The sequence below is a fragment of the Cibotium barometz genome, chromosome 10 (assembly GCF_041138505.1).
Source record: "Cibotium barometz isolate CiBa-2024 chromosome 10, ASM4113850v1, whole genome shotgun sequence".
NCBI classification, from domain to species: domain Eukaryota; kingdom Viridiplantae; phylum Streptophyta; class Polypodiopsida; order Cyatheales; family Cibotiaceae; genus Cibotium; species Cibotium barometz.
The window spans coordinates 15903564-16047742 of NC_141055.1; the positions used below are offsets into that span (position 1 = coordinate 15903564).

General features: G+C 43.0%; 1 protein-coding gene and 1 pseudogene across 1 annotated transcript; both read left to right on the forward strand.

Annotated features, from left to right (window-relative positions):
• The first annotated feature begins 31907 nt into the window (after positions 1-31907).
• LOC147634594 (uncharacterized) lies at positions 31908-95470 on the forward strand. Its single transcript, XM_086803705.1, has 4 exons — positions 31908-32077; positions 92643-93103; positions 93194-93391; positions 93856-95470. The coding sequence occupies exons 2-4, from the start codon at positions 92864-92866 to the stop codon at positions 93895-93897; spliced, it is 480 nt and encodes a 159-aa protein (XP_086659831.1). The 5' UTR covers positions 31908-32077; positions 92643-92863; the 3' UTR covers positions 93898-95470.
• Positions 95471-101414: 5944 nt separating this feature from the next.
• On the forward strand, positions 101415-102206 carry LOC147634595 (pentatricopeptide repeat-containing protein At4g18520, chloroplastic pseudogene; annotated as a pseudogene).
• Positions 102207-144179: the final 41973 nt, after the last annotated feature.

A 144179-nucleotide genomic window follows, 5' to 3' on the forward strand; every position in this document is an offset into this window, starting at 1 on the left:
TCAAGGGAAACCATTTTAGACACTAGGAGGATTTTTATATCCAAAAATATCTCATTTTTGGATTACCTCCCTCTAGACATTTTCTCTCTCCAGGCCAAAATAGGGTAAAACAGGATCTTTCTTTTATTTCAAAGAGGGGAATAATTATAAGATAAGAAGGGGAGGTTCTTACACCTGTACACCTCAAAAGCTAGAGGGAGGAATCTTACACTCTAGGCTCCTTCGCAGGTCACCTAGCGCTTCACTCATAGGCTGCTTCCTTGGTCCCTCATCCACCGTACGGGAAGCTCACCATTTAAATCGAGCCGAGGCTGGTCAATATCTCGGTCGACCTTGCTACGTGCGACGTCCTCTGTTGACTCTCCATCAGCTGTTGTTTGTAACTTTATCACTTTGGTCTCACCATACGACCTCATTCACAAGATGGTCAAAATGCTTTCCCAGCATTCTTGACATAAAACAGTCATTTAAAAACAAGTCATAAATACAGTTTCTAACGAACTCTCATCTTTCCACATTGTTCCACATAATTTCTCATTATTCCACATTCTTCTATATCAAATTACTTTGCTTAATCCACATCCAATCATTTGTATTCCTATCGTCCTTCATCCATTCTCATCCAATCATTTGTATTCCTATCGTCCTTCATCCATTCTCATCCAATCACACCATATTACATCTCATGACATCTATCCTCATCACATCTCATCCATTCACATCTACCCATATTCACATCACATCACATCCATTCACATCACATCTCATCCATTCACATCTACCGTGATCCACATCACATCACATCACATCCATTCTCATCACATCTCATCCATTTACATCTATCCTGATTCACATCACATCCATTCACATCACATCTCACCCATTCACATCTATCTCGATTCACATCACATCACATCTCATTCATTCACATATATCCCGATTCACATCACATCCATTTCACATCTATTCACATCACATCTCATCCATTCACATCTATCCATATCCACACCACATCCATTCACATTGCATCTCATCCATTCACATCTATCCCAATTCACATCACATCCATTTCACATCACATCACATCCATTCACATCACATCTCATCCATTCACATCTATCCATATCCATATCACATCACATCACATCCATTCACATCACATCTCATGCATTCACATCTATTTACATCACATCACATTCACATCCATTCACATCTATCTACATCACATCACATGTCATCCATTCACATCTCATCGCATCCATTCACATCCATCTCATTCATTACATCCATATCACATCACATACATCCCATCCACATTACATCACGTCCACATCTCATTCTCATCCATTTACATCACATCACATCACTTCCTTTCACATATCATCACATCTCAATCTCATCTCATCACATTCACATCCGCATCCATTTACATCACATCACATCACATCCCATCCACATCCACATCCATTTACATCACATCACATCCCATCCACATCCATTTACATCACATCACATCCCATCCACATCTCTTCACATCCACATCCATTTACATCACATTCACATCTTATCACATCCACTCACATCTTATCACATCCACTCACATCCTATCACATTGCATTCACATCTTATCACATTGCATTCTCATCTTATTCACATTTAGTAACATTTTCTACTTTTGATATCGATGGGACTTTTTCTAAATTTCTGCCAATTGCTTGGCCTAGTTAAAGGTACTTTTTCTCGATGGATATTTTCATATTCTTTCTCAAATTTCTCAAGTGAAATATATTCAATATTCTTCTTTTGAGTAAAAGATTCATGGGATTTACAAAAATCATTTCTACCCATATTTTCCAATAAAATTAATAATGCTCAAAATTTCACTTTTGATAAATACTCATAATTTGAATTATGCTAAAAATTTCTCTTTTTCCATTTAATTTTTTGAATCTCAAATATCATGGGAATTCCTCTTTTTGCATTGAATTGATTGAATTCCAAATGTCATGGGAATTCCTTATTTATCATAAAATAAATTTCTCTAAAATTCCTCTTTTCTTTAATAAAAATATCCATTATTTCAAATATGCCAAGAATTCCACTTTTACCATTTAAATGATTGAATTCCAATTGTAATGGGAATTCCTCTTTTATCATTTAAATTTTCTCATGCATAAAATAAATTTGTCTAAAATTTCTCTTAAATTAAATAAAATTATCCATTATTTTAATATACCAAAATTTCTCTTTTTCCATTTAATTACATGGATCTCCATTATCATGGGAATTTCTCTTTTTGCATAAAAATAAAAATACCAAAAATTTCTCTTTTCTTTAATTAATTATTTATGCATAAATACTAAAAATTAGTTTCGCATGAATTTGATGAAAATCATTCTTTTAGCATAGGATGTCCAATCCTAGAATATGGTAGGAAGTCCTCTTTTCACATTATGCATAAAAATAAGCTATGTATTAATTTCTAAAAATTTTGCCATAGCTTCATTTGCTATTACTGATAATTTTTAATATTTCTAGAAAGAATAAGACTTTGTAACACAATTAGGATAGAATAACTATCCTTAGACTTAAATCCAATTTATAGAATTAAATCATAAGTTTACCATAATTTTATTAGCATAAAAGCATAAAAAGCCATTTTCTTAACCTCTAGCTTAACAAGCTTAGAGATTGATTTTGAATTAAGAATTTATGAATGAGAAGCATTCATTTGCTAAAGCATTAGTCATAGGAATGACTTTTTTTTGGGAGGGAGAGAGATGAGACGTATTACTTTTTACGTCATATAATTATTTTACGTATTCTGAGTCATGGTGCAATCCAGTTAGAAGACAACTTGATGATTACAGGTAAAAAGGTATCTTCGGAGACAAAGTCTGTTAGTTTGCAAGTATCTGGGCACGAGCCAATGACTGTAAAACCTATTGCCAACGTCTATAGCTGACCTTACTAAGGCTCTCCACCAAGAATACTTTAGGGGTAATTGAGCTCCTCAAAATAGCCATATGTACCCAAGAAGAGATCAACAATGGTGTTTGGTTTGCTTAGGACCACATAGCACGAGTGAATGTCCCACATTCAGAGTTAAATTCAATGGGACTTGCAATACATGTGGTAAGTATGGCCATCAATCTAAGGATTGCCTAGTACTTAAGCGTATGTTAGCAAATCAGACACCACTAGCCTGGTCAAACACACCTCAAGTACCCGCACTAATGCCTACACCACCTGTCGAGCAACCGTCACAACAAATAGTTCCAAGGAACCCAAATTTAGTCTAGTCTATGCCGTTACCACCGCCAGTGCTAGGACCACAACCTCCGTATCCGCCAAGGGTCACCCCTATAAACTAGATGGGTTGTGAGTCACATAGTGCGTGTGGGGATTATGAAGAGGATATCGACCCCACTGTTCCATATGGGATTGATACGTTTGAAATGACTCCCCAGTATTACATGGAGGATCATTTCAGGCAAGTCAAGCCTATATATGAAGCGGCTGCTCTCGCCACAAGAGGGCAAAACCTTAATACCTTTGCCAAGATACCACCTCTTTAATGCTACGATTGTGGTGGACCGTATCGTGTAGTGGAGTGCCCTAATAGGCTACAGAAGATCGCTACTCAAATGCAACCAAATCAAGGGAGCACGTCAAGAATGCTGGTACTTACATGTAATCATTGTGGCATAGATCATTTGATTGCTCAATGTCCACACAATCCAAGAGCACCCAAGATTACGCCATTGAATTTGGTTAAGGTCACCAATGAGGCACTAGGAACCACACCTGTTGTACCCATAAATGTAGTCACACGGTCAATGCTTCAAAATCAAAACTACATTCTTGAAGAGAGGGATACTGCATCAATTGCGCGAGAAAAGAAAAAGAAAACGCAACAGAAGAGATCGCTTAATGCCACAAGCTCCAAACCTAGTTCAAAGACTAATATAGAGACAGGAGACGACCCTGTGTATATGAATGATCCTGAAGATGATTCTGATTCAATAGAAACCATGGAGACCAAATCCACTACTTTAAGGGAGTAACCCACTCGGGAGCACAACGAAGGAGAATCAAGCAAAGACATAAATCGGGGAAAACAAAAGGAAACTCCTCCTGCCCCACAACCAAGTCAGCTAATGCCCTCTCGGCTACTCAGACTAATTGAGACTCTCAAAGACAAGCCACGTGGGCCAAAAACCCTCAAGAAAAAGATTGGGACTAACCAAAACCCAGTAGAGGAGATTGAACGAGTGCAACACTTAAGGCGTTTGGTGAAAGAAACACAAAGAGAACTAGATCCTAAACCTAGAAAAATCAAGATCCCAGACACAGTGTTTCCTACACAAGTTCAGCCTCAAAGGAGCCATAAACCGTTAGCTATACCTAGTATCATTCGAGAAGAAAGTGAGGATAGGACATCAGGAAGTGGGCAGACACCCTTCTTGCTTGAAAGAATGTTTAGTGAGGGAATGCCTGACCCCATTGATTCCATCTTCAAGTCCCTAGTCAAGGGTCGATATCTCAAAAAGTACCGTTGAATGTGTCCAAACTAATGGATTTCATGTCCTCTGAAATCAGAACCATGATCATATCCAAGTTATACGGAGATCCTACGCTATTCTTAGCTCTTCGGGCATTTCTCAATGGAGATCTGAAGGTGGGGTTACCACAATTTGCAAATATGGATAGACCCGACACGCTTCAAATGTGGAGGAACATTTGGATCTACAGCCCCCAACCTAGATGAAGACTCGGTCATTGAAATACCTATTAACAAGTTGGGACAGTACTTTGAAAGTGACAAATCTAAAGCAACCCTCCCCATTACTACCAAGGGATTAACTCTAAAGGGAATCCTTGATGGTGGTGCTAGAGTGAGCATTGTGACTAAAAACTACTGGGAATCTATGGGAAGACCTCACCTAGAAGTCACAAACATAGTGGTTAAGATGGCAAACAGAACTATAGCTAAACCTATTGGAATGCTAAGGGACCTTAAGATCAAGGCTGTGGGATACAAGGTAAGGCATACCTTCATTGTAATGGATTTCTCTAAGCATCCTATGTCATATCAAATGATCTTAGGACATCATTTCATGAGGGAAGCACAAATGGTGCAAACCAGTCCAGCAACGTCCCTACCCAATGAATCCTAAGTATGCAAAGGTTGTACAAGAGGAAATTGAAAAGCTTATTAAATGTGGATTCATATACCCTATTGAGCACTCTAAATGGGTTTCTTCGATAGTCATTGTACCAAAGAAGAATGGGAAACTTAGAGTATGCGTTGATCTCAAAAAGGTTAATATAGCCACCAGAAGAGATCATTACCCCTTGCCACATTCGGGGAACATGTGCTTGAAAGAGTTGCAGGCAAGGAGGCTTATAGCTTTTTAGACGGGTACTCTGGTTATAATCAGATCACAATTGCAGTAGAGGACCAAGCTAAAACAGCTTTTATAACGGAGTTTGGAGTGTTTGCCTTTCGCATCATGGCCTTTGGCTTAACCAATGCACCTGCAACATTCCAACGATTGATAAACACAACCTTTAAGGAATATCTAAGGGACTTTTGTGAAGCCTTCTTAGATGATCTTTGTGTTCATTCCTCTAAGGACGAGCACTTGTGTGTTTACGAAAAGTATTTGAAAGGTGTAGATTATATCACATCTCATTGAATCCTTTCAAATGCCAATTTTGGGTTAAACACGGAGTTGTTCTCGGGCATATACATCTCATCAGTCGGTCTTTCTCTCTACCCACCAACCTGTTCATGAGCTATCTAAACTTCTGTGCATAGTCTTCCACACTAACATATCCTTCGGTTTAATTTCTTTAATCTTGACCAAGACATCATTGGGAGTCTTTTCTTTCTAAAACCTCCCCAAGACTCAAATTTGTGGATGACAGATGTACTGTTCATGATTTGACTTCTGGTGATACGATTATTGCATCTGGCACCTTGTTTCGTGGGCTGTATAGGCTCAATTCTTATGACAAGTGTGTGGAAGATTCAGCAAATGCAGTTTCTGATGAAAAGGCAGTTTCAAATGCAAAACTATGGCATGCTCATTTTGGTCATCTGAACTTTGCTAGTTTGCTGCGTTTGTAGAAATTTGATATGGTTACTTCATTGCCCCCTCTTGAGACACCATTGAAACATGTTTATGAAGGCTGTATTTTGGGCAAAATGCAGCGTTCTGCGTTTCCAAAGGATGGTTCTGTGCGGGCCACTCGCAAATTGCAACTTGTACATAGTGATGTAGGTGGGCCTATGCAAACTCCGTCATTTGGTAAACACTTGTACTTCGTGACTTTCATTGATGTGATTACTCAAGGCATGCATGGGTATATCCACTGAAGACAAAGTCCGAAGTGTTTTTGTGCTTCAAACAGTTTTTACTTATGGTTGAAAATATATCCAATTGTACTGTGGACACCCTCTGTTCTGATCGAGGGGGGGAGTACATGTCTAAAGAGTTTGATACATTTCTGGCTAGTCATGGGATAAAACACCAATGTACAGTGCCGTATACCCCTCAGCAAAATGGTGTTGCTGAGAGGAAAAACAGGTCACTTATGGAGATGGCACGATGTATGGTCAAGAGCCAAGCTTTGCCACATGCGTTTTGGCTTGAGGCTGTCATGTGTGCTGCATATGTACTCAACAGGTGTCCCACTAAGGCCTATTACTCCATACGAATCTTGGCATGGCAGGAAGCCTTCTATTGGTCACTTGCGTGTCTTTGGTTGCTTGGCCTATGCTTGAGTGCCTATGCAACAGGTGTCCCATTAAGGCCTTGCAGTCTGTTACTCCATACGAATCTTGGCATGGCAGGAAGCCTTCTATTGGTCACTTGCGTGTCTTTGGTTGCTTGGCCTATGCTTTAGTTCCTATGCAACAACGTAGAAAATTGGATGATAAGGCTGTCAAATGCATTTTTGTTGGTTACAGTGCTGAGAGCAAGGGTTACAAATTGTATCATCCGCAGTCAAAGCGTATCTTGATTAGTCGAGATGTTGTTTTTGTGGAAGATGATGTGCAGCCTTTGTTATTATGTACCAAAGAGACAAGTGTGAGCTCACGGGATGTATTTGATACATTGTTGCCTCTGTTTACAAGTGGGAATTCAAATGTAAGTCCTAATGAGGCAAATATTCAGCCTATGCAGATTTCAAACAACATCATAGATCAGCCTATTTCTGATGCAGATTTACAGGATGTAATTTATGAGGATAGGGCTGAAAATGAGCAGGCTAGAGGTATGCCTAAATGGCTGGTGCAAACCTTGCATGATAGTAAAATTGATGCACCTATGTCTAGTCGTACTCGTTCAGGTTTTCGGCATGCATCAGCAGATTGTTATGCTTTGGCTGTGTCTACTATGTGTGAAGAGGAAGAACCTCTTTCATTTGATGAGGCACAAAAATCAAAAAATTGGTTGGCTGCAATGCAAAGTGAATATGATGCTATAATGTAGAATGGTACATGGTCTTTGTGTGATTTGCCTATTGGTAAAAAGGTCATTAGATGTAAGTGGGTTTTTAAGTTGAAACAAAAGCCAGATGGCAGTGTTGATCGCTATAAGGCTAGACTTGTTGCAAAGGGTTATGCTCAAGAAAAGGGCGTTGATTTTTATGAGACCTTTGCTCCCACTTGTCGTATGACTACCATTCGTAGCATTTGTGCATTGGCAGCTCATAATGGTTGGAATGTACATCAGTTGGACATAAAGACTCCGCTCTTGAATGGAGATTTACATGAGGAGGTGTATGTAATGCAGCCTCGTGGTTTTGTTCAAAGAGGGCAGGAAAACAAAGTGTGCAGGTTGAAAAAGGCTTTGTATGGTTTAAAGCAAGCTCCACGAGATTGGTATAAAAAGATACATGCATATTTGACTGCACATGGTTTTCAGAATAGTCCAACAGAAAGCACTTTGTATGTTAAATGTGTGGATGATGTACATCTAATCATTGCTCTCTATGTCGATGACATGTTGCTCACAGGACCAAATGAGAGTCATATTGCTAATTTTAAGGCTGATTTGAATGCCTCTTTTGAGATGTCAGATTTGGGGCATTTGCATCATTATTTGTGGATATAATTTAAGCAGTGTGATGGAGGTATTGCGTTATGTCAGACAGAGTATATTGAGACATTGTTGTGGAGATTTGGCCTTGAAGACTGCAAGCCTATTGCTACTCCAATGGAGACAGGTTTGAAGTTGAGTCTTCATGATGCTGGAGATCACTTTGATGTCACACTCTATCAGACAGCTGTTGGTTGCCTCATTTATGTATGCATTACGAGGCCGGACATTCAGTTTGTAGTCTCACAGGTGAGCAGGTTTATGCATAGCCCAGGGTCTCAACATTGGAAGGCAGTTAAATGCGTCTTTCACTACTTGAGTGGCACCATACATCTTAGGTTGTTTTATCCCAAGGGGGGGATCGTTGCCGCCAGATTTACATGCTTTTTCAGACTCAGATTGGACTGGTTGCTATGACACAAGAGTGTCCACAAGTGGTTTTTGTTTCATGCTCGGTAGCTCATGCATATCTTGGTTGAGCAAGAAGCAACCTACTGTGGCCACTTCTAGTTGTGAAGCTAAGTACAGTGCAGCTTTCACAGCTACGGTGGTTGAGTGTCTGTGGCTCAGATGGCTTATGGTGGCTGACTTGGGTGTTGGACAGGAGTCTACTACCTCTATCTACACTGATAGTCAGAGTGCATTGGCAGTTGCGAGAAACCCAGTTTTTCATGCTCGCACAAAGCACATTGAGGTGCATTATCACTATGTCAGGGAGAGACTCTCAGCAGGAGAGATCAGCTTGTCATATGTGCCAACACAGGACAACCTCGCCGATCTTTTCACAAAGGCGCTTCCTTGTGAGAAGTTTGAAGCTTTCCGCAAAGCTTTGGGCTTGCTCCCCTTTGTGGACTGATCTACTTTGGGCATGGCACTTCCCTATACATGAGTGCCAGCTCTCGTTCACACCATCACTCCCAGGGGAGATTTGTTGCCATATATATAGGCAATGATGTGTGTGAACACACTTAGGACCGTCGGGGCACTTTTTCCCTCCTTAGGAGGTTTTTTCCCCCGGCTTGTATATACGCCTATCTTTCTAGGGCTAACTTATCTTTGTACATTGACACAATCTAATACACTGTGTGTTGTGTGCATTCTTGCTTCTTCTTCTCCAAGCTTTGTGTGCTTTCCTGCAACCCTAATTCCAACAATGTAATGTAAATGGATGTGGATGTGATGTAAATGTGATGAGATATGAATAAGATGTAATGATATGTGAAAGGATGTGATGTGATGTAAATGGATGAGAATGAGATGTAATGATATGTGAAAGGATGTGATGATATGTGAAAGGATGTGATGTGATGTTGTGACATTCTTTTTTGTTCTTGTGTACTTCTTTTTGTTCCTCTTTACAATGAGCTGCACAATCTCCTTCCCATCTTCTAAGGAGAATCTATGTTTCACCAATGGTTGAGTTCTCTTGAGTGTAAAGTTCTTACAAGAACAAGTAGCCCCCATGTCATTCTATGGATTGCAAGCAATATTAAATATTGGGTCCCAAGAGTTATATGTCTCTCTAGAGCCTACCTCTAATCATCAAGGGGAGGAGTTCTATATACCTGAGAACTCTCTTTCATCTAATTACTCCACAATAGTTAACACTTCGTTAAACTCAACCCACAACCAATAGCCTGCCCAGAGGACTTGCAACACAATTAAATGTGATAGATTTATGTAGCCCCTTACAAGATAACAACAAAACTTGTGCATCAACCTCATCCCACTATTACAAGAGGAGATGGTAGGAGCATCTTGGAATACCTTTGGAGCATGAATAAGGGAAACACATTAATAAATATTTTTTTGAATGTCAAAGAGGTTATCAAGGCCATGGAGATTCTTAGGTAATATAATGGTGATATTACATTTGAGTTCCCACACCAACCATGGGATCACAGGCAAGAATGGACTTTGTGGAGCATAAGTATGATCCCCACTTGTGGCTAAAGCCGCAAACCTCCAACATTTCCTTCCTTAGAGTGTGTCGGAGAATCTATTACCTAGGTAGTTTGAAGTGTGTGAATGAGCTTTTCCCACGCTTAAAGAACCATAGGGTCTCAAACACATCACATTTTACTAGAAGCATGCTAAAGGCACCGTCCCACTAGAGAGGAGTGCAACAATACATCTGGAAAGCTCCTTTGCCATTATAGCTCAGCATTGACGATGTGCATCACTACATGAAATTGCTACATCTATTATGTAATGCCCTCTCAATGAGATAATGTGTCAATTAATGATACACACTGGTGTCCATCAACATAATGTACGTGTGAGCACACAGCAAAGGCACTAACTGACAAGACAAAGCAAATGGTGTCTAGGGTGTTAGGAGTAGATTACAATGCCGAGGCAAGAAAGGTACAAATGTATGTGGCAAAAGAAATCGTGATGGCATCGCTAGTGTGCAAGAAGGTGGTTCCTCACATTTCATTGGGGAATAAGAGTTCATCAACGTTGCAGAGGAGATGGGACCACTGGTGAAAGAGAGCTGGTAAAATAAATTGGCTGGATAGTTATTTTTTTGTAAATGAGTTTTAAAAAACTACATAAGTGAAGTGTGAAACCTTATTAATTTGATTATTAGGTTTTGAAGGTCAGACATGGGCCTTCTAAGGAGAGCTTTAGCTTGGATGCTCTTATGAAGCTGAAACGAGAGTGCACTTATGACTTTTTCCATAGAATCAGGGTCTTGGGACAAGGGTCCACAGGTGAGAAGTGCTTTGTTTTCAAGATTTTCACCATTGGAGCCACTTATGGGTTGGATTTGGTGAATCGAATGTGAGGAACCGGCTCTGTGGACCTACAACATGTATGGATACAGTTCGCGAGCGACCACACCCAACGATTATCGGATTGGATGACCATGGCTTGTCATGTGTATGATCCAAGGTAGCATATTAGAAATGTCAATATAAATGTAGTCATAGATGGTGGTCAAGTGTGTTACGTCATCAATGACTTGAGTTTTCACGGAGCATGCAAAATCTTCTAACAATTGCAACATGTGAAATGAAAGAGGAGGATATGGAGGCCCAATGTTGTTTGGGAGTGCATTAATGAGGTGATGGCAAATTGTAGTTGTGAAAGGGTAGCTTTCTTTGGTTTCATGGGCAGATGAGGCTCAAGCTAACTGGAATGAAGTTCAACATGTGTTGAGTGAATGGTGGGAAAAATAATGTCCTAACAAGTAGGGAGAGGTCCTGCCTATTTCATTGGGAGCAAAGTATGGTTGCCCAACAAAGTATGTGTATGCCACATTTCAAGGTGACCACGAAGTAATGTGCAAGAAGCAGCGCATGGCTTCTACCAATGAAGCTACATCAGTAGAGCCTCGATTGATATGTCATTAGTGGCGTAATGGTGATGTGTCATTAGTGGCGTAATGGTCATGTGATGGATAGGAATATTTCAGCAATGGACTCTTGGTTGAGCTGGTGGGAAGTGCGCATAACACATTGGGGTTCAGTCACATGACAACAATAGAGAGAAGTAATAATGGTCTAAATACCCCAAAAACAAACCTAGCAAAAAGCAAGCATAGAAGTTGGCTCACAAGGGAAGGATATAGATGTAATATTTCTCTTTATGATCTATGTACTACCAATATGGCAAATGCAATTTTGCAAAGCACTAAGGCAGTCTCTTACTCTCGAGGCAAACACATAGGGAGAGGACTAAGCTTGAAGAAACTAAAAGAACAGTTGTCTACAAACCTAGCCCAAGTGGTCCCAATAGTTATTCAGGAAACCGAAGGAACACCCATGTATAAGGCGCCTACCCCCCTCACCAGTGTGACAAAGAAAGTGCACGTCATAAGAGGCTAGCCTTTGGGGTCATTAATATTGATGATGAGGCCACATATCATCTGGAGTATAATGCACATGTACGAAACTACAAGTATGTAGGGAGGCCACAGAAGATCATTTTAAGGAGCGTGATATAACTAGTACTCTTGAAAGAACACAGGAAGTCATAGAGTTTAGCGTGATTGAGCACAAGGTAAATGAAGTAATGTGGGCAATCCAAATGACATGCATTGGTGGCAGCAAGGTCACATGCAGCAAAACACCTCGTGGAGGTAAGAAGTGTGGAAAACACATAGCAGATCTACGAAGGGTGTGCCAGCACCATCATTTGAAGGCTATTGGGACCACTTGGGCTAGGCTTGTAGACAAGGGATGTAATTTTTCCATGATCACAAGCTTCATTACTATATTTTCCGAGCTAGTTGAAAATTGGAGTGAAACTTGGCAACAAACCCCAAAAATTTGAAATTAACTTGACAAACTTTTAGAACAGAAATGTACCTAGAAAACAATGCAAAGTGAGCACAAGACATAAGTAGTTACATTATTTTCCATTCACGTGCAGGATAATCTTTGATTGAAGCAACACATTTCCTATCATTAAAATACATTAGAAGATCACGTCAATCACCATACAAAATTGAAATACCACACCAACTACATTTTTGTAACTACATGGAACATGACCCACTCTCAATGGGGTTTAGGGTTTTTAGAGCTCAACAATATCAGCATTGAATAAGACCGAAACAAAATCTTCAATCATGGCTTGCAAGCAAACACAAAAACCATGCGTTGCATTGTCCACTACATACACCATAACAAATCAAGTTGAGTCATACTCATCGTCTATAAAAACTTGACAAGCGTGGCATCGTTCTACATGGTCCTTCTCAAAACGTGCATCTCCAGCCATGGTCCTTCTCAAAACGTGCGTCTCCAGCCATGGTTCTTACCATTGCTTCAACATACACTGGCAAAACACTTTGCATGAAAATAAAGAAGAATAAAAATTATTCAATTTTTGCAAATTCACATGTTTAAGTATATGTGTCTTGTAGATCAAACTGTTGAAATATACAAGTGAATAGGGTGTGTGCGGGAACAAGCCCTTGGTTAGAGGCTGTAAAAGAGAATGTGTAAATGTGAAAGAACCTGTGAAAAGGTGAGAAGAATCTACTGGGAAAGAATAAAGGGTAGCATGAGAAGATTTAGGAAGTGTGGAGATATTCTGGGAGATATTCTGGGAAAAGTGAAGAGGTGGAGAGAATCAAGCAAAAGAGGTGGAGATATTCTGGGAGAGGTGGAGTGAATCAAGGAGAAATCAGTGGGATTAGATGCTTGGATGTAAACTCTATAAATTGAGGCATTGGCCTAATGAGAATTTGCTGGTTATTGATTATCCATGCCTACATTAAGCTATTTGTTAATTATTCACTAATCACGTCTTAATTATTTGCTAATCACTTATTAATAATGTTGATTCTAGTATTTGATCCACCATAGCTCATCAAATTGCCCTAATTTCAACATGGTATCAGAGCCATGCCTAGAATCCATCATTTTGTGAGCCCATTATCTTGCTAATCATTTTGAGTTAATTATAATTTTTCCTCTTTTTTTCAACTCACCTCTGTACCCCCAGCCAGTGGAGGAGTTCATTCTCCTTGCACACTTAAAATTAGGCCAAGCCCTTTTAGGTACTCAAACTAGACTCAAGGGGCTACAAGCATCTCAAAGGAATTGAAGCGAATCAGCGCAGAATGCCAACGGCAGCACGTTTTGGAGGCACCGTTTTTCAGAAGGAGATTTGAGATTTCTTCCATCTCAGTTGCAATGGCTCTAATTCCTCTTAGCCCAAGGTATTTTCAAGTATGCTCTACAAGAAGCTGGTGAAGACAGAATTCAATTTGATCAAGTCTACAGTGAGATCCAAGCTCTTCATCAAATCTGCAGGTGACCTTGGTAAAACAGAGATTAAGCTTTCAATATTTGGTCAAATCTTGTGTTTCTTGGCTTAATCCTCTACTAGACTCATTGCTATTGATGGCTTTGAAAGCATTTGAGCTCATTTGAAGTCTAAGGCACCAGATCTGGACTCCCCACATACTCTGTTTTCTGTACACAAAACAGTGGATTAATTTACTAATCAGTGATTAATCAGTACTAATCACTGTATTTTGGTACAATTGAGGGTTCAAATTAACCATTAGGTATTTGATACAGATCCTTATAACTTCAGATTGCAATTCGGAGTTGGTTTGATACTCCAACCATTCCGTACAAATTGGTTACCTTTTATTTAATGTAATTTATGCTGATAAAATTATGATTATCATCATTTTGCATTTAACCCTTGGTTAATGCCTGTAAATCTCACTCAAATTCAAGATTATTCATAGCCAGAGTTGCATTTGGGAATGTGCATTAGAATGAATGCCATATGCATTATGTATTGGGCACATTGCATCAGTGTAAAAATGGGATCAGACACTGCCCTTGTCCAAGATAAGGCAAGAGGTAAGACCTCCCGCATAGATTTGGGTTTGCATTGCATAATGACACAAGATAAATAGAAAAAGCCCAAAAGAACTATCAACAAAATGTTTAAACATGTTGCTTACATGGAGCAAGAAGACCTGACGGACAAACTCATGGCCCCAGCCATGAAAGAAGAAGAACATCTCCTTCTAAGAAGAAGATCCACACCAAGAAGATCTAAAGGAAGACATGGACACGAGAAGAGAAGCTTCCCCAAGACTGAAAGAAGAGACGGATGCATGGAGAGAAGCTACCACGACAAGAAGACTGAAGACAAGAGAAGATGTGAGGCTCCAAAGAGTGAGGAGCCATGTGAAAATCTCTGAGAGAGAGAGAGAGAGAGAGACCCCACAACCCAATGTAACTTGCCCCAACAAAGTAAAACCACCTCTGAGCCACCGATGATGTAGGCCACATGGTAGATGTATGTGTGAGCACTTTAGTCAACGTCACGGGCAACTATAGTAAGCCTTGGACACATAGAGAGAGAGAGTGTCAAGGACTATGAGTTTAGGGACTTGAGGCACTGGTCGCAGGCTATCAAGTAAGAGAGAAACTTGGTATAGGGTCTAGGTGTGCTAAGATAACTTGAGGGGAGGTGTAGACACTGGTCGTGGACTATCAAGTAAGGAGGGAAACTTGGTATAGGGTCTAGGTGTTCTAGGAGTATTCACTTGAGGGGAGGTGTTGAAATATACAAGTGAATAGGGTGTGTGCGGGAACAAGCCCTTGGTTAGAGGCTGTAAAAGAGAATGTGTAAATGTGAAAGAACCTGTGAAAAGGTGAGAAGAATCTACTGGGAGAGAATAAAGGGTAGCATGAGAAGATTTAGGAAGTGTGGAGATATTCTGGGAGATATTCTGGGAAAAGTGAAGAGGTGGAGAGAATCAAGCAAAAGAGGTGGAGATATTCTGGGAGAGGTGGAGTGAATCAAGGAGAAATCAGTGGGATTAGATGCTTGGATGTAAACTCTATAAATTGAGGCATTGGCCTAATGAGAATTTGCTGGTTATTGATTATCCATGCCTACATTAAGCTATTTGTTAATTATTCACTAATCACATCTTAGTTATTTGCTAATCACTTGTTAATGATGTTGATTCTAGTATTTGATCCACCATAGCTCATCACATTGCCCTAATTTCAACACAAACTTGAATGTTCTATTCTTAAAACATATGCACGAAAGTAACCAAAATCACAAACTTGGATCCTCAAGCATTGACCTATTGTAAAACACCACTAAATCCATATCAAAATAGAGTGAAAATAGTCCCAAGCACATCAAAAAACAAACCTAAATAAATAGTCAACTGCTCATATGGATTCTGTCCCACACGCTCATCAATGTCATCATCCCAATCATGTAAACTGCTAGCCTCCCCCTAGCCTACTTGCCTCTTAGGTATGTATGATGTCAAGCCAATCATGTGAAGCAATGGTTGTACGTATGAAGAAAGAAGACCCTCGTCAGAGTCCATCAAAGCACATAAATGACCTAACCTCAAACATGCCTGAAGTAGAGGTGTTGTGCCACAACCCCCAACTCAAGACAAACACCACCAGGAAGACAGAACAACTCTAAATACCTTGCAATGAAAGTAACGATGCACTCCAAAACACCAGATATTTCCACACCCCGGAGATCCCTAGCACAAGATACATTTGGCAAATAATGGTATGCCACCGAATCCATAGGATGCATATGAAGCACCTCGAAAAGAGGTGCACTCTCCAAGCAATAAATCACAGGAATCATACCTCATCATCTCATGAACTACAAAGAGCATAGAAGAGGTATACTGCAACACAATGACAACAATCTAATGAATGAAAAAAATAGTATATACTAAACAAAATTCCCTGGAACTACCACTAAACACACTACCTCTGTCCAAAAACTAGCAGTCTCATAGTATCCATAGGGTGAGTGATGCATGACAATAACACGGTGCTAAATCTCCAAGTCTCATGGAAATAGGTGGTCATCCCAACCCACTGTCTCTCCTATAAAACATAATATAACTTTTATCAAACAAATTGCAAGACAAAATGAAAGGCTTGCAAGCTTCCAATATATGCAATATCACCTCCCATCAATGCCATAATCAATAACCAGCCAGAATCGCCAAGAGTCGATGTAGCCAAAGCAACTCCATATTGGAGAGACGACTACCCTCACATGTTTGCTTGATGAGTCTCAAAGCTTCTGAAGCTCTGAGAGAGACAACTACCATTAAAAGAGACAACCATCAAAGCTTATGTAGCTTTGAGAGACCCAAACATATTAAAAAAATGCCCAAAAATAGGTTGCACCAGTGCAGCCTATTTTTAAGTTTTTTTTTAATCACTTTGAAGAGAGACCCTCACATGTTTTCTAGATGAGTCTCAAAGCTTCTATAGCTCTGAGGGGGCCAAACATATTTTAAAAAATGCCCAGAAACAGGCCGCATCTATGCAGCCTATTTTTGGGCATTTTTTTTAAATCTCTTTGAAGAGAGACAACCATCAAGCATAAAGAACATGGCTTAGCATTTCTTTGAAGAGAGACAACCATCAAAGATTCTGTTATTGCAGAGAGACCCAAACATGTATAAAAAATTCCCACAATAGGTTGCGCCGGCGCAGCCTGTTTTTAGGCTTTTTTTTAAATCTCTTTGAAGAGAGACGACATGTCTTAGACAAATGGAAACCATCAAGCATCAAACAAATGGAAACCCTAAATCATAGCTGAAGCAAGTACTTGGGCGTTGGTGGCTTCCTCAAGTGCATATTGGCGGTTTCCTTCAACCTTCACATAGCTGGGCGTGTGGCAACCTTTCACTACTCCACAAACCCTTCGCTACTCCACAAACCTCTTCCTCAAACCCTTCACTACCTCAAACCCTCTTCCTCAAAAATTCACTTCCCAGTAAGAAAATATAAAGTGTCTTCAGAGCTATCATAATCATTAACGGTGACTACTTTGAAGGCACCGCTAGGTGTTCATAAATAAAAGAATATTTGGAGATTTCCTGAAATCAACTGTTTGGAAAAGAATTGATATTTTATTAAAAACTATTATTTGATATTAGTGGTAATACAAGGAGAGACTCAGCCTAGTTCAAAAATCAAGGAACCGGGCAGTTGAAATTGCATAGAGTTGAGCTTTTGTCGGTCTGTTGTGTACCATTTTTCTCCTTCTATTTAGTGGAACTGTGAAGGATACAATGAGCAGGAATATTACTCTGTATGGTTCCACCAGTCTAGGACAAAAACTATGCTTGTTCTCTAATGAGAGATTTTTTGAGCTAAAATTATCTACAATCTATGATTATTTTGATCTAGTAGGACTTCCAATTGCACTGAAGTCCCTTTCTCTAAGCTCAAAGCATTTGAAACTAGACCCCCTGTTCGACTGAATACACATGAAATGGGTTTTGAGCTTGATGCAGACGTATCAATTTTATAAGCTTTTTATTAACATGGACAAAAATAATGCTCTAAAAGATAATGTTTTGAGTGTGTTAGATGCTATTAGGGCACTTCCTCTCAATAGCAGTTTGTATGTTGCATTACATAGTGCTATCAATATACATAGAGTAGATAAGTTGCCAACATCATATGATGGATATGTTGCTTTTGAGCTACCGCCATGTGGGACTGCTTCTGCAATGTATGCTATGGAACAGAGGCAGGTTGGTCACTCATGGGTTGAGTACATAAAATACAATTCTGGTTGTTTTGACAGTGCTGTTCAATTTAGTAGATGCTTTGGCCATTTGCAGTGTGTGAATGTAGATTGTCCTTATTACACCAGGATGCACTTGCATAATGATACACAATGAAAAGAACGATTGAAAAGAAGTTGTCCAGAGGGAATGGTTGGTTCAAATTTTGGTAATATTTCCTGCAAACATTGTGATCAAATGCTTGAATGTGTGAAAACATGCCCAGTTGTTATCTATTACTGTCTTCCAAGAGATCACCAGAATACAAGTAGATGTGCCATACATATGGGTAATCATGGGCATCCTTACAAAGAAGGCATAAGTACATGCATTGGGAAAAATTTGGAAGAGAAGGTGAACAATAGGATCGCCCTTAATCCTTTCACTACAGCAATGGCCCAAGATGTTATATTTGACATGCTAATAAAGGATGATGCACGTGGTTACTCAAATATTGGGGATGGTGAGTTTGCACAAATGTTGGAGTATGTTACTCCAATACCCTTTTCTTCAAAGTGTGCTCTTTCCGGGCCAGTTAGGGGACAAACATCAACCCCATGTTTTTAAGATGTCTATAAAGGGTCCTGATAGTGGATTAGACTTGGTTAACAAGATGAGACCAGGTGGTATTTTGCAACATATATGGGTCCATTTTGACCATGTTCATAGGGTGTCTGGATGGCCCACAATTTCTGCCCACGTATACAATCCATTCATTCGTGAACTAGTCCCCATAACTACGTGTGAATTTAGAGTTGAGGATCGACATGCATAAATAGAATTTTGGAAAATGTTGAATACAATGGTTCAGCAAAATGGCTTTCATAAACCTGAGTTCCGTGGATTCATGGGCAGATGAAGCAATTCTAATTGGATGGTTGTTCGCATCATTTATTTTGGAGGGGCAAAGAAAATATTGCCTAAGAAAGAGAGAATTTATGTTTTCCATTGGGAACAAAGTATGGTGAGGCACTCGCATAAGTGTATTCAACCATCTTTCATTGAGGAACACAAGTCTCTGTGTAGAAAATGGAGAAATAAAACATCTTTTGGCAAAAGACTCATTGATTTGGCTCACACAACTATGCAGGAGATGTGTATTGACTCTCTTGAGATGCAACATGGCAACGTGGCAAGAGAGGTCATCAAAGTGTGTGCCAAAAGCATCCACTATGTGCGAATCCAAGCGAGATCTTGGATGAAGGCAGTCATCGGCTAGAGTATGTGACTGTGACAATAGACCGTCCACAGGGTAGCACGTGGAATGCAGAGAGTGCGGGACTAAAATGCCCAAAACACTGTGGTCAATTCGCAAAACTACTCCTGGTAGCAAAGTTACTTGTTTTGGGCGATTTCCAAGAAAGAATAGCAGATGTGGCTCTCAAATTATTGATGTGGGGTTGGACAAAAACAGTGGAGTTTTTACTCCATGTTTTTAGGGTCGTATTTAGGTGGAGTTGTTGGAGGGTAGTGTGGTTCTGTAATTCATCTTCGACACCTCTCTTAGGATGTTGACGAGGACCATGTGATTGGCGCACCAGCAGCAGCGAGACTGGGGTCTAGCCTATGGAAGAAGGTACCAATTTGGATTGTCATCATGAGGTGCAAATGCTTGAAAGAAATGGATTCGTTTTGCAAAAAAGGATTGCTATTTTGCAAAGCACACAGAATAATACGGTTGCAAATGGTACGGTGGCTAGTACTTTTCGTCCACGGTTTCGTGACGAGAAAATTGTGAGATGGAGGACAAGGTTAACAAAATAATGGGTCGAAACTTGGACGGACAAGTAATCCATGAGGCCATTATTGTATGCAAATGAGTCTCATATCTTTTACGTAAGCATTGGTGGATCTAGAGCATTGGGAGTGAACTACTCCGTTGTATGATCAACAACTTTCCAAGATGCACATGTGATGATTTTCAGAAAATAGAGAGTAAGCGTTCTACATACATTCCATGCAAGCACATATACTTTGTTTACTTGCAAGTCATTGGTTTGGATGCAACTGCTCATGAGTTTATTCACCAAGCAGCTCTAACAAAAATTGAGTTGTTTCAAGCACTTAGAGGAGGCAAGTGATCAAATGTCACACCTTAAAAGAGCATGGTTGAATGTGGTTTTTTTTAATTGGATGTTTATGCCTTTTTGGGGCATGCAGGACATGGGATTGTTAGAATGTTTTGTGTACTTACAATGTTTTCTCTACCTATATTTTGGACTAGTTTTATGTATTGGTGGTTCAGGCAATTTTGGGACCTTCCAATTGATTTGTGGTTATGTAAGAATGGTCACTTATATATGCACTCTAATATAGACAGATTTTGTGTATTGGTGGTTCATGCAATTTTGGTATCTTCCGACTAGTTTATGGTGAGGTGTCAATGGAAAATTATATAAGTTCTTATGTCTTATGCTCGTTGGATTGGTAAAAAATGATGCACTGTTTTCTAATTACATTTGTGTTTTGAAATTTTGTTTAGAAAATTTTAAATTTTTAGGTTTTATTATCAAGTTTGGCTCTAATTTTCACCTCACTCATAGAAGGTTGCTTGGAGAATGAGATTGCCCAAACTAACCTCATGGATGAGGAGGAATATTCATTATGGAAGGTGGATACCAAATGGAGAGCAAGAATGCAGAAGGTGTTATGCCTACCCCACCTAGTAGCAGTGGGGCTACAAGGTCCTTTATAGCAAGTTCCAAAGAACCACCATATGGGTCCACTACTAACATAGAGGTAGGTGGCTCAGGTATGCAAAATGGAATAAGAGTCAAGTACCGCACATCGATATCAGAGGAAGCGGCAAAAAAATAAAGGCCACTTTGAAAATGAAAGCTACGATGGTAGAAGAAGTGCAGAGGCTGGAGCACAAGCATGAAGTTTTCAAGATCAAATTGCATGGGGATGATGTGCATGTGAAAGACAAACCGTATTATACGTGTGTAGCTTTTGCAAATAGAGAATCCAAGAAGAAGCCATATCTTGCATACAAGCACTTGTACTTCATTTATTTGCATGTTCTTGGCTTGAGCCAGAAGGAGAATATGTTCATCCACCACCAACTTGAGCTAGAAGGGGAATATGTTCATACACCAAAAACCTATCCTATTGGACTTAGAGCTTTATAATGCCTTGTCTGGTAGGAGAACCTAACCTAAATTAGACCATTGAATGCATGGAATTTCATTTCCCATAGTATTTTGGGACTTTTGTAACACCAATGGAAGCAACCTCATTTTATAGGGTTCAATTATGTAATATCTTTCTCTCCCCCTCCCTCCCTCTCCCCCCTTTCGCTATGGATTGTGCATTTTTAAGTAGGTATGGCATTAGAAAACATGGTCTTCTATTGATGAATGGTGTTCGCGTTACGAGCATTAGAAATCTTAGGGAAATGAGAGGGGAAAAAAGAGCTAGAGAGAGAAGAGAGAGGTATGGTGGACCGCAAAGCACACAAACCCTTATCTGAAATTGCATGTACAAAAAAAAAACCATACATACTCGCTCTTCCCCAAAAAAGTACAAAAGATGCCTTTATTATTGTGGTGTAGAAATTTGAGGAAAGATGCTTTTATTATTAACATTAAAAAATAAGAAATGTGTTTTTATTTTGTTTATTGAAAAAGTAGAGTACATCTCTCCCACTACTATAAATATAGAGATAATCTCCATAGCACTTTGTTAATCACCATTTAGCTAAGCCTTATTAGTAGAGTACACCACCCACAATCCTTCTTTATATTGTTTGTGCTGGCCTCATCAAAATATTAGCATTGAAATTGTTGCTACGTGTATCACAAGGGAGGCCACCAATGCAGTAGAAGACCATAGATGGTGCACAAGCATGGAAAAGTCTCACATCCTTATCACTTCTTGGTAGTGATGGTGATATTTCTCAAGTGAAGACCAAAGTGATGTGCTTAATTGCGATATGGCGAGCCCATGGTTTTATTGATGATGCGTCTGAGCATCTCTTGCTCAAGGAAGTGCAAAAGGGAACAAATTTTCTTCACTTACTTTGTGCCTTCACCTTATAGGACAAGCGAGGCCCATAGAAGTAAAGATGATGGTATACAATAGTTTTGACTGAAGAGTTATATTTGGAAGTTGTATATGAATGAACTTGGTTTTATTTTCACTTTGAAGTAATAACCTCAATCTAGAGGATATAATGTTGTTATGTTTTTCCCTCTTTCACTCCCTCTCGCTCTCTCTTTCCCTCTCCCTCTAAAATTACTCTCTCTCTCTAATTCTCTTCGCCCCTCTCTCTCTTGATGGGAGAGAGGGAATCTTTTTGGAATTCGCTCGCTAGAAAATGCTCACCAGAAAAAATCCCCCCTCTATACACTTGTATACCAAAGGCATCTCTCTCTCTCTCTCTCTCTCTCTCTCTCTCTCTCTCACACACACACACACACACACACGAGAGAGAGAGAGAGAGAGAGAGAGAGAGAGAGAGAGAGAGAGAGAAGTTATAATTTATTTCCTTAATACAATAAGGTATAATGTTATGAGTTGATAACTTAATTTGATTAATTTGGTGAAAGTTTACTTACTTTCTTAATTTGGTGGGGGTTTGTTCGTTTTCTTTCATATTAATTGTTTTTTTTATGTCACACTTAGGATCATACTACATGTTCTCTTTAAGCTTCCTCAAATAGTTTTAGCCTATCAATCAATAATAAGGTATGCATATAAAGTATTTAATATCAATGAGTTGTGGACAAGAGAAGACTAGGTGTATTGATATTTCTTTATTTTGATAATTAATTAATTGATCAATTTTCATGATACAATAATCTTAAAAGGATATTCACATGATTTTTTGCTAGTAGAAAAAAGAGAAGGTGCTTCGAGCAAGAAAAAAACTACTTTTTAGAGAGCAAATTGTAATAATGATAATTATTTCATAATACACTATCAAATAAATATTTTATTTTATTTACTAAAAACATTATTGCTTGTATGGATATGTTATGCACTTGAGGTTTTTTTTGGAACATTCATTTAAATAATTAAGTGTATGCATTGAGTGTGTCGAAAGGAGGTCCATAATTGCCATAGGCTAAATCAAGTAAAAGATCCTAAGATCCCTCTTGGTACCACCAAGAGGAGATTGGGCCTTGGTACTACTTAGTCAAAGTATCTCAAAGCCTAAAGAATAGTTATTATCATAAAACGATAAGTGCAAAGTACTTGGAGATATAGGTTAGATATTTTTGCCATGGCTAGAAACACTTCTTGAAAAAAGTGACATGAATTCTGTTATGGATGTCAGAGAAACTTGGACATCTTTACTATTTAATTTAATAAACATTTTTGATAATAAAAGAACATCATCACTATTTTAAAAATTTCATTAATATATAATTTATTCTTTTTTTAGGAGTTAAAGGAATATATCATCATATTTAAGTGTTTATGTTGTTTTTAATGCCAACAACCTAATCTTCATGATAATGATATCAAGATGAACCTAGAATAATAGGCAATAATGATGTCTTAATAATTAATCAAATATGAAGAAGCATGCTGTTCTCTTTTTTTATATGAGCTTAAGAAAAGGAGAGCTTATTTTGGCTCCTGGGGGGCGCGGGGGAAGAGGCCACAAAAGAATCCAGTTTTTTGTAACCTAAGTAATAAGGAGACTCCCTAAGTAATGTAGTAGAAAGGGAGCCACAAAGAGCACCCTTAAATTTTCTCAAAGAAAATGGGGCTATAAAGAGACTCCAAGTAACTAATTAGAAAGGAAGACACAAAGAGCCCCCTTAAATTTTACCAAAGAGAGAGTAAGAAGAAGCAGGGTCCACAAGCCTCCTTATTTCCCACAGTAGAGTGAAAAAGGGGGGCCCACTAAAAGCTCCTTGCGTAAGTAGATTCAAAATAATGGTAGTCAAAGAAAAGCCCCACTTTTGGGAAGCTACATAATAGGAAGGGGGAGTAGTTTTCAACCCCTTTTTATATTTCATCATGATCCACTTAGGATGGAATTTAAAAGATGGTTAAACCATATCGTTACAAATCTCCCAAAGTCATTGAAGCTACTACTGATGAATTAGAGAAAGATTCAAGAATTTATTTAATATCCTAGAGAAACCTCTTGATTTATACATTGACTCTCTTATGATTATTTTTTAGAGGAGTTGTCTCATTTTTCCCTTTATCTCGGACTTCTACATTGACTCTCTTAGGGCTATCTTTGAAAGACGTTTTTTTTTCTTATATGCCCTAGACTTATAAATTGACTCTCTTAGGGCTATCTTTCGAAGAAGTTATCTTTTTCTTTTCTTTTCTTTTTTTGGTATTCCCTAGGCTTATACATTGATTCTCTTGTATGCCCTAGACTTATACACATTGACTTGTCTTTGGAAGAAATTCTCTTATTTTTTTCTTATATGCCCTAGACTTATACATTGACTCTCTTAGGGTTATCTTTGGGAGAAGTTTTCTTATTTTTTTGTTTTATTCCCTAGGCTTATACATTGATTCTCCTGTATGCTCTAGACTTATACACATTGACTCTCCTATATGTACTAGACTTGTACATTGACTCTCTTAGGGCTATCTTTGGGAGGAGTTTTTCCTTATACCCTCATTGAATGCAAAACTTTATGTTCATAACCAATCTTAACAAAAATACCCAAACACTTAATGATATATAAAACCCTACTTAGACAACAAACACACATTGTACTAAATTCTTCAAAGTTTGACCTTTTTTATTTATGGTTTTACAAAATTCTAACGTATTAAATTTTATAAGTTGGATGTACCACTCTAGAATATCAGTCCTTACCTTACCTTTTAAATTATAATGAGTGATATTGTGGAGTGGTAAGGAGAGGGAAAGGAAGGAGAGAGGGAAGAGGGTGGGAGAGAGAGAGAGAGAGAGAGAGAGAGAGAGAGAGAGAGGGGGGGGGGGAGAGGGAGGGGGAGAGAGAGAGAGAGAGAGGGGGGAAGGAGAGGGAGAGAGAGAGAGAGGGGGGGGAATGAGAGAGTGTAAGAGGGAGGGTGGGAAAGGGAGAAAGAGTGAGAGAGAGGGAAAGAGTGATTGTGCATAGGGAGGGTGGGAGAGGGAGAGGGAAAGGAAGGAAAGAGGGAAGAGCGTGGGAGAGGGAAAGGAAGGAAAGAGGGAAGAGCGTGGGAGAGGGAGAGAGAGATGGAAGAGGGAAGAGCTAAGTCGGGCTGGAGGAGAGAAAGTGGGATGGGCTATGAGGTGGTGGTAGAGGTAGTTGGAGGAGATGGGAGGAGGTAGTGGTGGAGGGACTTCAGAGAGAATGTCCACATTTTTAAGAGAGAAGAGTTGCCAGCAAAAGTTCCTTCCAATGCTCCCTCCACCAAGCTCCCTCAAAAATGACACTTGGGGTGGGACTCCCCTTTTTCTTTAAGTAACATAGTAGAAAGAGAGTCACAAAAAGCACCCTTAAATTTTATCAAAGAGAGAGTAAGAAGAAGCAAGGTCCACAAGCCCCCTTATTTTCCAAAGTAGAGTGAAAAAGGGAGACCATAAAAACCTCCCCTCTTAAGTAGATTCAAAATAATGGTAGTCAAAGAAAAACCCCCCTTTTGGGAAGCTGCATGTAGGGAGGGCAAGTTCAACCCCTTTTTCATGCAATTGGCAAAAAAAAAGGGGAACCATATCTCCTCTTTTTCCAGGGAGGAGGGATTTTAGGAAGGTCATTAAAGATAGTCCAAAAGGGGGGGGGTTTCGGCCCTCATTTTATCTTTTTATAAACACAGATTTTTTATAAACGCAACCCAAAAAGGATTTTTAGAAAGATCTCATAGATTTTTTCATGTGGAAAGTGAGTTGTTAATGATTCAAAAAAAGAATTGTTTGTATGGAAATTTACTCTTAATGGAAGAGATTGCTTTATGTAGGGGAACTTTTATCAACTTTGATACTCTTAACTATTGTACGTCTAATCACTTTGAAGCCTTTATGAAATAGTTCATCATGATCCACTTAGGATGGAATTTAAAATATGATTGAACCATATCATTGCAAATCGCCCAAAGTCATTGAAGCTATTAATGAATTAGAGAAAGATTCAGGAATTTATGTAATATCCTAGAGAAACCTCTTTGGTTTAACATTGACTCCCTTATGAGTTGTCTCATTTTTTTCCTTTATGCCCTAGACTTCTATATTGACTCTATTAGGGCTATCTTGAGGGTTATCTTTGGAAGAAGCTCTCTCATTTTTCTCTTGTATGCCGCCCTAGACTTATACATTGACTCTCTTAGGGAAATCTTTGGGAGAAGTTCTCTTATTTTTTTGTTGTATTCCCTAGGCTTATACATTGATTCTCTTGTATGCCCTAGACTTATACACATTGACTCTCCTATATGCCCTAGAATTATACATTGACTCTCTTAGGGCTATCTTTAGGAGGAGTTTTTCCTTATACCCTCATTGAATGCCAAAATTTTATGTTCATAACCAATCTTAATAAAACTACCCAAGCACTTAATGATTTATAAAACCTTACTTAGAGAACAAGCAGAGATTGTACTAAATTCTTAAAGTTTGACCTTTTTTATTTGTGGTTTACAAAATTCTAACGTATTAAATTTTGTAAGTTGGATGTACCACTCTAGAATAACAGTTATTGTCCTTACCTTTTAGATATCTATAGCCAATGAGCATACTTTTGGCTAGCTTGTCAATGTACATGAATGCATTATTTCACAATTTGCTTTAGTGGCTTCTGGTCTTTAAGAGGCCAAGCATGCTCTCAGGGCTTAAAGGGATTAAGAATGCTATCTAGAACTATGATGAAGAATGCTTTTAGGGCTTAAAGAGGTCAACATTTCTCTTTGGAATTGTGATGAAGATGTGTATAGTGAAATGTGTTATGCATGTTTTTTGGAGTATAGATGATGTGTACTCTAGGAAATTAGGGACAACCATAAAAAATCCCAAGAGTGTCAAGTGGTGTGGCTTGCAACAATGCTAGAAACGGAAGAAAGCATGCTTTAAAAAGTCCTCTTTGAAAAAAGAAAAAGAAACGTTGAAAGCGATATTGTTGCCACAAAATAGTCATCTAAAAAAATTAACAAGAACATATAATGTTCTTCACATATGGAGGTAGAGGTTCTCTAAAAGTCATGTCTTACCCCATCACTTCTCATAATTGGACAACATATACATCACCAAACTACCTCATCATCATTCATCTATCTTGATATGACTCCTAAAAACTTAGCAATATTATTCTTTTTTATTTTCAATTTTAAGCCTTTTCAACTTGTCTCATTGAGGAGAAGCTGATGGGCCTTCAAACATCCTCTCAATCTTTTTTTTTTTTGGAAATCGATAAACAATTTTTTGGGGTTTTTTGTCACCAAACATAGGGTTTTTCTCTTGCATTTTAATCGAGAAATGAGTGATATATAGTTCTATGAAGAGAAAGGAGCTATTGTTTTTTAATTAAATTTAAAAATCAATAAATTAACTAGCAATAAAGCAATGTGCGTAAGGCTATACAAAGGATTCTAGTTATAAGAGCAATTGATATAATCTAAGTCCTAATTTAATCTAAACACAAAATAACCCAAACAATCTTAAAGGAGTACGCTTTGAAGAGATTAAAAGAAGAAAATTAAGAAATGCTAGATGTTGTTTCATTGATGGAAGTGTCTCTTATATAGGCAACTTACAAGGTCAAACAAACTAACTTAAAAATCTTCATGCGTCATGATATGCACCCCTTTTGTGTGTAAGTTAACCTTTCTACATGTGAAGGCATATAATAGCTTTCTTAAGTGGTAGGTCCATACCTCCCACCTTTTTCTCTTTCTCTGGATTTGGAAAGCCTTAAACTTTATATATGTATATATGTATATATATATATATATATTGTTAGAGGCCATCGATGGTCTTTTACTCATCAAGATTTTGGTGAAAAGGATAATCATTACTTCTTATAAATCAATAAGAACAAGAAGAGCTAAGAAGGCTTACCCTTTGTATGTCAAACTTTTGAAATTCCAATCGTTAAAAATTTTGGATGTCACTTTTTTTTTTTTGTAGTGCTCGATCCCTTCTAAGGTGGAGGTGACTTTATGAAGCTACACATTTTAGATATAAAGGAGGGCATTAAGATTAGATGTAAACAAGTTTGTGTTGGCTTCAACATTATGATAAAGGATAAAAAAATTCGGACAGTTAACTACGATGTCTTTTGGCAGGTGCCTTGTTTTACTACTACGATGTCTTTTGGACAGTTAACTACGATGTCTTTTGGGGCAGGTGCCTTGTTTTACTAGTCATACCACGTCTCTCATACATTACATGAGCCATGACGAACGTAAAGGCCTTGAAGACAATCCTTCACGATCTCTGGCTAGGCCATTGTCTCCCATTTGAGGCAATGGGTAAGAGAGTAGAGTGAAAAAAAGGAGACCATAAAAGCCCTGCTCTTAAGTAGACTTAAAATAATGGCAGTCAAAGAAAAACCTCCCTTTTGGGAAGCTACATGATAAGGAGGGCAAGTAGATTTCAACCCCTTTTTCATGCAATTGGCAAAAAAGGGGACCCATATCTCCCCTTTTTCTAGGAAGGGCATTAAAGTTGCCCTAAAGACAGTGCAAAAGGGGGTTTTTTTGGCCCTCATTTTATCTTTTTATAAACACAAATTTTTGATAAATGTAACCCAAAAAGGATTTTTAGAAAGAGCTCATAGAATTTTTCACGTGGAAAGTGAGTTGTTAATGATTCAAAAAAAGTATTATTTGCATGGACATTTACTCTTAATGGAAGAGATTGCTTTATGTCGGGAAACTTTTATCAACTTCGATACTCTTAACTAGTGTATGTCTAATGACTTTGAAACCTTTATGAAATGGTTCATCATGATCCACTTAGGATGGAATTCAAAAGATGGTTGAACCATATCATTTGCAAATCTCTCGAAATCATTGAAGCTATTGATGAATTAGAGAAAGATTCAAGAATTCATGTAATATACTAGAGAAACCTCTTTGATTTATACATTGACTCCCTTGTGATTATCTTTCAGTGGAGTTGTCTCATTTTTTTCCTTTATGCCCTAGACTTCTACATTGACTCTCCTAGGGCTATCTCCTAGGGCTATCTCGAGGGCTATCTTTCAGTGGAGTTGTCTCATTTTTTTCCTTTATGCCCTAGACTTCTACATTGACTCTCCTAGGGCTATCTCGAGGGCTATCTTTGGAAGAAGTTCTTTCATTTTTCTCTTGTATGCCCTAGACTTATACATTGACTCTCTTAGTGCTACTTTGGGAGAAGTTCTCGTTGTATTCCCTAGGCTTATACATTGATTCACATGTATGCCCTAGACTTATACACATTGACTCTCCTATATGCCCTAGAATTATACATTGACTCTCTTAGGGCTGTCTTTGGGAGGAGTTTTTCCTTATACCCTCATTGAATGCCAAACTTTATGTTCATAACCAATCTTAATAAAACTACCCAAACACTTAATGATTTATAAAACCTTACTTAGACAACAAGCACACACAGTACTAAATTCTTCAAAGTTTGACCTTTTTTATTTGTGGTTTTACAAAATTCTAACGTATTAAATTTTGTAAGTTGGATGTACCACTCTAGAATAATAGTCCTTGTTCTTACCCTTTAAATATCTATAGCCAATGAGCATACTTTTGGTTAGCTTGTTAATGCACATGGTTGCATTATTTCACAATTTGCTTTAGTGGCTTCTGGTCTTCAATAGGCCAAGTATGCTCTCTGGTCTTCAATTTGCTTTAGTGGCTTTTGGTCTTCAATAGGCCAAGTATGCTCTCTGGGCTTAAAGGCATTAAGAATCCTATCTAGAACTATGATGAAGAATGCTTTGGGGGCTTAAAGAGGTCAAGAATTCTCTTTGGAATTGTGATGAAGATGTGCTTTGGGGGCTTAAAGAGGTCAAGAATTCTCTTTGGAATTGTGATGAAGATGTGTATAGTGAAATGCCTTATGCATGTTTATTGGAGTATAGATGATGTGTACTCTAGGAAATTAGGGACAACAATATTTTTAAATTAAAAATCCAAGAGTGTTAAGTAGTGTGGCTTGCAATAATGCTAGAAACGAAGAAAACGTGCTTTAAAAAGTCCTCATTGAAAAAAGAAAAAGAAAAGTTGAAAGCGATATTGTTGCCTCAAAAAAGTCATCTAAAAAAATTAACAAGAACATATAACGTTCTTCACATGGAGGTTGAGGTTCTCTAAAAGTCATCTCCTACCCCATCACTTCTCATAACTAGACAACATATACATCACTAAACTACCTCATCATAATTCATCTATCTTAATATGACTCCTTAATTACTTAGCAATATTACTATGTTTTACTTTCAATTTCAACTTGTCATTAGGAGAAGCTGATGGGCCTTCAAACATTCTCTCAATCTCATTTTTTTTAATAAAATTGATAAACAATTTTTTTGGGTTTTTTCAACGAAATAGGGTTTTCCTCTTTCATTTTAATCAAGAAATGAATGATATATAATTCTACGAAGAGAAAGGAGTTATTGTTTTTTTTAAATTAAATTTTAAAATCAATAAGTCAACTAGCAATAAAGCAATGCACGTAAGGCTATACAAAGGATTCTAGTTATAAGAGCAATTGATCCAATCTAAGTGGTACTACCGTGAAGGAGTATCCTCTTATATAGGCAACTTACAAGGTCAAACAAACTAACTTAAAATATTCATCTGTTATGATATGCACCCCTTTTGTGCGTAAGTCAACCTTTCTACATGTGAAGGCATATAATAGCTTTCTTAAGTGGTAGGTCCATACCTCCCACCTTTTTCTCTTTCTCAGGATTTGGAAAGCCTTAAACTTTATATATATATATATATATGTATATATATATATTATATATTGTTGGAGGCCATTGATGGGCTATATATATATATATTGTTGGAGGCCATCGATGGGCTATATATATATATATATATATATATATATATATATATATATATATATATATATATATATATATATATATATTGTTGGAGGCCATCCATGGGCTGTTGCTCATTAAGATTTTGGTGAATAGGATCATCATTACTTCTTATAAATCAACAAGAACAAGAAGAGCTAAGAAGGCTTACCCTTTGTATGTCAAACTTTTGAAATTCCAATCGTTAAAAATTTTGGATGTCACTTTTTTTTTGTTTTTTGCTTTTTGTTTTTGTTTGTAGTGCTTGATCCCCTCTAAGGTAGAGGTGACTTTATGAAGCTATACATTTTAGTTAGAAAGGAGGGCATTAAGATTAGATCTGAACAAGTTTGTGTTGGCTTCAACATTATGATAAAGGATAAAAAAATTTGGACATTTAACTATGATGTCTTTTGGTGGCAGGTGCCTTGTTTTACTAGTCATACCACGTCTCTCATACGTTACATGAGCTATGACGAACGTAAAGGCCATGGAGACAATTTTCCTTCACGATGCGTGGGCGTAGGCCATTGTCCCCCATTTGAGGCAAATGGCCATATGCCTCATATGTGAACATGAGTTGCAAAATTCATTTTCTCAAATTGTGTGAAAATTAAAGTTCCTCCCAAAAAATTATAAAAGCTATATTTGAGATGGATTTACAAGAGTGAGATTGAGAAGGGGGGCCGAAGTTTTTTAACAAGGGACACGTGTGCATGGAAGCAAAAAGTAAGTCAAGGAGCCCACCTAGGAGCATATGACACGAAAGAGCAAGCTGAAAACTTTACTCTTCTCTGCGCTGTTCTTTATAGCCCCCATCTCTCGTACGAGGTTCAGCCTTTCGAGCTCATTACGGATAACGAATTTAGGGTTTCTGTGCTCTGTCACAGGCGCCCTAACAAGAAAAATCAGGTTTCCAGGCGAAGCCCCGGCGCGCACAGCTTGCCCTGAAGAAGGTATGACTGTTGCCCCTCCCCTTCTTTCGCGTAGCAATTTCGTCCTGCCGTGAAGATCGCTTGCAAGTGATCAATCTGGTGGCCTTTTCGCACGTTCAGCCGAGTTCTACTTCTGAGCAAGACAAAGTAAAGCTAGCAGATTTGATCCTCATATCCATATAGGTGCATGTGTATGGATGCATGTATGTCTATATATCTATGTGTGTGTGTGTTTCCGTTGAAACGTTCAATAGTCAACAGATCACACCTCCTCCCTCAGCAACCCGCTGCTTGCCCCGAGAGACTATTTCTGAGCAATCCACTCACTTATGTAGAGTCAACAGTAAAAGAATTCAGAGAAATCAGCCCTTAACTCAATGGGCTAAAGAAGAAGAAGTGGCTAGCTTACCATCCAGTTATAGCTTCTCCCTTGAGCTTGAGGCTGGTTACTTGGATATCCATTCGGTTGTGAGCCTTGATTACGAATTGTTCACTAACTGACACACACACACACAAACATATATTTCCATGAGTAGACCCATCTATAGTTGGTACCCTCCTGGAGGCGGCTTGGGCTTCTTGCTTGAAGGCGTTACAACTTGTGGCGGCTTGTGCTTTGGGGCCATATACCTATTAGGTGCGGATTTGAATTCGATATTCACATTGATCTGACACTTAATCAATTATTAAAAGCATCTCTTGAATCTGGATTTTAATGTTACGGTGTCCCATAAAGTTTAGTATTAGCCTAGCCCCATATCTATTGATGTGAGCCAAGTTATGATGCTTAGAAATAGTCTCTTAAGATGTTCCACCTGTCTCTAAATAACTATCTTCTCAGAACACATTCTTTTGCTTGATTAACATCTTTGTAACATGCATGTTTTTGAGAGCTTGCTCTTAATAATCCAAGTCTGCTTGTGGTCCATGAGGGACAAGTCGAGTTACATTATGGTTGGAACGAGACAATCTCTAGTCCTTAAACACATTTTTAGTCTAGTAACGTGAAATACAAGCTGAATCACCATCCTAAGTAGTATCAAGAGTTTCATTACTAGTATCACTTTGTAATGCCACTATATGTGGGTGGAAGCCTCTAAACTCTTGTGAGAATAGTTGAGACCTCTACCAACTTTTTGTTGGAGAATGCACAGGCGGAAGCAGAAAATGAGCAAGAGAGAGAGTAGAGAGAGCTTGTGGACAAGATCACCGTTTATATTAGCATGAAGGCTTTACAATGACAATTAGCCACCAGCAAGAGAATGTTGAACTTGTGCAAGGGATTGGATGATTAAGTGAGAATTGGGAGGCCTCCTTTATATAGTGCATGAGTGAACTGGCCGACTGCCCCACGACTCATAAAAGAAGAGAAAAATACATAAAATGCCTAATAATATGTACAACCTAAATACATCGAGATGCATAAATTCTAACACCCCCTTTGCATCTCATAGTGTGCAAGAGTAGGAAGAAGATAAGCCGATGAAGATGCAACCATGGACACACCAGCATTGCGAATACTAGAATCACCTCGGAGAGAGCATCCACCAACCTGTTTCCTTGAAACAAAATGCCACCACGATCAGCAAGGAACTTTGCTTAGCCACGAATGCCCACACAAGTGTGGAGTGAACTCCAAGAACAGATGATGAGATGCTGGACACACCGTGCCCATAATCCCCAATAGTGGACGGAAAACACATCACGTCCTAAAAGTCTTGAACAATGAACTCGGAAGAGATTCAGTCCATATTCTCTCTTATACAAAAGATAACCATGTGCTGCCAAATGTCTAATGCTTGGAACTCCGAATCATGTTTTCCATGCACCAGTAAGTGGAGTTGCAATCAGCCCCCTCTCCTGCCCACAAGCCTCCTCTGGTTGGAAGCACATGGGGGGAATTCCATGTGTACTACAGAAGTACACCATTTGGGTTCTCTTGAGCCGGAAGTGCCCTAGGAGCCCTAGAAGTGGTACTAGAATGTGTATCACTGTCATGTGTCATGTCTTTGTCCTTTCTCTGAGATGAAGCCTTGCCCTTGGTCTTGTCCTTCTTCTTGGACAAACAATCCTTGGACAGATGTCCTCTTTTCCTGCAAGAGAAGAAGCGACTCCGACCTTTCTTCTAAACTGAGGAAGCGCCTGGTCAAAACTGTTGAGACTGACACCTTAACTTACCTTGTGAAACGGGAACGGACTCCTCCTCCAAGAGTAGGGAGCTAAGACCATCAAAATCCAACTGAGTGGATGTGACGTGGCACCTCAAAGATCGAGAAATCACAGCATAGTCTAGGGGAAGCTTGGTGAGGATAAGTGCATTCAACTGAGAAGAGGACAAAGCAGCACCCATAGCCAGTAACTGGTCATGGATAACCTTGGCCTTCATGAGAAACAACTGCATGGAACTACCTTCAGGGAATAACAAACCATAGAGCTGTCCTTGCAAGATAACTGGCCTCATCGATGAATCTCGAGCAATGAGATCCTCCAATTTAGACCATACCCGATGAGCACTGGTGAGAGTTTGCACTGCCGGTGAGACCTCCTCTATGATGGCCCGCACAAGCACTGAATGCGCCTTTGAGTCCCGATTCTCCCAGTCTTGTAATTCCGCAACAAAATTCATCCTCCTGATCCCAAGTCTGTTAGAAGTCATCTCCTGTCTATTTGTATACACCAGGGCCTCTGTTGTGGGTGTGCCCGCCCGTATATCATTTTTCCACACTCCCCGTATTTTTTTTCCCTATTTTTTCCATTTTTTTCTAGTGGCTGGAGGGCTGCCAGGTGATGTCAAGAGCACTCTGAAGCTGGCCGACTGCATCTGTATCAGTCGTGGGCTGTAGGAGTGCTGGCCGACTTGATTTGCTTAGGCGTAGGCATCTGGAGCTGGCCGACTGCTATTTTCAGCAGTCGTGGGTTTTTACTCAGTCGTGGGCACTTTCTAGAGCTGGCCGACTGCCCTCATGGGTTTGTATATATTGCCCCTCATCCTCCTCCACTTTCTCATTCAGTATCTTCGGGATCTTGTGTATAGAGAAGAGTTTACACACATCTCTCTGTGTTTCTTGTGCTGATTATTTTCTGCAGTCTACTTGCTCTTGTCTACCCAAGTTTGGATATCATTTCCGCTGCATATTCTGACATGGTATCAGAGCCCTAGGCTCTAGGAGATCTTGGGCGTTTTTCTGAGCAAGAGGGGGAGCAACAGGTTGCTGATCGGTGGACTGTTTCGGGCTGAACGGGAAGAGAAGGTGCAAGAGAAAGGCGGGCAAAGGGGCTGGACAGCCACTTGCATATTTTCTGATTTTCAGATTTTTCCCCACCCACCCACCCTTTCAGGTTACTCTCCGAGATGGCGGATTTACTTGAGATGGCTGAGAAGCACGTGAAGATTCCGACTCTCCCCACGTTCCCAGTGGATCGGCAGTTGGACGGGTCCAATTATGGCATCTGGAAGGTCATGATGGAGTCAGTTTTGGAGTCATATGATCTTGCTGATTTTATTATCAAAGGGGGGCAAGGCCGGAAGCTGAGGAAGGGGAGTTATTATCGACAAGGAAGGACCGAGAGGCACAGGCACAAATGTGGGACCGTGTCAACGCCAGGGTCCGGTCATTTATATTCCTCAATTGCACACCACAGGTGATCAACCATGTGAAGCACATGACGCTGGCGAGAGGCATATGGGAGCACTTGGCTTCTTTGTACAACAGGGTGTCACCCATGAAGCGGATATCCTTGGAAGTGCAGATGCGGGTTATGAACCCTGCAAAGTCTTCGACGATGCGGGAACACATTAACAAGCTGCAGGTCCTTCAGCAGGAAGTCCTTCAAGCTGGGAAAGAGATATCATCTGAAGATATGGCCATCACGTTACTTTCCCACTTGCCTGGTCAGTATTCTGCTTTCTATTCCTCGTTGATCACTAGTGGCAGGCTCAGCACCATTACTTGGGAGGAGCTTGTGCCAATGGTCTTGGACCAGGAGGAACGTTTTACGAACCCTCCTCACGGCGGAGGTTCGGAGGCCTTAACTGGCCAACGGTCGAAAGGCCGTAATACCAACAAGGGCAAAGGGAAGGCTTCACCAGATAAGTCTTCCGAGAAGAAGCCTGATCCAGAACGAGAGAAGCTGAAGGCCGAAAGATCGTGTAATGATTGTGGCGAGAAAGGCCACTACTGGAGGAAGTGCCCTAAGCGGACAGGGAAGAGTGCTGAGTCCTCAGCCTCAGCTGCGAAGACTCCGGCATTTGTGCACTTGGAGATGGTGGACTCCGATGCTTCATCATCTTCGAGCGAGGAGGCAGTTAGCTTCACCGCAAAGGATACCCGGGAATGGATTCTCGACAGTGGTGCTTCCAGGCACATGACTCCATCCCGTGACTTCTTCCTGGATCTGAAACGGCAGTCAGGTCGTATCTTTATTGGCGATAACTCCACTATTCCGATACATAGTGAGGGCCGGATGGAGATTATTCCCGACGGCAAGGGGGGCAAGCATGCTTCCCGTGTTCTTTATGTCCTTGCTCTGGGCTTTCATCTTTTGTCAGTGCATGAGGTATGCAAGACTGGCTTTCGGGTAGAATTTGAGGAGCATTCAGTTGCTCTGAGGGACCGTGAGACAGGCAAAGTTGTTTGGGAAGGCGGTGTGGAGAATGGCATCTACAAGCTCTCTGCACTCTCCTCACTGACAGGCTCTCAGGTCGGAGAGTTGTGGCACTTTCGTTTTGGCCACTTAAATGTGGATGCTTTGAGGCGCGCCTTCCGGGACCAGATGGTGGTTGGCTTGCTAGATGTTGGTAGTAGGCAAGGACGCTGCAGTTCTTGCATATGTGGTAAGCAGCACAGGGAATCCTTTCCGAAGCAGGCTTCCAGGCGGGCTTCGAAACCATTGGAGTTGATTCACACTGACTTGTGTGGACCACAGCAGATACCATCCTTGGGAGGATCTCTCTACTTCATGCTGCTTGTTGATGATTGTACCAGATTCACGTGGGTCTACTTTCTTTCATAGAAGGACCAGGCTTTTGCTCGGTTCAAGGATTGGCACGTGATGGTGGAGAAAGAGTCTGGATTTCAGGTCAAGACTCTCAGGGCTGACAAAGGAGGTGAATTCTCCTCGACTGTATTTTTCCGGTTTTGTGCAGATCATGGCATCAAGAGGGAATTGGCCAATACCGGATCGCCTTCGGAGAATGGAGTTGTTGAACGTAAGAACAGGACTGTGGTGGAGATGGCGAGGACCATGCTGGAGCATCGAGATCTTCCTCGTCCACTTTGGGGTGAGGCTGTGGCAACAGCTGTCCATACCATTAACCGCTCTCCGACGACTTCTGTACCCCATATGACTCCATTTGAGGCATATTTTGGCAGGAAACCCGATGTCTCGCACTTCCGTGTCTTTGGGAGTGACGCATATGTACATATTCCGAAGAAGCAGAGGGGGAAGCTTGACTCCAAGTCCCGCAAGCTGGTATTTGTGGGGTATAACTCTCTTTCCAAGGGATACAGGTTGTATGATCCAGAGAGGAACGAGATTGTTGTCAGCCGGGATGTGGTCTTTGATGAGCATGTTCCAGCATCCACTGTCGAGGAGCCGCCACTTCTTGGAGATCCAGAGTTTGATGATGATTCCCAATCTACCACTCCAGTTGATCCACCTCAGTCATCACAGGAGGTTGAGCCCGCAGCTGGAGTTGAGCCCCCGTGACCACAGGAGGCTCCATGATCTGTTCGAGTACCTAGGTGGTTGATGGACACCCTTCGGGAGTCAGGTGTCACGGAGCTACCCTCCGAGTGGACCACAGAGGACGGCCCTCGAAGATCACATCGAGTTCGAGATAAAAGCAACACGGCGGAGCTTCTTCAGGTGAACTATGCTCTTATGTCTCGTATCATGCGGGATAAAGAGCCCACTTCCGTCAAGGAAGCCCTTTCACAGGATACTTGGAGGGAAGCCATGCAGGTGGAACTTGACGCCATCGAGAAGAACAACACTTGGGAGTTGGTACCGAGGCCGTCGAAGCGGTTAGTCATTGGTGTCAAATGGGTCTTTAAGACCAAGTACGCGGCTGATGGGTCGGTGGACAAACACAAAGCCAGGCTCGTGGCTAAGGGTTATGCTCAGCGGCCAGGCATCGACTACGAGGATACCTTTGCACCGACAGCGCGGATGACCACGATTCGGACCGTTCTTGCCCTTGCTTCTTCTCAGAGGTGGCCCGTGTACCAGATGGATGTAAAATCGGCGTTCCTTAATGGTGACCTGCAGGAGGAGGTGTGTACGTTGAGCAGCCTCCAGGCTTTATTGTTCTAGGATCGGAAGGGATGGTTTACAGGTTACGTAAGGCCTTGTATGGTCTTAAGCAGGCTCCCAGGGCTTGGAATCAGAAGATTGATTCCTTCTTTATTCGGACTGGATTTCAGAGATCGGTTGCAGATCCGAACCTGTATCTCTTTCGGGAACGCGGCATGGTCACACTCATCATCCTTTATGTGGATGATCTCATTCTCACCGGCGGTCATGTGGAGCACATCGGAGTGACGAAGGCTGCCTTGTCAAAGGACTTTGAGATGACCGACTTAGGCTTACTCCACTTCTTCTTGGGGTTGGAGATCTGGCAGACCCAGAGGGGGTTTTTCGTCTCTCAGCAGCGGTATGTTCATGAGTTGCTTGAGGCCTTTGGGATGGCGAACTGCAAGCCTATTACTTCGCCGATGGACCCGAACACAAAGTTAACCGTTACAGATCCTTGTGAGCCAGTTGATGCCTCGCAGTACCGGAAGTTGGTTGGTTCATTGATCTGGTTGCTGAACACCAGATTGGACTTGAGCTTCTCTGTGGGGCTGTTGAGCTCTTTTATGCAGACGCCATTGAAGACTCATTGGGAAGCAGGATTGCGGATCTTGCGGTATCTGCAGAGTACGAAGGATCTGGGACTCTTTTACACAGGAGGGAATGGAGTCAAGCTCCAAGGTTGGAGTGACTCAGATTGGGGAGGAGATCCAGACACGAGGAGGTCTACTTCAGGATACACTTTTACCCTCGGCTCAGGAGCAGTTTCTTGGAGCAGCAAGAAGCAGCCAACTATTGCCCTTTCTTCGACAGAGGCAGAGTATCGGGCTGCTTGTGGTGCTGCTTGTGAGGTTGTATGGCTGCGGAGGCTGCTAGGCGAGATGGGGTTTCCACAGAGGGAGCCCACAGTCATCCAGTGTGATAACCAGAGTTGTATAGCTATTGCTCGGAACCCGGTTTTCCATGCCCGGACCAAGCATATAGAGATACAGTATCACTTTGTTCGTGAGAAGATCTTGGCGGGTGACATCTTGCTACTTTATTGTTCGACGGAGGACAATGCGGCGGACCTCTTCACGAAGTCTCTACCTCAGGCTACGCTCAGGCGGCACTCCAGCTCCCTGGGGTTGGTTACACAGCCAGGAGCTGAGAGGGGGTGTTAGAAGTCATCTCCTCTCTATTTGTATACACCAGGGCCTCTGTTGTGGGTGTGCCCGCCCGTATATCATTTTTCCACACTCCCCGTATTTTTTTCCCTATTTTTTCCATTTTTTTCTAGTGGTTGGAGGGCTGCCAGGTGATGCCAAGAGCACTCTGAAGCTGGCCGACTGCATCTGTATCAGTCGTGGGCTGTAGGAGTGCTGGCCGACTTGATTTGCTCAGGCGTAGGCATCTGGAGCTGGCCGACTGCTATTTTCAGCAGTCGTGGGTTTTTACTCAGTCGTGGGCACTTTCTAGAGCTGGCCGACTGCCCTCATGGGTTTGTATATATTGCCCCTCATCCTCCTCCACTTTCTCATTCAGTATCTTCGGGATCTTGTGTATAGAGAAGAGTTTACACACATCTCTCTGTGTTTCTTGTGCTGATTATTTTCTGCAGTCTACTTGCTCTTGTCTACCCAAGTTTGGATATCATTTCCGCTGCATATTCTGACAAAGTCCACCTCCTAGAGTTTTGAGGACGCTCGGGCTTCCTCTCAGCGCCCTGAACAATATCCCACAAACCCTTGTGGATGAACCAGATCTGCATTTGAAGCGTCCAATGGGCATAGTTGGGTCCTTTCAACTTGTCATCCTTGTTCGTATAGGGGGGAGCCATATCCATGTTACCATATTATAGTAGTGATGTGTGTGAACACACTTAGGACCGCCGGGGCACTTTTTCCCTCACTAGGAGGTTTTTTCCCCCGTGCATTGTATATATGCCCATTATCTTCTAGGGCTTGTGATCTTTCATTTTAGGCACTCATAATACACTACTGTGTTGTGCTCAAGCTTCCTCATCTTCTTGAAGTTGTGTGTGCATTCCTGCAACCCTAATTCCAACAATTGGTATCAGAGCAGGCTTCCTCCTCCCGGGCAGCATCACCGGCACCTGCCGCTTCATCTCCTCCGATTGCAACGAGGTTTCACGAGCGTCTGCAGGTTAGTATATGCCGTGGGAGAGCCCATAGGGCTTGTTTTTTTCAGAATTTTGATCTGAAGTCATTTCGCTCTCCGTTTTTGCATTCCAAGTACTGCGCAGGCAAAATCGTCCTACTGTGCAGATTTTCTGTCAAGATTAAAATCTGCAGGACAGGTGCCCATTCGTCTGTTTTGGGCTGTGCTACATAGCACAGGTCGATTTTATACAGGTTTACCTCTTACAGACAGCATTTACATCTAGTAGTACAGTCATTGGCCATGGCTGACAACAATGATGTATTCCGCATGTTGGCTGCTGAGGATAAGTTGGATGGCACCAACTATCCATTGTGGGCATATATGATGCGACATGTATTGGTAGCAAAGGGGTTATGGAACATTGTGCAGGGTATTGATGCACGTCCTATTGTGGCTGGGAATGCTGCAAACACATCAGAAACAGGTACTGTTGATGATGGTGCAGGCACAAGTGCTGTAGCAGCTGTTCGAGAACCACCACTTTCAGCAGAGCAGATTCGTTGGGATGGTAGAGATGCGCAGGCTCATGCCTTGATTGCGCTGTCTGTCAAACGTACCATTATCCCACATATTCGCTCCTGCAGGACTTCTAAGGATGCTTGGGATGTACTTGCCACATTGTATCAGGCAAGAAATGAGGCTCGTGTTGCTTAGCTCCGAAAACAGTTGGAGAATGAGCATATGAACGAAGGTGATTCTATGGATAACTTTTTGACAAAGATCAAGGATTTCAAAGAGCAGCTCATTTCTGCAGATGAAATCCTGTTAGACAGTTCACTTGTGCAGACTGTTTTGAATGGTCTACCAGATTCTTATCAGGGTTTTGCTTCCACTCTTCGCTTGATGATGAAAGGCAATCCCAATGCCTTATCATTTGAGGAGTTAGTTTCTGTTTTGCTGCAAGAAGACCAGTCAAGGCAAAACAGGAATATTATGCGTGTCGCAGATCAAGCTTTCGTTGCTAGTCAGAGAAGCGGGAAAGGTAAAGCTGGCTTTTCTTCTAGTAAGCAGAAATCTGCAAATGCTGCGCAACCAAAGAAGGAAGACAAAGATGAGAAGAAGGGTGACAAACAGAAGACATTTTGCAAGTACTGTAAGGGAAATGATCATGTCATCAAAGCGTGTCCTAAGCTGGCTGCGAAAGAGGCTAAGAAGAAAGAGGCTGGTATGGCTGTTGCAGATGCCTCTCCTTCTAACAATGAATCTGCTAATGTTGTGCTAGATACAGAATGGGCATTCAATGCGCAGTGCAGTTATGACCCATCTTTGCATGACACATGTATGTCTGCAGTAGATTCAGATGTATGGTACTTTGACAGTGGTGCCACTAAGCATATCACCTCGCAGCGCAGTTTATTCACTTTCCTTGAGTCTGCTCCCACAGGGAATACTGTCACTTGTGCCAATAACTCCTCTTATCCCGTTAAAGGAGTTGGACAGATTGTGCTGAATGTTGCAAATGGCAACACCTTTACACTTTTTGATGCATTGTATGTGCCAGGGATCAAAAAGAATCTGCTGTCAGTCTCCGCATTTGCCAAAACAGGTTTGGTTGTAAAATTTGTGGATGACAGATGTACTGTTCATGATCTCTCTTGTGGTGACATCATTGTAGCATCTGGTTCACTATGTCGAGGGCTGTATAAGCTCAATATGGATGGCAAATGTGTAGAGGATTCAGCATGTGCTATTATGGATACGCAGGCTATTTCAAATGCAAAACTGTGGCATGCACGTTTTGGTCATCTGAATTTTGCAAGTTTGCTGCGCCTGCAGAAATCTGAAATGGTGTCTTCTTTGCCTAAGCTTGAGGCACCTGTCAAGCATGTTTGTGAGGGCTGCATATTGGGTAAAATGCAGCGTGCTTCCTTTCCCAAAGATGGATCAGTGAGAGCTGAACGCAGATTGCAGCTTGTTCACAGTGATGTTTGTGGTCCCATGCAAACTCCATCATTTGGAAACTACCTTTACTTCGTGACTTTCATTGATGATTTTACCAGGCATGCATGGGTATATCCTTTGAAGGCAAAGTCCGAAGTGTTTTTGTGCTTCAAACAGTTTTTGGTTATGGCTGAAAATGTGTCAGAAAGTAAGATGGGCACCCTCCGTTCAGATCGAGGGGGGGAGTATATGTCTTCAGAATTTAATGCATTTCTGGCTGAGCGTGGGATAAAACACCAATGTACAGTGCCGTATACACCACAGCAAAATGGTGTGGCTGAGAGAAAAAACAGGTCTCTCATGGAAATGGCAAGATGTATGGTTAAGAGTCAAAGTCTACCACATGGTTTTTGGCTTGAGGCTGTCATGTGTGCCACTTATGTACTAAACAGGTGTCCCACCAAAGCATTACAGGTTGTCACTCCATATGAGGCTTGGCATGGCCGCAAGCCATCTGTTGGCCATTTACGTGTTTTTGGTTGCCTGGCATATGCATTAGTGCCTGTGCAACATCGCAGAAAATTGGATGACAAAGCTGTCAAATGTATTTTTGTTGGATATAGTGCTGAGAGCAAAGGCTATCGTTTGTATCATCCACAGACAAAGCGCATTTTGGTTAGCCGTGATGTTGTATTTGTGGAAGATGCAGTTCAGCCCTTGGTTTCATGTACTAAGGAGACAGATATCAGCTCACGTGATGTCTATGATACATTGTTGCCTCTTTTCAGTGGTGCACAGTCAAGTGCAATACCTCATGAGGCAGTTTTTCAGCCTATGCAGGTTTTAAATGATGGCACAGATCAGCCTATATCTGATGCAGATGTGCATGATGCACTTGAGGATGAGAGACAAGAGATTGAGGGCTCTAGGAATATGCCTAGATGGCTGGTGCAGACTTTGCGTGACAGCAAGTTGGATGCCCCTTTGTCTAGTCGCACTCGTTCTGGCTCTCATGGTGCCTCTTATGCGTCAGATTGTTATGCATTGGCTGTTTCTAGTATGTGCGATGAAAGTGAGCCTGTATCATTTGATGAGGCACAAAGTTCAGAAAATTGGATGGCTGCTATGCAAGCAGAATACGATGCTATTATGAAGAATAGTACATGGTCTTTATGTGACTTGCCCCCTGGCAAGAAGGCCATTGGCACTAAGTGGGTATACAAATTGAAGCGTAAGCCTGATGGCACAGTGGATCACCATAAGGCTAGGCTTGTTGCAAAAGGTTATGCTCAAGAGAAGGGCATTGATTTTGATGAGACTTTTGCTCCCACATGTCGTATGACCACTGTTCGTAGCATCTGTGCATTAGCAGCTCATAATGGTTGGAATGTACATCAGCTGGACATAAAGACTGCGTTCTTAAATGGAGATTTGCATGAGGAGGTGTATGTATCGCAGCCTCGTGGTTTTGTTCAAAGAGGGCAGGAAAACAAAGTGTGCAGGTTAAAAAAGGCTTTATATGGTTTAAAGCAAGCTCCACGAGCTTGGTATGAAAAAATACATGCATATTTGACTGCACATGGGTTTCAGAATAGTCCAACAGAAAGCACTTTGTATGTTAAACGTGTGGATGGTGTACATCTAATCATTGCTCTCTATGTCGATGACATGCTGCTCACAGGACCAAATAAGAGTCATATTGCTGATTTTAAGGCTGATTTGAATGCCTCTTTTGAGATGTCAGATTTGGGGCATTTGCATCATTATTTGGGGATACAATTTAAGCAGTGTGATGGAGGTATTGCTTTGTGTCAGACAAAGTATATTGAAACATTGTTGCGGAGATTTGGCCTTGAAGACTGCAAGCCTATTGCTACTCCAATGGAGACAGGTTTGAAGTTGAGTCTTCATGATGCTGGAGATCACTTTGATGTCACACTCTATCAGACAGCTGTTGGTTGCCTCATTTATGTATGCCAGACATTCAGTTTGCAGTCTCACAGGTGAGCAGATTTATGCATAGCCCAGGCATTAAGCATTGGCAGGCAGTGAAGCGTATCTTTCGCTATTTGAGTGGTACTCGGCATCTTGGGTTGTTTTATCCCAAGGGGGGATCATTGCCGCCAGATTTACATGTTTTTTCAGATTCTGACTGGGCTGGTTGTTATGACACACGCGTGTCCACGAGTGGTTTTTGCTTCATGCTTGGAAGCTCATGCATATCATGGTTGAGCAAGAAGCAGCCTACTGTGGCCACTTCTAGTTGTGAAGCTGAGTACAGGGCAGCTTTCACAGCTACGGTTGAGTGTGTGTGGCTCAGACGCCTTATGGCTGATTTGGGTGTTGGGCAGCCATCTGCCACCACCATCTTCACTGACAGTCAGAGCGCATTGGCAGTTGCGCGGAACCCAGTGTTCCATGCTCGTACGAAGCACATTGAGGTGCACTACCATTATGTCAGGGAGAGACTCTCTGCAGAAGAGATCAGTTTGGCTTATGTGCCAACACAGGATAACCTTGCAGACCTTTTCACAAAGGCTCTGCCTCGTGAGAAGTTCGAAGCTTTTCGCAAAGCTTTGGGCTTACTCCCTTTTGTGGATTCGTCCACATAGCTAGACACTTCCCTATACATGAGTGCTAGCTCTTGTTCACCGCATCACTCCAGGGGGGATTTGTTACCATATTATAGTAGTGATGTGTGTGAACACACTTAGGACCGCCGGGGCACTTTTTCCCTCACTAGGAGGTTTTTTCCCCCGTGCATTGTATATATGCCCATTATCTTCTAGGGCTTGTGATCTTTCATTTTAGGCACTCATAATACACTACTGTGTTGTGCTCAAGCTTCCTCATCTTCTTGAAGTTGTGTGTGCATTCCTGCAACCCTAATTCCAACAATCCATAGCAACAAGAAACACAAATCTCAGCTCTCAAAGACTTCTCTCAAGTGCTTTCCAACGAAGCGAGGCTCCAAAAACAATCAGCCTTCTCTCAAGTGCTTTCCAACGAAGCGAGGCTCCAGAAACAATCAGCCTTCTCTCAAACTTGAGAGAGGAGGCTGGACAGCAGCAAAACAGTCCAAGAAACCACTCGGAACCTCCTACCGGAAGGGCAGGGACTCGAGGAGGAGGAAGGAGATGCTCGGCTACTTGTCTGGTAACACCACATGCAAGAAATTCACCAACAACTGATGCTGGAGCAGAAAACACAGCCAAAAAAAAAAAAACTCCAATGCTTGCCTTTGTTGAAGAAAACGCAGCCAAGAACCTTGCCGGCTTGCCTCTGTAGGAGAAAACGCAGCCAAGAAACTGGCCGGCAGCAAGACGAGGGTTGCTGGACCAGAAAACACAGCAGATTAAGGAAACACAACCACTGTTTAGGACTGATCTGCAGCCAGGAGGAGCTAGGGCAGAAAACGCAAGGCACAGATGTCAAATCCCCACGGATCCCCTCGTGATCGATCTTGGTTCGAAACTCGAATCCTGCAAACAAACGAACAACAAACAAGCAAGGGGGTGCAAGCCTAACTCACCTCCCAACCATGACAGCCGTGGGCGAGCCCACAGTCTTGGCTGTCCCCTTCGAGCCACGAGTTGAGCTAACTAGGATGACGTACCGACCAATCTCCTCCTCGCGACGTCCCATACCGCCACGAAGTTGCCCTCGCGGGCCTCGAGATTGCTGCCGGCCTCGACTGCATAAAGCAGGTGCACGTCTGCACTAGATCCAGGCTCCAAGACCATAGAGCTCTCACAAACTCGCGAGACTCTCTATATCCAATAACTAACCTTGGCCACCCTTTTATAGGCTCTTGGCCGGTCATCGGGCGTCCACACTTGGCCGCCCGCCCGTCCATACTTGGGTGCCCGCCCGTTAGTATATCCCTAACTCAGCTCGTCAATCAGCCTGCCTAGTTCCAAGCTTCCCCAAGCCTCGAAACTAGTCTTGCATGCGTATAGCACACGGTAGATACCCACTGTGCACATGACATACTCCCCTTCCTCTAAGAGCTCACTTCTGAGCTCACTAAAAAGCCAGGGTAATCTCTCTGAAGAGAAGTCAATGTCTCCCATGTAGCGTCCTCCTCAACACGATCCTTCCACTTGATCTTGTATTCCGTGATAAGCGTATGACGCAATCTTCGTTCATGAAAGCCAAGAATCTTTTCAGGTTCGTGCGGAACAAATGTCATGTCCTGGACATCTATAATTTCTTGAGGAGTAACTAACTGATCTGCTCCACCCAGTACTTCCTTAAGTCTACTGACATGAAATACAGGATGAACTTTCACATGAGAAGGCAAATCCAATTCATATGCAACTGAACCAATCCGTCCTGTAACACGAAATGGTCCACAGTATCTAGGGGATAATTTCGGAGATCGACCTGTCCGTAAAGTCTCGGAATCTTTCGGAACTCGCAAATACACCATCGTTCCTTCAGAGAACTCTCTAGGTGAACGATGTCTATTAGAATAAAACCTGTCTCGGTCTTGAGCACTTCTAATAGATTCCTTTGCAACCTGTAACATTTCTTGCATATCTTGCAAAAAATTACGTGCTGCATCATGCTGAAGTCCTGAGAATCCTACTGTAACAGGTGATCTTGGTTGAAAACCGTACATAAGCATGAAAGGACTAAACCCTGTACTCGTATGCTTAGTACTGTTATATGCAAATTTTAACATAGGAAGATAATCCTCCCATGAACTTTGTCTTTTGGATACATATGCTCGAAGCATATCTTCCAAAATCTGATTCACTCTTTCAGTTTGGCCATCGGATTGAGGATGATCTGAGGAACTCAAATTCAAAGTTGTTTCCAACTTCTCGAAAACAAGTTTCCAAAAGTCACTCGTAAACTTAGAGTCCCTATCACTGACTATGTCCTGCGGTAACCCGTACAGTCTAAACAATTGCTCGATAAACTGCCGAGCTAATTGCGTAGCTGTAATATTCTTCCGGGTCGGTAAAAATCTAGCCATTTTTGTCAAGCGATCTACCACAACCCAAATAGAATCGTGGCCTTGATGTGTTCTTGGCAATCCGGTAATAAAATCCATGGAAATACTTTCCCACTTATTACCTGGGATTTGCAAAGGATGCAACAACCCAGCCTGTCTAAAGCGTTCAGCTTTATTTGCTTGACAAATCTGACACTTGAGAACATAATCTTCTACATACCCTTTCATCTTCGGCCAATAAAAAGTGTGTTTCACTAATGATAGTGTCCTGGGGTGTCCAGCAGAAGGGGCGTCGTGACACTCCCTTAGAATCTTGGACCTAATGTCCGGGATCTGTGGTACACAAATTTTGTCATTACGGAATAGTAAACCATTCCGAATCATCCACTGACCTCCTGCAGCCTGAATGGTAGACTGCTTAGTCACCGAGTCTTGGTCAATCAATGAGCTCCCGTCCTGGATCTTCTGCCAAAATGGACCAAAATAACTATCAGTCCTGCAAAGCCCTCTCAATGACTGAAATAAGTCAGTAGAAATCTCGGTGAACGACAAAGTATTCACCTCTCTAAGCGCGACTAAGCGCGACTAAGCGCATCTGCAATATTATTCATGGACCCTTTCCGATAACGGATCTCAAAATCAAAATCTTGCATTAACTCTGCCCAACGAGCTTTCCTTCCTCTCAAATCGTCTGCATCACACACATACTTGATTGACTGATGATCAGTCAATACCACAAACTTGGAGCCATATAAATAATGTCTCCAAACCTTGAGAGCATGAATCACAGCATAAAGCTCCTTCTCAAGGGTTGGCCAACGAGATTGAGTGTCATCTAGCTTTTTACTTTCAAAAGCAACCGGTCTACCATCTTGAAATAAAGCAGCCCCGATAGCATAGTCACTGGCATCAGTTTCAAGAACATAAGGCCGACTAGGATCAGGCAATGCTAAGATAGGTGCTTCCTTGACTTTATCTTTCAAAAGTCTGAAGGCCATATCCAAATCGTTATTCCAAGTGTTGATTGGACTTACGTCCACGACCTTTCAATAAGTCGGTCATCGGTAGTGTGAGCTGAGAGTACTCCCGTATAGATTTCCGAAGAAAAACTACAAAACCGAGAAAAGAAGGAAGTTGTTTCACTGTTCGCGGTATAGGCCAGTCCAAAACCTTCTGAACTCGGTCATAGTCAATGCTCAATCCATCTCTAGTGATCTTGTGTCCCAAGTAAATGATGTCGGTCATAAAGAACTCACATTTACTCAACTTAGCATATAGTCGATTCTGTCTTAAAATAGATAAGACAATCGTGAGGTGTCTGACATGATCCTCAAGAGTACGACTATAAATCAAAATATCATCCAGGAACACCACCACAAATTTTCCCATATGTTCACGAAAAAGATCGTTCATCATTTGCTGGAAAGTGGCTGGAGCATTGGTTAACCCAAAAGGTAATACGAGAAACTCGTAATGGCCATACCTAGTCCGAAAGGCGGTTCTTTCGACATGCCTTTCATGAATACGTATGTGGTGATAGCCAGTACGTAAATCTATCTTCGTGAAATATTTCGCTCCTGCTAACCGGTCAATTAGGTCATCTGATCTAGGGAGAGGATAACGGTTCTTAATAGTCAGCTTGTTCAATCTTTTGTAATCTATACACATTCTCCAAGTGTTGTCCTTCTTTCTCCTAAGCAACACAGGTGCACCCCAAGGTGATTTACTTGGACGGATCTGGCCCATCCTCAAATAATCTTCGAGTTGTTTAGCCAACTCATCTTCCTCAGCTTGGCTCATCCTATAAGGTGGAATACTCACAGGATGAGCACCAGGGATCAAGTCAATACGATGATCTACTGCCCGTTCAGGTGATAAACCCGATGGCAATTCCTTAGGAAATACATCTTAAAACGAATCAAGTATCTTCTGTAATTCTTTGCTTTCAAACACACTTAATTCATTCACATCCAGGGAAGGGATGAGAAAAGAAGAAAGTGGAATCAAGACACAATGGAAAGCGGTGTACAAAGAAGAATTCATTATATTTCCAAAATCAATAGTATTTACAAGAGGTCCCTGAGAGGGATGAATACAATCACCTAAAATACTATACTTGGTGTCCCTATGCTGAAAAGAAAAAATATGACTAGACCAATCTATCTGGACGTCAAGAGTCTTAAACCACTCAATCCCTAATAACAAGTCTACATTTTCCAGATGCATAACATAGCATTCCAGAGTATCTTTGTAGTCTTGAATCTGGATTGGAAGCATCTCGACCTTGCGATCCCAAACTTGTCTTCCCGCAGGTAGACGTACCTCATAGGTATGGTCGCTGAGGGTCGTATCAAGACTCAATTTCTGCACAAGTTTGTAGTTAACAAAGTTATGCGAACTGCCAGGGTCTAAAAGAATGTGAATTTTATGGCCATTCACTTCTCCATAAACGCGGAGAAGATCATGCATGCCAAATACCTTAGAATTGAACAGACAATCAGAACAAGTACTAGGGCGAGAAAGTACAGTAATTGACGTACCTATCAAAGACAACTGATTAGCTGCCTTTGGCTTGGGTCCTGCGTTTGACTTGGTACTCTTTTTCTTCGGGCACTCATTACGCATGTGTCCTTTTTCTTCGCAGATAAAACAACGTCCTTCCTTCTTGAGCTTCGAAGGCCGAAGGAGTCGTTTCTTCTTCGCTGGTGTCGAACTTGAACTCTTCGAAGGTTGGTCCGAAGACTTGCCTTCAGTCGTGTTAGCCATAGGTGCGGAGAACTTTCTTTTATGCTTGTTTCCCTGCTCGGTAACGGGTTTTGACTTGGAAGAGACCATCGTATCATCATATATACAAGCTGAATGGATGGCCTCGTCCAATGTTTTACATTTGTTATTTTTAACCTGTAATTGGTACGAGTCGGGTAAACCAGCTACGAAAAACCCCAAAAGAGTAGTGGGATCCATCTTTGTAGCTTTCATCTGCAAGTCACGAAACTTCTGGAGGTAGACCTCATAAGTGAGGTGTTGCGAGGTCATGGTCAAAGCTGAAAACCGGGCAACAACATCATAATCATCCTCTTTCTTGAGGAATTCTTTCTTGAAAATGTCTTCGAATTGTGCCCAAGTCGTTGGCTTTGGGTTCAGTTCCTTCCACCAAAGCAAAGCTTTGCCGGACAGGAAACCTGCTGCTAACTGTATCTTCTTTCCATCATCATATGGATGAAACTGAAAGTGAACTTGCCACTTGTGTAGCCAAGTGTCCACGATCTCCTTGGTTCGCTGCTTTTGCTCGCCCCCGAACGGTTCCGGAGTAATGTTGGGGCCTAAAGCTGAAGCCAAGGTATCCATTCCCAAGAAAGTAGAGAGGGTAGTGGTCAATAGAGCGATGGAGTTCTGCAAAGCCTGCATCTGGGTTGCGATTTGTGCTTGACGTCCCATACTGCCACGACTGTCAAATCCCCACGGATCCCCTCGTGATCGATCTTGGTTCGAAACTCGAATCCTGCAAACAAACGAACAACAAACAAGCAAGGGGGTGCAGGCCTGACTCACCTCCCAACCATGACAGCGTGGGCGAGCCCACAGTCTTGGCTGTCCCCTCCGAGCCACGAGCTGAGCTAACTAGGATGACGTACCGACCAATCTCCTCCTCGCGACGTCCCATACCGCCACGAAGCTGCCCTCGCGGGCCTCGATATTGCTGCCGGCCTCGGCTGCATAAAGCATGTGCACGTCTGCACTGGATCTAGGCTCCAAGACCATAGAGCTCTCACAAACTCAGAGACTCTCTATCCAATAACTAACCTTGGCCACCCTTTTATAGGCTCTTGGCCGGTCATCGGGCGTCCACACTTGGCCGCCCGCCCGTCCATACTTGGGTGCCCGCTCGTTAGTATATCCCTAACTCAGCTCGTCAATCAGCCTGCCTAGTTCCAAGCTTCCCCAAGCCTCGAAACTAGTCTTGCATGCGTATAGCACACGGTAGATACCCACTGTGCACATGACAACAGATGAGATGGCGGGCAGATTTGTAGAGGATGGGCAGCCTGAACCTAAGCGAGTGATACCATGTTGGAGAATGCAGAGGTGGAAGGAGAAAATGAACAAGAGAGTAGAGAGAGCTTGTGGACAAGATCACCTTTTATATTAGCATGAAGGCTTTACAATGGCAATTAGCAAGCAAGAGAATGTTGAACTTGTGCAAGGGATTGGATGATTAAGTGAGAATTGGGAGGCCTCCTTTATATAGTGCATGAGTGAACTGGCCGACTGCCTCTAGGGATAGGTTGACTGTTCACGACTCATAAAAGAAGAGAAAAATACATAAAATGCCCAATAATAGGTACAACCCAAATACATTGAGATGCATAAATTCTAACACTTTTGACACTCAACCTCCACCCACCCCAAGAAGGCATATACACACAACAGCTCGCCCAATTAGACATCCCCTGAATAATTTTTTTTGATTTGGACAGCTCCGTCCATACAATGGCGGCTTAGCCCAAATCAGCCACCAGCCACCCATCGCCACCCAGCTCAGCCACCTATTCCAAAACAGAGCTGAACATAGCATAAGGGTGCGTGCAAGAGTCTTCTAGCTACTCATCGGTGGTACCAACATTGAAATATGTCAACCGAGCTCGCATAAGTTTCAATAAAAAGTAATCCTCTATCCCTACTCCTTTCTAGAGAGCTACTTGCAGAACTACACATTGCAATCAGTAGCAAACACACTTGCAATATTTTGGGGGTTTTGCATCTTTTGCATTCAGTTGGGTACAGAGAGTACACTTGCATACAATATGATATGTTTGGGATGCTTGTTGTCGAAGATAAGCTTGACGGGACTAACTATCTGTTGTGGGCCTATATGAGGCGGCATCTACTAGTAGCTGAAGGGCTTTTGGGAATAGTTACAAGCAATGAAGAATGTCCAGTGTCTGTGGTGCAGCAGCCTGCTCTTGCTACTTCTCCAGGAGGTATTACAGCCACTTCAGTCATACAAGCATCCACACCTCCTAGTGCAAATCAAAGACGATGGGATCCTAGAGATGCATAGGCACATGCCCTAATTTCTCTCCAAGTGAAGAGGAGCATCATATCACACATTTGTTCATGTGTTATTGCTAAGCTAGTGTGGGATGCCCTTGCAGCACTATATCAGGTGGGCAATGAGGCTCGTGTGGCCTACCTGAAAAAGCAGTTGGACATTTTGTGTATGGATGAGGGTGACTCTATGGATGTGTACCTCACGAAGGTGAAAGACCTTCAAGAATAGCTTGCCAACATTGATGCTTATTTCAGCCGGTTCACTTGTCACGATCATCCTCAATGCATTGCTTGACTCATATTAGGGCTTTGCTGCTACACTTCGGTTGCTCATGAAAGACAATGCAAATACCTTTTCTTTTGATGAGCTTGTGTGTTCGCTCCTACAACTTGCAAGAGGAGCAGTCCTGGACGAATAGGTCAGGAATGAGGATTGGGGATCAGGCTTTTGTTGCCCAAGGCAAAGGTAAAGGCAAGGCATCCAGTGCCAGTGGCTACAAGGCCAAAGTTGGGATAGTTGCCTCTTCTAGCAAGGATGTTGACAAGGGTGATAGTGAGAAGCCCAAGAAGAAGGACAAATGTAATTATTGTTTGAAGTGAGGACACTGCATAAATGAGTGCAGGGAAAGGCATGTAAAAGAGGAGGAGAAGAAAGACTCTAGCATGTCTATGGCCGATGCATCAGGATTCAGTACCAAGCGCTGACAAAAAGGAATCAGCTAGCTATGCTCAAGATGAATGGGCTTTCTAGGTATAATGTAGCTATGATCCCTCCTTGCATGATGTATGCATGGAAACTAGAGATGTTGATGTATGGTACTTTGTGTTCACATCTATGTCTTAGGCAATTGTGTGAACGCCATAGCGGGGGCACTTTTTACTCTCCTTGGGAGGGGTTTTTTCTCGATGCATAGGAACACACCCTAAGCCACTTATTGTGTGTTACCTTATCACATTATTGTACTTTCATTTTGGTACAATCGACATTATTGAGTTACGTGCCTTTTTTCTCTCACAAGCTAACATGACTGTGTACTTGCTTCTGTGTGTGTGTGTGTGTTGTTGCTGCTCCCCTCTCTACCCAACATTTGGTAGTATAGCTGAGGCTACAACCATTGGGATTCAAGGTTTTCTTAGCAGTTCGTGGGCAAAAATCGAGGAGTTCGATTGCAGATTCTCTTTCTCTTTGGGAAGCCCCACCAAAAGGCTCTACAAGGCCTTGCTAGGCCGCCACTAAGGAAGCCTAAGCTCCATCTTGGAGCTTGCCCTAATTAGGGTAGCCACCGCCCATCAGTAGAGCAGCGCTGCCTCCTCGGCCCATAGCTCCAACAGTACGCCTACAAGGAGCAGACTTGCCTACACCTTAATTGGAGAAGCCCCAAATCAATTTTTCGATTTGGGCAATTCTGCCTCCTCCGCCCTAGGAGCGCCCATCAGCCGGCTAAGCTGTCAGTTCCGCCCGTCGGCGGCGGCGGTGCCACCGTTGTAGAGCCCATTTTTAGAAGTCAAATTTTTTTGACTGTTTTTACATGGGTGTGTTCCTCATCATTTTCCGAGTCTCCCAAGCCAAAGAACTCCATAATCGGAGCCCGTTTAGGTCATCAAAACCCTTCTGTAAATTTTCAGCTTTTTTGAAAACAAAGCTGAATCGAGCCCTAGGTTGAATTTGGCATTCCTCTTGCTCTCTTTTCGTGCAATTGGCATTGACATACAACATCCCAACACCCATCATTGGGGTCCTTTTTGGTCATCAACCCTCTATTCAGATAACTTTTCTATCCCTACACTTTGTCACTTCGATACACTTGCAGGTCATTGTCATCAGTGGGTCCTTGGGCATCTCAGAAGGCTGTCTGTCTGTGGACATTGAGTGTTTGCAGTGCATTGGGCAGGGACATTTGCTTGGGACAAATTGTTAGTTTGCTTTGAGTCATGGCTAATAATGATGTATTCAAGATGCTCTTTGCTGAGGACAAGCTTGACGGGACTAACAACCCGTTGTGGGCCTATATGATGAGGCATCTAGTAATAGCCAAAGGGCTTTGGGGTATTGTCACATGCGATGATGCTCATCTAGTGGCTGTTGCACAACAGCTTGCTCCTAGAGCATCTACTGGAGAGGTTGGAGTCACTTTAGTGATACAGGCAGCACAGGCACCTCCTACTGCAGATCAGAGACGATGGGACTCTAGAGATGCAGAGGCACATGCCCTCATTGCTCTGTCTGTGAAGAAGTATCATACTGCACATCTGTTTATGTGTCACTACTAAGTTAGTGTGGGATGCCCTTGCAGCTGTATGAGGTGCACAATGAAGCTCGTGTGGGCTATGTGAAAAAGTACTTGGACCTTTTGCATATGAATGAGGGTGACTCATGGATGAGTATCTCACGAAGGTTAAAGACCTTCGAGTACAACTTGCAAACATTGATGAGCTTATTCCGGATAGTTCTCTTGTCACTACCATCCTCAATGCGTTGCCTGACAACTATCAAGGCTTTGCTACTACACTTTGGCTGAAGGCTATGCAAATGCCTTTTCTTTTGATGAGCTAGTGTCTTTGCTTCTGCAAGAGGAGCATTCTCGAACGAACAGGTTGGGAATGAGGGTTGGTGATCAGGCTTTTGCCACTCAAGGCAAAGGTAAAGGCAAGGCATCCATTGCCAATGGCTACAAAGCTAAAGGTGGGCTAGCTACCTTTTCTGGCAAGGATGTAGGCAAGGATGACAGTGAGAAGCCTAAGAAGAAGGATAAATGTAATTATTGTCGGAATTAGCACCAAGTGCTGACAAAAAGGATTGAGCTAGCTATGCTCAAGATGAATGGGCTTTCCAGGTACAATGCAGCTATGATCCCTCTATGCATGGTAGCTACAGATGCTGATGTATGGTACTTTGATAGCGGTGCTAGCAAGCATATCACATCACATCATCTCTTCTCTTCCTTGGAGGATGCTCCAAAGGGGGCACAGTTACATCTACAAACAACTCCAGTTATGTTGTCAAAGGAGTTGGGAATATCGTGCTCACTGCTTCAAATGGTGGGACGATCACTCTCTCATGTATTGTATGTGCAAGGTATCAAGAAGAACCTCCTATCTGTTTCGGCCATTGTTGGGTCCGGTCTAGTGGTCCCTTTTATGAATGACAGATGTATTGTACATGATTGCATTGATGGGGATATCATTATTGCATCTGATACTTTATGTCATGGTCTCTATAGACTTGATGCATATGAGAGAGTTGCATACGATGCACATGCAGTGTCTAGTACATCCAGTGTGAGATGTAGATGCAGATGCAGAGCTTTGGCATGGTCTCTACAGTCTTGATGCATATGAGAGGTGCATATAATGCACATGCAGTGTCTAGTACATCTAGTGTGACAGATGTAGAGCTTTGGCATGCTCGGTTTGGTCATGTGAACTTTGTTAGTCTGCCACGCGTGCAAAGGCATGATATGGTCTCTGCATTGCTGACACTTGATGCACTTGTCAAACATGTATGTGAGGGTTGCATTTTAGGCAAAATGCATTGGGCAACACCATTTCCCAAGGATGTTTCTGTGGGGGTTGCTCAAAAATTGCAGCTCATATATAGTGATGTATGTTGTCCATTGAGGACACCATCCATTGGAGGTCATCTCTACTTCGCATTGATGACCTTTCGAGATTCAGTTGGGTCTATGCTATGAAGCAGAAGTCAGAGGTATTTATGTGCTTTAAGCACTTCAGCTCATGGCTGAAAATGTCTCTAGATGTAAGATTCAGACATTACCTATAGATAAAGCATAGTCACCAGAAATGTTTCGGGGTTTTTGGGGTTTCGGGGCAGAACGTTGCGGCCTTCGGCTAAGAAACACCAAGGTTTCGGTTTTTTCTCTATATAATTTTGCATTGCTAAAGTTCCAAACAATAGAAACTTTAACATTTTGAGAAACTTTTTTTTTTTGAGAATAAAAAAAAAATAGGAGTTTCTGAAACATTTCGGGGTTTCTCACTGTAGGCATATGCTCACTTATGGTAGTGCTATGTGTGAACAGGGCTTAACCAATGGCACTTTTTCCCATGTGGTTTTTCCCCTTGGACATCAAGTGTGAAAGGACACTCATTTTGTACTTCTATATTATATGGATGTGGCACACATGCAAGAGTTGACTTGCACTTTGTGGATACCACACTTTTGGCTCTCTCTCTCTCTCTCTCTCTCTCTCTCTCTCTCTCTCTCTCTCTCTCTCTCATTTCTGTGTGTGAGCTTCTCTACCGTGCACCTAACCCTAATGTGCAGGTTTGTGTGTGTGAGTGTGTGAGTCCAACACCCAACATTTGGTATCAGAGCTGGGAGCTGGCCTTGGAAAACTGCAGTTGAAAAAAAAAACCCGTGAAATTTCGTCGAAAACAGGCGTTCCGTCCGTCGCCTGCGTTTTTCCGTCGACGCTGTGCTTTTTCCATCGACGTCCGTCCGATAGGTCCGTCGCTGCTCCACCGTCCGGCCACCAGAGTCGGGCGGCACTATTGGGGAGCCCACCGCCGCCGCCCAGCTCGCGGGCGGTTCTTCCACCTCCAGCCGGCGCCCACTTCTGTCGCCGCCCAGCGCCCCTCCGCTACGTCGCAGCAGCCGCCGCCCAGCGCCCCTCCGCTACGTCGCAGCAGCCGCCGGCCAGCGTCCTCTCAACCTGCTGCTCCGTTCTGGCCGACCACTTCCGTCCACGCCCCTCCGTTCCGGCCGACTCTGCTCCGTCTCGACCCACCGTCGCCGTTTTTGCTCCGGTCGCCGTCCGTCCGTCCGTCCTCCACCGTCGACTCCAGCCACCTGCGCGCTCGCCCGTCGCTAGTCCAAGGCCGTGTGCCCTGCTCGTATTGCTTTCCTACGCGCATTTGCGCCTCTCGCTGGGACCCGATAGCTTCACAACGCCCGCCTCTGGATCGCCTGTTTCTGCTGGTCCGCCACCGTCCAGAGCACGTTTCTGCTGGTCCACCATCGTCCAGCGCCCGTTTCTGCTGGTCCGCCACCGCCCAGAGCACGCATCCGTCCTCTGCAACGACTCCCTACTACACCCAACACTGCAACGACTCCCTCCAACATTTGTTCTGCAACGACTTGGCCAGCCTGCTGGCTCCCTCTATTCGACTGTCTGCTCCAACCCTGCTGCCCTTGCAGGAAGGTATTTCTCTGTACACATTTTGGGTCAAATACAAATACAAGATTCTGCAGCTATTCCAGTGCAGGTCATATGCAGATTTTGCAGGCACTTCAATGCAAGTCAGATTGAAAGAAAAATTGCAGGTCCAATTTGGGGAATTTACCAATTTCAGGACAAATTGAAAAAAAAAATTGGGCATTTTGCTTTGCCTGCAATTTGGGGGTTTTTGAAATTGAGGTCAAAATCAGCAAATTGAACCTCTCTTATTTGCAGAAATTTGGGGGTTTTCAAAATTGAGGTCGAAATTGGCAAATTGAACCTCTTACATGGGGCTTTTGTGGAAATTGGCCAATTAGATGCACATTGAAGCGATTGGAGTGCATAAAAATTGGGGATTTTCTGATTGGAGCATGTAATTGGGCATTACAGCTGCGATTTGTCGCGTATGTATACACATTGTGTGTAATTGGACAATTTGGTGCAGGTTTACACTTGCTTTGGTTTGCAGGCATACATTTGCACAGGACATTTGGTTGCCTGGCAGTGCACATTGGTGCTTGGTTTGCTTGCAGTTATACTTTGTTGACATGGCACAAAATGCTACAGATGTATTTGGTGTGCTCACCCAGGAGGACAAGCTGGATGGATCTAACTACTCCCTCTGGAGTTTCATGATCCGTAATTTGCTGGTAGCCAAAGGGCTTTGGGGCATCGTGTGTGGTGATGACACACGCCCACTTACCATACAGCCAGCCACGCCTCAAAGGGGAGGTGCTCAAAGAGCTCTTGATGTAGATCCTGCTCCCACACAAGAGCAGAAGAGATGGGACTCTAGAGATGCACAGGCCATGTCATTGATAGCCCTTTCAGTGAAAAGGACTATTATTCCGCACATTCGTTCGTGCAAGACATCGAAGCTTGCATGGGACACATTGGAAGCAATGTATCAGGTATGCAACGAGGCAAGAGTTGCCTACTTGAAGAGGCAATTGGATCTTCTTTCTATGGATGAGGGTGACTCCATGGCAGATCATCTCACCAAAGTGAAAGATTTGCAGGAACAATTGCTCAACATTGATGAGGTTATCCTAGACAGACAGATGGTCACCAACACTCTTCATTCTTTACCGCCTTCCTACTTGGGCTTTCACACCTCTCTCAACCTCTCAATGAGAGGAGGTGGTGATCCCGTCACTTTTGAAGAGCTCGTGGGTTTACTCTTGCAGGAAGAGCAAACAAGAGCAAACTTATCGAGCAACTGTGGTGGAGAAAAGGCATTTACAGCCAAGGATAAGGGTAAAGCAAAGAGCTTTAGGCATGGGGGACAACAGTCTAGCAAGGCGGGTCATGGACAGCCCTCTTCTAGTGGTGAAAAGTCTGACAAAGGGGATGCAAACAAGCCCAAAAAGAAGGGCAAATGTCACTACTGCCATAAGCCTGGACACTACATCAGTGAATGTAGGAAGCGGATTGCAAAAGAGAAAAAGAAAGAAGCAGGCAATGCAGTAGCAGACTCTTCGGATGACAAAGCACAGCAATCAGCTAATGTAATCCAGGAAGAGTACACTTTTTTGGTCACATGCACTAGTGACACACCAAGTGCTTCAGACACGGATATGTCTTGCATTGCATCTGACAGACAGAATGCATCATGGTATTTTGATAGTGGTGCTTCGAGCCACATCACTTCATGCAAAGATGTGTTTCAGTACTTGGTTTATGCTTCAAATGGCCGCACTGTATCATGTGCAGATCATACCACATATCCAGTAAAGGGAATTGGTAATGTCATACTTATTGCAACCAATGGTGCCAATATATGTATGAAAAATGTATTGTATGTTCCAGGAATAAAGAAAAATCTGCTTTCCGTCTCAGCCATAAACGACCAAGGTTTAAAGGTTGAATTTGAAGATGGGAAGTGTTTGGTAAAAGACCCATCAAAGGGTTATGAAATAGTCACTTCTGGAACACGATACAAAGGCTTGTATAAGCTGGACAGCTATGACAAGTGCACTTATGATGCAAATACAGTGGCTGCCCACACTCTTGCTATGCATGATGCAGAGCTATGGCATGCTCGTTTTGGGCATGTAAATTTTCAGAGTTTGATGCTTTTGCAGAAGCATCATATGGTTGATAATATGCCGCCTCTTGAGTCTCCACCAAGACATGTATGTGAGGGGTGTATTTTGGGAAAGATGCAACGAAAACCATTCCCCAAAGATGGGAGCTGTTAGAGCTGAAAGTAAATTACAGCTCATACATAGTGATGTATGTGGTCTAATGCGGACACCATCCATAGGGGGGCATCTTTACTTTGTCACATTCATTGATGACTACTCCAGGTTTGCTTGGGCTTATCCTTTGAAAGCGAAAGCAGATGTGTTTACATGCTTTCGACACTTTGTAGCAATGGCTGAAAATATGTGTGGATGTAAAATCCAAACACTCCGCTCAGATAGAGGTGGAGAATACATGTCAAATGCATTCAAGGATTATATGCTTCAAAAGGGCATCAAACACCAATGTACTATGCCTTATACACCGCAGCAGAATGGTGTAGCTGAAAAGAAAAATAGATCTCTCATGGAGATGGCAAGATGCATGGTGAAAGCACAAAAGTTGCCTCACAAATTTTGGATGGAAGCTATAATGTGTGCAACTCATGTGTTGAACAGGTGTCCAACAAAAGCTTTGAAAACCATAACACCATTTGAGGCTTGGTATAGCCGAAAGCCAACTGTGGATTATATGCGTACATTTGGGTGTTTGGCATATGCACATGTGCCAGAACAACTCCGAACAAAGCTTGATGACAAAGCAATTAAATGCATTTTTGTGGGCTACAACAATGAAAGGAAAGGATACCGTCTTTATAATCCAACTACACGAAGGATTTTTGTCGGTAGAGATGTGGTATTTGCTGAAAATTCAGAACAGCCCATGTACAGCTTGTATAAAAGCAATGATACAGGCTTACAGGACATGTTTGATGGACTTTTACCCATTGCAATTAGGGGGGAATCAGATCAGCCAGCCCTTACACAAGAAAATCCACATGTAGAACATGTGGACCAGCCAGCCATTCAGTCCCCTTCTATGGAAGAAGTGGAAGATCTTGTCAGGGAAGAGCAAACAGCCATAGACACAGCCAAGTCAGTGCCAAGATGGTTGCTGAAAACTTTGCAAGAAAGCAAACTTGCAGCTCCACTCACAGGTAGAACAAGGGCTAGTTCCAACCATGCTTTGAATGTACATCGTGGGGAGTCTGCATTCGCAATGGGTGGTCTCTTTGATTCAGAAGAGCCTTCTTCTTATGAAGAAGCACATGAGAATGAGCATTGGTTGCAAGCTATGCAAGCTGAAATTTCTTCTATCATGAAGAATAATACATGGGATCTTGTGGAATTGCCCAAAGGCAAGCATGTAATTGGAACAAAGTGGGTGTACAAAGTCAAAAGAAAGTCTGATGGTACTATTGACAGGTACAAAGTAAGACTTGTGGCTAAAGGCTACTCCCAGAAAAAGGGAATAGATTATGAAGAGACTTTTGCTTCTACTTCGAGAATGACCACAATAAGATCAGTGATTGCATTGGCTGCCCATAAAGGATGGAAAGTGCATCAATTGGATATCAAAACTGCATTCTTAAATGGGGATTTACAGGAGGAAGTATATGTAAATCAGTCCATTGGTTTTATAGTTCCTGGTGAGGAACATAAAGTATGCAGGTTGCACAAAGCATTGTATGGGTTAAAGCAAGCTCCAAGAGCTTGGTATGATACGATACATGCTCATCTAACCAGCCAAGGTTATGAGAATAGTCCAGCTGAAAGCACATTGTATGTGAAGAAAACCGATGCCGATATTCTCATAGTTATCTTGTATGTAGATGACATGCTCATTACAGGTACAACTAAAGCACAAATTTCAGATTTCAAAGCTGATTTGAAAGCTGAATTTGATATGTCAGATTTGGGGCCTTTACACTACTATCTCGGCATACAGTTTATGCATACAGAGATGGCATTGTTATGCAGCAAACTAAGTACATAAAAAGTTTGCTAAAAAGGTTTCACATGGATGAATGTAAGCCCATTTCTACTCCGGTAGAACCTGGTGTACGGCTTACTATGCATGATATTGGAGAGCCTTTTGAGGCCGGCATTTACAGCCAGGCAGTGGGATGCCTCATTTACTTGTGTAACACGAGGCCAGACATATCTTTTGGAGTGTCTTTGTTGAGCAAATTCATGCACAGCCCAGGCACAAAGCATTGGCAAGCAGTCAAACGCATTTTTCGCTATCTTAAGGGTACCCTGGATCTTGGTTTGTTCTATCCCAGGGGGGGCAGCTTGCAGCTTTATGCATACAGTGATTCAAATTGGGCTAGTGATTATGATACCAGGCAATCCACCAGTGGGAATTGTTTTTTTCTTGGCAGTTCATGCATATCTTGGTTTAGTAAAAAGCAACCCATTGTTGCTACATCTACTTGTGAGGCTGAGTACAGGGCAGTCTTTACAGCTACAGTAGATTGTGTATGGTTGAGGAGACTATTGGCTGATCTTCGTGGGTGTCAGCAGACACCCACCACCATTCTCACTGATAGCCAGAGTGCTATGGCCGTGGCACGAAATCCAGTATTTCATGCACGTACCAAGCACATAGAGATTCCTTATCACTATGTCAGAGAGAGGCTACATGCAGGGGAGATCAGTTTATCTTATTGCCCTACACAGGATAATGTTGCAGATCTATTCACAAAGGCTTTACCTCGAGAAAAGTTTGAAGCTTTCCGCAAAGCTTTGGGCTTTCTCTCATACAGAGAGTGATCTGCTACCTTGTACAGGTTCACACTTCCACTACAGGGGGGATTTGTAGGCATATGCTCACTTATGGTAGTGCTATGTGTGAACAGGGCTTAACCAAGGGCACTTTTTCCCATGTGGTTTTCCCCTTGGACATCAAGTGTGAAAGGACACTCTAACATATAATATTTTGTACTTCTATATTATATGGATGTGGCACACATGCAAGAGTTGACTTGCACTTTGTGGATACCACACTTTTGGCTCTCTCTCTCTCTCTCATTTCTGTGTGTGAGCTTCTCTACCCTGCACCTAACCCTAATGTGCAAGTTTGTGTGTGTGAGTGTGTGAGTCCAATACCCAACACTCACTCCAGAAACGCGTTTTCATGTGACTATGGATAAGAGGAGTGGGCGGGGTACATGTCGAAAGAGTTCAATGCATATTTGTCAAAAAGAGGCATTCAACATTAGTGTACCGTGTCCTATACACCTCAACAAAATGGTGTATCTGTGTAATATGCGGAAGCTCAGTGGAAGAATTGGTAACTTCAATGTTCAGAAATTAGCAATCGTTTGCGACGAAGATAACGCACAAGAGAGAGAGAGAGAGAGAGAGAGAGAGAGAGAGAGAGAAATGGACACAGTATTGGGTCCCGAATACCTTTATAGGGCCCCCATCATGAATGGTGTATTTGCTTTATTAGAATGATCCAAATTCTGTAAATAAATCTGGTTCTTGACTTGCACTCTTCACCTTGGCTGAGAGTTCCCCTTAGCTGTCTTGGCCCTTGGAATTTAGCAAGCTCTTTGTGAATTATGAGATGTGTAACTTGGTTGAACACAATGCTAATCAATACACTTAAATACACCAAGATTTAATGGACAACATGCTCAATACAAGAAGTAATTTGCTGAATTTTACAAGAGACGCACAATGAGCCGGAACGGCCGGTCTCTCCCTCAAATAAAGTATATTGATCTTGGGAGAATCAAGTACATAGTGTCATGGGCATTTTTGACTAGAATTCCATACCAATGCATATGAATATAGTATTGCAAACAATGTGGTTGTCGGTGTAGACTTGCAACTCACACTACCCTCTCAAGTGCCATGTTCCTTACCATCTGCTCTCTATTGTGCCACCAACACATGGTAGCAACAATCTGCAAGAGCGCACGTAGGACAAGAGAACACTACACAGGGTATGTGAACATGGAGTCCTGCACCTCCCTCCTGCTACTTGCTTCCATATTTAAGCGATGGCGTTAGTGGGGATGTCGTAGTATTTAGTCCATACTATGCATGATGGAGTTGATGGTTTATTGTCTTGTGGATGACTACCATGAGGTTATAAATTGCACTTTCTTATAAGGTGAATTTGGGCATGTTGTTGGATTCATCTAGGTATTTGTATATCAAAGCACCAATTGCAAGTAGAGTCGACGATAGGGGAATTCGCGGATGGAAGCGTTTGGAGTGTTGAAATCTTCAATTTGTTGCGATCCTTCATGACAAAAGTCTTCAAGAGGATGGAGGGAACCCTGGGAAAGCTTCCTCTATGGTTCAACTAGAGAAAGGAAGGCTAAAATTAGGGTTTTCAGCAAATGGTCCAAAAATTACAGCAAATATAAGAGTTGTTTTACTGAATTTCAGTCATTTGGAGTGTGGGAGAGTGAACACCACCTGGAAACAAAATGCATAAAATATAGCCAAAAGGCCTCATGAAGGAGGGCGTCAACTTCTAGAGAGAGAGAGGGAAGAGAGATGATAAGATGTCCACCCTAGGTGTCAGGTAGAGGGGACAAGTGACTTGTGATGCAAGCTGGGATGGACACATGGCTGGTTGCTCCCTTTGTACAAAGGGGATAAGGTCTAGGTGGTGGGCATTGAGTTTTGTCCACCTCGGGACATCAGTGTGTGCGAACATAGAGTTGGTCATATTTTATAAGTGAGTTTTGGTCGTCCAAAACTTAATGAAGTGTGCACACTCACTTATAAATTAATGCTAATTCCTAAGGCTAGGTTTATGACCAATACTTACCACCTGTCACATGCTAGATAACCATGTCAGCAGAGACAGTTTCACACCCATGGTTCACGTTCTACCGTTTGTAGAGTTTGCATACAACACAGTGCATGTCTCCACGAGAAAGGCCCCGTTTGAAATTGTTTATGGCAAAGTGATATTGCCGCCCATCCTACGCACTAAGGATGAGATCGTTGCAGCTGATGAGTATATCAGAGATCTTGATGCTGCCTTTGCACAAGTGCGGACAGCCATTGCTCATTCACAAGATAGGCATAAGCCGACAAGCATAGAAGAGAGGTGGACATCAAAGAGAATGATTGGGTATTGCTGAAATTTTAGAAAGCAAGACTTTGTAAGAGGTAGGAAAGGAGGGAGCATGTCCTAAGCTCTCTACTAGGTATTACAGACCTTTTAAGGTGATCAAGTAGATCAATGAGGTTGCTTTCCGCCTTGCATGTAGATCATTGATCAAGTAGATCAATGAGGTTGCTTTCCGCCTTGCATTGCTTGATCATTGGAGAATTCAGAATGCCTTTCATGTGAGTCTATTGCACAAGTATGTGGGGCTAGAGCCAGAAGAGCCTACCAGAGAAGAGCTACTAGAGGCTGATGAGCTAGAGGAAGTTGATTGTGTTTCACAAGGAGAGAAAGCTACTTGCTGGTAAGCTTTTCAGGAGATACCTTGTGAAGTTCAAGAACTATTTTGCCTATTGACGCAAAATGGGTTGATGAAGACTACTTCAAAGATTACCCACAGCTTCTTGAGGTGTATTTGGAGGCTTTTTAGTTGAGGCCAATTGTTTAGAAGTGTGTGTGTGTGTGTGTGTGTGGGGGGGGGGGGGGGGGTGTTGTCACGATTTGGCCGCCCAAGTGGTCTTCCCCTATTTCGTGCTAAGGTACGGAAGACTAGGGAGCTTCGTGTCGCCCGTACTGAGGTCAGGCCTCGCGTCACCTACGGGAGGCTAGGCCTCGTGTCACCTGTAGTGTGGCCAAGATGTGGAACCCACTGTTAGGGATTCCAGTTTAGGCGTCCCATTGAGCGAGTTCCGTGCTCGGGAAGACCTTTTATCCACATGTTCTAGGAATGGGAGATATATCCATTGCATAATGCACGTGCACGCATCTCTGCTTGCTTGAAACTGATTTCGCATGACTTGTTTTCGTGTGACTGCCTGCTATGACGTGTTCGGTTCACGGGTTCAACGGACGTCCACCCGTGAACCGTGCGAATGCCCTGTCTTCTGATTGAGTTTGTGGCATGTAAATAGGAGGTAAGTATCATTTGTAACCTTATTTATATTTGCAAAGGTTTTATAACCTTTGAAGTTCACACTCACTTTAAATACCGGGCCACCCGGCAGTGCCTAAGGCCAGTTCCATAACTATTGTCCAGCCAGCCCGGGGGGCACCCTCACCTCCTTTCTCATGGCATTTAATGGCTTGGGAAGTGCCCACCCTATACTTAAGGGGGGGGGGGGGGGGCATTGCCACGTGGCAGGAGGGGGGATTGGACCCCTTCCACCTCCTCTATGCCAACTTTACTCCACGACTCCCTCTATCAATATTTTCACACACATTTTGTGGGCTGGTGCATATCACCTCTGCTCTCTATCTAAAAATGGATTCGCTTCAGTGTGGTCGCCTACTGTACCTCCCGTATACTTGCTGTAGACACCTACTGAACCTACTGTACCTTGCTGTACCTACTGTGTACTTGCTGTGGGCACCTACTGTACCTGATGTACCTGCTGTAGCTGCCTTCTGTACCTTCTGTGTACTTGTTGTGGCCACCTTCTGGACCTACTGTACCTGACTATACCAGCAAGTACAAGCTGAAACCCTAACTATACCTGCAAGTACATTGTGAAAGCCCAACTGTACCTGCAAGTACAAGCTGAAACCCTAACTGTACCTACAAGTACAAGCTAAAACCCTAACTGTACTTGCAAGTGCATACGGAAAACCTAACTGTACTTGCAAGTACAAGCTGAAAACCCTACTGTACCTGCAAGTACATACTGATACTTCAGTATTGAACGGAGGGTTGGCCAGTTTGCGGCCCCAGTGATGGTGTTCTGTGCAATGCTCGTCTCTTTTTTGTAGATTATCTTTTGCAATGATGTATCATTCAGTTGTTATGTGCAATGTGGCTTTTACATATTAAGTGTGATGTGAGTATTGTTTACAAGACGGTGCCCAAGGACGTTCACACCTAGCCGGTGTAGTTTTATGTTATGTATTGCTTGGCAACCCATGGCATGCTCGTCTTGAACCCCGTAGGAACTACATGCCATGTGCATGCACATGGACATGCTTAATCTCAGGCTAATCTCTGGTGGGCAGCAGCTTAAACAAATCATCTAGGGCATGAGCTGGGCCCAGGAGGGCACCAAAATGGATCCCTATCGATCAGGACCAGGTCGGCCAGGTGTGCAAGGCATTTAGGGCTGGTCGGCAGCTTTAATGGATTTTATGTCCATTGAAGTTGGCCGACAACAATTGGCTAGCATGATTGGGTGTCCAAAAGGCCTATATAAGGCTTTGCCAAGAACCTATTCAGTCATCTGACTCGTCACTTGAGCGCAGGTCTAGGATAGGGTTTTGTTACCCCCTTTTTGGAAGGCCAAAGGCCACATAGATTGCAACCTTTTTGATATACTAGAAATACACTAGAAAATACAACGTTCTCTCGCTCTTCTCTCCATCTCTTCTTTGCGTTTTTGCATCAAGATGTTCCTATGAAAGGTGTGTAGGGCTAACAGAAGACACATAGCTTCCGCGCATGTAACATTGGTATCAGAGCGTCAGGCTCAGCAAGGCTAAGCACTGATGGTGTCCAAGGAGAGTAACCCAAGACATGGAAGAAGAGTCCAAGGAAAGTAACCCAAGACATGGAAGAAGTCCCCAAGAGGTTGGTTGGTGGTGTTCCACAAGACCCAAGGGAAATGGTAGCTGAAGGTGCAAAGTCCAAGGAGAGTAACCCAAGACATGGAAGAAGTCCCCAAGAGGTTGGTTGGTGGTGTTCCACAAGACCCAAGGGAAATGGTAGCCTTGTGAATCGGATGCCACTTCGTGTTAGAATTTGTGCATCTCATTCAGTGTGGGATCTGAATCTTTTATTGGAATATATATATTTTCTCATGTTTGTACTAGTTGTGGGGATTTATGCTGGTCGTAGGCTGTCGGCCAGCTTCATGGGGGAAGTCGGCCAGCTCTTGGCCTCCTTTATAAAGGCCTCCTCCTCTCATCACTTGTATCCAATCCATTCACAAGCACATTGCTCTACACCCATCTACTGGCCGGTATTGCCATTGCAAAGCCTCATGCTATAATACAAAGATGTTCATTGTTTGATCTCTCTCTCTCTCTCTCTCTCTGCCCCTCTCCCTCTCTCCTATGTTTTGCTTCGGCATTGTGCAACTTTATCATGGTATCAGTTGCCTTGGTACCTGGCTGCCCACATATGCGTTTTGCTGCCTCTTCTGCGTTTTTTGGGGGAAGAAGACATTGCTGTTTTTTTCCAACATTGGCTGCATTTTCTTCTCTTGCACTCCCTTCTTTCATCAGCGTTTTCATCTCCTAGTGCTCTTGCCCTGCGTTTTCCTTGTAGAGTCCATCTGCAACCTAGAGGGGGGATGCGTTGGTGATTGGTGGTTTGCATTCTTTTGCTGGCTGCGTTTTCTTCCTCAAGACCCCTTCTTCATCAACGTTTTGCCTCAAGCGGTGCTCCTGTCCTTGCGTTAACCGCATGGTGTCAAGATGCAAGCCTACTTGGCTGCGTTTTTTGCTTCTTCGAGCATTTTTTGCAGCCGGCTGGTGGTGTTTGGTCTGATTTTTGCAAGCAAGGACAGCTGTGGAGGGTGGTGTGTTTGCGTGTGGTGCAGCCTGACAAGTGGCTCCGATGGATCCTCTTCTTCCCCTGCTTCTTTCCCCTCTTGAAGAGGTGGCACGAAGGCTTGCTTGCGAAGGTTTGCTATTGCCATGGATATGGGTTACCTCTTGGAGGAGGAATCTTTTCTTGTTTCTCATGGGAAGGTAAGGTTTCCTCCTATTGGACATGATCAAGCATTTGTTATAGTGCCTGTTGTGGAAAGAAGGGTCACTTGGCCAAGGATTGTAAGACCAAAGGTAAAGCCCAAGCCAGGACCAGGTTTTCAAAGAAAGGCAAGGATCATATACAGGATGATGACTTTGATAGTTCTAGTGATACTACTAGTAACCCCAAGGCTGCAACAGCAAGGAGGACTTGGATGGTCAACTTCTATAATTATACAGATAGTTTTTCCCTGTATGCTTTTAGCCAAAGGAGGCTTGTGGGTGGGAGAGGGGGCTGTCACAAGCCTTGACTTTTGGTGCATGGGACCAGTGTGTTGGAGTTCCAAGCAGGTAAAATATCGGGTGAGACTGTCAAAATGGGCAGCGGAAATGAGAAAGTACTGAGAGTAGAGGTACAGAAATGTAAGAGAGAAGAAGGTGGTATAAACTCTGCTATATACACCAGAATCCAGTACAAGATTGAGTGGGGGGGCAAGTGTGGTATATATACCACCTAGGGTGCTGGTCGGCATGTTTTGTGGTGTTGGTCGGCCATTGCAAAACATGTCGACAACAGCACATGATTGGAAAAATACCAGTCGTCGGCCAACAACAAATGAGTCGGCCAGCAGAAAACACCAGTCGGCCAAGAGAATACATGTCGGCCAGCAGGTACAGTCCCCCTACTAGCAAAATTGGGAAAAAACATGGACAATGGGAAAAATGGAGAAAGCTCACACGCGGGCGGGCACACCCACAACAATGGCCCTCATTCTTGACTGAGTAATATGGTACAAATAGGAGATGACTGCTAACACCCCCTCTCAGCTCTTGGATGTGGAACCAACCCCAGTGAGCTAGAGTGTTGATGGAGCATCTGCTGAGGTAGAGGCTTCGTGAAGAGGTCCGCCGCATTGTCCTCCATCGAACAAAAGATAAGCAAGATGTCACCAGCTAAAATCTTCCCACGAAGAAAGTGATATTGTATCTCTATGTGCGTGGTCCGGGCATGGAAGACCGGGTTTCGAGCAATAGCTATACAGCTCTGGTTGTCGCACTGGATGATCGTGGGTTCCTTCTGTGGAAACCCAATCTCGCCAAGTAACCTCCGCAGCCACATCACCTTGCAAGCAGCACCACAAGCAGCTCGATACTTTGTCTCAATAGAAGACAAGGCAATAGTTGGCTGCCTCTTGCTGCACCAAGAAGTAGCTCCTGAGCCAAGGGTAAAACCGTAGCCTGAAGTAGATCTCCTTGTGTCTGGATCTCCTCCCCAATTAGAGTCACTCCAACCGTGGAGACTGACTCGGTCCTTCGTTCCCCCTCTAGTGTTATAAAAGAGTCCAAGATCCTTCGTACCTTGCAGATACCGCAAGATCCGCAATCTTGCGTCCCAACGAGTCTTCAACAGCCCCACTGGAAAACTCAAGTCCAATCTGGTGTTCAACAACCAAATTGAACCAACAAGCTTCCGATACAAAGAGGCATCAACCTGCTTACAAGGATCATGTACTGTAAGTTTGGTATTTGGGTCCATCGGAGATGAAATAGGCTTGCAGTTCTCCATCCCAAAGGCCTCCAGCAACTCATGAACATATCGCTGCTGAGAAACAAAGAACCCCTTTGGGGTGAGGAAGCCCAAGTTTTTGGGGCTGTTTCCCATGCAGCCACGCATGACGTGTGTGCACGCACTCATGCAAATGCAAGGCAGTCTAGCAGAGCCGCACATGCTACAGCCATCCATGTTACCCGAGGTCTACCACACGCAAACAAAGGTTGTGGACAGCCACATGTAGGTTGTCCGGATAGAGGCGTACGATTGTCAGTGGGCTGCCCTACAACAACAAGCGATGGCGACATGTTTTTCTACAATCTCTCTTCAGATTCTTCTCTCTCCAAGATGTCTAGATGGTGTATGGGACTTTGTGGTGTACTTGCGAGCTTCGGATGCATGTGCTTCGTTCTATCTCAGTTTTGGACGAGTGTGTTATGAGGTATGTGTTTGTTTTTCACTTGCAAGGAACATGCAAGATAGGGTTTAACAATAAAAGCAGTGTTGTACCGTGTTATGCAAGTACACATGTTTGTTCTGGGGTACACATGGGAGTTTTTACTACAAGAACTTCACGGACACACACACACAAGAGTTAGTCATGGACTTGTACCATGCAAGACATAGACCTAATACCCTACAGATATTGGAATGGACATTGTTTACGTTGTTGGGCTTTGATCGGCAAGACTTATCTACATATGTAGGATTGAGGAATAGTTGACCACACATTGCCACTGTAGCTACACGGATATTTGATAGAGGGCATCTAGCTTAAGTTTACATGTTGGGATTCATTGTCAGATTGCATAACAAGACGGTTATGTGACTGTCATGTGCACACACATGTTCATGCTAATCTCAGGGCTACAAGAAGAGGATCCAGTCGGCTGCAGCATATGGTTATTTTATGTCCAGGAGCTGGCTGACCAGCAGTCGGCCAGATCACATGGTCACTTGAAGGCCTATAAATAGGCATAATTACTCATCGTTTTGATCATTCAGCCCCTTGTTGGCTGGGTCATAGATTTAGGGCTTTGTTTAGGTGATTTACCTTTTCATGGAAGGCAGCCTATGGCTGCAAGATAGATGTACCTTTTTGTACCATATGAAATACTGAATTTCCAGCTCTCTCTCTCTCTCTCTACTCCCCCTCTGTCTATGTTTTTGCATCAGCATGTTCTAGATGGTGTTTAGGGCTGAAAGAAGACTAATCAGAGCTTTTGCATGTAACATTGGTATCAGAGCATCAGGCTCAGCAAGGCTAAACCATGATTCAGTCCCATCTGAAGGTGTACAAGTCGAAGGTACAAGAAAGTGCATAGGTGCGAAGCCCGAGCAAGGAACACAAGACCGGGAAGAGCTCCCAGGAGGTTGATTGGTAGTGTTCCACAAAGCCTAAAGGGGATGGCAGTCTCGTGAGCTTGGAAAGGCTTTCGGGCAACGGTTCCAAGGGAGGATGATCCTCCAAGGGGTGGAGTGAGAGTGCTAGACTCATTTCTCAGGAATGAAGACCAAGACGGTGTTTAGAGACAGGGCAGGAACGGACTGGGGACTGGATGGGACAGATGCACAGATCTTATTTAGAGTTAGAGTGGATCTGGAGACTGGACTAGGTATTCACTGAAAAGGTTGCCAGAGTAGGAAGGATGACAGAGGGACTCCAGGAATAGAATGGGATGATGACAGTCATCCAAGAAGCAGTTTGGAATCCCGTCATCAAGTTTAGCAGAGGGGATGTCATGTGCACACGCATGTTCATGCTAATCTCAAGGCTAATCCTGGAGGCAATATGATAAAGACTCACTAGAAACACAGATTTGGAGCATGGTATGCTGTTTTGGCAAGGAGAGTTGACCAGTAGAGGACATTTGTAATTATCCTTTTTGTGAGTTACTTCAAGATCTCCATCGATCATAAGCGTAGGCATACAGTTCCTTTTACCAGATCACATGGTCACTTGAAGGCCTATAAATAGGCATAATTACTCATCGTTTTGATCATTCAGCCCCTTGCTGGCTGGGTCATAGATTTAGGGCTTTGTTTAGGTGATTTACCTTTTCATGGAAGGCAGCCTATGGCTGCAAGATAGATGTACCTTTATGTACCATATGAAATACTGAATTTCCAGCTCTCTCTCTCTCTCTCTACTCTCCCTTCTGTCTGTGCTTTTGCATCAGCATGTTCTAGATGGTGTTTAGGGCTGAAAGAAGACTATCAGAGCTTCCGCATGTAACATTGGTATTAGAGCATCAGGCTCAGCAAGGCTAAACCATGATTCAGTCCCATATGAAGGTGTACAAGTCCAAGGTACAGGAAAGTGCACAGGTGCGAAGCTCGAGGCAAGGAACACAAGACCGGGAAGAGCTCCCAGGAGGTTAATTGGTGGTGTTCCACAAAGCCCAAAGGGGATGGCAGTCCTGTGAGCCAAGACGGTGTTTAGAGACAGGGCAGGAACGGATTGGGGAATGGATGGGACAGATGTATAGATCTTATTCAAAGTTAGAGTGGATTTGGAGACCGGACTAGGTATTCACTGAAAAGGTTGCCAGAGTAGGAAGGATGACAGAGGGACTCCAGGAATAGAATGGGATGATGACAGTCATCCAAGAAGCAGTTTGGAATCCCGTCATCAAGTTTAGCAGAGGGGATGTCATGTGCACACGCATGTTCATGCTAATCTCAAGGCTGATCCTGGAGGCAACATGATAAAGACTCACTAGAAACACAGATTTGGAGCATGGTATGCTGTTTTGGCAAGGAGAGTTGATCAGTAAAGGACATGGGGGTTGTCGGCCAGTACACAGAAGAAGAGGATCCAGTTGGCTGCAACATATGGTTATTTTATGTCTAGGAGCTAGCCGACCAGTAGTCGGCCAGATCACATGGTCACTTGAAGGCCTATAAATAGGCATATGGTTATTTTATGTCTAGGAGCTAGCCGACCAGTAGTCGGCCAGATCACATGGTCACTTGAAGGCCTATAAATAGGCATAATTGCTCATCGTTTTGATCATTCAGCCCCTTGTTGGCTGGGTCATAGATTTAGGGCTTTGTTTAGGTGATTTACCTTTTCATGGAAGGCAACCTATGGCTTCAAGATAGATGTACCTTTTTGTACCATATGAAATACTGAATTTCCAGCTATCTCTCTCTCTCTCTCTCTACTCTCCCTTCTGTTTGCGTTTTTGCATCAGCATGTTCTAGATGGTGTTTAGGGCTGAAAGAAGACTATCAGAGATTCTGCATGTAACATGCGTTGCGGAAGCGTGTTCATGATTAACGCTAAGCAAAGAAGATTAACGCTAATCCTATGTTTAGCAAAGACACAAAAGAGAAGGAGAGAAGAACCTAATCTACTGTATATTGCCAAAACATGCTATATATACAATGATCTTGCTGATTCACAACTTCATGATGCATACCAAAGATCCCTGCAACCCTCTACTTGCAATCAGACAAGAGAAGCTCTTGCTGATCCACCACTGTGTCCTTGTTGCCTTGCAGACTCTGACAAATGGATCCTCTTGATCTTTGAATAATGATTCCAATGAATGCCTAATAATCCTATTTATAGAAAAAAGGAATGAATTCGTAATCAGGTCGGTTTTGCCTATTTTTCCCACAAAACATTGTCCAAAAAGTCATATTTTGTGTCCAAACTATGCCCAAAAGGTGTCCCAACCATTGGGCTATGTCTTGGGCACTTCCGGGAGCTTGTAGGGCTGCAAAATCTGCTCTAAATCTGCCCATATATTTGCTAATGAGAATATTCATGAATATGAGCATTGGGATGAACGGATGCACATGATAGCGACAATACCCAATATGTACCTTTTCAGCCTTACAGTCCTTAAGGTTTTGATGGTCCTCCAGTTTTATGTCCATAGCAGGAGTGCGTACAGATATTCACACTATTCTAAGTATACTTGCCTATTCTTATACCAAGACTATTGAATCATGGTTATTCAAGAATTTGTGCTATGCGCATAATTTTTTGAAAGCAAGTTTTGGTTTTCGAGATTTTCTGGGTTTATACAGATGCTTTGACTGGGACGCTGGTCAAGGTTGTTCTTCTTTGTGTACACAGATGTTGTCTAATCCCTGGACCGAGTTATGATCACTAGTCTCGTTTAGAGTTCTTCCTTTCGAGAATTTGTTTCAGTTTGTGGCACATGGTCAGCCATTGGCATTTATTGTTTCTGATAGATCGCGACAAATCCACAAACTGGTGTTTTGTAGTAATCGTAGCACGGGTATGGGCTGTATCATGGTGGTATGGGACGCCATGATTCATTGCATGTTACGGGGCTACGCTAGATTATCAAGACTTCATTCAGACTCTGCGCCTACAAACACAAGGCTATCTTAATATTTTTGAGGGATAGATGCTTTACTTTTGATACAGACAGTTATGATAGATGCTAGCTTGCGTCATAACCAGGTCTGTTGGAACAGTTGTTTATCCCACAAAAACAAGCTTCTGGGGCTTTGAGTCAAGCTTCCTCCTCTGCTTCTTTGGTATGTGAACATAGGCATCACTTCCAAAAACACGGAAATGGGAGACATCTGGTTTCCTGTTGAAAGAAGCCTCAAATGGAGTCATCTTAGGTACTGAAGTCGTCGGAGATCGGTTGAGGTATGGACAGCCGTAGCCACAGCCTCTCCCAAAGTGGATGAGGAAGATCATGATGCTCCAACATCGTCCTCGCCATCTCCACCACGGTCCTGTTCTTTCGTTCAACTACTCCATTCTTTGAAGGCGACCCTGTATTGGCCAGCCCCCGCTTGATGCTATGCTCTGCACAAAACCGCACAAAAGTATTAGAAGAAAACTCCCCTTCTTTGTCATCCTGAACATTCTTCACCTGCAATCCAGACTCCTTTTCCACCATAACATGCCAATCCTTGAACCGAGCAAAGGCTTGGTTCTTCTGTGAGAAAATAAACCCATGTGAACCTGCTTCTATCATCCACAAGCAGCATGAAATACAAGGAACCTCTCAAAGATGGGGTCTGCATAGGTCCGCGCAAGTCAGTGTGTACCAACTCCAATGGTTTCGAAGCCCGCCTAGTAGCCTGCTAGGGAAAAGACTCCCTGTGCTGCTTCCCACGGATGCAAGAACTCCAATGTCCCTACTTGCTGCCAACATCTGGTTCTGGAAAGCCTGCCCGTAGCACATCCACATTCAAGTGGCCAAAACGGAAATGCCACAAATCACTGAGCTGAGTTTTCTGTAAGAGAAGAGAGTGGTAAGAGTTTGTACATTCCATTCACCAATCCGCCTTCCCAAACAACGTGGCTTGTTGCTTTGTCTCGGATAGCAACAAAATGCTCATTAAACTCCACCCGCATGCCAGTCTTTAAAACCTCATGCACTGACAAAAGATGAAAGCCAAGAGATGGAACATAAAGAACTCAGGAGGAATACTTCCCCCCTCTGCCATTGGGAATGATCTCCAACTTGCCCTCAGTGTGAATTGGGATGGTGGATTTGTCACCAAAAAAGATGTGACCAGTTTGCCTTCGAAGATCTTGTAACAACTCTTGGGACGGACTCATGTGCTTGGAAGCACCACTGTCTAGAATCCACTCCCGAGTATCCCCAAAATGGTGAGACCAATCGCCTCCCCGCTCGAAGAAGATGAAGTTTCGGTGTCCATAATCTCCAAGTGCACAAAAGCTGGAATCTTTGCGGTTGCAGTTGAGGAATCAACACCTTTCTCAGTGCTCTGCTGAGGACATTTCCTCCAATAATGACCCTTCTGGCCACAATGGTTATAGGTCCGCTCGGCCTTCAAAGCATCACGCTCTAAGTTAAGCTTCTTCTCAAAAGACTTCGCCGGTGAAGACTTCCTTTTGCCCTTGTTGTTGTTGCGGCCTTTCGACCGCTGGCCAGTCAAAGGCTCAGAACCTCCGCCCTGTGGAGGGTTCAGAAACCGCTCTTCTTGGCCCAAAACCATTGGCACAAGCTCCTCCCAAACAAGTAATGGTATTGAGCCTCCCACTGGTGATCAAAGAAGAATAGAAAGCCGAGTACTGAGGTGATAGATGAGACAACAGAGTGATGGTCATATCCTCTGATGATATCTCCTTCCCAGCCTGAAGAACCTCTTGCTGAAGAGCCTCGAGTTTGTTGATGTGCTCTCGCATCATTGAAGACTTTGCAGGTTCATCACTCGCATCTGCACTTCCAAGGAAATCCTCTTCATGGGCAATACCCTATTGTACAAAGAAGCCAAGTGCTGCCAAATCCCTCGAGCCAGCGTCATGTGTTTGATGTGGTTGATCACTTGGGGTCTGCAATTAAGGAAGATGAAAGAACACACACGGGCATTGATACGATCCCACAACTGTGCCTAAGCCTCCCGCTCTTTCCTAGTGGATAGTGAAAGCTCCTCCTCCTCCAACTCTGGCCTTGGAACTCCAAGCAGAATGAAATCAGCCAAATCATAAGACTCCAAGCCAGACTCCCTCATTACTGTCTAGATGTCATAGTTTTTCCCGTCCAACCGTCAGTCCACCGGGAACATCGGGAGGGTGGGGATTGTGTGAAAACAGTATTTTTCCCGACCCTAAAAAGGGGGTATTTTTGGTTTTATTTGGGGATTTTTATCTCCGACCAGCACTCCCCCTTAGTATATATAGCTTTGCCTCATCATACATCAGTGTCGTTAGAAGTCATCTCCTATCTTTACTAAGACACCAAGGCTTATGTTGTGGGTGTGCCCGCCCTTGTAGGTGCTTTTCTCATTTTTCCTCACTCCCCGTATTTTTCCCCATGTTTTTCCCATTTATCTGTGGCTTGGGGGGCAGTCGTGAGCTGGCAGGCGCTTTTCCTTTGGCCAAACTGTACCCGACTTATGTACAGTCCTGGCCGACTCATGTATGCTGGCCGACTGGCCCTTGTAGCTGGTCGTGGAGGATTGGACCTTGTCGGCTGCCTCTGGAGCAGGCCAACTGCTGCCTGGGGTCCATATATAATGGACCCCCACACCCCTTGCTATTATCATCTTGTATCATTCCGGGATCTTGTGTATATAGAGTAGAGTTACATGTCTATCTCTCTCCTTCTCTTGTGCTGTCCATTTTCTGCACTCTACTTGTTCTTGTGGTCTCAGATTTGGTTATCATCTCCGCTGCGCATTCTGACATGGTATCAGAGGCCTAGGCTCTTGATAGATCTTGGGAGTTGTGTGAGCAAGAGGGGGACTGTAGCGTTGCTGATTGGTGGACTGTTCGGGACTGTTTGGGAAGAGAAGAAGCAAGAGGACGGCGGGCTGCTTCACTGGACAGCCACTTGTAGGTGTAAGTTTTTTTTCCCACTCACCCACCCTTTTCAGTTACATCCCCGCAATGGCAGATTTGTTAGAGATGGCTAAGAAGCATGTGAAGATCCCAACACTCCCCACGTTCCCGGTGGACCGTTAGTTGGACGGGAACAATTACGGCATATGGAAGGTTATGATGGAATCTGTGCTGGAGTCATATGACCTTGCTGATTTCATTGTTGTCGGGGTTCCACGGTGTCGGAAGCAGAGGAAGGGGAGTTACAGTCAACCAGAAAGGACCGCGAGGCACAGGCACAGTTGTGGGATCGTGTCAACGCCAAGGTTCGTTCATTTATCTTCCTCAACTGCACACCGCAGGTAATCAATCATGTAAAGCATATGACGCTGGCCAGAGGCATATGGCAGCACTTGGCTTCTCTTTATAATAGGGTATCGCCCATGAAGAGGATTTCCTTGGAAGTACAGATGCGGGCTATGAAACCTGCAAAGTCATTGACGATGCGGGAGCATATTAACAAGCTGCAGGCCCTTCAGCAAGAAGTCCTTCAGGCTGGGAAGGAGATATCATCAGAAGATATGGCCATCACTTTGCTGTCCCACTTGCCTTCCCAGTATTACACTTTCTACTCTTCTTTGATTACTAGTGGCAGGCTCAGCACCATTACATGGGAGGAGCTTGTGTCCATGGTCTTGGACCAGGAGGAACGATTCACGAACCCTCCTCACAGCGGAGGTTTTGAGGCCTTAACTGGCCAACGGTCGAAAGGCCGGAATAACAACAAGGGCAAAGGGAAGGCTTCATCGGAGAAGTCTTCTGAGAAGAAGCCTGACATGGATCGAGAGAAACTGAAGGCCGAGAGGTCCTGCAATGATTGTGGCGAGAAAGGCCACTATTGGAGGAAGTGTCCTAAGCAGACTGGGAAGAGTGCTGATTTTTCAGCCTCAGCTGCAAAGACTCCAGCATTTGTGCACTTAGAGATGATGGACTCAGATGCTTCATCGTCTTCGAGCGAGGAGGCAGTTGGCTTCACCGCAAAGGATACCCGGGAGTGGATTCTTGACAGTGGTGCTTCCAAGCACATGACTCCTTCTCGAGACTTCTTTTTGGATCTGAAACGGGAGTCAGGTTGCATCTTCATTGGCGACAACTCCACCATTCCGATACACAGTGAGGGCCGGATGGAGATTATTCCCGATGGCAAGGGGGCTAAGCATTCCTCCTGTGTTCTTTACGTCCCTGCTCTTGGTTTTCACCTTCTGTCAGTGCATGAAGTATGCAAGACTGGCTTTCGGGCGTGAGACTGGCTTGGTTGTTTGGGAAGGTGGTGTGGAGAATGGTATCTACAAGCTCTCCGCACTCTCCTCATTGACAGGTTCTGAGGTCGGAGATCTGTGGCACTCTTGGTTTGGCCACTTAAATGTGGATGCACTACGGTGAGTTTTCCGGGACGAGATGGTGGTTGGCTTGCCAGAATTTGGCAGTAGGCAAGGAGGTTGCAGTTCTTGCATACGTGGTAAGCAGCACAGGGAATCCTTTCCGAAGCAGGCTTCCAGGCGGGCTTTAAAACCATTGGAGTTGATTCACACTGACTTGTGTGGACCTCAGCAGACACCATCATTGGGAGGTTCTCTATATTTCATGCTGCTTGTTGATGATTGTTCCAGATTCACATGGGTCTACTTTCTTTCACAGAAGGACCAAGCTTTTTCACGGTTAAGGATTGGCATGTGATGGTGGAGAAAAGAGTCTGGATTGCAATTAAAGACTCTCAGGGCCGGCAAAGGAGGTGAATTCTCTTCGAATGCTTTCGTCAAATTTTGTGCAAATCATGGCATCAAGCGGGAACTGGCCAATACAGAATCGCCTTCCAAGAATGGAGTTGTTGAACGCAAAAACAGGACTGTGGTGGAGATGGCGAGGACGATGCTGGAGCATCATGATCTTCCTCGTCCACTTTGGGGAGAGGCTGTGGCGACGGCTGTCCATACCCTCAACCGGTCTCCAACGACTTCAATACCTCACATGACTCCTTTTGAGGCATACTTTGGCAGGAAACCTGATATCTCCCACTTCCATGTGTTTGGGAGCGATGGGTATGTACATATTCCGAAGAAGCAGAGGGGGAAGCTTGACTCCAAGTCCCGTAAGCTTATTTTTGTAGGGTATAATTCTCTTTCCAAGGGATACAGATTGTATGATCCAGAGAGGGATGAGATTATTGTCAACCGGGATGTGGTTTTTGATGAGCATGTTCCAGTATCCTCTGTCGAGGAGCCGCTACTTCTTGGAGACCTAGAGGAGTCTGATGATGATTCCAAGTCCATCGTTCCAGTTGGACACCCACAGTCAGTACAGGAGGTTGAGCCCGCATCTGGAGTAGAGCCCCCGCAACAGCAAGAGGCTCCGCGGTCTGTTCGAGTACCCAGGTGGTTTATAGACACCCTTCGGGAGTTAGGTGTCACGGAGCTTCCCTCCGAATGGACAGAGAGGACGGCCCTCGAAGATCACACAGAGTCCGTGAGAAAAGTCATTCAGCGGAGCTTCTTCAGGTAAACTATGCTTCGATGTCTCGTATCATGCGGGACAAGGAGCCCACTTCCGTCAAGGGAGCCCTTTCATAGGACACTTGGAGGAAAGCCATGCAGGTGGAACTTGATGCCATCGAGAAGAACAACACATGGGAGTTGGTACCGAGGCCGTCGACACGGTCAGTCATTGGTGTCAAATGGGTCTTTAAGACCAAATATGCGTCAGATGGGTTGGTGGACAAACACAAAGCCAGGCTTGTGGCTAAGGGTTATGCTCAATGGCCAAGCATCGACTACGAGGATACCTTTGCACCGACAGCAAGGATGACCACGATTCAGACCGTTCTTGCCCTTGCTTCTTCTCAGAGGTGGCCTGTGTATCAAATGGATGTAAAATCTACGTTCCTTAATGGTGACGTGCAGAAGGAGGTGTATGTTGAGCAGTCTCCAGGCTTTGTTGTTCCAAAATCAGAAGGGATGGTTTACAGGTTACGTAAGGCCTTGTATGGTCTTAAACAGGCTCCCAGGGCTTGGAATTAGAAGATTGATTCCTTCTTTGTTCGGATTGGTTTTCAGAGATCGGTTGCAAATCCCAACCTATATCTCTTTCGGGAACGTGGCATGGTTACGATTATCATCCTTTATGTGGATGATCTCATTCTCACCGGTGATCATGTGGAGCACATTGGCGAGACGAAGGCTACCTTGTCAAAGGAGTTTGAGATGACCGACCTAGGCTTACCCCACTTCTTTTTGGGATTGGAGATCTGGCAGACCCAGAGGGGGTTTTTCGTCTCTCAGCAGCAGCGGTATGTTCATGAGTTGCTTGAGGCCTTTGGGATGGAGAACTGCAAGCCTATTACTTCGCCGATGGACCCAAATACAAAGTTAACTGTTAATGATCCTTGTGAGCCAGTTGATGCCTCGCAGTATCGGAAGTTGGTTGGTTCATTGATCTGGTTGTTGAACACCAGATTGGACTTGAGCTTCTCCGTGGGACTGTTGAGCTCTTTTATGCAGACGCCATTGAAGTCTCATTGGGACGCAGGATTGCGGATCTTGCGGTATCTGCAGAGAATGAAGGATCTAGGACTCTTCTACACAGGAGGGGATGGAGTCAGACTCCAAGGTTGGAGTGACTCAGATTGGGGAGGAGATCTAGACACGAGGAGATCTACTTCAGGTTACAGTTTTACCCTCGGCTCAGGAGCAGTTTCTTGGAGCAGTAAGAGGCAGCCAACTATTGCCCTATCTTCGACAGGGGCAGAGTACCGGGCTGCTTGTGGTGCTGCTTGTGAGGTTGTGTGGCTGCGGAGGCTGCTAGGCGAGATTGGGTTTCCACAAAAGGAGCCCACAGTCGTTCAGTGTGATAACTAGAGTTGTATAGCTATTGCTCGGAACCCGGTCTTCCATGCCCGGACCAAGCACATAGAGATACAGTATCACTTTGTACGTGAGAAGATCTTGGCTGGTGACATCTTGCCGACTGGCCCTTGTAGCTGGTCGTGGAGGATTGGACCCTGTCGGCTGTCTTTGGAGCAGGACGACTGCTGCCTGGGTCCATATATAATGGACCCCCACACCCCTTGCTATTATCATCTTGTATCATTCCGGGATCTTGTGTATATAGAGTAGAGTTACACATCTATCTCTCTCCTTCTCTTGTGCTGTCCATTTTCTGCACTCTACTTGCTCTTGTGGTCTCAGATTTGGTTATCATCTCCGCTGCGCATTCTGACAAGTGTACCACTTCATTGTCATATCCGGTACCACTTTTACTGCTGTTGCTGCTGCCAGGGACTGCACATCATCTGACTCATCTTCATCGGCTCTTCAGGTCAGCACATCAGCGTTTTATATCTGGCCACTCATCACGGGACAGCAGCCCACTCTCTGCTACAGGCCACACCGTGGGACAGCAGCCCTCTCTGCCACATTCGGTGCTTACATCAGCGTTTTACCTCTGCATTCACATCAGCACTCATATCAGTACATTCAGCGCTTACATCAGCATTTTACATCAGCATACATCAGCGCTTACATCAGCACTTCATCAGCGCTTACATCAGCACATCATCAGTGTTTACATCAGCGCTTACATCAGCATATTGGCGGTTTATTCACAGCTCATGGGACAGCAGCCCTCTGTGCTATACATAAAGCACTTCAGTGTTTTTCTTCAGCTCTCACCATTGGGACAGCAGCCCACTCTCTGCTACATCACACCATCGGGACGGCAGCCCACTCTTTGCTTATCTTCACCATGGACACCCCTTTTCAAGTACGCAGCACCCGTGTCACCAGAGCTTGCACCACTTGGGATGGCAGCTCTCTTTGCTCCTTACCACTTCAGGTATGCAGCACCCGTGTCACCAAAGCTTGCACCACTTGGGACGGCAGCCTTCTCTGCTCCTTCAGGTACGCAGCACCCTTGTCATTAGAGCTTGCACCCTTCAGGTCTTTGAGCACCCTTGTCATTAGAGCTTGCACCACCACCACTACACTCGGGACGGCAGCCCTCTCTGCTCTTCATCTACCACCTCAGGTACAGCAACACCCTTGTCACCAGAGTCTCCATCACCTCATCTTCCACTGCCACTACCACCTCTGAGTGCCTTTGCTTCCACCAACGTGAGCCTTCGACATCGACCACCTCACGGAGTGCCTTTGCCTCACATCAACGCGAGCCTTCGTCATTGACCGTGCTTCAGCTCTGACATCATCTCTGCTTCTGCATTGGGCTTTCTACTCAGAGTCACCTCACATCAGAGGGCTCTTGTACATATGTTCACTCACCATTATATATAGACTGACTCACATATTTCATGTTGTGTTGTTTTGCTCTGATCTCTCGTACATCTGGTCCTTTTGTCCTTTTACCCTCATAGGGATCTTCACATGTTTCTTTGCCATCTTGAGCAAATATGCCATCTTGGGGGTTTACTTGGTCTTGTGAAGGGAGGGTGGGTGCGAAAAAAAATATGAAGAAGAGGCTGCAAATAAATGCAAGGTGGCTGTCCAACAGTGAAGCTGCCTTCTACCTTCTTCTCCACATCCCGAACAGCCCAACAATACTCCAATTAGCACCAAACGCAGCAGTCCCGAATGCTCTCACTGTCTTTGAATCTTCAAGCCAGTGGGGCTCTAATACCATGTCAAAATGGGTAGCAAAGTACTGAGAGCAGAAGTACTATCCCCGTTGTATCTCATGTACAAATCAATAAAGCAATGAAAAAGAGTATTTCTTCGTACTTGTTTTTTCTACGTGATGATATGGAACATAGCAATGTACATGTAGATTCTCTTACTCGTGATAGGCTGAATTTTCTAAGTGAGTATAGAGATTGTTTTGCCAATGCATTGCCAAGTGAAATGACTCTTTTACGGCCAGAGGATCACCGTATTGATTTGGTGCCAGATGGTTCACCTCTTAATAGGCTGGCATATCATATGCATGCTTGCCAACAAGAGGAGAATATGCAGCAGGTTGGTGACCTCTTAGAGAAGGGTTTAGTGCGACGCCATTTTGTTCACCCGTTCTTCTTGTGTAGAAGAAGGATGCTTCATTTCGCATGTGCGTGGATTACATGGCACTTAATAAGATAACCATCAACAAGAATCGGTCTCACGCTGCCACCATTGCCTTGGCTTGCTCCCTCTCGCCATTGCCTTACTCCCCCTTTCGCGTGTCCATCATATGATTAAATGTGGCCGGTGCATTGGTAAGTCCAAACGGCACTACCAAAAACTCATAAAGTCCAAATTGCGTATGAAAGGCAGTTTTATGTACATCTTGTGGTGCCACACGTATCTGATGGTAGCTGCTCTTGAGATCAATTCAACTATAGTAGGTTGCACCTTCGAGCTTGTCTAGAATGTCGTCAATGCGTGGAATTGGAAACTTGTTCTTTATCGTTACCTTGTTAATGGCATGATAATCCACGCACATTCTATATGTACCATCTTTCTTTTGCACCAATAACATAGGTGAACAATAAGAAGAAGAGCTGGGTTGTATCAACTCTTTCTCAAGCAAGTCAAAAGGTAGATTAATTAGAGGAAAAAATAAAAGAAAGAAAGGAAGAGAAAAAAAAGAAGATGATTTACTTGCGCCATAATCTCTTCTTGTTGACTAGCACTCACCTTGTACGGACTCCGGAGGCCGATTAGGCGGTGTGCTACCAGATATCACATCAATACGGTGATCCTTAGGACGCTCAGGTGATAACTCACCAGGCAACGCATCTCGAAAATAATCACTGTAGCGATGTAAGAAGTCTACACGCTCTCGAGTTAGTTGGTCAACATTCACTCTTTCATGCCCAACACTCTGTTATAAAAACCAAGTAAGAACAAGTTGGTTCTTTTTTTTTTTCCGAGAAAAGATCCTTTCATTAGTTATATAAAAACGCCCGTAGGGCTACAAAAGATCTCTCCTGCTCCTAAGAGAGATAGAGCAGCGAATACATCATGGGAGCCTGGGAGACTCTCCCTAGGTGCTGCAGAATACAAGCATCAGTACAAAGAACTGAGCGGCTAAATCATACAATGGGGGGGGGGGGGGGGGGGGGGGGGAAGCCAAACAGGTGGCCTGTAGTGCCAGCGGGGGGATCCCGTGTGTAAGGTGTAGAAAGGGCCACAGCGCCAAGTGGTGTGAAAGGCCTGGCGCCGTAAGATCGCCTCATCCGAGTCTCCCCAGATGCGGTCGTACTGTCCTCGCAGGGTGTGAATCAACTCTTGCCAAATCCCCCGTACAGTCTCTGCTGGTGGCTCCAATCTCCCCTCAAAGGCCGTAAAGCACCGGGCCCTCCAGGTGAACCAGATGGTGAGGCTGCTGAGGAGCTCCCATCGTAAATCCCTCTCCTGTGTCCAGCTGGCGGACGAGAAATCCGGTGCCGGAACCAGGCGAGGCTGGCCCCTAATAAATCTGATGGCCTGACTGCCCTGCTCCATCTCATAGCCCATAGCAGGCCCTGACGAAGTCGACCAAGCAGCGGCACCCCACGTAAACATACCCTCTGGAGAGAGGGGGGCCAGAATACGCAGCATCCGCAGCCAAATCTGCTGTGCCTGAGGGCAGTCCCAAAGGCAATGTCTCTGTGTCTCCATAGGGTGGCCGCATCGGACGCAGGCCGCCGGAAGACCGCTGTAAACAAGCCAAGTGCCAACTGCTGAGCCCCTGTGGGCGACCAGCCACTGAAAAGCCGAGATCCTGCGAGCCTGCCGACTAGCCCAGAGCCGAGCCCAGAAATCCTCAAGGAACTCCTGTGAGAGTCCCTGTAGTTGCCAATGCCCCGCTGCCGCTGGAGAAACCGTCCTCCTCGCCGTCAAAATATGCCGCCCCAGCCGAACAGTATACTGGAGAAAGGTGATCTCTGTGGCCTCAAGGGATGCATAAGGATCATGCCACTCGTACTCCCCGGGGTCCCACTGTAGCCGGGCCAAGGGGCGCGCTGCATATGCCCATATGCGCCAATCCGGGAGCACATCAGCAGGGTCGGGGTCAATATGCCACTTCCGAGAAGCGGCGGCCACTACCCGAATCCTCTGAAAGGTGCACTCTGCAACCAAAGGCGACTCCACCTCCACTCTCTGGAGTCTGCCCTCATCCTGGATCTCATAGTAGAGGCATCTGCCATCCTCAGTGCTAGCTTTGACAGCAATCAGGATCTCCAACTGTGTAAAGGCTCCCATCCACCGTGGGGCCACTGGCTCGAGAGGCGTGAACCACTCCTCTGTGAGTGCCTCTTGTATATCATCCCTCATAATCAAACCCCCTCTGAAGTGACTCAGCCTCTCCACCTGGATCTCCTCTGGTAGACTGCAGAAAGCCTGCCAGTCTCCAAAACTACGAGCTGGGCCTGCCGCTAAAGGTCCCCAGGCTAGACGAGGCCGAGAACCCAGCATATGACCCTGCTCCGTGCGAACCGCTGGGCTCCAGATGAGCGGCTGTCGGGCCCGCTCCTCAACACAAGAAGGAGGCCGCTGAGAGAGCCCCGGTCTCAGCAGCTCCCAAGCTCTCAGGATGCTCAAAGCAAATCTGTCCTCCCATCCTCTACTGAGGCCTGTCCTCCTCATCTCTATGAAGATCCAGCGAATCTCTGGTGCCCAAGTACCCCCTGCTGGGGGCGCCCGAGCCTGTAGTCGCTGCAAGAGAAGCTCTTTCCAAGGCTCAGCGCCTGGAAGCAACCCCCGAACAATAAGCTTCCCCAATAAGGCTCTACTCTGATCGACTGGATCTATAATGCCCAAACCGCCCTGAGCCAGCGGAAGTGTAATAACTGCCCATGCAACCTTTGCCCGAGCTGGCTGACCGTCCCTCCCGGACCACAGAAAGTTCCTGATCAGCCTCTGTACCTGGCTGATGCAAGAGCTCGAGAAAATCCAGCAAGACGTAATGTACCACATGGTCGCTAAGAGCACCTGATTTGCCACCACCACCCTCCCAGCCAAGGATAGTCGAGCTGTACTCCAATACAATAGCTTCTTCCGAATGCTCAGAAGAAGTGGGGCAATCTGCTGCTCAGGTGACAAATCAAGGCCAATCTGGCATCCCAAATACCGCACTGCTGTGCCTGGAGGAATCCATCTAAAACCGGGGTCCGGGCTCCATGCCGGAGTGCGAGCACTACTGATCCAAAAGGCCACTGTCTTGCGCCAATTGATCAGTGCTCCCGAAGCTGCACTAAAAACCTGGAGCGACTGCTCAGCCCGAATAAGATTGGCCTCATGGCCATGCAAAAATAAGCCCGTGTCGTCTGCAAACTCAGCATCAAGCAGGTCCTCCCCCCGGACTGGGAGCTGCAGTCCTCTCAAACCAACCTCTTCTGCCGTCAAATACATACTCATAGCCTCCGCAAAGAAGAGAAAAAGGAAAGGGGCGAGAGGACACCCCTGACGGACTGATCTGGTCAGCTCAAAACTCGGCCCCCGTCCTCCTGCAATCAGCACCTGGCTGCGAGCTGTGGAATACAAAGCTGCCACCCCTCTGATCCATCCTGGCTCAAAGCCCAGGCGAAGCGTAGTGCCCTCTAAGAACCCCCAATCAACTCTATTGTATGCCTTCTCAAAATCGAGAAGCATCACGACCAAGTCCTCGCCAAGAAATCTAGCTCGGGCCGTCGCCTCCCAGAAAGTAAAGATGTTGTCAAGGATACTGCGCTCCTTGACAAATCCTGTCTGAGTAGCATGAATCAACTCCCCCAAGAAGGGCTGGATCCTCAAACTCAAGGCCTTTGCCAAGACCTTGTAGACAGTGTTGAGGATCGTAATAGGCCTCCAATGCCGAATGTCATCTGATACTCCCTCCTCCTTGGGGATAAGATAGATCAAGCCCTCTGAAAAGCTCTACGGCATCACCCCAGTGTCCAAAACATGCTGAAAGCCCCTGCGGAGGCCTGGCCCCAAAAGGTCCCAGTAGCGCATAAAAAAGGCCGGCGTCAGTCCGTCCTCCCCTGGGCAACTATGTCGCGGCAGGACCCTCAAGGCCTCGGCAAGCTCAATCTCTGACAGAGGCGCATCTAAAACTCTACGCATATGGTCTGTGACCCTCCTCTGCACATGGGCCCACACAGTCTGTCTGCAAGCATCTCGATCCTCAGTGGCTGGCTCCGCTGAAAGCAGGTCACTATAAAATGCAGTAGCAATGGCTCTGATCTCCCCGAGCTCAGTAGCTACCGATCCATCCGGTCTACCCAGCTGGCGGACTCCTGCTCGCGCATGATGGGGTCCAGTGATCTCAAAAAACTCTCCAGTCACTCTATCACCAAGCTGCGTCCACTGAGAGGCCTGACGACGATAGTAAAACTCATGTCTTTGCTCCTCTACCTCTCTAACCTCCTGGCGTGCCTGGCTTAGCTGGGACGCCACCCACTCACATGCAGGCTGCTGCTCCTGAAGGCGCTGTAGCGAAGCAAGGCTGCGTCTCAGCCGTTGCTCCCGCTCGCGAATCTCTCTCAGCCGTGTGAAAGCTGCAGGGTGTAGAAAAGAGCTAAGATCAATGAGTCCCTGGGCACACTGGCCCGCTGCATCCTGGTCAGAGCACTGACTATCATGCGAGATCCTCTCAATGTCCTCAGTGAGACTGGGATCTGTAAGTACCCTCTCTGGGATCCTCAACTGCAAGCTGGGCTCCCGGGTCCCCTCCTCCAATGCCAATATAACTGGCGCATGATCTGAAAATGAGGTGCCAGCGAGAATGCCGACGGAGCCCCCTCGCTCCCCTAACCAGTCGCCCACATAAAAGCGATCAATCCGTGATAGATTAGTCTCTCCCTGCCGGCGATCCGACCGAGAGAAACTAAGACTGTCCTGAGACCGGGAGAAAGCCCCATGCTGCCATGCATCAGTGATCCTCAGTGACATGCAAAACCGGTCCCAAGCTGCAAGCTCCGTGCCGTGCACTGTAACATGACTGCCTCCCACCCTATCTGCCGGGTCCTCAAGCATGTTGAAGTCTCCCCCAACACACCAATGTGCGGCCTCTGGCAATGCATCTGTAACCTGAGTCCAGAACTCTGCTCTGGCACTAGCATGATTGGGCGCATAGATGTTGAGCACACCCAATAGCTCATCATGCATCCTCAGAATGACATACTGTGCTCTACCAGGCACAATGATCCCTCGATCCACAATGGCCTGCCGCCATACATCTGCAATAACCATGCATACTCCTCCCTGTCCACCCAAAGGACCAAACCCTGCAGACCAAAAAGTGTCCCATCTACCAGGCATCACCGAACCATATCTCCGGATCCTGCTCTCACCCAAGTGGTGCTCCTGCATCATCAAAATATCAATGCTGCCACCAACCAGGCATCTCTGAAGCTCCTGCCTCAAGCAGCCTCGATAGCGTATAAAGTGTGCTCCGCCAAGGCCCTGTACATTCCATGAGATGATCCTCATGGATGCCCTGCTGAGGTGGATGCTGTCTCAGCCGTACGGCGGGCCTTCGCAAGCGGCTTGGATGGAGAGTAGTCCCCATCCGAACGGCTGCGAATTGCCCACCCGGTGTACTGCAAGAATCCCGGATCAGGCGCCAGTGTGGCTGTGGCCCATGGCGACTGCCTCCTGCTCTGACAGAGCAACCTCGTGTATACTAACATATCCAGGGTCGCGTGCCAAGTCTGCCACTATGCGCATGACCAAATGACGAATCCCTGAGGTATCCACACTCCCGGGATCCAAGAAAAAATGAGCCAACTCCCAAAGTCGGCCTATCACATCTGTCACCTCCAGATCGCTCATGTGGTGCGAAAACTCAACTGCCTGAGTCTTCAAAGTGCTGAGAGCGAGCTCTAGAGTCCACTCCCGGTCACAAGGTCCACAAAGAGGGAACGAGAAGGCCACCGCTGAGTCTAGTGCCTCCTCCCCGCGGGCCGGAGGTATCACTACATGAACGCGAATGGGTGCTGGCTCATGGGAGCCCTCTGCTCCAAAAAGCCGTGTGAAGGTATAATCAAAAGCCTCCGAGCGCTGTCTAATGCCAAGGCGACTCAGCCGACTGCGGATAGATGAAATCCGTGAGGCCCTAATCGGCATAGGTCTCCTCTGTGATGCTCGAGCGAGGTCAGTGCTCAGCGCTCTCCGGACTGCAGGTGAGCGCCAGGGAACTGCCAGGGCCTCCCGGGAAGGTGAGGCGGGCAGAGAGGGAGGAGGGGGAGGCGAGGGAGGTGGAGAGGGAGCCGTTGCCGAAGCCGGAGCGGAGGCGGGAGGAGGCGATGGTGGAAGCGAGGCGGAGGGAGGGGACGGGGGTGGGGGAGGTGAAGGAGGGGGAGCTGGCATCTCCTGGTCCTCAGTCGCTGCAGGGGTCTCCTCCTGTAGGGGAGCAAAGCTGTTCCTCACGGGAACCCAGTGAGGCTGAGACTGTGGCTGCTGCTGCAGCGGTCTCTGGGCGTGCTGCTGTGGCTGTCTCCCTCGGTGGCGCCCCTGTCCAGGCTGCCACTCCGAGGTCTCTGTGGCCTGAGCAGGTGTCCCGGAGGTAGCCTGCCGAGCCGAATCTGTGGGCGGGCCATCAGTAGCCTGCTGCTGTGGTGCGGGTCGAGGTCTCCTGCGAGGGCAGGCCTTGGCCAGATGACCGACCTGCCTGCAAATGAAGCACTGGTTCGGGAGCCCCGAGAACTCCACTCTCTAATCTATCCACCCCCCCCTATCCTAGGTAGCTGAATGACCTTAGGAAGGGAGGAGATGTCAGACACCAACACTCTGACCGAAGGTAGCCCCGCTGCTCTGGCCACCACTGAAGCAGCTGAGGGGCCCGTCTCTAGTACTGAGCCCACCAATGCTCCGAGCCTGGAGAGGAGCGGAAGATACTCCCGGCGGAGACCAGGGAAACAAACTGTAACATGGAAGAGGCGCTCTCCCTGCTCCGCCGCTGCTGGGTCAAATCCATGCTGCCAAGGTCTGAAGAAAGCCCGAGCACCCCTGATGTCAAGGGGACTCATGGCAAGGACCTTGGCAACGCCCTGGGCGGCCTCGAACTCGATCTGATAATGTCCCCGGCCCAGAAGCTGTACATCCAGGATCTTGCCCACATCTGCAAGAAGGCGGGCTTGAAGAAGATCCCTGATCTCCCCTCTGCTGGGGCGAGTGCCGACTATACGGCAGATGGTGGAATGAGCCTGGAGGCGTTCCACCTCTGCGGTGAGGCTCGCTTCCTCTTCCGGCGAAAGAGAAAGCCTGATGGGGGTGACCTCGGGGGCGGGCGAGGGGGCTGCGGATGAGTCCCTCTGAGGCGGGGCAGGAGGAGCCTCCATCAGAGTCTGAAGCTGCGGCGAAGGCGAGGCGAAGGCGGAAACCTGCTGGAAACGAATTGCACACAGAGAGGCGGGATACGGAGCGAAAAAGAGAAACAAAACCCCAAGGGGGGGGCGGAAGCTAGAAGGAGAAGGCGAATGATAAAAAAGAAAAAAAAACCCCAAAAAAGGGGAAGGCGGGTGCTGCGCGCAGCTGGGAAGTGGAGGAAGCGAGCGGATGGGGGAGGATGAGGCGCAGCAGAGTGGGGGCGCGAAGACAAGGGGGGGGCGCGAGGAGAGGAAGCGAGGCGGAGCAGAAAAAAACGCGGGGGGGGGGGAGGGGGGGGGGGGGGGCAACAGCGGAAGCAGGCGAGGGGGGCTAAAGAAAACCCCGCGGCGGGTAATGAAGGCGGAGGGGGGGAAGGAACGATGGGCAGGCGGGAGGGCGAGCAGGTAGGTGGGGGCGACAAGCGCGATGCAAAAACACGGGCAGGGGCGGCGGGAGCTTCAGCGAGCGCTATTTTTTGATAATGTAAGTTGGTTCTTTATTACTTTATTGATTTGTACATGACTGACAATAGGTATGGTACATCTTGGAGTACCAGCATCTATAAAAATTTCTCTATCTCTATGCGTAAAGCTGATCTTCTTGGCTTTGTATGATTTCTTTGGCTCCATGCAAGCATTCCAAAGCATTCCCAACAAAACATCACAACCTGTAAGAGGAGCAACCATAAAACTCTCATGAACGAGATACGTGTGTATGTGAATGTGGAGCTTGTCAATAATTGGCGTTACATTAACTCCTTTACCCTCGAGCTGCATTTGCATCCGTTTGTGTGCCATAGTCTGATACATCCAACCCTATGGCAGCAACCATCTGCACATAAATGAAATTGTTTGTGGATGCATCATCAAAGAGAAATAATGCAGGTTGATCTTTCAACTGTCCCCATGCTTTACATACGAGTCTCTCGGTAGAATTGTGTCCTGTGTTTCCTATACATCTGGCATGACATTTAAATGAGGCTTTTTTGTAACACTACCTGCATTCATTGGGTTTTGTGGGCACTTGGGATATATGTGATCTTTGCTACCACATCCAGAACATTTTCCATCACATATGTAATCAGTCCTTTGTTGTTTTGATAGCCCATGGTCATTATGTTTGCCCCCCAGCTTCTTCGATGAGCCTTCCTTTGCATCATGGGCATCTTTCTGATCACTTTTTAAGGGCTGTCCGCACTTTTTTTTGGTCATAACCAGTCCTCTTCTTGCCCTTAAAAGAATCTGAAAATGGCTTAAATTTATCCTCTTTCATGTGTAACTTCTTAGCTACAGTAGCCGAATGTGTTAGCTGCTGAAGAGTTTGATTCGGATACACCTCAAGACTCTCTTGAATGATTGGATGCAAATCGGACTCAAACTTTCTTTTCTTCTCTTCATCAGAAAGTGTCATGAAAGGGGTAACTTTCGGTAGTACCTTCCAATATTTGGCAATGTAAGTTTGCGCCGATTCCCCATCGTCGTGCTTCAACCAATGCCATTCTTTGCACACATTTTTAGCAAAGTTTGGCGGTAGGAATTGAGCATCAAATTGATTCTTAATTTCAGTCCATGTGCGAGCAGCACTATGATCCAAAAGTTTGGTAGTTGTCTTTTAGATGCATACTCACATGCTTGAGTTTAGACTTTTTTGAGAAGTCTTCGTTGCAAAAGGAAATCTGAAATTGCAAGAGCTTTGGTTAGTTTCCATCTTCCCAAAGAAGTTTTCAAATTTAATGTCCTTATCTCCTGACTTGAACTCTCGGGCTCTCTTCTTTGGATGAAATCTGTCACTTGCATCAGTTTTAGACTCGGGGGATTCATCCCTGACCCTCTCTCCACGATCCCGAGTTGTATTTCTAGATCGAGTAGAATCAGCATGACGGAAATGCTCTCGACGTGAAACGGTATGGTGAGAATCAGATGGAGTCTCTTCCAAATCACGTGCATCTCTCTCCCGTGTTGTGCATTGAATTTGGGTTTTCAGTTTCGTATTGTAATAACACTGCCCTTCATATGCATGGTAGATGTTAATCTCCATATTGTTTGAAAATAACAGATGGTCCTGTGGATGAGCTGAAGAGGCAAGTCTACCAGCAACTGCTACCAACATCCAAGGGAGGCTATCAAGAAACCACAAAATTTTGCACAGCGCATATGCTTAATAGAATTGATTTGGATTAGAACAAAGCATCTATACAAAGTCATACACAACAAGGCAGACAAGGTTCTTGGTCATACGGAAGCTGTAACAGTTCATGCTAAAATTGTGCTTTTCTCATGGCTGCACCTATTGATGCCCATAAGAACACAATTATGTCTTCAACTGGGGCGAATGGAGCTTCAGAGTGCACAAGCACAGAGGCTCTCGCTCACAACCTGGGCAGTGGGCCGTCCCCCTTGCATCCTCAAGCTTCCGCAGGCAGATTGGGAAGGAAACTGCAGACAGAACAGAAGGGGGACAAAAGGAGCAATGAAAGCAGTAGCACACTTGGGACCAGTGTGCCTGGAAAGGCTCAAGTATGCAAGGCTCTAAATCTTGAAACTGTCTTTTTCCGACCATGGTATGGGCTAAAACATAGTAATCATTAGTTTTTGATGGTTTTGCAGTCTGATAAGGGCTCTTTGCTGCCAAAATTTGGCGACTGGGATGTCAACGATCCAGCCTCTGGGGTAGGATTTACAGCTATTTTTGAGAAAGCGGCAGATGAGAAGAAGACAGGCAGAACTGGCGGCATCCCATCAAAGCATGCTTCGCTAAAATTTGGAGGGTCTTCTCAAAGTTCATCTCAAGATTCTTCATGCCTGGTATGCACTCTACATTTAAAAGCCTATATTTTGAAGGGTTGAGTAATGAGCATGCAACACACTACAAGAGCTATAAGTGTGTTTGTGTGCGCGTGCTCATATATACATATACAGACATATCCCCCTGTGTACGTATGCACATGTATGTACGTAAGCACATAAATGTATGTTTTTACGTACAGCACACACATACACACTCGTCCAAAAGTAAAGGTTTTGCTATTCCTATTGAATGTCCGAAGTTGAGGTCTTCTTTGCTCTTCGTTTGTCAGGGGGTCCTCCAAGAAACATTGGATAATTTATAAAAGTTGGGAAAAAGTTATTAGTTTTAATAGGAATTTTTTAAGTGCAAAATTTACAGGGAAAGAGTTTTCTAAAGACCAAGTGTATGCACCTGATATAGGGTTTTAATGATAGTGAACCCGCTGAGGTTTGTTCTAATGTTTTGCTTCCTCCCTTCCCAGAATTGGTGCTGTTGCTGTTTCTATCCTAGAAGAGGCAATTAAGGAGATCCAACAACAAAAGACTACAGGGCGGGCTGGCTTGTCATGCATATCTACAATGATTGGTTTTGCTGCATGCTTTGATATTTTCAATAATTCTCTTACTATAACATTGCCGTTTTATGTATTATTTGCTTGTATAAATAATATATCTATCTATATATATATATATATATATATATATATGGTACAGGATATATTCCTTCATGCAGAAGGCTGATACATACAGGTCTACCTTGCCAGATGCTTGATGTATCTGTTGTTCCATTCTATTCCAGCACGTTTTTTTTTTGTGAACTTTCCATTAAAACATCTCTCTCTGAATAAGTAAAAGGCTATTCATTGATTGTAAGGTGTGTGTCAATAGAGGTCTTAACAGAGAGCACATCTCTAAAGAGTTCCCTAGAGCATGCGATTCACCAGGGGTGTTTACAGACAACTAACCACCTGTAGGTAAGTGTCATTGAGACGGAAGATCTGTCATCGGAACTGGCTGGCAATGCTAAAAGACAACAGCAGTATCCAAGACTGGAAATTCCAGGTCAATTGCCACTTAAGGCTCTTTTAGCGCTTCGTGATAGATGGGCAAAGGTGGTAGGAGATCAGCAAACATCAGATGGGCGGCCTGCAGTCATGTGATTGAAATAAGTTGCAAGCTGCAAACTTGTAAAATTTGCGGTCCCAAGCGAAGGAAATGCATGCCCATTGATTGATCTGTGTAATGTTTTCACCATCATGGGTGCCCATTGCTGCAAGGAAAGCTGCCAATTAGAGCCCTTTTGACGCTTTGTGATGGACAGGCAAAGATAATAGGACATCAGGGAACATCAGATGGAATTCGGTGCATCCAAATGAGTTACAAGCTTCAAACTTGTAAAATTTGTGGCCTAAAGCGAAGAAAATGCATGCCCAGTTATTGACCTGTGTAATATTTTCTCCATCATGGGTGCCCATTGCCTGCAAGGCTAATTGCAATGCCAATCTATGGGCAGGCATTGACAGGCACCCAATATGTCTGTAGCGGGCCAAGGTCACATCTATGCTAGGGAGAGAGCTTGCACCTACACCAAGCTAGCCAGGAAGCTTGCAAAGCTTTTCATAGAAAGAAATGCATTGGGATTCTTTGGGGGGATTCTCTAAACAGTTATCGATAAGATGTTTAGCCTTGGCAGCTTGAAGGTTCCCACCCCAAACCTCAAACCCCCTCCCAGAAGTCTTGCGATTGAAGTAAGTTGTAATCTCAAACTTGCAAAATTTGTGGCTCCAAGCAAAGAAAATGCATTGCCCATCGATTGACCTGTGTAATGTTTTATCCATCACAGGTGTCCATTGCCACATGGCTGTTTGTGATGCCTGCTCAAAATACGGCAGGCATTGATGGGCACCCAAGATGTGTGTAGTGGGCCTCTTAACACATATTTATGCTAGGGAGGGAGCTCGCATCTTACACACAAAGTAGCAGTGCCAATATCAACAAGCTAGACAGGAATCTTGGAAAGCTTTTTGTAGAAACAAGATCACTTGTATATTTTGGTGGGATATTCTAAACAGTTATCAAAAAGTCTTCGCCTTGGGACTGTATGCTTCTTACCATATCATGCTGGTGGCTAGAGTTCGTTCAAGGTCTTCATGCACTTCGTATACAACAGCGAAAGTGAGAAATGTCCACTACCCATGTGTCATTACCGGTGGATCTGTCTATCCCTGCCTCATTTATCCTATTCATGTGGGGTATATTCTACTCAAGATGTAGGGATCCTAAGAAGCAAGGTTCATGTTTCACATCGGTAGATAGTTCAGGATTAACAAATTGCAGTTCCTAGTTGGTAACTAGGGCCAACCTACAGCCTATTACTCTACAATTAACTGCTTGCTAATTTTTAAGTGGGTGAGTGGCATTACCCTACAATCACCACCTTGCTTATGGGTAGAAACAAAATAGGCATGACTTTTGCAAGCATTTTAACCCAAGAGGGCCAGAACATAGGTGCCCTTGTTCTTTGCCTTTCACAGTCTGTGTCAGAGAGCCGCAAGAGTGCTTATTTTCGCAACAGTAAAGTCGGAAAGAAAGATTCAAGATCATCCCCTAGAGAGTCATCTTTCAGTTTTTTTTTTTGGCGGGTTTAAATCCTGGTGTTGCACACTAGGTCATAGACAATTTAGGATTCACCTATCATTCATGAGTTGGTCAATGGTGATGAACAGAGAGAGTGGGTGTATAGATTGAGCCGCCTAAATCAAAGCTTGGTAGAAAGTTTCAAGTCTAAAAGAGGTCTTGTCAGCGTATCTGTAGGTGACTGGTACCATGATGTGTTCAAGCCCTGGAAGTTTTGGCATTTATGGAGTGGATGTCTTTTTCTTGGTTGTAATAGACAAAGGTAATGCTATGCTCCATGTACGAAGATTGCGAATCCAAGGCTACTTTTTGTGGTTGAGAGAAGTGCACAATAGTTACAAATTAAAGGGTTTGAAGTCACATTTAAGTAATGTAAGGTGGCATCGTAAGCTTCTTGTGCTAGGTTCATGCTTTGAATATTGAATTCATAATTTGTGTAACAATTGTAGCCAATGCAATGTGTTCGGGCTGACTTGACTGTGTGACATGTTGCAATACGTATATTCTTAGCCATGAAATTGTGTGATCAAGTTTGGTGAGATAGTTTCGAAGTCTATAAGTGAGCATGGTGCCTCTTGTTAGAAAGCTAGTGGAAATACATCATCAAGAGTCATTCTGTTTTGATGCATTGTGTCCAACCTCAAGGCACTCAGCTGGACACTCAAAAGTTGAACATTGGGTTTGAGCATAGAAACTTCAACTCAGTGTTGCAATCAAGTAGGCAGACATGTTGCAATATGTATATTCTTAGCCATGAAATTATGTGATCAAGTTTGGCGAGAGAGTTTCGAAGTCTATAAGTGAGCATGGTGCCTCTTGTTAGAAAGCTAGTGGAAATACATCATCAAGAGTCATTCTGTTTTGATGCATTGTGTCCAACCACAAGGCACTCAGCTGGACACTCAAAAGTTGAACATTGGGTTTGATCATAGAAACTTCAACTCAGTGTTGTTATCAAGTAGGTAGACACCCTAGCTTGCTGCTAAGACACTCTTTCAATGATTGTGAATGCAATTAATAAAGCTAGATTTTTTGCATGAAAAGCTTGTATGCATATTGACAACAAGAAATCTGCTCTCTCGATGCAAGTCTCAATCCACCAATGTCATTTCACTTTGGGTTTGAGCATAGAAACTTCAACTCATTGTTGCAATCAAGCAGACAGACACCCTAGCTTGCTGCTAAGATGCTCTTTCAATGATTGTGAATGCAATAAAGAAAGCTAGAATTTTTGCATGAAAAGCTTGTATGCATATTGACAACAATCTCTCTCGACGCAAGTCTCAATCCACCAATGTCTGTACATAATCACCTCCTTCATTGGGCTATGGGATAGGTTGCTTGACTCAAGTTCCAAAGGTAAAGTTTTTTATTTCTTTGACTATTGATGAAGAACCCACAACTTGATCTTCATGTGTACACCATTGTGTACTCATGAGTCGTTCTCGTCGTGTGCCATTTCTCCTTTTCTTGAGCACACTCAAACTCCTCCTCCATGAGAATGCCTAACGCATGAGAAGCCATGCACAAGCTATCATCATAGAATGCATCTCCCGTGTTCACAACGTTTGCTTGGTGCTCATGAGTTTTCTTGCGAACCTAGTGGTCACTCTACTCTATAGTGATCCACTAGGACACCCTCTACTCTCTCTCCTAGGGTATAGGCAAGATAACCACTTCACGGTTAAGTCACAAGGACTCCTCTGTCAATCTCTTGTGCCCTCCTTGCCTTCAAGACTTTCATAAGAAAGCCTTCTCCCTCTCATGGTGTTCGCACACAACATCCATCTATGGTGCTCACACTCTAATGATAGACCAACGCGTTGCATACTCTCATGCCGGCGTTGCTTGTCCAAGCATCCTCGGTTGTGCTCGTCCATAAGCCTTCTAACTCGAAGGTCTTTAAGTGCATCTACGTCATGAACCAATCCACCTAGTCCCGACTCTTCCCTAGACACACACTACTCGGCCCCCTCATCATCGACCTCATAGTCTATAAGCTATACCCAACACATAGCTCAACACCCATTGCCAAGTAGTCACTGTATTGGCTTCGTCGTCCAACTCCCCATTATGGCTTGTTGGTGATATTACCTAGGCGGTAACTTTATGAAGAAGGCATCGTGCCATCTCCACTTACAATGGAGCACGGTTGACTCACACCAACCGGCTCGGTGTCCTATTGGCTCGACTGTCCATCGTCGACCTCATGTCGTGTCTACACTCCAAGCCATGCATAATCCATCGTGCTCACTTGGGCAACCATAGTGTAAGACCAACTCCATCTCCATAGAAAGTCACTCCATCGACTTCTATGAGCGCCATCACTATTAGGTTTACTCATGCTAGAGTTTCCATCTCACTATCAATGGTAATAACCTTCGCGGACCACACGTCACGTCTACCACTAATGTGGCCTCCCATTTGCGCATCCACTCTATGAGCATCCCCATAGCAGTCTGGTCAAGGCCCACTATTATGGCACTTTTCTTTTTAGGTGTGCCAACTGGCTCTAACAACACGGCCCACCATTGAGCCAAGCACTTGCGGTCCTTGTATTTCAGCCAGCCCTCCTAACATGGTGGCCTTACAAAGCCCACCCGTAGTAGCACGCAGCTGGCCAATCTCGATGATGCGGCCTCTTTGTAGCCCATAGCTTCCATGTATTGTTGCTTGTGTTTAACATCTCATAGGTGTTTGTCGTAATATGCTGCAGTATTGTAATTTGGAGGTTTCATCTCTTTATGGTGTCTTTGTAAAAAAGTAGCAATAATAGTGGCCCATTGAAATAAGCAACGTTGTGTACACACATGCTTTCATGTATTGTTGCTTGTGTTCAACATCTCGTAGGTGTAATCTTGAAATTTTTCTTTGGAATATAATGAAAGTTTCATCCCTCTATGGTGTCTTTGTAAAAAAGTAGTAATGATAGTGGCCCATGGTGTCTGATGTTCAACATCTCGTAGGTGGTGGTCATAATATGCAAAAGTCTAAGAATATATTGGACAATATTATAAATTTCATTGTCTTTTAAAAAAGCATGCTATTAAATGAGAGACAGAGAGACAGAGAGAGTAGAGAGAGAAGAGATAAAGAGAGCAAAACAATAGAGAAACAGAAAGAGTACAGAGAGAAACCCCTCGCCTTAAAATCACTCAAAAAATACACCCTGCTAAGCCTGAGTCCAATCATCAATGTCAATCAGTCCCTGTCTCTCCTCCCCTCTCTATCTCGCAAACAACCAACACTCTCTCTCTCTCTCTCTCTCTCTCTCTCTCTTTATTCTACCTGCAGGGAGGCAAATAACCTCATAGCTAGCTGCTTGCTTTCATCTTTTTATATCCAGTCTAAGGCGGTGAGAATCATCTAGAGAGTTCACGTATCAACCTTATCAACTACAGGTTTTCTTTAACCTTACAACCTTACCACCTTATGTATCCCTTACCTGCTATCTGTTCTAACTAATTAATTAATGGAATATCCAATATTGAGCGGCTATATATATTAATTAGTGCCTACAAGAGGGCACTAATTAATGCTTACATTAAGGTTTTAAATCTTAAAATTATTTTTCTCTCTCGTTCTCTCTCGATCATGTCACTGTTCCCGCATGCACATTTCTCTCTCTCTCTCTCTCGCACGAAGGTAGGCAACGTTTCTCTCTCATTTACAGACATTTATTTCTCTCGCTCCCCTGCCTCAGATCATGAATGCACCCTTTTATAAGCTATGGTGGAATCCTCTAGACGAATTGAGCGCATCTAGAAAAAAATTAATTAATTGATTTTTTTATAACCTTTACTTTAAGGATTTTAACTCTTTATACCCAACCCTTTATCGCTAAGGTTTTACACCACAATTTCAGTCCGCACTAATTAATTAACATTTGGCTCCATATATATTTATTTACCATATATATATATATATATACCACCGAGACATAAGAACATGATCCCTTACGCTGGATCCGTCAACAGAAGGCAATTTTTTTGTAGATGCAACGGATTATTCTTCCTCACGGCGTCTAAAGGCGAAGCGCGCGGACACATGGTTGCAGGTGAAAGCGTCTCTTGATTGCATTGTTGCAGTAGAATCTTACCAGCGTGCGGTGAGTGTTTACTGAACCCTAGGCTAACATAACATGCCAAGCTATGTTGTTTTTTAAGAGCGCTAGAGGGTTGGGTTGCCCCTGTGTGTCACATGCGGAGCTCCATCTATCTATTTCTCTTATGAAATTGGAACCCTACTGGGCCGTTTTTTATCCAACATATCTCAGGTGGAGTTTACTGAGCCGTGATCTGCCTCTTAAAGGGGAAGAAGAAGAGAAGTAACCAGTGGTATATTTTTCTCAAATCACATATTTCTCCCTTCCCCCTCAACCTACCTATTTACCTATGTGCGTGCGACTGCAGATATAAAATATGAACACCCTATTTTCTTGCTAGCTGCATATACACAAGGGGGATGCGGCTATAACCTGGGTAAGGAGGGTGAGGGGAGGGGCAAATGGGTTTTTTGCTTTGTCACACATCCATTTATGCTGCCAATGCATCGCGGCATAATTCTCATACACATTCAAATTGCTTTTCCACATACACACACACACACATCCAAACATTCCATCAGTACATGTTTTTCACATGCTCACCTATCCAAGCATGCCATTCCTGCCTTGCTGGAGTTGATTCAATGGTGTCAATGAATTTGTACTCACACAGCCAACCATGCCATGAATGCATTGCTGCTGGATGGTTTTTCACATATACATACACCCTCACGATCCATCAGTATATAGTTGGCAATGGTTTTCACATGCTCACCCATCCAAGCATGCCACCTGCGTTGAAAAAAAGTGCTAGTTTTGAGTCCCGCGGCACCTATTATTATGTTGCCACCCAGATGGCAACACAGGAGGACCAGGGGGATGAAAAGGGGACAACTTGACGTCCATCCTGCTTTAACGGTTAGCATAGAAGCCGACGGAGTGTGGGTGCATGGGCAGGCCTCGTCTAGAGAAGTGTCCAGAGGCATCAGGAGCAAAACAATTAGAATCGATTAGTTTTGGGCAATGCTGAGCATTAATGATGCAGCCACTTCACTGGAATGGATGTTTCACAAGGCTTCAGTGGATAATTTCATTTGCATCTTACAAAAGTGCAGAAAACAGAAAAGCTTAGTAAATGCCAGGCACTTGCTTTTAAACATTTATGAGAGTGGACTAGCATGCTCTCAACTTGTTCAAGAACATGCAAGAGGAGAATGTATATCCTAGCAGGTATACCCTTCAAGGCTTAGTGAAAGCTTGTGCCAGGCTAAAATGCTTGGAAAAAGGTGAGGAATTACATGCTGAGATTGCTAAAGAGGGTTTGAGAGGGACCCTTTTGTTGGAAGTACCCTCGCAGATATGTATTCAAAATGTGGCTCACTTGCAGAAGCACATGACGTGTTTGATGAGCTGCCCATAAGAGCTGCAGTCTCGTGGAATGCACTTATTGCAGCCTATGTTGAACATGGGCTTCGTGAGGAAGCACTGAAGTGTTTGGAAAGGATTCAAATTGAGGGGGTACGTCCAGATAATGTTACGTATGTTAGCAGCTTGAGAGGTTGTAGCAGCATAGGAGCTGTAGATGCTGGCCATGAAATACATGCGAAGATTGTTAAAGAGGGGTTTGAAGGGCATTCTTTTGTTGGGAATTCTTTGGTGGATATGTATGCAAAATGTGCATCACTAGAAGAAGCACAGATGGTGTTTAATGAGCTACCATTTAGAGATGTAGTGTCATGGAGTGCACTAATCGCAGGGTATGCTGAACACGGGCTTGATGAAGCAGCACTGAACTGCCTTGAGCAGATGCAAGTATGTGGTCTCATGGAATGCATTGATTTCGGGATATACTGAACGCGGGCTTGTGTGGAAGCCTTGGAGTGTTTTGAGAAGATGCAATCTAAGGGCGTGTTCCAGATGCTGTCACATGTGTGCAGCTTAAAAGCTTGTAGCATTATGGAAGTCATAGATAAAGGTCAAGAACTCCATGTTGAGATTGCCAAAGAGGGATTTGAAAGGGATGTTGGAAGTGCTTTGGTAGCCCTTTATGCTAAATGTGACTCACTTGCAGAAGCACAGGCAATGTTTGATGAGATGGAGGTTCGAGATGTGGTCTCATGGACTGCGCTCATAATAGGGTACGTTGAATAAGGGCTTGCCAAGGAAGGTTTGGGGTGTTTGGAACAAATGTGATCAGTGGGTGTGTATTGTGAAGGAAAAAGGACAAAAGGACTAGATGTACGAGAGATCAGAGCAAAACAACACAACATTAATGGGTGAGTGAGTGTGTATATGATGGTGAGTGAAAAATATGTATAGAAGGCCCTCTGATGTGAGGAAACTCTGAGTAGAAGGCCAGTGTAGAAGCAAAGACGATGTCACAGTTGAAGCACGGTCGATGACGAAGGCTCGCGTCAATCAGAGGCACTCCAAGAGGTGGTCGGTGTCGAAGGCTCGCGTCGGTGGATGTAGAGGCACTCCAAGGTGGATGTGAGCAGCGGAAGGTGAAATGATGATGATGTCGATGGTGATGCAGATTTTGGTGACAAGGGTGCTGCGGTACTCGAATGGTGATGAGAAGCAGAGAGGGCTGTTGTCCCGAGTGGTGCCAGCTCTGGTGACAAGGGTGCTGCAATACCTGAGGGGTGGTGATGAGGAGCAGAGAGGGCTGCCGTCCCAAGTGGTGGAAGTGGTGCAAGCTCTGGTGACAAGGGTGCTGCCATACTTGAGGGATGGAGAGGAGCAGAGAGGGTTGCCATCCCGAGTGGTGTGAGATGGTGAGTAGAGAGTGGGCTACTGTCCCGAAAAACGATGAAGAACTATAGCAGAGAGTGGGTTGCTATTCCAAGATATGTACTGATGATAAAAACGCTGAGGTGCTCTACTGTGTAGTAGAGAGGGTTGCTGTCCCATGAACTGAAGATAAAAACGCTGAGGTGTTGTATGTAGCAGAGACGGCTGCTGTCCCATGAGCTTGTTAGACATCATCCCCTTCTTGTTGGCTTCCTGTTTGGTGTCCTATTATAGCCTCTAGGGCTGACCATGTTAGTTAGAGGGGTTGGTCACCCCTCACATATATTTTCCCACTTTATTCCCCATTTTATGGAGTCTTGGGTATTTTCCGAGTCGTGGAGGATTTTATCACCAGTCGGCTGCCTACTCATGGGCATACATATAGCTGGCTTGCCTCCCTCATTTCTCATTGCTTGCTTAGCATTGTTTGCTACAGTCCCTCACATGCGAGGTTTTCTCCCCTCTTGCTCGGGACATGTATTCCTTTTGGTGATGATATTGATACTCTCCTCTCTAATCCTTCTTTTATCTGTTATCTCAACTGATGGATTCATTTCACCTCTTATACCGCACTCAACATTTGAAGAAGACATGTTGCTCTTGTTTACTACTTTTGATGCTTAAAGTGCTCTTACATAGATTCAAGAGTGTGGTGAGATAGTCATCTCAAGGTAAAGAATGATTAGTATGGGGACTCATTGTAAGAATTTAAATGGATATTAAAACTAGGTGCAACATGCAAGTTAAAATAGATGGATATTAAAACTAAACTAATGTTGCAAACCAATGATTACACTTGATGGCATCCCACTTGTGTGCTTTGGTTGATGGGAGCTTTGATGTCAATCTAGGAAAACAATTAATGGCATTTCACTTGTGTGCTCCGATTTTGACGGGAGCTTTGATGTCAATCTAGGAAAACACTAAAATGAAGGTAGATAGATTGATGTTTGATATGATGGACAACTGTGTAACCTATCTATATATAGTATCCATGGAAGGTCATATGGTAGATCCTCTTATGTTAGCCCTACCTTGAGTCCAATTGACTACATCACCCGAGTGGGGTAATATTGAACTATATAAAGGATTATAAGTCATGGTGCATATTTTAGACCCATATGAGATTGTCTAGACACCTCTTTCGGTTTATGGAATCATTATGTTGAAGATTCCAAGCCTATCTCATAAGTAACTTCCTTTCATTACAATTAGTTTAATAACCTTTACTTGGTCTTGGTTATAGTTCAACGAGCAATGATCAACTATTATGGATTGACATGGGATGAGTGCAATGAAATAGTTTTATTTGTCATCAAGTTGGATGAATGTCAAGTGGTCAATGGTCATAAGATAGAGAGGGTAAGTTTGACATTGATGAATAGAGCACTAAGGGTAAAGAGATGCTTGTAGACAAACTTGTGACACCATCGGATCCTAACTAAGATGAGTTATTGCAAGAGATGCCAATTGATGATGGAAGTGCATTGAGTAATGTATCAAAGAACAAAGAAGAAGGAAGAAAATGAATATTTTGGATTATTTTGGTGTGCAATCCAATAAAAATACACTCAAATGGTATTTTAAAAGGAGTTGAATTCCAAATGTGATTAAGAAAAAATCTATAGGGATGAATCTAAAGGTAGATGGAATCGGCACATTTAGCGTGAGCGGCACTTTGGCAGGTGATCTGAAGGCATTAAAGTGCATGTAGCATGGATGTAAACATGGGGACAACTCAAAATTCACATACCTATTTTGTTGCCACACTAGAGTTGAAGATGAGAAAGGAATTTACGCAAAGAAAAAGGAAAAGAAAGGAAGGAATGTAAAGAAGATGGGTGAGAAAGAGGAGAACACAAAGCCAAAAGGAGAAGGCAAAAACCCACCAAATTGGCCAACGGGATCAAGAGCTGCGATCAAAGTCTTCTCCCAAATCGGCATGAAATTGATAAATAATGAGACCTAATTCTTGATATCCCTCTTCGTCATGTCCATCCATGTATTCTAGGATATTAAACAAACGTCTTATGTTGCATGCCAACTATGCATGGAACATGGAGTTGGAACAGAGAGGCGCTGAGTATATTGCCAAACTAGAGAAGATTTTGTCAAAAGTGGACTTGCATGAAGGATTAGTTAAATTCACAAAGAATTCTAAAACATGTAGGAAAACACAAGATCAGCTTTGTAAAATTTGCATGGGTGGCTCAAAGGCAATTCTATCCAACCATACAAATGTTGAAAGCCATACAAAGTTTGAGATGTGGAAGAAAATATGTGACTGCACGACATATAGAGGAAATGAGGCTAAAATGGAATCGAAGCATGTAAAGGTATGGGTTTACCTTGACACTCTTGTTCATCTACTTGAGAAAGTAAGATTGACAAAGGAAGAGGTGAGCACCTTCAAGAAGAGCATTGATGAGTTTATTATGGTCATAGTTGATGCATGGGGAGAAACACATATTACACATTACATGGTAAGAAAGATCTTGCTAACGTGTACGTTTTATTTATATTACTTATTTTTTAATGTTTTTATATACACATGCATGGTCCCTTTTTTCTCAATCAGTTTGCGGAACTAGCCCTCTATTGAAGCACACAAGGAATGAAGAGATCCCATTACCTTGTGAAAGCAGTGTTCTTCAAGAACACCAAGCATGGCGGGGGAATAAGGAAGAGCAATGCTCTCCATGAGATGTTCAATTGGTTCTTTAGAAGTTTGGGTGGGAGGAGCACATGTAATCTAAAAAACAAAGTCCCCTTACATTATGTTGTCAAAAAGGGCATAAGTATGTGAAGAAGTTCTATATGTGTAGCCTCATGTGTGCAGGAAAGGTAGTAACACGTTGTCGCCATGGTAAGACAGTGTTGCTAAAATACTCCACTCTTTGAATTTTTTTCAAGAGATGGAGATATAATTTTAAAAACTTACCAATAGGTCTATTTATAAATAAGTCTCACTTATAAAGTGGTCACTTCTTTTAAATAGGTCTATCTTTATTTTATTCATTGTGTGGCATGGACAAAGCAAACTGCATGCTGAGTTGTTTCTTCACCAACTAGCATTGCATTATAGACAGCTCTTAGACAGCTCTAGTAATGCATGCATGTTTATGTAGATAGCACATGCACTTACCCAACTCTATTTATAAATAAGTCTCACTTATAAGGTGGTCACTTATTTTAAATAAGCATATCTTCATTTTATTTGTTGTGTGGCAAGGACAAAGCAAACTGCACATCGAGTTGTCTCTTCACTAACTAACATCGCATTATAGACAGCTCTAGTAAGGCATGCACATTCACATAGGCACATCACAGGCACTTACCCAGCTCAAAAACCTCATCCGCAACCATGAGATCAAACCATGATAACTAGCAATCTTTTTATCTTCATCCTTAGGGAGATGAGTTTCTTCTACACGAGATCATGAATCCCCTTGAGGCCCTAACCTCAACCCTATCAACATAACAACTAGAAACCCTTAGGGACCCCTTGGGCACTATGCCAAAAAGAGTGGGTGGCAACACACCATCACGCCCATTTGACATCCAATGGGGAGTGAAACTTTGCAAGTGGAGGGGAACAACCCCATGGGTGCACTTGCAAAGTTTCACCCCCCCACATCGGAGACTGAACGGGTGTAATGTCCTACCCAAACCCGCTCTTTTTTGCATAGGGGACCCCTTGGGCACTATGCAAAAAAGAGTCGTCGGTGGGCAACATGCCATCACGCCCATCAATGGGGGTGAAACTTTGCGAGTGGGGGGAGTATTCCCATGGACCCACTCGTAAAGTTTCACCCCCATCGGATGGGTGTGATATCCTAGCCAAACCCGCTCTTTTTTGCATAGGGGACCCCTTGGACACTATGCAAAGAAGAGTGGGTAGAAACATACCATCACGCCCATCTGATGGGGGTGAAACTTTGCGCGTAGGTCCATGGGGTTACTAGCCCCCCAGTCAAACAGTCGACTCACTTTGTGACTGGGGGTAGCATCCTCATGGGCCCACTCACAAAGTTTCACTCCCAGCGAACGGATGGGTGTGATGTCCTACCCAAACCCACTCATTTTTGCATAGGGGACCCCTTGGGCACTATGCAAAAAAGATCCATGGAGTGCACATGATTGATAATCATTAGGGTTAGGGTTAAGGTGCAAACTCAACGAGCGATTGTTGTTATTGTCTACAAAGTTGGCACCATGTTGGAAACAAATTGAAGTGTGACCTCGTTATTTTATTCGAAAAGTGAAATTTTAACTTAAATGTTGGATTTGAAAGGGCACAATGAGTGAATTTTCAAATGTCCAAAATCTTTCTTTTCAATGTTAGATTTGAAAGGGCACACAAGTAGTTTCTCACTTCAATTTTAACTAACATTTCTCACTAGAAATTAAGTGGATGTAACCCTTTTGAAGAGATTATAAAAGTTAAGAGTAGGGTATATGGTTAAGAGATTACAAAGGTTAAGAGTGGGGTATATGGTGGACCAAAAATATGTCCCAGATAGTGTTTTACAACAACATGTTGTGAAACACTTCTAGGCAAAGTTAGAGAATCAAAACATGTTCATAAAATCTTATTAAACATTTGAAATTTGTAAAAAACAATAAAGAAGTTACTAAATACAACTTATTATCCTATTCTATATACTAATAGTGGTCTTCTTCAAGTAGTAGAAACTAGTGTGAGCAACTAGTTGAAACTATATCACCTTATCATGCTTTCACCCAATAAGGTCTTGCAAATTTAGTTAATGAACCTTGTGCATGGTCTAAGACAAATGGTCTAAGACAAAGGGTCAAAATTTTTAATTATTAAAATATAAGGGGTGATATCAAGACTGGAGCCATGCTCAAGCTGAGTGGAGTTGAGAACTCGTTAAACTCAATTTCATACAACTAGTTAAGTAAAGAGGGATTGTGGGCAAACCTATCACTTGGCACTTTGGTTGGTGCCTACCTTCTTGGGCTCTCAAACAAGTATAAATACCCCGTCTCCCCTCACATTTTCTCCACACATGTTGCTTGAGAGATTAGGAGTGAATTTTGATGCTACTTTTGCATAGTTGATGCCTAGCTACTATATACGTGCAAGGTACTAGTACCCTTGGCATAGTCTTTTGTGCTAGTCTACATTATAATTGGACTACTTTGGGTTTTGTTTCCAAGGAAGAAAAACTCATAGGTTTTTGAGCTAGTGGAGAGGTGTACATCATCTTCTTACAAGCCCCAGTCAACATATTCAAGCTAATATCAAGGTTGGTTATCATTCCTCAAGCCATAATTTATATTTTTGAAGTATAATTGGTACTTAATTATTATTTTTTTAAAATTAAAATATATGATTTTTAAAATTATTTCCTTCTATTTAAATTCCATGTGTATTAATAGAGAATAAAAAATGGCCAATTAATTGACATTATGTCTCTTTTGTCGTCGTTAGTTAGAATATTAAATGGAGTGAAAGGCCTAGATTCATTTATTTAGATTGATCTAGTCTCTAGGAAAATCTTAAAGAATTTATAGAGAAAAAGAGATGAATTGTGGGAATAGACTAATTCCCTATTGAGTAAATTAACGGCATCTATTAAGTTTGTTTAACCTTAGAAGTAAATCCTTTTTCATTTATACCATTTGGTTTATTTACAAGAACCTATTTAAGGCCTAGGATATAAATGGATCAATGTATCTCAACATTGAAAGTATTGGATTAATTTTTCGGACTAGACTATGGATATGTATATACGTTAATAATGCATAGTTTGAACCTTCATAATCTAAAGTATATATTTTTTATTTTAATTTGTCATATATATTAAGTTGATAAAGGCTTAGAATTAACAAGGAGCCTTATGTAGAGAAGTTACACATCTATATTTGCATAGGAATTCATGGAAGTGAATGAGCATTCAGGTGCACATGAGTCTAGAAATAATGCCCTAGATTTTTATTAAGCTAGACCTTAGATTTTTATTGAGTTAAACCTTAGGTTTGAAATCCAGGCAAGGGTAAAAGCTCAATGAATAGAGAAATTGTTAACCTAGAATTATGAGGAAAAACCTAGGATATAATGGAAATAGAAGTCTTGAATTTTTTGTAATTAATTCATTAAGTTGTGCACAAGTGTGTATGCCCTGGGGATACACACAAATGTGCGCATATTGCACAAAAATGTGTATAATTCCCCTTGCAAAGGAAATTGATTTAGAAAATGTGTACAAAATCGATCCCCTTGTAAATGAAATTGAGTTAGAAGATTATTAATAGGTAGAAAATTAGAATCTTTGAATAAGGAATATTTTTGGAAAAATCCCTTCCTAGAGAGAAAAAGATAGGATTAAAGATTTAGAGAGAGAAAGTGGTGTTAGATGGATAAGAAGGCCTTAGATCAATTAAATTTGATTAATGGGATGCTTAGAATAATTAATTGAACATTAGTATGTAGAATTCTAGCGAGAGAAGAATTCCTCAAGTAGAATTATGGAGAGAGAAGAAAGGAACTAAGAAAGAGAAAATAAAAAGACCCTCTTAAGCAAGTAAAATTTATATTAAGGTTAAGGTTAGATCGATGATTAGCTTAAAGAAGTATGGTTGATCTCAAAATTTCATGGGATTAAATTTAAAAAAAAATTCTAAAGAGAGAAAGCCCTAGACATCCTTAAACTCTTAAACTTGTGAACATAAAAGTGCTAGAGTGAAAGTCTTTTGTTTAAGCCAAAAAACCCATTCCCTAAGAAGCATGAAAAGGAACTCTCAAACAGAGGCAGTCCTTAAGATCCTCAAGATTGATGAAAGAATTCTTGATTTGTGCGAGAAGACTTAGTTCCAAGAGTTTAAGATGACCACCTTTCATATTAGGAAGGCCTTATCCAAATATTGTCTAAGATTAGAAAAATCCCTTAGAAGGAAAGACTTTGAGAAGACCTCACCAGGATATATTACGGTTGGAAAAATTCGACTTGTTTGGAGTTTTGATTGAAAGGACGTAATGTCTCGTCAAGCTTGCAATAGTTTTCTTTTCTTCAGACTCAGATTATGATGTGCTTTGATTACAATACTAGTTATTTGTTTGGAATATTGTATTCATGTATTGCATATGTTTGTGGTGAGTAGTAGGTACTACACATGTTTATGGATTGTCGTGTGGGTGTTATCCAAGAGGTGCATAACATGAAGGCAATTTTCTAAGACCTTGAACCCTCTCGATCAAACATGGATGTGCTCCTAGCAAGATTGGTCTAATGGCTAAAAGTGGCTCCAGAGTGAAGGGAAGTGCATGTTGAGACTACGTATGCATGCTATTGCCTAACAACATAGGGCTTCTGATGCTAGTACCTGGAGTGTTTGTGCTTCTTGGATAGGAGTCTTGGATAGGAGATAACCAATATAAGCGACTTATACAATTTATTGACATTAGTGTTGAGGTGTATGCGAGACATTATAGAACTCCTCAAATCATCATGGTGGTCTACAAGTGTTCGGGCTCATTGGTGCATACCATCCTAGTCTAAGGATCACGGTCGTGGAGTGAGGAGATTTATGTTTATTAAGGTGATACTAATGTGTTACTTGGATATCTGTTATTGTTCCAAGCTCCCATCTCAGGCATAACACTCACGTAGTATATTTCAAACTATCGTGAGATAGTTTTGAAATTGAAGGGAATCTATGCATTCCAAATTTTATGTGGATTTATGCGTGGTTTAGAACCCGAGTACGAAAGCTATGTATAGACCAAAGAACCTAAAGACCTTGACAAAGCGATCAAGTACACTTAGATATATGATGATATATCTTGTATGTCATAGTTTGTGGAGGGTAGGACATTAAAACTTAAAATAAATTTTTTTCGGAATGACAAGAGACATGGGGGACAAGGGGGTCATGGAGGGCAAGAGAGAAAAAGGGGGACAAGGGGGGCACTGTACAAAGAGACATAAAAAAATCTCATAAAGAATCCCACACACATGCAAAAGAAAGAGCAATATGAGAAAGCAAAAAAAGAATAATCTATGCTTTCACTGCTTCAAACCTAAACATAGTAAGGTAGCTTGTCCTAAGCTGGGTGCTGGACATAATTCTAATGAGGCTAAGAAGGATGCTACGCCTTTTATGTAAGTACACACGGTGCAGATGTTGCCTCTCCAGATCGTAGAGTTTAGGGAGGTGACATTCTATCACATTGATAGCCCCCATGCCTATAGTGTTACATAGGCAATGTGGCAGTCGTTGTTGGGGCCACATGATTTGATCCAAATGCACGGTTTGATCAATGACTGTGAAAGAAACTATTAGGGTTTAGCACTTAGAATGTTGGTATGCCACTTCACCAACCTTCCTCAAGACCTTGCATGGACCATAATATCGATGAGCCAATTTAGTGTTGGTGTTGCCTTTGAGAGAGGCATATCTAGACTTAGGGATTCTCAAAAACACAAAATCCCCTTCCTTGAACTCCATTGGCCTCCTATGTCGATCTTCATAGACCTTCATCCTCTCTTCAGCATGCTTCATGTTCTCTTTGCATTGTTGAAGAAGTGTAAGCATCTTCTCAACCTCTTCCTTGGCACTTGGATTCACATCCTCTTGCTTGGCAATCATGCTTGGTACATTCACCTTATACCCATACAAAGCCTCAAATGGCGACATTCCAATGCTAGCATGATATGTACTATTGTAAGCAGATTCAGCAAGAGGAAAACACTCATCCCAAACACTTTGAGTCTCATGGCAATAGTGTCTCAAATAGGTCTCCACCCACTTATTGACTCTCTTCGTTTGACTCTCTTCGTTTGACTCGGTTTGAGGATGATAAGCGATGCTCGGTGTGAGCTTGGTATCCATGATCTCAAACAAAGTCCTCCAAAATGAACTCATGAATTTGGCATCTCTATCGCTAACAATTTGTTGCGGCATACCATGCAATTTGAACACACTTTCCACAAATTGTCTTTGCAACCATAGATGCCGTGTACTTCACTTTGGTAGGGATAAAATGTGCCACCTTGGTCAACCTATCCACCACCACCACATACAAGCTGTCCCATCCCCTCTTTGTGTGAGGAAGTGCCATGACGAAATCCATCGAAATATGAGTCCATTTCCCCTCGTGAATGGGTAAGGGATGTAGCAATCCACCCGGCTTATGTGTTGGATCCTTGTTGAGTTGACATGGCATACATCTTGTCACATAATTGTGCACATCTTTCCACATGCCCTTCCAAAAAAAGCTTTTTCTAATCTTTTCAAATGTTTTGTAAAGGCTCAAATGTCCCGCCATTGGTGATGAATGCATCTCCTCAATCACATTTACGTTGTACTTCGAGGGTAGGAACAAGATAGAACTTATCCTTGTAGTAAAGGAGTCCATTTTGCAGCTTAAAATTGGGCAAATCCTCATGAGACCCTTGCTGTAATTTCTACACTAATTGAGACCCTTCATCATCCAAAAGATATTCTTCTGGATATTCATCATCCAATCTTTGTGGACCTCCGAAATGGCGGAATCAACCAATAGATCCATATAAAAGAGCCATGAACTCATCTGTTGAGGACCAGCAAGGTCAATCAACTAGATCCATGCCCGAGTTCAGAAAACAACTCTAACACCTTATTCCATTTTCTTCCTCGACGCACGCGTGGGTATCTTCGGGCACCGTATGGTCAGCACTCTCTAGGATCCTTCGTAGGTCACCTATCATAGGCCGCTTCCTTAGTCCCTCATCTATCGTACGGCGGCAGAAATATTAGAATAGTCCCATCGGTGTATCAAAAATAGAAAATGTTACTAAATGTGAAATGGATGTGGATGTGAATGAAGATATGAGAATGAGATGTGAGGATATGTGAAAGGATGTGGATGTGAATGAAGAGATGAGAATGAGATGTGAGGATATGTGAAAGGATGTGATGTAAATGGATGTGGATGTGGATGTGATAGAATGTGATGTGATGTAAATGGATGTGGATGTGGATGTGGATGTGATTAGATGTGAATAAGATGTAATGATATGTGAAAGGATGTGATGTGATGTAAATGGACGAGAATGAGATGTGATGATATGTGAAAGGATGTGATGTGATGTAAATGGATGTGGATGTGGATGTGGATGTGGATGTGAATGTGATGAGATGTGGATGAAATGTGATGTGAATATATGTGGATGTGAATGTGAATAAATGGATGGATGTGGATAGACGTGCATGTGAATCGGGATAGATGTGAATGGATGAGATGTGATGTGAATGGATATGATATGATGTGATGTGGATCGGGGTAGATGTGAATGGATGAGATGGGATGTGAATGGATGTGATGTGATGTGATGTGGATATGGGTAGATGAGAATGGATGAGATGTGATGAGGATAGATGTGGATAGATGTGATGAGATGTAATATGATGTGATTGGATGAGAATGGATGAAGGACGATGGGAATACATATGATTGGATGTGGATTAAGTAAAGTTAATTGATTTAGAGAAATGTGGAATAAGGAGAAATGATATGGAACAATGTGAAAAGATGAGAGTTCGCTAGAAACTGTATTTATGACCTGTATTTAAATGATTGTTTTATGTCAAGAATGCTAGGGAAGCATTTTGACCATCTTGTGAAAGAGGTCATGGTGGAGACCAAAGTGATAAAGTTCAAATGCTGATGGAGAGTCAATGGAGGACGTCTTGGGTAGCAAGGTCGGCCGAGGTCTTGACTAGCCTCGGTTCGATTTAAATGGTGAGCTTCCGATACGGTGGATGAGGGACCAAGGAAACGGCCTATGACTGAAGCGCTAGGTGACCTGCGAAGGATCCTAGAGGGTGCTGACCATATGGTGCTCAGGCTTTGGGTCGCCGAAGATACCCACGCGTGTGTCGAGGAAGAAAATGGAACAAGGTGTTAGAGTTGTTTTCTGAACTCCGGCATGGATCTGGTTGATTGACCTTGTTGGTCCTTAACGGATGAGTCCATGGCTCTTTTATATATGGATCTGTTGGTTGATCTTGCTGGTCTTCAAGGAAGAGTCCATTTGGATTTTTATAAGTGAATATGTTTTCAGGTACTATGAGCTAGGAACTATTGAAAAGGCCCCTGAGAGTGGACAGGTGGTGAGCGTTCTGGTTGCCAATGATGCCATACATACACCGATGAAGGAATGATTGGAAATTAGAATTCAACCAGATATTTTGGAGGATTATGATCAGTGATACTATGGTTTCATTAAAAGATTGTTTTAAAGACAGCTGAATCCGTGAAAAAGGCATTTGCATATTGGGTGTGTAAGTGGTATGACTATCTTGAAGTTTGCATGAAGCACCGGCTAGGGGGCCTGGGAACTTGTTTCCCTGGTACCCGGGGCAAAATATAACCAAATTCCTAAATGGATTCTATCACTACAGTGGTTGGGCGGTTGGCTAACCCATAGGATTAGGCTGGACTGATGGATCCCTAAAATGAGACTCAATTCTGTTATGGTACGATAGATGAAGTAAATCCCGGATAGTCCTTTTTCTATGGAAAGGAATCAACGGCTGTGCCTCTCGATGAGGAAAAAAGCTTTGATCTCTATGAACCAAGTGCAAGTCTCTTCCTTGATCTAACCATGTGACTTACGGGTTCGGTCGGATCAATTTGGTTAGTGACTACGTTAGAATACAATATCCTGGAGTAATTGCCCGTGTTTTCTGGGGGCGAGGGAAGTTTTCCCGAGTTCGGTTTTAGAAGAACCGAGGGATTAGTCTCTTGTCTGGATATTCGTTGGGCGAGGCCCAGAGTGAGAGGCTCTGCCCTACGCAAGAAGTGCTACTTCTGCTGCTAGCACCCCCAAATTCGTTGCGCAGAGGGGGCAGGGATCTTTCAGCAGAGCAGCTGGTATCAGAGCAAATTGGTTAAAGTGGATCAACCAAGAAGCAACAAATATCAAGAATTTATGAAGTAACAATAAAAGATTATAATTGTGGATGAAATTCATACAAATTGATATTCAAAATAAAAATTCATAAATTGGTAATTAGGTCTTCAGATGGAAGTACCACAATTGTATGAAATCCCTGACTTGCTTGAGGCCTAGATATGATGGTATTTACCTTATAATTCCGAGGACCGTGACTACTCGTATATACCGTAGGTATAACTGCAGCTCTTTACAGACAATATATACGAGTAAATCTAAGACCTTGAAATTATAAGCAAAAATGCTATCCAGATGATGAATTCGAATGCTGGTTGAAATGATTTTAGAATTCTGGTTGAGAATTGATGAGTTGATTTGGATTCTGATTGAAAGATGATGATTCCTGAATTTTGGTTGAAAGAAGATAAGTTGAACAAAGTCACAATGAGGATGAATGGGACGAATCCCAGTGATGATGTTAGTAATTGGAATGACGATTATGACTTCAGCGAATCACTATTAGATTAGTGGATTGTGCTGACAGATTGCTGCTGTTAACCTTTGACCCAATGGATCTAATTAAGGGATGACAAATTGAAAACCTGCATAACTGAAATTCTCGTGGAAGAATGTTCAGATGAAATTTTCAGTATGATGGACCATTACTGTGTTAAGGATATGAATGATATGTTCTGAATGAATTGTTATCTGATAATGAGTTCTATATGGTCTTCTCGTAGAAGGGATCTTTATCCCAGGATTCTGTTGGGTTGACCAGACTATAAGGAACCCCTGAATTAGTTGGATCTTAAGGGAAAGAGTTGTCCTCCAGCTGCGAGATGAGGACATCTTGCCTTTTTTAAGTGGGGTAGGATGTAAGATTCCTCCCTCCAGCTTTTGAGGTGTAAAGGAGTAAGAACCTCCCCTTTTGTTCTTGTAATTATTCCCCTCTCTGAAATAGAAGAAAGATCTTGTTTTACCCTGTTTAGGCCTAGAGAGAGAAAATATCTAGAGAGAGATAATCCAAAATTGAGATATCTTTGGATATAAAATTCCTCCTAGTGTCTAAAATGGTTTTCCCTGAAACAAAAATTAAAAAAGAACTTTCCAATGTGCAATTGGAACTAATTGAAAATGTGTATAAAGAACCTTAGCGCCTAAGGGTCTAGATTTTCAGAAATTTTTGGATTATGGTCCCAATTAAGGTTTCTACGGACCAATATGATTAATCCAAGTGTTGGGATGAGATAAATCCAAAGAATAAAAGAAAATACCCAAAAATGAGTAAATGCTCACATAAGATGAAGAGTTGACTGAGTACAAGGTTTATTAGTTAAAAACTATGAGATATTACTAAAAAAATGAGATATTTTGGAGTAATGATACATTTTTGACACCTTGGTAAGGAGCGGGAGAGACTTTGAGGTAGGCACCTATTTCACACATGTGGATGAGTTTTTAATTCAAAAAAATTGTGATATTTTTATCTCTCCTCTCTCCTGGATCAAACCAAATCAAAAGGGAGCCAAACTGGTCCAAATGTTGTCCAAATTCAGCCAAACTGCAGCTGGAAAATTCTAGAACTTAGTTGGACTCAATTAGTGGCCTCCCTCACCTATAAATAGACCCTCATTCTTTTGTATTCTCATCTTTGAGCTATACCATGCCAGTATTACATTAAAATAATGATATTTTCTATTATCCCTTAAAAATCCTCTACTTTTGGAGAACTTGGAGCTTCTCTATCTCTTCAACAATCCTTGGAGCTTTCTTCTCAACATACTAAACCAATTGATTGGTTGGGGGCTTCCTTCTAAGATAAAGAAGCAAGCCCAATCAAGAGAGGTAAGATGTAATTTCATGATTTTCATTAATATTCTCAATGATTTCACTTCTCAACCCCTCTCAAGCTTGAGAAGTTTCAAATGAATTGTTTTCAAAGTAAATTAAGCTTTTTATAAGAATTCTAATGATTAATCACAAAAAGTTCATATTTATGCTTAATTTAGGATGCTTTTTATGTATATCTCTCTCTCCCCTTTTTTATGCTCTTATCCTAATAAAATTATAGTAATCTTATGATTTAATTCCAAAAATAGGACTTAGGTCTAAAGATTAGTTATTCTATCATAAATATACTACAAAGTCTTATTCTTTCCAAGAATATTGAGAATTATCACTAATAGCAGCGGAGCTATGGTAAAATTTTTAGAAATTAATACATAACTCATTTTTATGCATAATGTGAAAAGAGGACTTCCTACCATATTTTGGGATTAGTCATCCTATGTTGAAAGAATGATTTTCATCACATTCATGGAAAAACTAGTTTTTAGTGTTTATGCATAAATAATTAATTAACAAAAAGAGAAATTTTTGGTATTTTTATTTTTATGATAAAAGAGAAATTTCCATGATAATGGAGATCCATGTAATGAAATGAAAAAGAAGAAATTTTGGTATATTAAAATAATGAATATTTTTATTTAAAGAGAAATTTTAGATAAATTTATTTTATGTATGAGAAAATTTAAATGATAAAAGAGGAATTCCCATGACATTTAAAATTCAATCATTTAAATGGTAAAAGTGAAATTATTGGCATATTTGAATTAATGGATATTTTTATTTAAATTTAAAGAGAAATTTTAGATAAATTTATTTTATGCATGAGAAATCTTTAAATGCAAAAAGAGGAATTCCCATGATATTTTTGATCCAAGAAATTAAATGGAAAAAGATGAATTTTTAGCATAATTCAAATTATGAGTATTTATCAAAAGTGGAATTTTGAGCATTATTGGGAAATATGGGTAGAATTGATTTTTGTAAATCCCATGAATCTTTTACTTATTGAATACATTTCACCTGTGAAAATTGAGAAAGAATATGAAAATATCCGTTGAGAAAAAGAACCTTTACCTAGGCCAAGCAATTGGCAGAAATATTAGAAAAGTCCCATCGGTATCAGAAATAGAAAATATTACTAAATGTGAAATGGATGTGGAGGTGAATGAAGAGATTAGAATGAGATGTGAGGATATGTGAAAGGATGTGATATAAATGGATGCAGATGTGAATGAAGAGATGAGAATTAGATGTGAGGATATGTGAAAGGATGTGATATAAATGGATGTGGATGTGAATGAAGAGATGAGAATGAGATGTGAGGATATGTGAAAGGATGTGATGTGATGTGATGTAAATGAATGTGGATGTGGATGTGAAAGAATGTGATGTGATGTTAATGAATGTGGATGTGGATGTGATAGGATGTGATGTGATGTAAATAGATGTGGATGTGGATATGATAGGATGTGATGTGATGTAAATGGATGTGGATGTGATGTAAATGTGATGAGATGTGAATAAGATGTAATGATATGTGAAAGGATGTGATGTGATGTAAATGGATGAGAATGAGATGTGATGATATGTGAAAGGATGTGATGTGATGTAAATGGATGTGGATGTGGATGTGAATGTGAATAAATGGATGGATGTGGATAGACGTGCATGTGAATGACTGGATGGATCTGGATGAATGAGAAGGAACGTGTATGGATGTGATGAGATGTGGATGAAATGTGATGTGATGTGAATATACGTGGATGTAAATTTGAATGAATGTATGGATGTGGATAGATGTGCATGTGAATGACTGATGGATGTGGATGAATGAGATGGAATGCGTATGGATGTAATGAGATATGGATGTGATGTAATGTGGATAGAATGAATGAGATATGATGTGGATAGATGTGGGTGTGATGTAATGTGGATAGAATGTATGTGATAAGATGGGGATACAATGAATGTGATGGATGTGAATGGATGAGATGTGCAAAGGATCCTAGAGGGTGCTGACCATATGGTGCTCGGGCTCTGGGTCGCCCAAAGATACCCACGCGTGCGTCGAGGAAGAAAATGGAACAAGGTGTTAGAGTTGTTTTCTGAACTCAGGCATGGATTTGGTTGAATAACCTTGCTGGTCCTCAAAAATGGATGAGTCCATGGCTCTTTTATATGGATCTGTTGGTTGATTTTGCTGGTCTTCAACGAAGAGTCCATCTGGATTTTTATAAGTGAATATATTTTCGGGTCCTATGAGCTAGGAACTATTGAAAAGGCCCCTGAGCTGACAGCACAGGTGGTGAGCGTTCTGGTTGCCAATGATGCCATAGGTACACCGATGAAGGAATGATTGGAAATTAGAATTCAACCGGATATTTTAGAGGATTATGATCAGTGATACTATGGTTTCATTAAAAGATTGTTTTAAAGACAACTGAATCTGTGAAAAAGGCAATTTTATATTGGGTGTGTAAGTGGTGTGACTATCTTGAAGTTTGCATGAAGCGCTGGTGGCTAAGGGGCCTGGGAACTCTTTTCCTCCCTGGTACCCCGGGTAAAACATAACCAAATTCCTAAATGGATCCTATCGCTACAGTGGTTGGTGGACGGTTGGCCAACCCATGGGATTGGATGGGGTTAGGCTAGACTGATGGATCCCTAAAATGAGACTCAATTGTGCTATGGTACAATAGATGAAGTAAATCCCGGATAGTCCTTGTTCTATGGAAAAGAATCAACAGCTGTGCCTTGATGAGGAAAAAAGCATTGGTCTCTATGATCCAAGTGCAAGTCTCTTCCTTGATCTGACCATGTGACTCACGGGTTCGGTCGGATTAGTTTGGTTAGTGAAGACCTTGACTACGTTAGAATAAAATATCTTGGAGGAATCGCTTGTGCTTTCTGGGCGAGGGAAGTTTTTTCGGGTTCAGTTTTAGAAGAACCGAGGGATTAGTCTCTTGTCCGGATATCTGTGGGGGCGAGGCCCCGAGTGAGAGGCTCTGCCCTCTTGCGCAAGAAGGGCTACTTCTACTTCTAGTACCCCCGAATTCGTTGCGCGGAGGGGTCAGGGATCATTCAGCTGATATCAGAGCAAATTGGTTAAAGTGGATCAACCGAGAAGCAAGAAATGTCAAGAATTTATGAAGTATCATTAAAAGATTACAATTGTGTGATGAAATTCATACAAATTGATATTCAAAATAAAAATTCATAAATTGATAATGGGGTCTTCAGATGGAAGTACCACAATTGTATGGAATCCCTGACTTGCTTGAGGCCTAGATATGATGGTATTTACCTTATAATTCCAAGGACTGTGACTACCGTATATACCGTGGTTATAACTGCAGTTCTTTATTACTGACAATATATACGAGTAAATCTAAGACCTTGAAATTATAAGCAAAAATGCTATCCATATGATGAATTCGAATGCTAGTTGATATGATTTTAGAATTTCAGTTGAGAATTGATGAGTTGATTTGGATTCTGATTGAAAGATGATGATTCCTGAATTCTGGTTGAAAGAAGATAAGTTGAACAAAGCCACAATGAGGATGAATGGGACAAATCCCTGTGATGATGTTAGTAATTGGAATGACAATTATGACTTCAGCAAATCACTATGAGATTAGTGGATTGTGCTGACAAATTGCTGCTGTTAACCTTTGACCCAGTGGATCTAATGAAGGGATGACAAATTGAAAACCTGCATAACTGAAATTCTCGTGGAAGAATGTTCAGATGAAATTTTCACTATGATGGACCATTACTGTGTTAAGGATATGAATGATATGTTCTGAATAAATTGTTATATCTCATAATGAGTTCTATATGTTCTTCTCGTAGAAGGGATCTTTATCCCAGGATTCTATTGGGTTGACCAGACTATAAGGAACACCATAATTAGTTGGATCTTAAGGGAAAGAGTTGTCCTCTAGCTGCGAGATGAGGACATCTCGCGTTTTTTAAGTGGGGTAGGATGTAAGATTCCTCCCTCCATCTTTTAAAGTGCAAAGGAGTAAGAACCTCCCCTTCTGTTCTTGTAATTATTCCCCTCTCTGAAATAGAAGAAAGATCTTATTTAACTTAATTGTTTATTTTCACTTGTAATAGATTTTTCTTTTTTCAAATAAAGTAACCATTATTTATATGATTTGGATGGATAAAAAATTATAAAAGTTCAAAGTAATAATAAAACAAGTGTTCCTTCTTAAGTATGGAGTTGTAAATGGTAAGAAATATTATCTATTTTGTAAGGGAATAAGCATATATATATATATATATATATATGTATGTATGTATGTATGTATGTATGTATGTATGTATGTGTGTGTAAATGTATATACATTTATATATATATATATATGTATGTATGTATGTATGTATGTATGTATGTATACATTTACATACATACATACATACATACATACATACATACATATATATATATATATATATATATATATATATATATATATATATATATATATAAATGTATATACATTTACACACACATACATACATACATACATACATACATACATACATACATACATACATACATATATATATATATATATATATATATATATATATATATGTATATGTACACGTGGCCATGCCACATGTAATGCTCGTCAAGGCATTATACACGTGGTGGGGATGCCACGTGTAATGCTCAAACATGAGCATTACACGTGGTGTGTCAACGTGCTGCTCCTTGCTCGTCTTAGCACCATGTCAATGCCACGTGTAATGCTTGAACTTGGGAATACACGTGGTGCTACCCTATGTATTGCCCAGGGGTCAAGCAATACATGTAGCAACGTCGCGTCGTGTATTGCGCATGCAACACATGTGGTGCTTGCCACATGTCTCAATTACCTGTAGATGGCCCATCTAATGGCTTCTTAAATGTGCTGCCCCACCCCCTCAACTCAGTCTCTCACGCCCCACACACGGCCCTCACCCTCTCTCTCCCTCAAATTTCCCCTCACCCTCACATGCTCCTCTCTCTTCCTCACATGCCCCTCATGATTCTCTCCCCCTCAATCGCTCAAGCCTTACATGCCCCCTTAAATCACTCTCTCTCCCTTCAATCTTGTCATCTCAAACCCTCACCTCCCCAAACAAAATGCCTCCTCGAACATGTTTACAATCCAAGGACTTCATAAAAAATCCAGATGAGATTGCAGTATCGCAGGATGTGGCGATGTCACAAGTTGCCACATCAAGCGAGGTAACTAGTACATCTGGATTACAGTTGGGTGTGAGGCCTACTCTTGTAATGCTAAAGGTGGTGTCAGGATTGTCAAAGAAGAGGAGTCCATAAAGGTGAGTTTCGGCAAAGTATGGAAGATATCACATACCAGCCATCTCGTTGACAATGGCAGCATTCATTGTATCTGAGGGTTTCCCTAGCTAAGAGTCCCTTCCATTCGACCGTTAAAGTCCAATTGGTCATGATCTATCATTGTTTGCAGAGTTTGACACGATACTAGAGCAGATGAAAGGATGGAAACACATGTTTGGGAAGATGTTTGTTATTTTTTGGATGGCAACCATTGACTCAAAGCATGGCAAGAATGGGAAAAAACCACTTAAGTTAAAAGAGAGAAGCTTCCAAAGGTGATTTGTAGGGTGGTTTGATTCCTGTAGGAGGAGGAGGCTGAGTTTCTATTGGTGTTGTACATGATACAAGTAAGTAGATTGTATCTTGTTATTTTGTGATTGAAATGAATAAACATCTTATATGTCATCATCATTAACCTTATTTATTTATGTATGCCAAATTGCTAGGGTCACTACCATTCATGTTCCGTGAACACAATGGCACATAATATATTTATGATACAGCATGTGGGCCTTACCGATCCATAGTTGTTGTTAAATTTTAGTTATGCGGATCGTGCATATGCCAAGAAATCTCTTAGGTGACTGGGGGGACTCGAAGAACTAGCTGGAAGACACAGGTCGACAGTAAAAGGTTGGCACACCAATAGAGTCAAGCACAGATGGTAGCACACACATGCACCCATTGTAATAATATGTATTTTGTTGTGACATTGTGTTAACAGAATGAGTCTTGTAATAGTAGGCAAGGCTGGAAGGGACAAGAAGAAGGAAATTCCAAGATAGCAAAGAAGGAGGTAGTTAGGAGTTAGAAGATAGATATATAGAGAGATAGAAGGGATCAATAGACAAAGAGTTAATCTAGAGCACAGAGCATTATACAAGTTTGTTAGTAATACAAATCCCTTGAGCATTATTTCATTGTGTACTATCTAAGTGAGCAGAGAGTGAGAATTGTGGTTTTGTGTGCACTTTCTATTTGAGCTGATAGCTAGTGAGTTTCTAACCCGTTGGGCTCAGGAATTAACAAAATTACCTTTGACCAGTGGTGCTGTTCTGCCTGTCGGTTTGACCGACCGACACTTTGGCAATCTTGATGCTTTTCATCTCACCATTCTCTCACAAAGGCAACATTCTAGCACAACACTTGAAAAGGGGAGAGGAACTTCTTGCAAAATCAATAGCAAGATAGCTCATCAACTAGTGTGTGTGGAATATGCACCAACAGCGTGTTTCGCTCAGCTTGGCAAGCACTCCACACCTCTCGACAATCCATCAACATCAAATGGCTCATTAAGGAGGCAACAACAAGTATCCAACATACAAGGGTAAGAAGTTTGAAGACCTCGACACCCACCTCATGAAGTTCGAGGGTGTCTGGAAGGTAAATCACACTCGTGCTAATGTTCATGAGATGAAAGGAAGTGGGATCAATTTCAGGGCACATTCAGGGACATACCCACTAAATGGGTACCCAGTATGACCCGGGCTACTTCCACACTTTCCATGCACTCAAAGAAGCCTTCCTCAAAATATTCAAAGCTGTCAAAACTAACTCTGAAATGCAAGATAAGCTACAAAACTTGAAACAGAAGGTGATGCCAGTAGAAGATTATGCAGCTAAGTTTTGCACTCTACGTGCAAGAGTCTCGCTAGCTGACAGACCATCTGAAGCGATTTTTGCAGATTGGTTCTTGCATGGTCTTACCAAAAAACTTGAACAACAGTGGCAATAACCAACATTGATGCTGAAGGGTTCGATGGGCTCGTGGAAGCAGCTAAGCGAGTAGAAAGAAACATGGGATTGGAAGAGAAGTCAAAGAAGAAGAAGAGAAAGAAGTACAACTCTTCAAGCAGTGAGTCAGAATCAGAAGACTTAGAATCTGAGTCAGAAGCCGAGGAGGAATCTAGAGATAGCAAGAAGAGAAAACGCTAAGGCAAGAAGGACGACATGGATTTTCTGGCCAAAAAGGTGGTGGAGAAGCTCACTGTGCAATCTCGTTAAGTCCGCTACCTCCCCTCTGACTACAGGACGGGTGTATTCTACCCGACATGTAAAAATGAAGGCCATTGAAAGAAGAGTGTAAGATGAAACTGACCTGTGCAATCTACCAAACTTTCACACATTTGATAGCCAATTGCCACGATATAATGTTGGAAGTCAGGCAAGCTCAGCTGCTGTCAATGCAGTGTCAACAGTAGCACTCATGGCCATTGCACCGGCACCTTACAGACCATACTATGGTCAAGGGCAAGGCAAGGGCAAGGCCGAGGAAGAGAGGGTGTTAGGCAATTAGAATGTTATTACTGTCGAAAGCCTGGACACTGGTGGCACAGATGAATGCCAATTGTTCTAGAATCATCAACAAGAGCTGCAAGAAAACAAAAGCGGGGCAGATGCACCAGCAATGTCCATCAACATCATCGACATCAAAGAGCTGGACAGTGTGCAACCAACTGTGGCTGCCATCACCAGATCCCAAAAGGGGAAAGAGAGGTTGGCAGCATCAGAAGAATCAACTAGAAAAAATAAAAACAACATGGATTGGGGAAAGCAAAATGAAGTCTGAGACTTTGCAACAAAGAGGCAACATTTGAGGTGCAAGAAGTACATAAGGGGAATAAGAAGCAAACCTTTCAAAGAAAATCCCAGAGAGGAGGTGAAAGAATAGAAACTGCAAGAAGATAAGCCTCGCAAAAGGATTCAGATAAAGAAGAAATGCGGGAATAAAATCCTTGCATGATGGGCTAGGATACTAGGAAAAGGGAAGCCCATGAGAAGATAAACCTCGCACAGAACAACAACAAGTTGGAGAGCCAAAGACAAAAGAAGAGCACAACCACATGAAGCCACCATCAACATAAGAGAGTGTGCTCATGAAACATGCATAACTTGCACAAGCACATGCAACCATCATCAACATAAGACACTGTGCTCATGAAATAGGCACAACCTACACAAATGCATCAAAACAGAGTTGGAGTGAGCAAGATGGGAAAGCCCAAAGAAAGAACTTAGGAAGAATTAAGAAGCAACCATCATCAACATAAGACACTGTGCTCATGAACCATCATCAACAATAGACACTATGCTCATGAAATAGGCACAACCTACACAAATGCATCAAAACAGAGTGGGAGTGAGCAAGATGGGAAAGCCCAAAGAAAGAACTTAGGAAGAATTAAGAAGCAAGCTTGAGGCAGAAACCTCAGGTGCTGCAGACAGAAGACAACAACAAGCAAAACAATTTCCTCCGCTAAACACAGACCACAAGAGCAAGCATAACAATATAACATATGGGATAATATGAAGGGGTTAAAACTCGACATATCCCTGGATCAATTCTTGTCCTTAGTGCCCAATTATAGGAAGAAATTACTGACCAATCTCTACTAGGATCTAAGGAAGAACATAGCAGGTTGTTTGGCTCCTCCAGCACCAGTGAGTCAGAAGCAGACTACAAGTCAATCGAACCAACAAAAGCCACAATGATAGACAATGATGTGTCCCAATTAACAGTAACGTTAAAGGGGAAGCAGATAAATGGAGCAATATTGGATGGAGGTTGGGAGTAAACATACTACTGTTAGAAGCCACAATAAAAGAACTCGGCCTCACAAACTATGACCATGCTCCTTTTGCTATGAAGATGGTAGATCAGTGCAGAGAGTCTAGCCCCTAGGATTGGTCCGAGAGGGGAACACATTCAGATTGCGGAATATGATTTCCCTATAATTTTTCTTATTCTCCACATAGAAAATGATGGATCATACCCAATGTTGTTGGGAAGACTATGCCTCCGACAAGGCAAGATCAAACATGATTTGCACAAAGAACAAATCACAACTAGAAAAAAGGGAAAAAGAAGGTGAAAATCTCCATAAATCCAAAGAGGGATGTCAATCCCCAACTGTCAGACTGATGTATGTAGAAGGGCTCAACATGCTAGAAGGGATTAAAGAAGACGAGGAGGAAAGGCTCGATAGGGAAAACCCACATCTCATATCCCTATTCTAGCTAGACATAGACAAGATTGTGTCCAAATACTCAGCTAAAGTACCGAATGTCCAACCAGTGCAAGAAGTTGTAACAACAACTAACACAAAAGAAGTTTCAGAAGAGTAGAAAAGAGAAACAAAAACTTCAAAAAAAGGAGTGCCAAACTGATACTACAGAAGAAGTGTCAGAAGAGCAAACAAAAGAAGCTGAAGCCTTAGGAAGCACAGAAGAGGACCCATCAGCCAAGGGGCAAAAGGAATGGATGAAAGCAATGTGTTGCAAGGATAGAGAGATACAACAATCCATCCATGCAATGTGTTGCAAGGATAGAGAGATACAACAATCCATCCGTGTACAATCCATCCATGCAATGTGTTGCAAGGATAGAGAGATACAACAATCCATCCATGTACTAGAAGAAAAACTCATGGAGCTCAATCTAGGGATAGAGGAGGCTACAGATAGTAAGAATCAACATAAAATTGGAAGAAGCCAAAAGAACAAACTCCAAGAACTGCTTATGCAATATAAAGATGTCTTTGTGTGGAGCAAAAAAGATATGCCCGATAGCAATCCAACATTATACCAACACAAAATAAACCTGAAAGAGGATACAGTGCCAATCAGACAATAAAGGTACAGGATGTACCCCAACTATGCCAAGCAAGTCAAGGAGGAAATCGACAAACTACTGGCAGTAGGTTTCATCCCCAGCATAGAAAAGGTAACCTAGCTAAGCCCCATTGTGATTGTACCAAAAAAGAATGGAAAACTCAGAGTCTATGTGGATTATAGGAAGCTAAATGCAGTAACAATACCAGACGTGTTTCCCTTGTAATTCATAGACTCTATGCTAGATGTAGGCCACGAAATGTATTCTTTCCTGGACAGATTTAGTGGATTCAACCAGGTCAAAATGGGACCTAAAGACATGGAGAAGACCACATTCATCATGGAGTGGGGAGAATTCACGTCAAAACATCATGACCTTCGGACTCCACAATCCACTTGAGGCATTCTAACACATGGTAGGAGAAATTTTTTATAATTACCTAATTGAATTCATACGTGTGTTTGTGGATGACTTTAGTGTCTTCGGGAAGTGTGGGGAGCATTTGCACACCAGATACACATGTGCCTAGAAAGGTGCAAGCAGACAAAGTTGAAGTTGAATCCAATGAAGTGCACATTCACGCGGGTGAGGGGCGGAATGCTCCTTAGACACATAGTGTCCAAAGATGGGATTGCTGTGGATACAGCCAAGGTCAAGGTGATCAACAAGCTGAATCCACCACAGATCCTGAAGGAGCTCAGTAGATTCCTAGGCCAAATCAAATGGCATAACCAATTCCTCAGGTACCTTGCTGATTGTTAAGATGTCAAGCTCAACATGAGCTAATACTCACGATGAGGCACCTGCATGACCATTTGACATTTATATCACTAGCGGGTTTGGCAGCTAGCACTGACATATCTTTGCCAGAGATTCGACAGCTAGATTACACTGACTAGTCCACATCTATCCACTCCTCTTAGCGTGTTCACATTATGGATCGCTTGTATATACTCTATTATGTGTGTTAGTCACTTTATCTTAAGTGTATACCTCTTTTGTTGTGTGAAGAAGAAGAAGAATTTTCTGCCTCTCACCTTGTGTGTTCTCCTCCTCTAGGGTTTGTGTGAGTGTGTGTGTACTTGCAAGAGCTCAAGATTTCTTCTCCCCTACATCTTTTCATGGTACCAGAGCCTAGTTCATGCTAAAGGTTGAGTAGCAAGAAAGAGAATCACAAGAAGCGGTACAAGGGTAAGAGCTTCATCTACTCTTCCCCCTTTGTGTTGGTTACTACACCCTTGTCGCTCGAGAGCCTCTTCGAGAGGCAACAGCAAACGAACTCTGATTGAGGAGCTTTCTTTGTGGGCGGCAGGAGAGCTACAGGGTAACTATACTGTCCATTTGGACATCAAATTCTTAAGCCGAAAGTGCGCTTCGAGCGCATCTGAAGCTCCGTTTTTCAATTCGCAAGTGTTCACAACACTGCGCGTGTAAGTCTCAATTCTCTGTAGAACTCTATTTTTGGAACTGCAAGAAGGGTGATTGGTTGTGCAGACAGTGTGTGTGTATTGCAAAGATGTCTCAAAGTTGCCATTGGGTGTATGTATGCAAAGCAAGGTGAAATATCCCTGCCCCCTCCGCGTAACAAGTTCGGGGGTGCTAGCAGCAGAAGTAGCACTTCTTGCACGGGGCAGGCCTCTCACTCAGGGCCTCTCACTCAGGGCCTCGCCCACGGATATCCAGACAAGAGACTAATCCCTTGGTTCTTCCAAAATCGATAAACTTGGAAAAACTTCCCTTGCCCGGAAAGCACGAGCGATTCCCCCAGGATATTTTTACTCTAACGTAGTCAAGGTCATGACTAACCAAACTGATCCGACCGAACCTGTAAGTCACTTGGTCAAATCAAGGAAGAAACTTGCACTTGGATCATAGAGACCAACGCTTTTTTCCTCATCGAGAGGCACAGCTGATTCTTTTCCATAGAACAATTACTATCCGAGATTTACTTCATCTATCATACCATAGCAGAATCAAGTCTCATTTTAGGGATCCATCAGTCCAGCCTAACCGTATCTAGTCCCATGGGTTAGCTAACCGCCCAACCACTGTACTGATGGGATCCAATTAAGAATTTGATTAGGTTTTGTCCTGGGTACTAGGGAAAAGAGTTCCCAGGCCCTCTAGCCGACGCTACATGCAAACTTCAAGATAGTCACACCACTTATACACCCAATATGAAATTGCACGTTTCACAGATTAAGCTGACTTTAAAACAATCTTTTAATGAAACCATAGTATCACTGATCATAATCCTCCAAAATATCCGGTTGAATTCTCATTTCCAATCATTCCTTCATCAATGTACCTATGGCATCATTGGTAACCAGAACGGTCACCGCCTGTCCACTCATCAGGGACCTTTTCGATAGTTCCTACCTCATAGTATCCAGCAATATATTTACTTATAAAGATCTAGATGGAATCTGCGTTGAAGATCAGCAAGATCAACCAACAAATCCATATAAAAGTGCCATGGACTCATCCGTTGAGGACCAGCAAGGTCAATCAACCAGATCCATGCCCGAATTCATAAAACAACTCTTACTCAATATCTTTCTCGACGCACGCGTGGGTATCTTCGGCGACCCAGAGCCCGAGCACCGTATAGTCAGCACCCTCTAGGATCTTTCGCAGGTCACCTAGCGCTTCACTCTTAGGCCGCTTCCTTGGTTCTGTTAATAATCTTAAAATGGGATTGATCATGGTGAAAGACAATGATTAAGCAACATAATTAAGGTGGATTAAACCACACTAAGAACTCCATAAGAGACAAAGAGAGATTGCACACTCAACACAAGTTCTATTGCATATCTCAAAATGAACCATACAATGATATAGGCTTTCTAGCCTTATCCCACTTTACACATCATCATCCATGTGGCACTCCCTTTTCCACTCTTTTGGTCAACACTCACACACCATTCAATATTACATGTGGCATTCTTATCTTGCCACAATATCTTGCACCTTTAGGGTGCTTTCCCACATACACACAACACCGTGATTACATCTCTCAACACCCCCTCTTAATCCAGGTGTTCCACAACTCACCCATCATCCATCAATGTAGCATTGCACAACCGTAATCGCTACCTCTCAACACTCCCCCCCTCAATGATACATTAGAGTGTCCATCAAATGAACATGTGTGCGCGTGTTTAACATCTTCGACACCTAGTCCATTTTGAGCCAACTCGCTCATAGCGAAACCACTGAGTCCAATTTGAACGTAGAAGTTCGGGTGGGAACTGACCCATGCGCATGCACCTCACACGTGCATCGCTCATGCACACATCATGCAACAACCATTTCGAGCTTCTAGGTGAGCTCGGGCAGGGCGACCCTCATACCATGGGTGATTATAAATTTTTTGTTTTGAGCACGCAGGCTCGTGGACGATTGCCCCCATCATCAATTGTGGGTGAAAAATAAGAATTATACAATCCATTTTGGTTGCAACTGGGCAGGGGACCCGTATGTGAACACATCCTCACAATATCATTCCATTTTGATGACATGTGATCGACCTCCTAACAGTATGCAATATGTGTGTGAATCAACCCTTAATTCTAAGGGTTAAAGAACCTTAGATTAAAAAAAAAACATTTTTTTTCTTTCTTTCTGTGAAATGCCCTGCACGGTGCACGTTGCTATGCATTGAATACACTGCACAACTGACCCTGTCCAATTTTGTCTATTGCTCCTCAGACTTTGCAACGCTAGGACTCGCACACATGATCTCTTCCTGGCGCTATTGAATCGCTGATATTGCCAAACTGGGCTCCTGCTGCCTACAAGCTACATTCTTTTCTTCCAGATCTAACTTTGTGCTACGTTTTCCTTACCTTTAATGTTGCCAATGGCTTCTTGCTTCTTTTGCAGATTCCATGGTGTTATCGTCTCTTTTGATGCCCTCTTGAGGAGTGGGACTTCACCGTTGTTCAGAAACCTTCTGCTTGGCCAACATTTCCATTGTTTCTTCATCGCATGACATGAGCTGATTTCTTCTGATGCTCCTCATATCACCTCCCTTACTACTCTATATGTTTCTCTGTTCATCGCCCATTACTGTAGTTCATGAGCTCTTTACTGCTGTCACCATATGCACACAAGGTTGTGATGCTACTAATGCTGCCCGCTTTCTCTCTACGCTTTGTCCCAATGAGTCCGTGTGTCTAGCTCGCAGAACTGCCGCTTTTGTTGTTGATTGTGTACCACTCGATCCAGCATTTGTAGCTATTTCAATAACTGTTGCAAAGAAGTAGGCGTAGGCATGCAGGACTCCCACAGCATCACCTTTCACCTATTCGGTATTGTCAGCACCATCGTCCTCGGGAGCTCTTCATACAAATAGAATCCCCCCTCCATATTGGAGAACACCTACTCTGTAAACGGCTACCCTTCAGTTTCTCTGATGCTACATTTTCTTTGCTTTCATGAGCTCCCACTTGAGCTCCAAGTTCTCTGCGTATGCAGCTCCACTTAGCTGCAATGTTTTGCCTCCTTGACCTCTTGCATGAGGTCTCTTCCATCTACATGGCCTTTGAAAGCGCATGCTCTTCCATTTGCATGCAATCAGTCTTTTAAGGGTACTCTCTTCAAGTGGTTTCTCTTGAAACCATAGGTGCCAAAATAGAATGAATGGCCTTCATTGGCCTCTACAATTTTGCTTAAATCTATGAGCAAACTCAACAAGCATCACCCCCTCTGGTGTGCTCAATCATGGGCTCTTTTCTTAGCCCATAACTCCTTATCTTACCCCTCATTTGGATTCAATCGCACCTCCTTACACTCTTTTCCCATTTGCAAAGAACCATGGGATCTTCTCATCCCATAAAACAACAACCCTTCATCATTGAGCATTCTTTCATGCTCAATAACAAAAACTTGATGCAAAACTCACAAAACCAACCTTCTTGAAACACCTTTATCTCCTTGGCAGCTTCCTTGTTGACACCAAAGACTCCATAGTCTTCATACTTGCAGAAATCTCCATTTTCAGCTTCCATGATAATGAGCAGGCTTTCCATGTTGTAAAACTCCCATTTGCAACTCTCTTGGGTAACTTCTATGTAACCTCCTTGTTGCAAATCTCCTCTCAAACTTGAGAATGGTAGCTCCAAATCTCTCTCAAATCCTCACAAATGCAAATCTAAATGATAATATGAGTGTGCTTAATTTTTTTCATAAATAAACTGAAAATAATACTTAATCATATGAACACATAACCAAGAAAAACTATACATAAATATCCACCATGACCAAGAGCCCACCCAAGCTCTGATACCATGTTAAGATGTAGGGGAGAAGAGAGCTTGAGCTCTTGCAAGCACACACACACACTCACAAAACTCTAAAAGAGAACACATAAGGTGAGAGGCTGAAAATCTTCTTCTTCTTCACACAACACTCAACACATCATATACAAAGATAAGAGTACACACAATATGAAAAGGTACTCAACCAAATACATACTAGGGTTCTCTATAGTGTGAACCCAACTAAATGAGCTGGCGCTATAACTATGCCAGTCTCTAGAATGGCTGTCACACAGCTTGTCATCCCACTGGCCTCATATCACCGATGATCTCACCAACCATGCCAGTGATGTAAGTGTGGGGCCTATCCCCCAGGCGGGTCATCAGTGTCCACCGTCTCACTAAATGAGCTTGATATCTCAACACTCTCCCTCGAGCTCAACTCCATCTCATGTACACCAAGCGAAGCCCTGAATTTGCGGAGCTTCTTTGTACCCAATGCTTTGGTAAAGATGTCAGCGACCTGATCCTGTGTGCTGACATAAACAAGGTCAATGTCTCCTGCCAAAACTTTCTCTCTGACAAAATGGTAGTGGACCTCTATATGCATCGTGCAAGCATGAAAAACTGGGTTCTTGGCCAACTGTATACTACTAATGTTGTCACAAAAAATGACAACTTGTCTATCCACACTGCTAGACCCAAATCTGCAAGTAGCTTTCTCAACCAAGCTATCTCACATGCTGCCATAGCAGCACCTCTGTACTCGGCCTTTGTACTAGATAGAGCAACCGTAGGCTGCTTCTTGCTGCTCCGAGTACAACAGAGGTGCTGCCATAGCAGCACCTCTATACTCGGCCTCTGTACTGGATAGAGCAATCGTAGGCTGCTTCTTGCTGCTCCAAGTTAGAGTAGCACTCCCCAAAGAAAACATGAAGCCACTAGTAGATCTTCTATCTGAGATACTACCAGTCCAATCAGCATCCGTGTACCCATGTACACATATCTCTGTCCCAGTTTCATAAAATAGTCCACAATGCAAAGTAGACCTCACATACCTCAGTATGTGTCTCAATGCATCCAAATGCGGCTTCCGAGGAACCTGCATAAACTGACTCACCAACCCAGTAGTTTAGCTCAAATCTAGCCTGGTGATCATCATGTAGATCAAGCTTTCTACTATGCGCCTATACATATTAGGATCTTCCAAAATCTCTCCTAAATCTGTACACTCAACTTGCCATTCTGATCCAATGGCACTAAGATAGACTTACAGCCTGTCATACCATACCTGGACAACATGTCCAAGCCATACTCTCTCTACAGTAATCCAATACCATGTGGTGACCTAATCACCTCAATGCCCAAGAAATATCTGAGCTCCCCCAGATCCTTCATCTCAAAATTCTATCTAAGCAAGATCTTTACATCAAAGATCTCTGCATCATGGTCCCCCGTAATGATCAGGTCATCTACATAGATGACAACAAGCACAACCCCTCTATCACTGTGTCTCATATATATAGCGAGAAATCTGCATTGGCTACATGAAAGCCAATAGTAACAAGATATTCAGAAATCTTGTCAAACCATGCTCTTGGTGCTTGTTTTAAGCCATACAAGGCTTTCTTCAACCTGCAAACATGCTCGGGGTGACTCACATCCTCATAACCAGGTGGCTGCAACATATACACCTCTTCTTGCAAATCCCCATGCAAGAATGCATTCTTTACATCCATCTGTGATGTAAAGACCATTGCTTTGACGCAGCTATCATAACTCTCACTGTTGCCATCTTGGCAATTGGGCTGAAAGTTTCCTCATAATCAATCCCCACTGCTATCATAACTCTCACTGTTGCCATCTTGGCAATTGGACTGAAAGTTTCCTCATAATCAATGCCATATGTCTGCGCATATCCTTTGGCTACCAATCTAGCCTTGTACCTGCTTATGCTTCCATCACTGTTATGTTTTACTTTGTACACCCACTTGCATCCAATGGCTTTCTTGCCTTTAAGAAATTGCACTAAATCCCAAGTCTCATTTCCATATAGTGCATCCATCTCCTCATCCATAGCTTTCTCCCAACACACATTTCCAATAGCCTCATCAATGCATGTGGGCTCTATAACCTGCGTAACTTTTGCGTAACTTTTGCCATGTATACATAGTGATGTGCCACATAACCATCATAGGTAAACCTCTGCACAGGATTCTTCACTCTCCCCAGATCTTCGCAGCTTTGCATTCATGGCTTCCATAGCCTTCTTTACACCAGGTGTTCTCATAGGTGGTATCCCAAGATCCTCATCAAGGCTCATCTTTGAGCCACTAGACTCTCCATCAACATGAGAATGCCCTGCAGAAATGTCAGGCATACTAAGGGGCTCAACCACTTTCTCTTTGCCTTTATGTGATGTACTAATCACATTTGCAGGACTGGTATTATGACGCAGCCTGCCACTCCATGGTCTATCAACTGAACCACTAGATGAGGACTCTCCTCGTCCACTCAAAGACTGTGATTGCTGACTTGCATTGTGTGCAACCACATTTCCACTCAAAGACTGTGATTGCTAACTTGCATTGTGTGCAACCACATTTCCACTCACATCAGCCCCAACAGCTTCTTTTTCAACAGCATACCAGCTGCTCATCTCATCAAAAACAACATCCCTGCTTACCCTCAACTCACGTGTAGTAGGGTTATAACACCTGTATCCCTTTTTTTTTTTCCTGAGAAAAGATCCTTTCATTAGTGATATAAAAAAACGCCCATAGGGCTATAAAAGATCCTCTCCTGCTCATAAGAAACAGAGCAGAGATCATAGCAAAGCAGTCAGGGAGACTCTCCCTAGGTGCTGAGAAATACAAATATCAGTATAAAGAATTGAAGGGCTATATCATACAATAGGAGGGGGGAAAAGCCAAACAGGTGGCCTGTAGTGCCAGTGGGGGAACCCCGCGTGTAGGGTATAGAAGGGGCCGCTGCGCCAAGTGGTGTGAAAGGCCTGGTGCCACAAGATTGCCTCATCCAAGTCGCCCCGGCGGATGCGGTCATATTGTCCTTGCAAGGTGTGGATCAACTCCTGCCAAATCCCCCGAACAGTCTCTGCTGGTGGCTCCAGTCTCCCCTCAAAGGCCCTGAAACACCGGGCCCTCCAGGTGAACCAGATGGTGAGGCTGCTGAGGAGCTCCCACCGAAGATCCCTCTCCTGTGTCCAGCTGCTGACGGACGAGAAATCCGGTGAAGGAACAAGGCGAGGCTGGCTCCTAATGAATCTGATGGCCTGGCTATCCTGCTCCGTCTCATAGCCCATAGCAGGCCCGGAGTCGACCAAGTAGCGGCTCCCCACGTATACATACCCTTTGTGGAAAGTCGAGATCCTGCGTACCTGTCGACTAGCCCAGAGCCTGCTGGTCCAAAAATCCTCTAGGAACTCCTGTGAGAGTCCCTGTAGCCGCTAGTGCCCCAATGCAGCTGAAGAGACCATCCTCCTCGCCATCAAAATATGTCACCCCAACTGAACAGTATACTGGAAAAAGGTGATCTCTGTGGCCTCAAGGGATGCATAAGGATCATGCCACTCGTACTCGCCGGGGTCCCACTGGAGCCGGGCCAAGGGGTGCGCTGCATATGCCCATATGCGCCAATCAGAGTCCACATCTGCAGGGTCTGGGTCAATATGCCACTTTCGAGAAGCGGCAGGCCACTACCCGTATCCTATGAAAGATACACTCTGCAACCAAAGGCAACTCCACCTCCACTCTCTGAAGTCTGCCCTCATCCTGGATCTCATAGTAAAGGCATCTGTCATCCTCTGTGCAAGCTCTGACAGCAATCAGGATATCCAACTGTGTAAAGGCTCCCATCCACTGTGGGGCCACTGGCTCGAGAGGCGTGAACCACTCCTCTGTGAGTGCCTCCTGAATGTCATCCCTCATAATCAGCCCCCCTCTGAAGTGACTCAGCCTCTCCACCTTGATCTCCTCTCTGGAAGACTACAGAAGGCTTGCCAGTCTCCAAAACTACGTGCTGGGCCTGCCGCCAATGGTCCCCAGGCTAGACGAGGAGAACCCAGCATATGACCCTGCTTTGTGCGAACAGTTGGGCTGAGCGGCTGTCTGGCCCGCTCCTCATCATCACAGAAGGAGGTCTCTGAGAGAGTCCCGGTCTCAGCAACTCCCAAGCTCTCAGGATGCTCAAGGCAAATCTGTCCTCTCATCCTCGACTGAGGCCTGTCCTCCTCATCTCTATGAAGATCCATCGTATCTCTGGTGCCCAAGTACCCCCTGCTGGGGGAGCCCGAGCTTGTAGCCGCTAAAAAAGAAGCTCTTTCCAAGGCTCAACGCGCCTGGAAGTAGCCCCCGAACAATAAGCTTCGCCAATAGGGCTCTGCTCTGATCAACTGGATCGATAATGCCCAAGCCTGCCTGGGCCAATGGAAGAGTAATAACTGCCCAAGCGACCTTAGCCCGGCTGACCTTCCCGCCCAGACCAAAGAAAGTTCCTGATCAGCCTCTGTACCTGGCTGATGCAAGAGCTTGAAAAGATCCAGCAAGACGTGATGAACCACATGGTCGCTAAAAGCACCTGATTTGCCACCACCACCCTCCCAGCCAAGGATAGCCAAGCTGTACTCCAATACAAAAGCTTCTTTTGAATGCTCAGAAGAAGCGGGGCAATCTGCTGCTCAGGTGACAAATCAAGTCCAATCTGGCATCCCAAATACCGTACTGCTGTGCCAGGAGGAATCCATCTAAAACCCGGGTCTGGGCTCCATGTCGGAGTGGGAGCGCTACTGATCCAAAAGGCCACTGTCTTGTGCCAATTGATCAATGTTCTCGAAGCTGCACTAAAAACCTGAAGCGACTGCTCTACCCATCGCTGAAGATTAGCCTCCTGGCCATGCAAAAATAAACCCGTGTCATCAGCAAACTCAGCATCGAGCAGGTCCTCCCCCCCGGACTGGGAGCTGGAGTCCTCTCAAACCAACCTCCACTGCCGTCAGATAAATGCTCATAGCCTCAGCAAAGAAGAGAAAAAGAAATGGGGCAAGAGGACACCCCTGACGGACTGATCTGGTCAACTCAAAACTCGGCCCCCGTCCACCTGTATCCCTTTTGCTCAAGGGAATACCCAATAAACACACATTTTTTAGCTTTTGGATCCAACTTAGTTCTCAGCTCATCTGGCACATGCACATATGCAATGCATCCAAAGACTTTCAGATGAGACAAATCAAGTTTTCTGCCAGTAAACCTCTCCTCTAGAGTTACATATCATGTATGGCTACAGTTGGAGTCCTGTTCATGATGTAAACTGCTATAGAAACAGCCTCAGCCCAATAGGTATGCGGCATAATCTTCTCTCACATCAATGCTCGTGCAATCTCAGCAACAATGTGTCTATTTTTTTGCTGCTCAGCAACTCCACTTTTCTACGGAGTGTATCTGCATGTAAACTGGCTCTGATACCATGTTAACAATCTTAAAATGGGATTGATCATGGTGAAAGATAATGATTAAGCAACATAATTAAGGTGGATTAAACAACACTAAGAACTCCATAAGAGAGAGAGAGAGATTGCACACTCAACACAAGTTCTATATTGCATATCTCCAAATGAACTGTATAATGATATAGGCTTTCTAGTCTTATCCCACTTTACACATCATCATCCATGTGGCACTCCCTTTTCCACTCTTTTGGTCAACACTCACACACCATTCAATATTACATGTGGCATTCTTATCTTGCCACAATATCTTGCACCTTTAGGGTGCTTTCCCACATACACACAACACTGCAATTACATCTCTCAACAGGTCCCTCATCCACCGTACCGGAAGCTCACCATTTAAATCAAATCGAGGCTGGTCAAGAGACGTGACTTTCCGTTAGCTGTTGTAACTTTACCACTTAAGTCTCCACGACCTCATTCACAAGACGGTCAGAATGCTTCCCCAGCATTCTTGACATAAAACAGTCATTTAAAAACATGTCATAAATACAGTTTTTATAACGAACTCTCGTCTTTCCACATTGTTCCACATCAATCCACATTATTTAATCTAAGTCCAATCATATGTATTCCCATCATCGTCCTTCATCCATTCTCATCCAATCACATCATTTTCCTTCTTATCATAGCTTTCCACATTTATACTCATCACATCTCATCCACTTGCATCTACCCATATCCACATCTCATCACATCACATTCATTCACATTTCATCCATTCATATCCACCCCGATCCACATCACATCACATCCATTTCACCTCACATCACATTCATTCACATCTATCTTGATTCATATCTACCCCGATCCACATCACATTATATCCATTTCACCTCACATCTCATTCATTCACATCTATCCTGATTCATATCCCATCACATCTCATCCATTCACATCACATCTCATTCATCCACATCTATCCCGATTCACATCACATCACATCACATTCATCTACATCACATATCATCCATTTACATCTATCCCAAGTTACATCACATCTCATCACATCCATTTCACATCACATCTCATCCATTCATATCTCGATTCACATCTCATCCATTCACATCCCATATCATTCATTCACATCTACCCTCACATCACATCCATTTCACATCACATCTCATTCATTGACATCTATCCGATTCACATCACATCCATTCACATCACATCTCATCCATTCACATCTATCTTATTCATTCGCATCACATCCCATCACATCACATCCATCCATTCACATCACATCCATTCACATCATATCTCATTCATCCCATCCACATCATATCTCATTCATACACATCTCCTCTCATTCATCCACATCCATCCAATCATTCACATGTACGACTCTCCACATCTATCCATACATTCACATCTATCACTTCACATCCACATATATTCACGTCACATCACATCACATCTCATCCATATCCACATCACATTCATATCGACATCTCATCCTTTCATATCCATATCCACATCTCATCCTTTCACATTCACATCCACATTCATTTACATCACATTATTTCACATACACATCCATTTACATCACGTCACATCCTTTCACATCCACATCCATTTACATCCATTTACATCACATTACATCCACATACACATCCATTTACATCACATCACATCCTTTCACATCCACATCCACATTCATATCCATTTACATCACATTACATCCTTTCACATCCACATCCACATTCACATCCATTTACATCACATCACATCCTTTCACATCCACATCCACATCCATTTATATCACATTCTTTCACATACACATCCACATTTACATCCATTTACATCACATCTCATCCTCATTCATTTTCATCACACCACATCCTATCACATTCCATTCGCATCTTATCGCATCCCATTTACATCTTATCACATCCCATTCACATCTTATCGCATCCCATTTACATCTTATCACATCCCATTCACATCTTATCGCATCCCATTTACATCTTATCACATCCATTCACATCCTATCGCATCCCATTTACATCTTATCACATCCATTCACATCCTATTCCCATTTAGTAGCTTTTTCTACTTCGATACCAATAATGGGACTTTTTCTAAATTTCTGCCAATTGTTTGGCATAGATAAAGGTTCTTTTTCTCGACGACTATTTCCAGCTTCATACTGTGGAGAAGAAGAATATGTCCGTGAATGATTATGCTTTGAAGATCAAGGGCATTGTGGAATCCCTTGCATTAATTGGTGTTTTTGTGGATGATGATGATAAGGTGGAAGTGTGAATGAAATAGTTCATCATGATCCACTTAGGATGGAATTTAAAAGATGGTTGAACTATATCGTTTGTGCAAATCTCCCAAAGTCATTGAAGCTATTGTTAGAGAAAGATTCAAGAATTTATGTAATATCCTAGAGAAACCTCTTTGATTTATAAATTGACTCCCTTATGATTATCTTTGAGAGGAGTTGTCTCATTTTTTTCCTTTATGCCCTAGACGTCTACATCGACTCTCTTAGGGCTATCTTTGGAAGAAGTTCTCTCATTTTTTTTCTTGTATGCCCTAGACATATACATTGACTCTCTTAGGGCTATCTTGGGGAGAAGTTCTCTTATTTTTTTGTTGTATTCCCTAGGCTTATACATTGATTCTCTTGTATGCCCTAGACTTATACACATTGACTCTCCTGTATGCCCTAGACTTATACATTGACTCTCTTAGGGCTATCTTTGAGAGGAGTTTTTCCTTATACCCTCATTGAATGCTATACTTTATGCTAACCAGTCTTAACAAAACCACCCAAACACTTAATGATTTATAAAACCTTACTTAGACAACAAGCACACACTATACTAAATTCTTCAAAGTTTGACCTTTTTTATTTGTGGTTTTACAAAATTCTAACGTATTAAATTTTGTAAGTTGGAGGTACCACTCTAGACAACAGTCATTGTCCTTACCTTTTGAATATCTATAGCCAATGAGCATAATTTTGGTTGGCTTTTCAATGCACATGGCTGCATTATTTCACAATTTGCTTTAGTGGCTTTTAGCCTTCAAGAGGCCAAGCATGCTCTATGGGCTTAAAGGGATTAAGAATGCTATCTAGATTTATGATGAAGAATGCTTTGGGGGCTTAAAGAGATCAAGAATTCTCTTTAGAATTGTGATGAAGATGTGTATAGTGAAATGCCTTATGCATGTTTATTGGAGTATAGATGATGTGTATGCTAGGAAATTAGGGACAATGATATTTTTACATAAAAAATCCAATAGTGTCAAGTGGTGTGGCTTGCAACCATTCTAGAAATGAAGAAAGTGTGCCTTAGAAAGTCCTCTTTGAAAAAATAAAAAGAAAATCTGAAAGAGATATTGTTGCCACAAAAAGTCATCTAAAAAAATTAACAAGAACACATAATGTTCTTCACATGGAGGTCGAGGTTCTCTAAAAGTCATCTCTTACCCCATCACTTCTCATAACTAGACAACATATACATCACCAAACTACCTCATCATAATTCATCTACCTTGATATGACTCCCTAATTACTTAGCAATATTACTATTTTTTACTTTCAAATTTTAGCCTTCTTTACTTGTAATTTGGAGAAGCTAATGGGCCTTCAAACATCCTCTCAATCTCATTTTTTTTCGAAAATTGATAAACAATGTTTTGGGTTTTTTTTCAACAAATATAGGGTTTTTCTCTTGCATTTTAGTCGAGAAATGAGTGATATATAGTTCTATGAAGAGAAAGGAGATATTGTTTTTTTAATTAAATTTAAAAATCAATAAGTCAACTAGCAATAAAGCAATACGCATAAGGCTATACAAAGGATTCTACTTACAAAGAGAAATTGATCTAATCTAAGTCCTAATTTAATCTAAACACAAAATAGAGTAAAATTTGAAGAGATTAAAAGAAGAAAATCAAGAAATGCCCATTGATGGAAGTGCCTCTTATATAGGCAACTTACAAGGTCAAACAAACTAACTTAAAAATCTTCATGTGTCATCCTTTTGTGTGTCAGTCAACCTTTCTACATTTGAAGGCATATAATAGCTTTCTTAAGAGGTAGGTCCATACCTCCCACTTTTTTCTCTTTCTTAGGATTTGGAAAGCCTTAAAATTTATATATATATATTGTTGGAGGCCATCGATGGGCTTTTACTCATCAAGATTTTGGTGAAAAGGATCATCATTACTTCTTATAAATCAACAAGAACAAGAAGAGCTAAGGAAGGCTTACCCTTTGTATGTCAAACTTTTGAAATTCCTTAAAAAATTTGGATGTCAATTTTTTTTTTTTTGTAGTGCTCGATCCCTTCTAAGTTGGAGATGACTTTATGAAGCTATACATTTCAAGTTGAAAGGAGAGCATTAAGATTAGATCTAAACAAGTTTGTCTTAGCTTCAACATATGATAAAGGATTAAAAAATGTAGACATTTAACTAGGATGTCTTTTGGCATGTGCCGTGTTTTACCAGTCCTAGTGCATGATGAGAAAAGCTATGTTACATGAGCTTAAAGGCCTCTAAGGAAGTAGCGAAACCGTCTTTGAGAATAGAGACGATGAAGCTAATGAAAAAAGCGTTTCTCTATTCGAGTCTTAGAAGAGGCTTGCTCGCTTTCTGACCCCGGCTTGAAAAGCAAAAAAACTTAAAGGCCTTGAAGACAATTTTCTTTCAGGATTTGTGTGGGTAGGCCATTGTCGCCCATGTGAGGCGAATGGGTGCCTCATATGTGAACATGAGTTGGAAAATTCATAGGATACGAAAGGGCGTAGCACGTTCCACCTTTCGAGCTCATTACGGATAACGAATTTAGGGTTTCTGTGCTCTCTCTCACAGGCGCCCTAACAAGAAGAAGCCCGAGCTCGCACAGCTTGCCTTGAAGAAAGTATGACTGTTGCCCCTCCCCTTCTTTCGCGTAGCAATTTCTTAATTGTTAGAAGAAAGACAAAGTAAAGCTAGCAGATTTTATCCTTCTGGATGTATGCATATCCATATAGGTGCATATGTATGGATGCATGTATGTATGTCTCTACATACATGTATCTATGTGTGTATAGGTGCATATGTATGGATGCATGTATGTCTCTACATACATGTATCTATGTGTGTGTGTGTTTCCTTCCCAGACCTTGAAACATTCAATAGTCATCAATAGATCACACCTCCCCCCCTAGAGACAATTCTGAGCAATCCACTCACTTAAGTAGGCTAGGAGTCAATAGTAAAAGAATTCAATGGAGAAATTAGCCCTTAACTCAATGGACTAAAGTAGAAAAAGTGGCTAGCTTACCCCCCCAGATTATTGGGATAAATCCGCAGTGTGTGAACAACCCCTTCAAATAAGTGCATTGACAATTACTTGATTGGCTAATTAAATGACAAAAAACTAGCTTTTCCAATGGCGCTTCGGCCTCACCTATGGTGCAAATCTTTTATGATGGCATTCACTCCCATTGAGCCTGCATTTGAAATGGTTGTGATCCTTGGGGAAAATTTTGTATTGGCAAGGTTGCATTGGAAGACTCACTTTCGCATAGCTTTTGTTTGCATGATGTTCACCTCCAATCCCCCATAGAAAGACATTACATCAGCTTCTTCATTAACTGTTTATCTCTTTCCATCCATTGCTTTAGCAACTGCCATAAATCATGACTATTTCTAAGCATACTCCTAAATACTCCTAGGGGAATGATCATTGTTGGTGAGCTAATCAATGACTATATGGCTCCAATACTCTTGTTCTCCTCCTCCTCCACAACTTCCCTCCCATGGTGTGAAGGTTTTTGTAATGGGAAACTGCCTTGGATCATTGAGAAAATTTAGAATGGTTGTGCTGTGATCACAATTTTACCATTTCAGACTCTTAAGACCTTGAACAAGACCTCCTTTTGGGCCTTGAGGTGCCTCTTCTTCTCAACTTTTGGCTTGGGCTCTACTTGTATTTGAGGTTGTTGTCTCCTTAGATTCTTTTGATTGTGCATCCAACCCTTCTTCTTTAGGTGTCATCTCCAAAGACCTTTTCTCACGACCTTTTCTCACCTCTGTTCTTTCTCGTATTTGTCCTTTGCAACTTTTATTTTGTCTCCTTAGTTAAATATTTGACGAGGATTCTTCTCTTCTTGCTCTATAAGCTCCTTGCTAGTGTGAACACTAAGCATCCTAGCTTTTCTTGCCTTGGTTTTGTCACCTTCTTTGCATATAGCAGTAGAAAATGTAGTGGTGCGAACAAGGTTGTGGATAACCATGTGGTGGTGGTTGTGGAGCAGTGAAGGTATATGCTCGTATTAGATGGTGCACTCCACACATTAGGGGAAGGTTGAGATATTATAGGGGTCCCTTTAAGAGTACACATGATTAAAAAGAAAATTAGTAAAGAGTCCAATGGTCTTATCATGAGCTCAAGCAATGTGTAGAACAATAATGGGACAATGGATTTGTACTCTATACAGCATGCTAATGTGGGTTACCATGTAACCGTCTATGAAAGGGATTCATAAGATTTCAGAAGGTTTATCTCATCTCCTAGTCACCATTAGAAAAGTAGAATTCTTGATTTTCAAATCAGTAAGGATGGCAAACATCTGGTGAAATTTCAACATATCTATCCACCATCACCATTGAAGTTGGAGCTAATACAACGTACAAAATTTGGAGCAAACTATAAGTGCAAACTTGTTAACTGATTGCATGCTTCCTTGAGTTGTTATTGGTTGTTTTGATGTTTTTCCTGTTGGCTTTTGTATGTATGCTGCAGTTATTTTTCCCTCAAATTGTGTTGAGTGGCAGCCCTTATAGAATGCTTGATAGGGTCTTTCAAAGCA

Bases quoted from the DNA above. Each gene is read 5' to 3' on its own strand.
- LOC147634594 (XM_086803705.1), top strand. From the start codon at position 92,864: ATGGCTGCACCTATTGATGCCCATAAGAACACAATTATGTCTTCAACT. The intron at 93,104-93,193 runs GTATGCAAGGCT...ATGGTTTTGCAG, and splicing joins GTGTGCCTGGAAAGGCTCAA to TCTGATAAGGGCTCTTTGCT. The intron at 93,392-93,855 runs GTATGCACTCTA...CTCCCTTCCCAG, and splicing joins CTCAAGATTCTTCATGCCTG to AATTGGTGCTGTTGCTGTTT.